The 139196-nt window shown below is 47.3% G+C and overlaps 7 protein-coding genes across 28 annotated transcripts; 5 read left to right on the top strand and 2 right to left on the bottom strand.

Moving 5' to 3' along the window:
* The first annotated feature begins 24851 nt into the window (after window positions 1-24851).
* Window positions 24852-66816, top strand: SLF2 (SMC5-SMC6 complex localization factor 2). Of its 2 annotated transcripts, none has more exons than XM_082425103.1 (20): window positions 24852-25311; window positions 27909-27952; window positions 28459-29183; window positions 30530-30587; window positions 34763-35748; window positions 36732-36802; window positions 39521-39643; window positions 40619-40786; window positions 41915-42017; window positions 45446-45521; window positions 46323-46464; window positions 50689-50791; window positions 51719-51895; window positions 53035-53132; window positions 53711-53798; window positions 56684-56815; window positions 57254-57331; window positions 58997-59083; window positions 61026-61094; window positions 63511-66816. In XM_082425103.1, exons 1-20 carry the CDS (start codon window positions 25172-25174, stop codon window positions 63544-63546), a joined length of 3504 nt encoding a protein of 1167 aa, XP_082281229.1. In that variant the 5' UTR covers window positions 24852-25171; the 3' UTR covers window positions 63547-66816. The 2 variants fall into 2 exon arrangements, with proteins under 2 accessions (XP_082281229.1, XP_082281228.1); XM_082425102.1 differs by having other exon boundaries at window positions 24854-25311; window positions 34760-35748.
* A 4570-nt stretch (window positions 66817-71386) lies between these two features.
* On the top strand, window positions 71387-83635 carry SEMA4G (semaphorin 4G). 2 transcript variants are annotated; one of them, XM_082425437.1, is made up of 15 exons: window positions 71387-71502; window positions 74495-74973; window positions 75068-75216; window positions 75483-75545; window positions 78263-78361; window positions 78483-78576; window positions 78726-78839; window positions 79029-79198; window positions 79282-79451; window positions 79717-79861; window positions 79990-80212; window positions 80600-80715; window positions 80857-81017; window positions 81218-81279; window positions 82657-83635. In XM_082425437.1, the coding sequence occupies exons 2-15, from the start codon at window positions 74850-74852 to the stop codon at window positions 83481-83483; spliced, it is 2517 nt and encodes an 838-aa protein (XP_082281563.1). In that variant the 5' UTR covers window positions 71387-71502; window positions 74495-74849; the 3' UTR covers window positions 83484-83635. The 2 variants fall into 2 exon arrangements, with proteins under 2 accessions (XP_082281563.1, XP_082281562.1); XM_082425436.1 differs by having other exon boundaries at window positions 80857-81032.
* Window positions 83636-83943: 308 nt separating this feature from the next.
* On the top strand, window positions 83944-92032 carry TWNK (twinkle mtDNA helicase). Of its 3 annotated transcripts, none has more exons than XM_082425439.1 (6): window positions 83944-84166; window positions 84951-85111; window positions 88788-89028; window positions 89164-89271; window positions 89576-89717; window positions 90798-92032. In XM_082425439.1, the coding sequence occupies exons 3-6, from the start codon at window positions 88907-88909 to the stop codon at window positions 91116-91118; spliced, it is 693 nt and encodes a 230-aa protein (XP_082281565.1). In that variant the 5' UTR covers window positions 83944-84166; window positions 84951-85111; window positions 88788-88906; the 3' UTR covers window positions 91119-92032. The 3 variants fall into 3 exon arrangements, 2 of the variants coding, with proteins under 2 accessions (XP_082281565.1, XP_082281564.1); XR_014253546.1 differs by lacking the exons at window positions 83944-84166; window positions 84951-85111 and adding exons at window positions 86718-88594; window positions 90467-90649 and having other exon boundaries at window positions 90798-90919; XM_082425438.1 differs by lacking the exons at window positions 83944-84166; window positions 84951-85111 and adding an exon at window positions 86723-88594.
* Window positions 85469-86691, bottom strand: MRPL43 (mitochondrial ribosomal protein L43). Its single transcript, XM_082425452.1, has 3 exons — window positions 86500-86691; window positions 86302-86408; window positions 85469-86188 (listed from the first exon to the last, which is right to left on the bottom strand). Exons 1-3 carry the CDS (start codon window positions 86628-86630, stop codon window positions 85962-85964), a joined length of 465 nt encoding a protein of 154 aa, XP_082281578.1. The 5' UTR covers window positions 86631-86691; the 3' UTR covers window positions 85469-85961.
* A 2996-nt stretch (window positions 92033-95028) lies between the features above and the next one.
* Window positions 95029-105165, top strand: LZTS2 (leucine zipper tumor suppressor 2). 4 transcript variants are annotated; one of them, XM_082425443.1, is made up of 5 exons: window positions 95029-95168; window positions 100447-100896; window positions 101530-102177; window positions 102735-102992; window positions 103812-105165. In XM_082425443.1, exons 2-5 carry the CDS (start codon window positions 100489-100491, stop codon window positions 104493-104495), a joined length of 1998 nt encoding a protein of 665 aa, XP_082281569.1. In that variant the 5' UTR covers window positions 95029-95168; window positions 100447-100488; the 3' UTR covers window positions 104496-105165. The 4 variants fall into 4 exon arrangements, with proteins under 4 accessions (XP_082281569.1, XP_082281571.1, XP_082281568.1 ...); XM_082425442.1 differs by lacking the exon at window positions 95029-95168 and adding an exon at window positions 97802-97943; XM_082425445.1 differs by lacking the exons at window positions 95029-95168; window positions 101530-102177 and adding an exon at window positions 97801-97943.
* On the bottom strand, window positions 105006-124826 carry PDZD7 (PDZ domain containing 7). 12 transcript variants are annotated; one of them, XM_082425428.1, is made up of 18 exons: window positions 124312-124378; window positions 123257-123644; window positions 118888-119028; window positions 118409-118583; window positions 117713-117889; window positions 117329-117476; window positions 116055-116115; window positions 115240-115647; window positions 114535-114732; window positions 113252-113341; window positions 112890-112940; window positions 112104-112279; window positions 108978-109069; window positions 108761-108852; window positions 108538-108609; window positions 107018-107605; window positions 106606-106706; window positions 105006-106184 (listed from the first exon to the last, which is right to left on the bottom strand). In XM_082425428.1, the coding sequence occupies exons 2-18, from the start codon at window positions 123477-123479 to the stop codon at window positions 105969-105971; spliced, it is 3009 nt and encodes a 1002-aa protein (XP_082281554.1). In that variant the 5' UTR covers window positions 123480-123644; window positions 124312-124378; the 3' UTR covers window positions 105006-105968. The 12 variants fall into 12 exon arrangements, 8 of the variants coding, with proteins under 8 accessions (XP_082281554.1, XP_082281557.1, XP_082281558.1 ...); XM_082425431.1 differs by lacking the exon at window positions 123257-123644 and having other exon boundaries at window positions 124312-124826; XM_082425432.1 differs by lacking the exon at window positions 113252-113341.
* Window positions 124827-125651: 825 nt separating this feature from the next.
* SFXN3 (sideroflexin 3) lies at window positions 125652-132936 on the top strand. 4 transcript variants are annotated; one of them, XM_082425447.1, is made up of 12 exons: window positions 125670-125803; window positions 126280-126462; window positions 126961-127124; window positions 127782-127956; window positions 128301-128395; window positions 128732-128807; window positions 129191-129276; window positions 129491-129618; window positions 129798-129847; window positions 130712-130761; window positions 131229-131276; window positions 131550-132936. In XM_082425447.1, the coding sequence occupies exons 3-12, from the start codon at window positions 126964-126966 to the stop codon at window positions 131644-131646; spliced, it is 966 nt and encodes a 321-aa protein (XP_082281573.1). In that variant the 5' UTR covers window positions 125670-125803; window positions 126280-126462; window positions 126961-126963; the 3' UTR covers window positions 131647-132936. The 4 variants fall into 4 exon arrangements, with proteins under 4 accessions (XP_082281572.1, XP_082281575.1, XP_082281574.1 ...); XM_082425446.1 differs by lacking the exon at window positions 126280-126462 and having other exon boundaries at window positions 125652-125803; XM_082425448.1 differs by lacking the exon at window positions 126280-126462 and having other exon boundaries at window positions 125658-125803; window positions 126997-127124.
* Window positions 132937-139196: the final 6260 nt, after the last annotated feature.

Genomic DNA, 139196 nt, shown 5'->3' with positions numbered 1-139196 from the left:
AACTAATTTATGGGCCTCCCCACAGCCGATGACATGGTGGATTGTGCGCTCTTGGTCAGTAAATTGGATTGTCAGGCTAGATTATTGGTTCGTATACAGTTATCTCTCATAGCAATATCAGGCAGCCCAGGTAGAGGAGTGAAATCCTTTCTCTGCTGCCAGATGCCAGGATGTCATGAGGCCTTCTCGAAGGCTGGTGGGGAGGGGCGGGGAGGGAAGAAGAGGAGAGGGGAGGAGAGGCGAGGCGAGGCCTCTGTGCAGGATGCTTATTAATTAGTGCAGCATCACAGCATTAAAAGAACATTAGTGTGGAATCGTCTGCAGAGTGATGGGGAAATGACATTGTGGGCCTCCTCCTGATTCTCCAGCTATGGCTCTGCTGGGTAGAGTCAGGGAGGGGCTTGATGAGCAGACCGGGGGATGGGAAAGATAAAGGGTTGGGGGGATATGGGGCCAAGAAGAGGGGAAGGGAAAGAAGAGGCCACATTTGCTGGGAGTTGCAAGCAGAGCAGGTCTGCTAAGTGTCAGTGTCGCTAAGCCCCACACGGGGGAAATGGAGCTGCCGTTCTGCTCCGTACATCACAGCCAACGATGAAAAGTTCTAGAGCTGGGATTTCTCAGGCAATTTGGCCAGTGATGCATGGGGCAGTAGATCCTCGCGCACTCTTCCATGCTTCTGCCAAGCCAGCAATAACAAAAACTTATTTTTTGCCAGGGAAACGGATATGAGTCAGGCAGCCCATCAGGAGTAAGAGGGGCTTTACCACGCCGCTGCGATTTGTACCGCTCGGCTGTTTCCCCGAGCTCTAAAGACCTGCCAGGAGGTGACAAAGGCGAGACAATTTCGAGTTCACAGTCCTGTGTCCTCGAAGCATAACAGCATGCCATAGACGGGGACTTTCAGGGGCTGTGGGTTGCAAAGTCAGCGGTCTCTTCCCCCAAGCCCACTGAGGAGGGGGAAACAAGGTGAACAGGAGGAGTGCAGCAGAGATGAGACACTGGAGAAACCTGCAGCCCGTTCCTGGCCGTGAATTCCTAGGAGAGGCACCCACTGCTCCTTCCTCACACAGGGTGTGGCAGGAAGCGGGGAAGGGGGCGGTGTTGGTGAGCCAAGCTGGCCGAGGGCATGAGAGCATAAACATCCCCAGTGAAAGCGCTCTGTGCTCTCCTGCCATGGGCTGCCAGGGTCTTCCCCATGCAGGGCCCGGGGTCATCCAGTCCCTGAAGGGGTGGGTATGGAAACCCATTTGGTCTTGCTTTTTCCCTTTCACTGTTGAGGAATGAGCCCTGAGGAGGCCTGCACTTTCTTTGAGGTGTGATCAGGAACACAGAGAACCCTTCTTTGGGCTGCAAGCCTCAGGGGAAATGTTCCAACAGCGAACGGAGCCCTTCTGACTCCAGCTATCACTCATCTGACACCGCCAGTAACCCCGCAAGTAAATACCCGCTGGCAGGGACCCAGGGCCTCCAGCTCGCTTGAGTTGCCACTGAGAACAACAGCCAGGAGGTCTCATCATTGTCACAAAGTCACTGAGTTCATCCCCCTCACCCCTTGGTGCTGCTTAGCAGACAGGGGGTAGGCAGACGTGTGTCCTCAGAAAACACACAGCACCATGGACTAAAAATATTCTGCACATTTCAAAAGATAAAGGTCAGCGGTTTAAAGGGTGAAAAACCCCTTCCCCAGCCTCGGGATACTTTTTGTTCCCATCCTAGTCCCTGGGCTCTCCAAAAGTTAAATTGTGGTCTTTGTTCATTTCAGCATGAGTTTTTATCCTGGTTACTCTCCCTTTCTGCCCTCCATTGATAAATATGAAATGAAAAAGGGCAAACCCTCAAAGACAGAGGAAACAGGGCTAGGACCAGAGCCCCAAGCCCCAAAGCTGTGCCACCCACTCCTGTCTGGCTCCGCTGTGTCCTGGCTTCCATTACAGCAGCTCTGCAGAAACAAGCACGCAAGCCACCAGAGCACACCAGCCTCCGAGATGGAAAAGTTTGCAAAGCTTGGAAAAAGAAAAGTGGGCCTTCTAGCTGGTCTATAAATTAGAGACTCATTAAGAAGAGGCGCGAAGGGCTTTGGGGGCCTGTGCCTTTCGATTTCTTGTTGAGCTGGTTTATTGCTATTGTTTCTATTTCATACGTTTATTGCAAAACCAATAAAAATTATCTATTAAGAGCAGGAAACTCATCTTTTGACTTGTTGGTGGAGGTTTCTACAGAATAACCTTTAACTGATCCAACATGTCTGCAGGAGAGGAGCAGGCCTGGGTAGATGCCTCCCGAGGTCAGCCAAGCAGCGAGTAGGAACGCCCAGTCTTGGGGGAGGGGAAAGCACCCCCTCCAGAACCTGCCAAGAGCAGAGGGTGAAACTCTAACCAGTGGAGAGCTATACAGTGTTTCATTCATCCCACTTTAAAATGTTTTTAAAACATTGAAAACATTTAAAGCATTTTGAAATGTTGAAATGCATTTAAAATTTGAGACTTTTCACCAAAATAGGCTGATATTTAGCGTCTCTTAAAAGCTGGGAACATCATACTGGGCCTCATTTTCACTGTTTCCAGCGGAGAGACAGTGTCTTGTCTTCACAGGGCTCATACCCTCCTTTCACCCACACTGCTCAGCCAGATTGCTATATATTTACATTACCTGCCAGACACCTGTAATCGTGTAAGTTTGCAACTGCTACTTTAGAGGATCAGGTTGGAGGGGGAGACAGCTAAAATTTCATTTATGGACCTACTCCTGAAATAAAAATTTCTGAGAATGCTTTGAAATCAGACTGATAAAATTTTTCTTCCAAGATTCCCAACAGAAGGCCTGAGCCTTGTCCCAGGTGGATGGGAAGGGAGCTAACATGTGTTGCAGGCCTGTGTGCTTGGCTCAACACTCCTTTTTTTTTTACGTGCATTATCCCCATAAGTGGAAGCTGGGAGATGTCCGTGATGTGCCCAGGGGCAAAGGATAATATAACTCTCAGCCCAAGAACACCAGCCCTAGAAGAACCCAGAAACCATCTCCCTGGTTTTGAAGAAGGAACAGAAGGTCCACAGTGTTATTCTCCCAGGTCTTGAGAGGATGCCCTTAGGGAAGATTCACAACCAATTGCGGGAAAATCCACCCAACTGTGACTCAAGTTAGAACTTGCCTCCAGAATTACCAACACCCCTAAATCTAGTGAAAAGGAACCACAGGGTCTTTAATAATCACTCTGTCAGGTCACGGGATGGTGACTAATGGGCCTAGAGGAGGAGACGCTGAAAAACACTCGAGGAAATAAATTTGGGTGATTAAATTTCAAGGCAGTTCATGGAACAGCAACCTGAGGCCTAAACTAAGCCATCAAGTTACCAAGAGAATCAAGATTTCAGTTTAACCACTGCTGCCCAGGAACCAAGTCTGAGTCTGCAATATATTAGTGGGTTAGGAGAAGGTATCCCCCAAAACTTTCAGAGTGACCCTGACATCTTCCCAACTCCAGCCATTCCTTCCCAAAGGCCAGCCAGTAATAAGTCGAGGAAAGTATTGCCTTTCCCCAGTTATTACATAATTCTGAGTCTTTAAGGAAAAAAATCATTTCTCACCTGAATAAGGGAGATGGGGCTTGGGGAGGGCCTCCAATCAGGCACAGGCTAGTGCTGTGCACAAATCTCTAAGAGACTCTCAGTTTACTAAACTAACAGAAGAGGCCCAAATTCCTCCAATTCTCTGCTATTTCCGTTGAATGCAGTGTACCCTGATTGGATCTCATCCCCAAACAGTCACGGTCTAGTGTCTGGGGCATAATCCCCCTCTAGCTGAATCACACCCCAGGTACCCTTAAGCTTTGCAGGTGAACGCACCCCGTGCTCTAAGGTAAGAGCCCTAGTCTGATTCCCCCATCAGATACTGGCCATGCCCGCTGTTTATAGTCCCCAGGGCATAACTTTAACTTGTTTGTTTCTTTTTGAGTAACGCCAGGGTGGAGCGCCTTAGAGCCGAGCTGGCCTCCGTGATGGAGGAGCCCAGGCGGGAAGGCTTAGCTACCGCAGCTGCTCCCATCTCTCTCTCTTGCTCAATCTCTTCCTCTCTCGAGGTTTCACCTCTCTCTGCCCTGGCTCCACCAGCTGTTTCCTGCAAATCCAGCTGAGACAGCTGCTGGCCTACCATGCGAAATTTCCAGGGGCCCTGGAACCCCTTGACTCTCTTGGCCCAAATGTGGGCAAATCTCAGGCGTCCAGACAAGGCTAAGATTGTTCAAAAAGTACCTCACTAGGAAACTGGGGGGAACGCCAAAAAAATAAATTACAAAAGCAGAGAAACAGACAGCTTATAGAGCACAGATTCCTTCTCCCGGAATGACTCAAGTCTAGACACAGGAAAGTTTGTTGTAAGAATACGTGAATAAGAAAGATGGGGGGAAAGGGAGAGAAGAAAAGCTACAGCTTGTTGGACACCCACGTCTCCTGCCTCTCACTCCTTCTCAGTTCTTTAAGGCTTGGATACAGAATAAAGATGCTCACACTTTAGCCAGAGATAGAGGTTAACAGAGATAGAGGCGTTGGCCATGCCTGATGGAGCTCTTAGTTGCTTTCAGAAACTGCCATCCATGCCCCTTTCTTTCTCTCTCTCTCTTTTTTTTTTTTTGGCTGTGCAGTGAGGCTTCAGGCCCCTGTCTTGATCCAGCTCCCAGATCTGGGCTATCTGCACATCTGCCCTGCCCTTTCGTAGGGGCTCCTGACCAGGCCCCCGGACAAGGAAGGCACTTCTCTGTCCCCTTCTTCTTACAGGGGCTCCAGGCTGCCCCTTCCAGGGAGCTCAGTGAATACCACCTTCTCCCCAAGGCTGCTTCTACCTGTCTTTAGAGTTAAGATCTTGCTCTCTTGGTCTGCTGAGGTACTGGGCCTCTTGAGTTAATGGCCAACTGGCAAGATGGTGGTGAAGCCACTATCCCAGAAGCCTTTCTCCTCTGAGCTTCTAACCCTGGCAACTCCCTCAGGTGCCCTGTCCTACCCTGTTCAGATGCCTACCCAGCACAAGTGACCTTCCTTCATTCTATCACTACAGTGGAGTTAAAAAGCACAAATACTTATCCATTATCAATAAGAATTTAAAAGCTGTTCTCTCAGAACACTTCCAGAAGGGGTGTAGCATATGTTGGATGGTGCTTCTAATTTCCACCTCAAGATCTAGGCTCAGCCGAGCTCCACTTCCAAAGGTCCCATCACTTAAAGGAAATTTCCATCTGGCTGATTCATCAGCACCTCAGTATCCATTATCCAACTCGCTCCCAACCTAATTTGTCATCTCAACATTGCCAGGGAGCTGAGATCTATTAGTTCTACAATAGGCTGTGGGTTCCAACCCTGTATTTGTCACCTATTAGTTGGATGACCTCAGTTAAGCAATTTATCCTGAACTGCTTTCTTTCTGTGAAATGGGGATGAGTGTTTGTAGCTCCCTCTCATGGCTGATGCGAGGAATTAACAGAATTACATCTTTAAAAATAGATATACAGATATAGATATATATAAATACACTCCCTTTCTTAGGCAAACTGGTGCTTCATATCAACTCTCCAATATCCTTCAGTGACGCTACTGTTTCCAGAAAAGTCGACCTCCTCCGTGAGAGAGTGATGCCTGCAGGAGTAACCTATCTCCATGTGACAGACTTCTCATTATAAATGAATAAATTCACATTCTCATTTTAGGCATCAGTCTTTCAAGCCTGATTAATACGCTTTTGCTATCAGGACAAAGATCTGTTTCTAGCTGCACGCAAAATGAGTTTTCTGAACCTGTAAGGTTGAGGGTCAAATCTTGGACCAAGGAAAAGTCTTCAAGTTAATGTCTGTCCCCTGAGAAACCTCCCAGAAGACAGCCGGATCACCACCCCCAGGACAACTGGTCACCCCTATCTCTGACAGCCCTGGGCTTGCTGCCTCTTCTCGGTTTGGAACTGTTCTACATTGGGCACGGGAGTTCACGTATAGCAGGTGTTTGGGATCGACTTGTTTTGTCAGCGTGTGGCTAGGTGGGCGGACGGTTGAGTGGGTCACAGGGAATTTGTGCCTCTTTCTGAGGGTGGGAAGAAGCAGTGGTGGCCTAGCAACAGGGGAATCTGCCTAGCAACAGGGGCGGGAGGCGGGGCCTGCTGGAATCGTGTAGAATGGCTGACGGAGAGGCCGACAGAAAAGGAGACCTTTCTGGATCTTGTCAAGCTGGGGTCTCAGGCCAGAAAGAGAAAGCAGATCCACAGACACCAGGAGAGAAGCGTGGGAGGCAGGGCGGGAATAGAGGCAGCCTTTTTGGAAACGTTAGAAATCCAAACTGGAAAAAGCCGGGTGCCTTTCCCAAAGTGCGCTGAAGCACGGAGAAGCCCACCCCACCGCCACCCGAGTGAGCTGATGCCCCACATGGACACATTCCTTGGAGAGGATAGCACCTTTCCTGCACTCCAATTTGCAAGGGTACAGCTGGATATGCTTTCACATGTGCTGTCAAGTCTGGAATTTGTTCAAGTCAGAAGGCCACAACCCCCTGGAAGGTATAAAGACCTATATTCACTTAAAAATCAATCCGGAGGCAGAATAAGCAACTTTCCAACACAGTCTGTCTGGGGCAAGGAACCATTAAGAACTCAGACCGTTCTGGCATGAATCGCTTCCCTCGTCCCTCTTTTCCACCCATCACAGGACAAGGGCTTGGACAGCCCCTCCTGTGAACTTTCAAGACCCTCCCCTGAAGAGAAGAAAAATTGTCATCAGCCTTTGACCTGATTAATAATTAAAACTGCTGAGTCTGAGCTGCCCCTAACAGCGAGGTGCTCCAAAACCCCAGCAAACTTTAACAAATAACCAGCCCACTCAGGGGATAGAGGAAGCTTTTTTCACTAGACAAACTGACAATTAGCCACTATTCAGATCCCCCTCTCGTCTTAGCATATTGGTTCTCCTTTGAAAGTGGCTCGGCATGGGGTAGAATTTTTGGCCTTGAGTTTAGAACTACTGTGCATAAAATCAAAGCAAGGAAGCCATCAGTTCAGAGAATAGAGGCTGTTTGGGGATTAGTGATTTCGGAGTTAGATTTCTAATAACTTGAGCGGTGGGTTAGGAATGTCCTCCAGGAGCATCAGGCAGTCAACACCGTGGGACATGTCCCCACATTGAACTGGAAAGCAGTGAGTCACTGCCCTAGAGGGCGGAAGTACAAAATGGCATGAACTGCAGCTCAGCAGCGCTACATGGTAATCTGCCTTTTGTAACCGCTGCAGGCTGCATCTGACGCTTACAATCTTGGGGTTACATGTGAACCCCAAGTGGGGCTCAAAGTTTTCTCCCCAAAGAGCCACAAATACAGGCATCCCCACATCGGGGAACCATTCATCGAGAACAAAGGGAGGAGAGTGGGTGAGATGGGAGAAGGGAGGAGGGGGCAGGCATTCAAACTGCTCATTTTCCCCTAGGAAGCATAAGGCCCAGCCACTACGGTGGGTGAGCAAAGCAAATTGGTAATGGGTGATCCAGATTGCATCGCAGAGTCTTGCCTGCTTTCCAGGCACTTACTGAACTTTATAACTCTTTTGGGGGTAAGGCACAAAAATCCAGGGTTTCTTATTGACCAGTGGGGGAGAGGGAGTTTGAGCTGGCTGGTCCAGGTCTGCTGCTTTTCCACAATACTGTACTGTATTCCATCAAGAGATTTTATTTTTAGTATTTTTTTTAAAAGGGGGGAGGGAGCTGGAAAATCACGAAGTGAACAGCAGCTGCAGGCACTTCAAGACTGCAATAGCCCAGCCTAGAAAGTACTAGAAAAATCAGTTTTTCAGCGATGGAGAAGGCAGAAGATAGAAGTGGGCAGTTGGCTGCTCACCCTAGGCACGTGTAGGGGAGGAGGGCAGTTCTGTGAGGATAAATTTCCTTTTTATTCCTTTTCGTTTTAATTGAAGTATGACTTACAAACAGTAAAGTGGATGGTGCATAATGTATGGCTTGATGAAAGTATATATGTATTCGTGTCATCACTAGTCAGACCAAATGTAAAGTATTACCACCACCCCAGAAGCTTCCCTTGTGTCCCCTCAGTCAATATGCATCCATCCTCTAAAAATAGCCACTGTTCTACCCTATCATCTCAGGATAAGGTTTGCCTGTTTTTGAACTTCATATAAATGGGACCATAGAGTATGTACTCTTTTGTGTCCATCTCCTTATGCACAACATAATATCTCTGAGATTCGTCTACGTCGTTGTTTATTTATCCATTCTACCGAAAGGACATTGGTGTTACTTCCAGTTTTTTTTCTATTATGCGTAAAGCTGCCATGAGTGTTCTTATACACGTCTTTTGGTGGATGTTAGCACTCATTTCTGTTGGGTATATACTCGAGTGGAATTGCTGGGCTGTTTATTTATTTAAAAAAAACAACCTGAACTCAAGGAGAGCAAAGACAACATCCGTCTTTTTCAGTGCTATATCCCCAGAGCTTGTCACAAAGTAGGTACTCAGTAAATATCTTTGGAAAGAATATTGATTAAAATGTCATTTTGGGGCTTCCCTGGTGGTTCAGTTGTTAAGAATCCGCCTGCTAATTCAGGGGACACGGGTTCGAGCCCTGGTCCGGGAAGATCCCACATGCCGTGGAGCAACTAAGCCCATGCGCCACAACTACTGAAGCCTGTGCACCTAGAGCCTGTGCTCGGCAACAAGAGAAGCCACTGCAATGAGAAGCCCGTGCACCGCAACAAAGAGTAGCCCCTGCTCACCGCAGCTAGAGAAAGCCCGTGCGCAGCAACGAAGACCCAACGCAGTCAAAAATAAAATAAATAAAATAAATTTATTTTTTTTAAATGTCATTTTTTTCCAAAATTAATGTACAGATTTGATGCAATTGTAATTAGATAACAAGAAAGTTTTGATTTGGGAAGAAAATTGAATAAAATGAACTTAAAGTTACATAGAAGAATAAATGCTTTAGAATGGCAAATAAAAAGATGAAAAAGAAAAAGGGTGAGATTTGTCTTACCAGATATCAGAATGTACTATAAAACTACTGTAATTAAATCAATTCAGTATTGACATGGGAATAGATAAATGTATCATTGGAATAAAATAGAGAACCCAGGAATAGACCAAGTGTGTATATGTGAGAATTTACTGCATGACATAGTTGGTATTTCAATTCCATGAAAAAGGATGGATTATTTAATAAATGGTGCCAAGACAACTTCCATCTAGAATAAGATAAAACTGGACTCCTATTTTATACCACATACAAATATAAACTCCATATAGATTAAATACAAATATAAAAAATAAGACAATAACCTTGAAAATTTAGGAGGCTACATGTTCAATATAGGGGTGGGGGGTTGGGTGGGGGGGGGCTTTGTAAACCAAGACTGGAATCCAGAAGCCATAAAAGAAAATATAGATATATTTTACCTTGTAACTATAAAAAAAATTTGTATGGCAATAAATAAAATAAAGTCAAAAGACAAACAATAGATTTGGGGGAAAATATTCATAAGGTATAGGACAGACAGATAATTAAAAACAGCTATAAACAAAAAGGTTTTATAAATGGACAAGAGGGAGACAAATAACCCAATAGAAAAATGAGCAAAAGCTATTAGAAAGCACCCCACAAAAGAGCATATTTAAATGGTCAACATACTTAGGGAAAAATGCTCAAAATTATTAGTATTCAAAGACGTGCAAATTAAAGTACAATGAGATATTATTTTATACCTTTCAAACTAGCAAAAATTGAAATGAGGCTAATTTCCATTTCTGGCAGGGATGAACAGAAAAAAGTTTTTACATTGCTGGTAGAAATGTAAATTTCTACAATCCTTTATAATCTGGCAACATCTTTTGAAATTGAAAATATGTATTCCCTTGATCCATCAATCCTACTCTTATATCCCACAGAAATGAAGACACCAGTACATAAGGAGATATAGGTATATACACATGTATGTATGTATGTGTGTGTGTGTGTATGTGTTTCAGCATTATTTGTACTATCAGCATTGTTTATTTGTACTGGCCAATTCTCCCCCTACACCTCCACCCCAGAAAAAAAACTAGAAACAAACTAAAATCCATTAATAGAGATCAGTGGTTTGCTAGTTAAAACCATTGGAAAAGCCCTGATTTGTAGCTTTTGCATATTCCTATCATGTAAATATTCCCACCATGCCCAATTTCAAGCTACCATCCTAGTGTCACTGAATGTCAAGCTGGGAAGAGATGTGAGCAATCGACTCTAGAAAGCTGGGGGCTCCAGCACAATCCCACCATGAATGAATTATAGCAAAGCCACACCTTGAGCTACTCTGCAGCCATTAAAAATAATAAGATCATCCTGTAGAAGTTTACTTGGTAGATTTCCAAGAGGTATTGTTGAGGAAGAAAAGCAAGGGGGCAGAAAATGTTTAAGATGACATAATTATATTTTTGTAAAACATCTATCGACAAAGAAAAAAAACTCTGTGTGTGTGTGTGTGTTCTATTTATATATGGTCATAAGAATATGAGAAGAGGGGGAGGGCAGAGACAAGGAAAAACAGTAAAAAAAAGGACACACTTATGCATTATATATCTGTATAAAAGTAAAATTATTTTTAATTTACAAAAATAAAGATATATTGAGCCTCTGATACATGCTCAGTTCTATACAAGGCTCCTGATAATATAGGAACATGTGAGACACGGTTTCACTCTAGCTGGAAATGTAAAAGCAAAAGTCACAGGGCAAGTTATTTTCTCCTATGAGGTGCAAAATAAGTGCCACAACAGAGGGATAAGTAAAATGAGGGTAGGGGCAAGAAAATCCCACAGGGAGAGCTTTTTTTTTAAGTTAAGGCCCTCCTTGGCGCCAACTTGCTGCCTGGTCCAGGTTTCCTCCACTTTCTTGCAGTGGGCCCTGGGGACCGGCGGGCTTTTGTCTCCTTAGGGAGGTGCCTTTGCCAGCCTCCCCAGCTCCCCCATCCTTGCTGCCCCCAAAGACAAACCCATTTCATTTTAAAGCTTCTGCTGCTTTACTGCTACTGGTTTACAGCTAATCACCATGGAAACTGACATGGAAAAACATAAACACCACAAATGCGGAAGCCACACAACAATTAAGAATCACACAGGTGGGACTTCCCTGGTGGCACAGTGGTTAAGAATCCGTCTGCCAATGCAGGGGACACAGGTTCGAGGCCTGGTCCGGGAAGATCCCACATGCCGCAGAGCAACTAAGCCCGTGCTCCACAACTACTGAGCCTGCGCTCTAGAGCCCGTGAGCCACAACTACTGAGCCTGCGTGCCACAACTACTGAAGCCCGCGCACCTAGAGCCCGCGCTCTGCAACAATAGAAGCCAGCGCAATGAGAAGCCCGCGCACTGCAACAAAGAGTAGCCCCCGCTTGCCACAACTACAGAAAGCCTGTACACAGCAATGAAGACCCAACACAGCCAAAAATAAATAAATAAATTTAAAAAAAGAATCATACAGGTGTCACCAGGTTTGTTTCCCAGGCCTGGCTGTTGACTCCTTTCTAATATGGGAGCTGGAAGTGCTCACTGGGCTGCCTCTGTCCCCTTTCGTTCGCTTTCCCAGTCTTTCTCTCTCAGACCCTCTGTCTTTGGGTGGCCAACTATTCACCAAGCAAGGCCTACTGACTTGCCATCAGCTTTACCTTGGGGAAGGATCCTTCCACCTCAGAGGAGTTCTGCTCTTCCACCTCTCTTTTACTGGGTTTTGTTCTCTGTATGCACACCCACAAATAGGCCAGACAGGTAATCTGTGTGTCTCCAAGCCCAGGATTAGCTAAAGCCCAGTAAATCCCAGTTGGCCCCAATAGCCTTTGCCTTCAGGAAGCTCCAGACCCTGATGAATTCTCCACCCAGAGAAGTCTCTCATCTGTCAAAACCCTTCATCGCCACCCAATACCTCCACCTCCCCAAACTCTGCTATCTCCTCACTGCCAACTAGCCACCTCTTGTCTTGCTCTTCTCTTCCAGTGGTTTCGCCTTCATCCCTAGACTGTCAGGAAACTGGTGAGCATCCTCTGCCTGGTGTTGGCCATCTCCCATTCAAGCGCAGCTTTAAGAACTTACTGTGCTCACTATCTTTAATGGATCACGTCCACATTTTACATTCATCCAGTTGCCAGAGCATTTACAGAAAGTATGACTCATGCATGAAAATGGCCAGAAGGCCTGTTTACATAGGAAAAAGCAGTAGGGTTTCATTTGAAGGTCTGCAGTAATGTCAATCCCAAGGGATCAAGCCAAGCTGGAAAAGAGAAAGAGCTGGGAATCTTAATAGTTAGATGAATACCCACCAAGCCCAGCGGGACAAGGGGACAAGAAGAGTGTGGCCAGAGATCAGAGGTGGCAGCAGAAGGTCACAAAGAAGTCATGGGAAACTGCAGTGAGTAAGTGTAAAAATGGTAAAAGTTACAGAAATATATAATGTAGAAATTAAAATTCTATCCTTCAGAGATAACCACTTTTAATCAGAGGTGTATTTATCCAGATTGCTTTTTTTCATAGATGAACATTTCCTATGTATGTAAAGTTTTACAAAGTCAGTATCATTAAATCATGGCCAGACTTAGAACTTAGGCAACCCTAAACCTGAAAATGGTTAGGATGTCCCCTACCCCACCCGTGTTTCATTCAAAATAAAAATACTAAACAGTAAAATAAGCATATGGAGGTCAAAGTTTTTATTTTTCCTTTAATTATTATTTCAGTATTTTTAAAATATATATATACATATATATTCTTTCGAAACTGCTTTTTAGCTTTCTTGGCACCCTAAGCATATGCCTGATTTACACATTGTCATCTAATACTACATATATTACACATTGTCTTGTAACTTGTTTTTCTTTTTCACGTAAGATGTATCTTGGGCATCTGTCCATGTCAGTATCTAAACGTTATTGTGACTGGCAGGTGTGGGCTCCTCTCCAGAGAAAAAAAGGATCTTTCAACTGCTGGTGCCTGTAGCCAAGGGTTAGGATCTTGGAGGAATTTTATGGCTTTAATACACTAACATTATAACCAGTGACAAAGAAGATTCCTCCAGATTCAGAATTGAGTTCAAGCAACTGAACTGCCTTCAGACCTTTATGGAAAGAGAAGAGATATAAATAAATAAATTGACTCGTTCATTTAGTCACAGCGTAGATCGACTTAGGAGCAGTGAATATCCTCATCGTAATTAAGGGTGAAGGTAAAAATCAGAGAAAGTTCATTAATAGAAGTTTTTCCTTTATGTTATCACTGTTAGAGAGAGAATTTAGAATTAGACTACATCTTGATTTGGTTATTTAACTCTTGCTTAAATATGGTGCTTTTGTTACTGATTTCTAATATTATTGCACTGTGGACAGAGAATGTTATTTACATGCTATCAGTTCTTTGGCATCTTGTTGAATCCTGCTGTGACTTAGAACATGGTCATTGTAAATATTCCACATGTGCTTGAAAAGAATATATATTAAAACTGCAAGTTTGTCCACCATCCTGGGTGAAGGAAAAAATCAGGAAACTAAAGTCCACATTCCTAATTTGAAATTAGAACTGAGGGACAGGTTTCCAATAATTGTAAGTCCTGAAATTTGCCTGGCTGAAACCCTCAAAAGATTTACAAAAAAGAATTTTTTTTAACTATAAATGCTTTTTAAAACTTTCAAACAGAATAAAAATTATAAAGTGGAAAGTAATAATTCCCTAATACCTCTCCTAAGTCTCAGTCCCAGAGGGGGGAAGTGGGGCAGTGTTAACTTTTTTATGTATTTCCTTCCAGACACTGTCTATATACATACAAGAAAATGCAAATACATATTAACATGCCTCACCTTAAAAGGAAACAGCATATAGAAATGGGATTTTACATATGTATATTGTTATGCACTTTGCTTTTTTCACTTAACATACCTCAGGCATCTTTTTATATCAGCATATTTATATCCTCTCCATTCTTTTTAATGGCTGAATGGTATTCCATCGTAAAGCTGCTCCATAATTTGTTTAGCAGTCCTCTGTTGATGGACACTTGGGTTGCTTCTAGTTTTCTATTACAATGTTGCTATGAGCAACTTTGGTTCACACACGAAATTGCTGCTGCTTGGCTCAGTCCTTTCTCAGGGCAACTGCTCCCTTCCACTGTGTACCTCACTCAAAGCTCTCCTCTTTTTTCTTTGTTGCAGACTCAGGTGTTCAACCTGCTACCCTCTCCTTTGGAGGCTGCCATTCCACCCACCCATCCTAAGCCTGGCTAAGGAGCAGCATGGAATTACCTAAGCTCCCTGTTTTGCTGGTGCTTCTGATGACTAGCACACAGGCTTTTTTGGTTTTTTGTGTTCTGTGCCATCACTCCAAGAAACAAACACAGAATAACAATAAGAACAAATGTGGGATGGTACAAAGCTTGTAAAGTTTTTACTTTAATAGTTCCTGGCCCTGGTTTCTGTCTACCTTAAGAAACAGTAAATGGAATACCTAATTTCCAAGGTTTACCAACACCATTTCTGATCCCCTAATTAGGAAAAGTCATACTGATTCTTTTTCCATAGTATTCCTTCTTCCCCAACCTGCAAATGTCTTATTTCAAGACAACACTTTACAGGGACTTCCCTGGTGGTCCAGTGGTAAAGAATCTGCCTTCCAATGCAAGGGACATGGGTTCAATCCCTGGTCAGGGAACTAAGGTCCCACATGCCGCAGGGCAACTAAGCCCTCGCACCATAACTCGTGAGCCCGCACACCACAGCTAAAGAGAAGCCCACACACCACAACGAAAGATCCCGCCTGCTGCAACTAAGACCCGACACCAAGAATAGATGTGTCCGCCAGAAGATGCGGCTGGGGGCTCGGAAGTGGTAGGGGCCATGGGAGGGGTTGGTGTTCATCCGCTTGCGGAGGAATGCCAGGTACTTCAACTTGTTTCTATAGAAATTGCCAGAAATGTTGATGCCCTCACAGCGCACAACCACCACCTTTCGACCCAGAAGCACCTCCTTAGCCACGATGGCCGCCAGGCGGCCCAGGAGATGGCCTCGGCCATCAAGAACCAGGACCTGTCCCTCCGCCATCTTCGGCAGCCGCCTGGGAAAGCCAAGAATAAAATAAATAAATAAATATTTTTTTAAAAAGAAACGTTTTACGGCCCTGAAGACCCTAGACTGGGTTCCCAGTTCCACAGTTCTCTGTCCTGTCAGTTGTGGTCACCCCTGAGCATTTGCTCCAACTATAGTTTTTCATTATTATGCAACATCTGTAGGTAGGCTGCAACATTCTATGACTAATAAACAGCTTGAAAATGTCAGAACTTTTAGTCCTAAAGCCAGCTAATCCTGGGTGAGTCACACATAGCCTCCTGGTACCTGTAATATAAGGCCAGCAGAATGCATAATTTCCCAAGCCCTGCAGAGATTAGGTGATGGGGGCCGCACAAAGAGGGGGCAGATTTCAATGAGAGAATTCAATCCCAAGGCGAGCTTTGGGTATGAGTGCCTCATGGGTCGGTACATCTGTGGACACCTGTTGTTTTGCCATTTGTTCTGCTGAATTGGAGACACCCAGAATCCCCCAGGCTGAGCCCTTGACTTTCACACCTGTCCACATCTGAATTTTTCATTTGTGATCTAAGCCAGCAGCACTCCAAGGGCCTCTAGAAAATCAGGCATGGCATTTCTAGGCTGTGCTCTAAAAAACAAAAACAAAGCATATTTTCCTGCTCCCAACTACCCAGGAAAGGTTTGTTTCTATTCTGGTCATAAGAACACAAAGTGAGAATTCTGTGCTTGAAAGACTTCAAAAAGAGAACATTATGGTAAATACCATCTGAGGCCCCAACATGGGAAATTGGATTCTGGAGGAATCTTGGAACGGATGGTTTTGTTTACCACATGTTGAGACCTCAGACTGAAGCCTGCATCTAGGGTGAAGAGAAGAGAGAAAGTGCAGATTTGGTGAGTGGCTTGGAGAGGACTGGAGTGGAATTAGCACAGGTTTTTAAAGTGCTAAGAATGTTCTCAGATTCATTTAATGTAATGTATTTTTCTAATGCCTCCACTTATTTCTGGTATGGTAGCTAGGTGGCTGGGATGGATGAGCTGGGGAAAGAAGGAAGGAAGTGGGGGTCACTACTGACCAAGAACTCAAGCCAGGATTAAGTGAACAGTGGGAGTTACTCCTGAAATTATAGTTGGGGATGCCCAAGTGTCACCTAGGCTAACATTGCTCCTACACCAAGTACATCCTCTTGCCCTAGGAATCTCCTTCTGAGGAATTGGCCTTGTGTCAGGAAATCAGAGGAAGTTAGGACTGGACAGGAGACATACTGGGGGAACTGACCCAGCTGTAGGAGCTAGCCCCCTTGGAGGATGCAACACCTCAAGGACAGTGGAAAAGTGTTTCAACATTCTCAGTCCTAATTCTGAAAATAGCATTAAGGTATCCAGAGTGGGTGGACAAGGCATTCATGCAAAAATACTATGTGCCTACCATGAATAAATAATGGTTATTAATAATGGGTTGTTAATAGAGATAATCAGAATTAACCTTTACTGAACACCTACTATATACTGGACACCATTAGAAGCACTTTTTTTCATTTATTGTGATAAAGAATACATAACATTTACCATTTTAACCTTTTTTTTTTTTTGACTGTGCCATGCTGCTTATGGGATCTTAGTTCCCTCACCAGGAATCGAAACCGCACCCTCGGCAGTGAAAGTGTGGAGTCTTAACCACTGGACCACCACGGAATTCCCTAACCATTTTTAAGTGTACAGTTCTGTAGCATGAAGTATATTCACATTGTTGTGCAACCATCACCACCATCCATCTCTAAACTTTTTCATCTTTCCAAACTGAAACTATACCCATTAAACACTAACTCTCCAATCTCCCCTCTTTGCAGCCCTTGGTAACCATCATTTTACTCTCTGTCTTTATGAATTTGACTATCGTAGGTGCCTCGTATAAGTGGAATTATACAGTAATTGTCCTTTTGTGACCTGTTTATTTTACTTAGCATAATGTCTTCAAGGTTAATCCATGTTGTAGCACATGTCAGAAATTTCCTTCCTATTTAAGCCTGAATAACATTCCATTGTATGTATATATATATCACATTTTGTTTATCAATTCATCGATTAATCAACACTTTAGTCGCTTTCACCTTTTGGCTAGTAATAAGCACTTTATATTTATTAACTGATTTAAAACAAGCGGATGAGATAGGTACTATTATTATCCCCACTTTACAAATGAGGAATCTGAGACATGGAGAAGCTAAACAACTTCCCAAACAGTAACAGAGCTAAGATTCAAACCCAGACAGTTTGGCTTCAGAGCCCACATTCCTAACCACTCTGCTATACTGCCTTTTGAGACCAAGAGACAGAGCCCTGTTCTATCGACGCTTCCAATCTAGAGAGAAAACATATACACAATAAATCATGTCAATGCAAAGTCATAAATACTATAGCGGAGCTATAGTGCATATAACAGTTGAGCAAGGAGCAACCAGGTCTCTTTAGGGATGTCAGGGAAATTTTTTCTAGGAGGACAAGATAGCAGTACGAATTGGGGTTCACAAAAGCCCAGAAGCATGAGTGAGGCAGATGTGTTCAAAGAATGGCCAGTACCATCGTTCTGAATGGGTGGATGTAAGATGTATGGGGGGGAACAGCATGACGGCCTCGCACAGGTAGAGAGGGATCAGATCATGGAGTAGCTGGTATGGTATGCCAGAGAGTTTAGGGCTTTAAAGTTGGTTTATTTGGTAATTCTGTTGTTGATGATGATGTTTTTGTTTTGCCTTGTTTCCCTGTAATGAATTTGGGAGTGGCATGCTCAGATTTGCTTGTTAGAAAGATCATTCAGGCTGCAGTGTGGAAGATGGAATGAAGAAGGGCAAACTGAAGTCAGAGAGATCAATTTGGAAGCTGTTGCAAGAGACTTTGCAAAGGATGATTAAGACCTGTACTGGGGTGCAGCAGGAGGGATGGAAAGGATTTTTGAGTATTCAAAATATGCATTTTTTAAATTCTACAAACCAATAAGAAAAACACAGGAGCTTATAAAATGGGTGAAATATAGAAATAGGCAATTAACAAAAGAAGAATCCAAATGACCCACTCCTAAATGTATGAAGAGATACCCAATTAAGGGAATGCAAAATAAAACAGTGAGAAACCATTTTCACCCTTCAGATTAGCAAAAATAAAAAAGGATGACAATATCAAATATTTGAGCAGACATGAGGAGAACAGTGCTCTCATATATTTCTAGTGGGACTGCAAATTAACTCAGCCATTCATGGAAAGCAATTTGGCAGCATACAATAAACTTGATAATGCAAATACCCTATGACCCAGCAATTTCCCTTCTGATTATATAACCCATAGAAATTCTTGCACATGGGTGAAAAGAAACATGTACAGAGATGTCTGTGACACTATTGTTTGTAATGGACAAATAAAATGTGACATATGAACTGCATACATAAATAAAATGTACATGTGTGCATATTTTTTTAAAAACATATACAAAATAATCCTCTATATTCCTTATGACGAGCTATACATGTACGTAAAAACTGAGGAACCTGAGGCTTGTGGACTTGAAAAGCCACAGGAGTAGGGGAGAAGGGAATTAAACTGGAGTGTCAATAAAAAGAGACTTAGCTACGCCTGTAATGTTTTATTATAAAAATAAAGAAAACCAGAAAAGAGAAGTAACTGGTTAAAATTTTAACAGTCAGTTGTGAGTTCAGAATGGTGAATATGTGTTTGTAATATTATTCTTTGTATTGTCTATATCTTTTACATTTCTAAAAAGAATCAAATATGGATGGATGGGTAGGTGTGTATATGTGTTTTTAAGAGAAAAGAAAGGATACAAGTGATATTTAACAAAACCATTGACTTGATGACATAACAGGTGGGGGTTGAGGGTGAAGGAGGGGAGAGATTAGTAAGACTCACAGGTTTCTGGTTGGAGTGACAGGTGAGAGAAGATGATGATACCACTCACTGAGATAAGAAATACAGGAGGAGAGAACATCAAATCTGGAGGTCAGGGAGGGAAGATAATTAGTTCTATTTAAGACACGTTGAGTTTGAGAACCCAACAACAAATGTTTGTACTACCAAATCCCTGGTCAGGCAACATAACTTAATAGGCTCCACGCTGCCTGAAAGGGGCAGGTAGGAATAGGGGTGTCAGTAGCAAGGTTCCACAGAAGGGAGATGAAGGAGAAATGAGCAGATGCTAACAGAAATAGTGGAACGTATCTGGCGAAGTCTTCATGGAAAGCAATTAATGTAACACAGTCTAACTTTTCATCAAAAACCATTGACCTTTTATTTTATGATAGATAGATAGATACATAGATAGATAGATAGATAGATAGATAGATAGATAGATAGATAGATAGATAGATAGATAGAGATAGACATATGTGTTTCTTTGGAAAAGTAATATATGCACCTGGTAAAATATAAATTTCACAAATAGGGGAAAACCTCTCTCCAGAGGCAACTGCTGTTATGAACTTATTTACCTATGCTCAAGTTAGACACTTAAAAGGACCAATGGCTGATGTCTATCAAAATATAAAATGTATATGTCCTTTGACCCAGCAATTCCCTTCCCAATGTATCTTAGAGATATGCTTCTATGTTCACAAAGGTGGATGTATAAAGGTATTTGTTGCATCATTATCAGTAACATAAGGCTGAAAGGGAACTAACTAGGCCAGCAGTGGGGGACTAGTCAAGTAAATTATGGCAGATCCATACAGTAGAATACTATGTTGCATTAGGAAGTTATTTGGAAAGCACAGCATCCTTCCAGAGATAGTCTTGGCATATACACGCAAATAACCCCTTTTATTTATACAAGCAATAACATAATATATGTATACACTGTAGCATACACTGTTCTGCAACCTAATTTTTCACTTAACATATTTTAGAGATTATTCCATACCAGTTTATATTGTTTACAAGTGTTGAGAGTTCAGCTAAATTACTCCATATATTGCTGCCTTGGCATCCATTTTGTGTGGCCAAGCAGCCTGCGGGGTCCTTGAACTGACCTGATTCGCGTACTTATATTGTCTACCTAGCCCCTGTAGACATAAATGTGAGACCCCTCTTTGTAATTCTTGAAGCCAGAAATCTAGAATTTTGTGGGAAATCTCTTGATTTTTAAATGTTACCCCACATCTTTAAAAAAAAAACAAAACCTCTTTGGGAGCTAAAAGAAGGAGATGAAGGATGGCTCCTTCAGGAGGCCGTCTTACCATGCCTCGCATAGAGGGTTCAGTATTTTGGTGCTGTGGAAGTTTACAGCTTAAGGACAGTGGTGGTAGAATGACTCTGAAGAGGCAGGTCTGAGCCCGATAAAGAAAGGTTTTATGGGTCATGATAGGTGTGATGAATTCTGGGAAGAGCATTGCAAAGGTGTGAGATCAGATGTACTATCCTCAACAGACTCTCTTCTTTCCAGGGTGGTGGGGTTTTATGTGAGGGGCAAGTTGGTCAAGGGATATAAGGTCTTTCCACCTCTTTTGTATCATTCTCCCTTCTCTCCCATTTCTCCCTCGCAGTCTCAAGATTACTGAGGACAAGGAGGGATCTGATAGGACCACTTCAGCCGCTCCTCCCCATCTTGAAGCTGTTACAGCCCGGGAGGGGTAAAGGAAAGCTTCTTTGGAGAGACGGTCTGCCTCTCTCTACAATCCTCCCCCACTCCTGGAGGGTATGGTCTTAAAAGGGCATAAGGAGAGCCGGAGTTATGTCTCTCCACCAGCAGGAGTGACCAAAGAAAGCCCATCTTTTGCCCCCCAAGCAGCTTCTGCTGTTCATTGCCACCAATACACAGAAGTGTGAAATATGAATACAGATTACAGCAACAACTTTCAAATGTTTATGCCACCACCTACAGTAGGGCCACAGGAATACCTTTTACATCACTGCCATATAAAATACATATGTACAACTGAATAAGTAAAAGTCTTGCAAAACACATACTCATACACTGTATGCAGTGCATCAATACTCTCTATTCCATCGTCTCTCTTTCTTTTTTCTTTTCATGTGGTCTGTGACCCATTACACCAATTTCAAAACCTAATGGGTTGTTAACCCAGTGTGAAAAACACCTGATTCCAGGCTGGAATTCCCAAAACCAATATTTCCCAAAGAGTCTTTTATATTTCAGATGTATGGGTAATATCTATACCTACCACCAATAGAAAACAAGAGGTCTCTAGAAGAAACATGGAGACTTTTTTCTAGATATTATTCAGTTATTTGTTAATTTTGAGAGTTAGCTTCCATTTGAAAAGATATCCCTTTCCAAGTGATACTGATTTTCCACTTGTGGAAATGATTTTTTCTTCTAAAATAAATGTATTTAAGTTTAAAAAGTGATTTACAGAAAAATATTAATTAACTATTAATATAGGAAACATTCAGGTATGTCAAAATTTACAAATATGTTACTTGTGCCCTAAAGTGTGGGAAACTCTATCTTGCACCATTCCATAATGAAATAACAAGAAACTTACTTTCCTTAACATTAGATCTGCTTCTGCACAGTTTTACTAATTACTCCCAGGAAGTTTAGGTTTCATGACATGACATTATGTTATATTACATTTGGCTTTTCCCCAGCAGCCCCTAAGACCCAAGCTAGTGCTTTTTCCAAGCACTTGTTAGGCAGTTTTGAGTTCAGCATCCATTCGCAAAGTGATTTGTGCAGATCTTGAGATGCTGGAGCTCGCCTTCCCTCCTCCAGATCATCACGTGGTCTTTCTCTGTCAGGCTTTCAAGTTAATTATTTCCTGTTTTTCTGAGTCTGTTCCTTATCCCCTTTCCCAGGTCACCCTCTACCCTCCCCTCCACACACACATTCTTGGCCACCATCAAGGCAGCTCTGCCGCAAACCCATCATTGTCTCTCGCCTGCCGTGGCGCACCCTCCGACAAGAGCCTTGGGCTTTATTCCAGAGTGCAGCAATCTCAGAGCAATAGTGTCATTACTGTTGAATCAAAAGGTAGAATTCCCTGCTTATTAGTAACATTCTGCGCAACTTGCTGACCTTTTGTTCTCTTAGCCCCTGCCTGCTAAGGTACAGCTTGAGCCAATCTCCCTAAGTTGTTTTCTCTCTCTGTGACTGCTTGGATCTCTGGCATCAGCTATATTGTCACTCCTCTCAGGACTCCCACGTTGGGCTTGAGGCTCCCAGCAGATTTGATCTGTCGTGCATGTAACATTGTTTCTGCGGCTGCCCCATCCCTTCCCATCAAGGCCAGAGTCTGTGCTTCTCCTATTGCCTTTAACAGCTCAGGGTGCTAAACTGAGCTGAGGGGTACCCCATAGAAGCCTCAGGCCTAGAAGCCACTCCATTCCTGTGATCTTTGCTTCCTCATCCCCATGACCAGAAATCTTTTCCAACTAGCCTTTTATGGTCATCCGGCATTCATTTCTCTAAATTACTTTTCCAATCCTGGCTGAAGTTTTGTCTTAAGTCTCTAATTCAGTCTTGTCTACTTTATTCATCATCTTCTTCCCCCAGCCTCACCCCAGTTTTTCTCTCCCCTGGTCTCCTCACGTGCAAATACCTGGTTCTTTAACATCTTTCACCTAGTGTACAGATTCCAGGCCATCTATTTCCAGCCCACTACAAAGTAATGTGTAAAAATCCCTTACATTAACCATGTGTGTGCACACAGTGTATGTACGCATGTGTGTATACACATACGCAAACACACACACACACACAAATTCAAAGTGAGAGAAGGCATATAAACACATAATAGACCGACCAGCACTATTTGGTGGGAGGTGGGGGGGCGGGGGGGCGGGAAGAGTCTTAGAGGCTCCCGGCAGTTCCGGTTGGTATGTTGAGCATATTTCACCCTGCAACCCAAATCTGTATCATTCTCAAACACAGTTTAAACAAAGAAGAGCCTTAATGCTTATTGAGGATTTGGATAACTACTTCACTGTTAGGAAGAGATTTTTTAAATTGTGTTTTCATTATGACTCCACCTCCATTTATTGATCAAGGGATTTCTTGCCTCACTTAACTCCATAATCTGTTGCTCAGATTAAGAAAATCCGAAAACTATTGTTTGGTAGCACGAGTATAGACTTTAAAGCGACACCTTGGAAGCTGGATGATTCAAATACTATAATCCAAGAAAAGCAACTAACTGATTATGCAGAACATGTTTTTATGCATCTCTTTTTTATGATCCAAGCATGCAATGAAATGAATCAGATTAAATGTTTTGTAGATGTGCTGTTATAGAAACAGGAGCTTGCTAGTGTAGTAACATTCAACAGAACACAATAAGACAAGAGATTGGAAATAATATGTGTGAAACGCCCTTAATAAACAAACATATAAGTCATTATTCATTCAACACATTTTGAGCATTTATTATATTCTTTTTTTATCTAAGAAACAATGCTAGGTACAGTAACTTCTCAAGTATTAGGAGCAGAAAAATGCCCCTTATTTCAGTATTTCCTTTGTTGCATCCCTGCTACCTAGTATATACCTATGGATATATACTTTGGTGATGAATGAGAGACCTGTACGTTCAGTTTACCTTCTATCCTCCACTTTGCCACCCTGTTAGCCACTTTGTTCCTCATTAATTCTTCCTCCTGAAGGCTAACGGGGAAGGGAAGGAGGTGAGCTTGAAGCCAGTCAGGCATGCTTAGCTAGCAAAGCAGTTAAATCTTGAGTACAATAAACTTTAAAGACCCGTCTAAATTCCGTGTCATTTAAGATTTTGTTCCATCCAACTGATTGAACAGGCCTGACAGTTAAGGCTTGAACAACCTTGAGATTGATATTTTGGTTAATAGTTATTATAATATCTGATCTGTCTCTGGAAGATTTTGTAGTAAGTTAAAGTGTAAGAGTCTGTCTAAAGAACAAGGGAAGGGAACACTAATTTGCCCAGTACTTATTACATGAGAGACTCTGAGCTGTGCACTTTGCATTGCTTACCATTTTTATGGTTTACAATTGCCCAGAAAAGTAGAATGCCCATTTTATAGATGTGGAAACAAGCTCAGAGATACTCTGACCAGCCTCTCAGTTTGTAGGGAAAACGCTAACAGCCTCCAAAGCACAAGCCCTTTGCAAAGGAGGATTGGAGGCTGCTGGCAGTTTTCACTAAACTATGCTCTCCACACTTAACATGGGTAATTGAAAGCTGAGCCTATGTTCCTTTCAGAAATCTCCCAGGAATCTGGCTGCAGAGGTTTTATGGATAACTCATTTCAGCAACTGAGAAACAAAATGCGTTTGTGGAACAAAAATAGTCTTTATTTCAATGAGGTGTTTTTTCTTCTTTAAAAGAAAGAGAAAAAGGAGCCACCCCCAGCACTTAGCAAGAATCCTCACAGAATGAACAAGTCTTCAGATTGGGCTGTGCAGACTACCGAGGAAATGGTGACAGCATCAGGGCACTTTGGCCTAAGATGTTAAAGAGAAGATGTAATGAACAGCTGGGGATTTCTGAGGCACAACTGTGTGACACTGGAAGCCCAAATGTTGGCCATCTTCATTGAGGACAGCTACCGAGCTCCGGGTTTGCTTCCCCCCTCGCCCTCTTCAAGATGGGTGTCGCCAGCTGCCGCAGCGCGCTCTGCTACCCGCGCCTGCCAGCGCCTGCCCGCCCCCACGCGCCCGCCGAAGCCGACGCGGCCCGGAGGCCGCGGCGCCCCCACCCCGCCCCCCGCGTCCCCGCGTCCCCGCCCCCATCTCCGTCCCCGTCCCCATCGCCGTCCCCGTCCCTGTGCACGTGACGGGGGGCAGTCTTCCTTCTCTCCTCCCCCTCCCCGAAACCCCGCCTTTCCCTGAGAGGCTGCGGCTTTCTATTGCGCCACGACAGGAATGACCGCCGTGCCAGCCAATCAAAATGCGACGCTTCAAGTAAGACCCGCCCCCCGTTGGTCCTCAGGTTCCTTCCCGCTCACACCGGAGTCACTTCCGAAGAGAGAGAACCGCCATGAAGAGAGAAGGGGGTGCCGCCCACCTCTGCTCCGACAGCCTCCCCGAGTCCCAGCAGCAAGACGGCAACCACGCACCCAACTTCTCCAGCCACAGCACATGCCGCCGTCGCCAGCGGCGCCGACATGACAAGGCGCTGCATGCCCGCTAGGCCAGGTTTCCCCTCATCCCCAGCCCCGGGGTCGTCGCCCCCGCGCTGCCATCTGAGACCCGGTAGTACCGCCCCTGCTGCAGCGGGAAAGAGAACAGAGAGTCCTGGGGACAGGTACCGTGCAGAGGGCTTGAGAAGGGGCCGGGTCGCGGGGGCAAGGGTATGAGGGAGGACTGCGGACGGCCGCTCTTCCAGTTCCCGCCATCCTCCGCGAGCTCAGGCCTCGGCGTCCGGGGCCTGGCAAACCACCGCCCCACCTCCGCGCGGGGGCTGCTGGGAGCTGGAGTCTCCTTTTCTGTAGTTGGGACGCTGTTCTTGGTCTAGTGACCACAGCCTGGATGGCTACGGACCACCCGCCTTAGGTAGAACGTGATTTTTGTCCTTTACTTTAGCTGGACCCGGGGCCCTGACTGCTAAATGCATATTTAAGTGGTTTTCTGTACGCTGTCAGTGTTACTGATTCTAGTGGTTGAATAGTATAAGCCTTTTCTGTATTGTGGGTGAAATTATGTAAGATGTGATGAGGGAAACCCTTCCACGAATTGCTTTAAAGTCCACTATGCACGATAAGTCTTAATTTAAAAAACATGCAGATTTGGAATGTGATATGTTTTCTCCTTCAGTAACTTTACGCCTCTCCAAGAGGCCAGGTTTTTTTGTAAAGATTTTGTGGGAGCTATGTAATGAGATGGGGAGTTTAATCAAATGAAATCCTCTGACAATAAAACATGTTTAAATTCTCTACGCACTTGGTACTGTCTTTTTTATTTTAAGTTTAAAAGCTTGTAACATAAGTTTAACAGTAAATTTATCTTCTAATATTGTGGTACAGGTCCACAACCCCTTATCTTAATTCAGAAAGCTATGAAAATCGAAAGTTTTCAATAAGTTTGGCACCACATCTAACTTGGCAGCCAAACCTGACCAGAACTAATGGAAGGCTATAGATGGTCTTTATCTCATTAGGTGTGAGTGTTTGTAAGTTTTGCTGGAGAAATATTAATGTGTTTGCTTACAGGGTGCAGTCTCAGACCCCACTGGGGGCTTTACATAATGCATCCAAAAAAAAAATTTAGAATTCTAAAACACATTTGGCCCCAAAAGTTTCAGATAAGGGTTTGTGTGCTGTTACAAATAATTTTTTAATTAGTTATAATTAGTTTAATTAGTTATAAATAAGTAATGGACCTTTCTGTGCATATGAACTTTAGGGGACTGTTCTTTCTTGAAAGTCACATTCATGGTTATTTTACAGGTTTCTTGTATGTTTTACCCAAAGCCATTTTTCTCTCAGGTGTATTAACCAAAAAGATGTAATACTTTACGGAAGAGATACAGAGTTACTTTTAGTAATTAACATAAAAACATTCAGTATTGTTTTGAGTTAATTAGCTGCTTTTTAGTCCTTTCTCATCTCTCTTTACTCAACCAGTAACTGAAGGCATCATCCTTCTCCCCTTTGCAGACCTCTAGTATTTCTTCTTTTACCCTCTGATATAATTTATTTTATGAAAAAAATGCATACATTCCCACTCATTCATTTCATAGCTGCTTAGCTTTTCTACCAGCATCTCAAACAAACATTGTGGACTCTCAATAAACCATTAAGAATGGGCATTGCTATTCTAATGTGGCAAGTAAAGAGTACAAGATGTAGAAGAAGCATAACCTTCAAAGGACTTGGATTGTTCAAGTTTCCTCTGAGCATTCCAAGCTCATAGTGGACAAATATTTAGGGAAACTCATCTACTGCTTATTTTCTTTCAGCTAAAATGAATACATTTTAGCAAAATTTGCCAGAAAGGTGATTTGTTGCTCAACATACAAACATCCCTCTATGCAGTTGACAACTCTAAACACATGAACAAATCAGAATACAAATTATGGTAATATGGTCCTACTTCACTTTGTGTTCATTGTAGGATGCATAAACCCTTAAAAATTAAAACAGTTTGGTTTTTGTTATTCTTGTTAACTTTCTCCTTTTTCTCTGTTTTGTGTTTTTCCCAGGCAACGCATTATTTTCATAAATATCTTAAGAATTCTTAGTAAAAAATTAAGATTTTGAAACACTATTCATTCCAGTTTTTGCTGTTACTTAGATTAACATCTAACTGTAGTGTATAAAGAGTATAGTATAAGGTTAGAACTTGATCCTTTCTTCCTTTTGCCCAGTACACTCTTCATCTGCCTCTCCAGACCAGCAAAATCACCCATATTTGCCATTCTACCATCTGCTCTTGTTATGAGTCTGTTCAGGTTTTACTTAGTTTTTATAATCTCCATTATTTGTTCAGCAAACATCTATTGAGCATTATTTTGTACCTGGCACTGGAGATATCAAGGAATAGGATCAGATCCCCTCAAGTTCTTTTCTTCTCCCACACAGCAGCAAGCTTTTCAGTCCTAGGAAATACTCTACCAATTCCTTAGATCCACACTCCAGTCTTATCATTTTAGTACTATAGAGTATATAAACCTCAATACTGCTTTTATAAATTTACTCCTACAGGAAGTGCTGAATTTAATTTTTAAAATTTTTTATAATCAGCTTAGCAAAGCATTATTGTCATTGTCAGAACTTGATTAAACCAGATAGTGAAATTCAGCCTATAGTCTATAAATCTACTAATATTCTCCACTTAATCTGAATTATTGAAGTTTTAATATTTGCTAATGTGATCCCATATTAGTTATGCTTTTATTTTCAGGAAGCAGTCAATTATAGATTTCTTCAAACCAGCTTCAAAACAAGGTATGTATACTGTTAATGCATCTTTTGTGGGATCTTTTGGGGAGGAAGATGGAGTCAATTTTTAAATCTACTCTAAACTCTTATGAATTTGATTAAACATGGTATTCAAAATAGAAAATATAAAGAAGATGCAGTGTTGTTTACAAAGATAAGTTCTAAACATCATGAAGAAACTGTTTGCTGTTACGCTTTCTTAATTGAAAATATTCCAGTCAGTAATGTTCATAATGTGTACTATTTCGATTCTGTATTAAAGTAACATTTCATAAGTGGAGCTATAGGGAGCTTACATGATGTAACAAAAGGGAGCTTTGTGAAAGTAAGGCTATTAAATCATGTCTTAATTTCCGCCCCCAATAATATGTGTATCATTTAATTATCAATTTGAAAACTTTTGTGATAGCTTAATATTTTAAGTATAATAATTTATAATAAATATACAAATGTAATAGTTTGTGCTATTTTTAATAACATACAATGTGTATGTGTTTTAATTGGCTATTTAGATAGACATATGTTGGATTCTCCACAAAAATCGAACATCAAATATGGAGAAAGTGGATTGTCCATCAGTGGGACAGAGCAGTTTGAAAGGAAACTATCCTCACCAAAAAGATCTAAACCCAAAAGGGTGCCATCAGAAAAGAGCCCCGTCTTAGAGGCATTCATGAAAGGTGTTAAAGAGCACCATAGAGATCATGGTGTACATGAGTCACGTCAGCCTTGTGTGTCACTGGCCACCAAATGTCCAAAGGCAGTTACAAAATACGTTCCTCCTTCATATCTCTTGTCAAAAGAGACGAAGAAAAAACATCAGTCTCCAGAGGGAAGGAAGTCACATTTCATTCATGAAAATAGCAGGGAGAAGAATGATGGAGATCGAGGCAAAATCAGTGCAGATTCTAAAAAGCAGGCCGCGGTGACAGAAGCTGACATCTTCAAGAACAGCTCCAGAAGCCTTAGCAGCAGGAGCAGCCTATCCAGGCACCACCCAGGAGAAAGCCCACTGGGAGCTAAGTTCCAGTTGTCTCTAGCTTCTTACTGCAGAGAAAGAGAACTAAAGAGGTTGAGAAGGGAGCAAATGGAGCAGAGAATCAACTCAGAAAATTCTTTCTCAGCAGCAAGCACTCTTTCCTTAAAATCCTCTAGTATAGGAAGAAGATGCAAACCAAGGCAGGAACAGAGTAAACAGAATGATGTCACAGCCGGAAATAGTAATCTTTCAAACCTGGTATGTGCAATAAATGCTGAATTAGCTTGGCTACTGTTTTATCGTATTTAGAATACTAAATCCAAAAATGTTTGATAATTGTTAAGAAACAGTTTGGTACCTTTTGTTAGGGAAATACTGATACACAGTTTGTATAGAAGCTAGTTTCATTAAATTTCCTCCAACTGTCCGTCGAACTTAGTAAAGCATTGTTTTTTGCCCATAATTTTTTCAGACCAGGAACAAAGATCTTTCTTAATCAGGAAAGTAAGCATTTTTTTTAAGACAAGTACAGTCATTTTTAAGTTAGGCTGCACTGAAGGGAGATTCTTAAGGGAATGGAAAATCTAAAACAACAGGAAATGGTTTAGAACAGAGGTTCTCAAAATGTTCTTGTACTAGCAACATCAGCATCACCTAGGAACTTGTTAGAAATGCAGATTCTCAGGCCCCACTCCAAACCCAATGAACCAGAAACTGTGAAGTAGAGTCCAGCAATCTGCAATTAACAAGCCTTCCAGATTATTCTGCTGCACTTTAAAGTTTGAAAATCACTGGTTTAGGTTATATGTCTTAAGTAGTTGAGTATAGGTTTTAGAAAACTTAGAATATGATGAAAACTATCCAGATACATCTTAAGCTCATCAAACTTCTGTTTTGAGAATTAGCATAAAAGGTGTTCCTGTCCCCTGGAAAGTCAAGTTGTTAAGTACATCTGTATCAGAAAGCTTCTCTACATACAGAGCAACTAAAGGAAGATGAGATATCAAGGAAGTGCTATGTTGATAAGATACTATGAGATTTTAAAACCAGATGGACCAAAAATAAACCAAACTATGACATTCTAAGAGTGAATGGAGTTGATTTTATACTGCTGGAAAATTATATTTGTAAACTCACGGGTTTGTTTGCAAGGAATTTGGTGCCTTTACCAGTGAGATTTGCTAATGATCAATAGAAGTTAGTAACATTTGGTCCATTTTCATAACATTTCAGTGTTTGGTGGTGTATCAGTACCTAAGCAGAATTGTTGAAGAGTGAGTTGTAGCCATTTGATAGGCAAATGTTAGGCTATTTCTTTATTAAAATAATAGTAGTACAGTGCTCTAATATTAATCTTGAGCTATTAATAAAAATTTCTAAATTTACATTATGAAAACTGACATTTTTACATATACAAAAATGTACTTCATTTTTATGAAGAGACTTAAGAATTTGAAATATTTTATTATAGAAGTTTGGGTTTACCTCCAAATTTCGTGCTTGCTTTATTCAGTCTAGAAATCTGTGTTTAAATATTATGAAGAAAAGTTCACATTCTTGACTGCTCCCAACTCCTAATTAATTTTTTCTCATTTTGCTAATAGGAAAATGGACCTCTCTCAAGAAAAAGATCCTCTTCTGATTCATGGGAACCTGCTTCAGGTAGAATCAAAATTTTCAGAATTTTAAATAAATTTGCATCTTAATGGCACTGTTTTTTACTTAAATTTGTTTAAATATGCAGTTTCCTTCCTAGAGGTAAATTGGGTGTCTCAGATTAGTTAAAAGTTTGGTAATGTTATATTCAGAAGGAATAGTTCTTGAATTCAGTATGTGTAAACAGTGGTTTGTCTTGGCTCTTCTCTGCCTTCTTCGAGAGTTCCTAACAATGTGCTTCTCATATTGGTACTCAGTGTTCTATTTCTGAATCCTTGGCTACATTAAGAAGCATAATCTTAAATTCTTGGAATTATGGACTGAGGTCTTGATATTATAGATGCTTTGTTTAAGTTTGAAACTGTTATCAAGGTCCAAAACTGTTTCTTAATATTTCAAATACAAAGGTCCCTTTTTAATATCAAATTCAAGGACACCTACATGATATTAATTTGTACTTTCAGTAACTGTTGATTGAGAAAATACATAATAACAAACAGCTACTGTTAATTCAGTAATTGTTAAAGTATTCTTTTTAACTAGAAGATAGAACAGTGTAAAATTCAGGCACTGCAGAAATGTATAACATAGAAAATGAAAGGCCCCCGGAAATGCCAACTGTTCAGAATAGTCTGGTGTATCAAATTTCTTTTTCTGCTATAACTGCAGACTTTGAAAAATGGACTTTACAAATTTCCACAATCAGTAAGATACATTGGACATACTGATAATAGCCAACATTTATTGAGCACTTACTGTGCACCATGCTTTTAATCATTTGATTCACATCCTTATAAGGTGGTTACTTTTAGAGATGAAAAAACAGATACAGAGAGACAGTTCTGACTCATTCTTCTTCAGGTTTCATGTAAAACTCTGTTTTTTATACATTGTAGAGGTGTACTGCATTTTGACCAAGTGATCTTGAGTCTTAAAATCCATCTGCAGCCAAGGCTGAAATCATATTTTACTGTTGTAGAAGGACCTTCTAGGATAAAAGAATAAATTTGAGGTTTTATGTGTTTTTTTTTAATTTTTAAAAATTTTACAGTATTGTTGGTTTTAGTGATCAAATTTTAGTGGATTTTGACATTATAGTACAAGAACAATAATTTCTCAGCCATGAGCCATGAGATTGCTCCTGTACTGTGTTACATATTTGTAAAACTAAATAAATGATCACTTTGCACTGAGGTGAATGGAAAACAAAATGTCTTTAGGCTACCTCTGCTAGTATAAGGGACCACTGGTGGTGGTGTTGCCACCAAGCTGTTCAGCATTTTTTTCTCTGATAATGACTAAGATAAAAATTCTCTTCAGTTCATGGGTTTGCAGATTTCATCAGTGGTGACTAAAGTAGTTTCCCATATACTGTTTCCCGCATTCTTGAAGACTGCTTGAAAAGGATGCTTTCTACATATTTTCAGAGGCAGGTTTAAGATAATTGCCTTCACTTGCATTTTCATTTCTAATATGTTTGCATGTTTTCATAATCCTCATTAATAATTATGGTGTTGTAACCTTAGTAAACATACATTTATACTTCAGTTGAATATCAACAGAATATAAAGGGCATAAGGGGATTTTTCACTCTAGATAACATGAAGAATGTTTATCTTTATCTGATAGATAAATAATGAATAGATATTAATAATCCAAATATTATGTTATATTTATATTACTGCTAATTACACTTAACAGTTGTGGTGATATACATAGTCACACATTCATTAATCACACACAAGTTCAGGGATTTCAAAAATGTTGGTAGGGTAGGCATTTAGCTCTTTGGTCTTCCAGAGCCCTGTCCTTTGGCTGAATTCTGAGGACCAACTTAATCCCTCCCTAGTTTATTCCATAATTTATTAATAACCAATCCCCTATTGAGCATTTGGATCTTTCCTTTTTTTCTTTTTACAAATTCAGTCCCTATCTTATCTGAGTATTTTATATATTAATAGATATTTGAAGTGTTATAAAACAAACAGTCAGCCTACAGGTTGTACAAGAAGTATGAAAAGAATCATGAAATGTTTACAGTTACATTACTGCCCTAGAGAGCTTGCAAAAGGAGACCTGTAATACCAATTCACCCTCCTCTTAACACTAGATGTTAAAAGCTCTTAATAAGCTGATTTTTCGGGCTTCCCTGGTGGCGCAGTGGTTAAGAATCCGCCTGCCAATGCAGGGGACACGGGTTCGAGCCCTGGTCTGGGAAGACCCCACATGCTGCAGAGCAACTAAGCCCGTGCGCCACAACTACTGAGCCCGCGTGCCTAGAGGCTGTGCTGTGCAACAAGAGAAGCCACAGCAGTGAGAAGCCCGCGCATGGCAGTGAAGGCTAGCCCCTGCTCGCTGCAACTAGAGAAAAGACTGCACGCAGCAACACAGACCCAATGCAGCCAAAAAAAAAAAAAAAAAAAAAACACCGTCACTTAAAAAAAATAATAATAATAAGCTGATTTTTTCCTAAACTTTGCACACAGTTTTTCTTTCCTCCTAGGTAAGTCTTTACTTCTTAAACAAAGCAGGAATTTCCCCTCATTACTAGCTGTGTATAAATTGTCTGACTTCTCTAAGGAAATGGAGCAAAACTCAAATTAGTAGCTCTGTAGCTTTTTTGTAACCCCCAAACTTAAGATAATCAGTGTAAGTCTTCTCTTTTTCTTAGTTACCTGATTTCTCATCCTGCCCTATAAGGGACCTCTGTCCTTTTTTATAAGACATTTAACTCCAGAAAACTTAGTGGGCATGGAATGATTTCTCAGGTAATAAAAGTATCTGTAGAAGAATGTAGATAGGAGCATTTGTTTATTAATTGATTTTTCATTCTTATAAATTGAGTTTTCCAGAGTATGTATTGATCAGGTTATGCAAATAATTGCTTAACTCTTGAGGTTTTTTGGTTTTTGTTTTTTAAATCAAGCTGTTAAGAATTTGGGGACATCTGTCCATGTGCAGAAAGAACTTGATTTAGGGAAATTTGATTTTGAGAATACTAGTTATATAAATAGTGAATTTTTAATGAATAATAAATTTTAAGAGTGAATTAATGAAACATCACATTTTTAAACACAGAAATTTTAAAAAACTGGTTAACTCAAATATATGTGCTTCTGGATGGAGCTCCTAACACAGAGACAAGTTGTATTAGTTTCCTAGGGCTGCCATAACAAAGTACCTAAACCTAGGTGGCTTAAAACAACAGAAATTTATTGTCTCATGATTCTGGAAGCTAGAATTCCCAAACTAAGGTTATCAGCAGGACCATGCTCTCTCTTAAAAACTATAGGGGAGACTCCTTTTACTTGCCCTTCCAGCTTCTGGTGTTTGTCTACAATCCTTAGCATTCCTTGACTTGTAGGTGCATCACTTCAGTCACGTGGCATCTTCTTCCTATGTGTCTTCCTATTATCTTTCTTCTGCATGTCTTTCTCCATGTCCAAATTTCCTCTTTTTATAAGGACACCAGTTGTATTGGATTAGGACTTACCCTAATGACCTCATTTTAATTTGATTGCCCCTATAAAGACCCTATTTCTAATTCAGGTCACATTCTGAGGTTCTGGGAGTTAACACTTCAACATATCATTTTGGGAGTTACAGTTCAACCCATAACACAGCTGAAGACTAGAGGGATACATGGGAAAGAATAAACAATTTAATTGTAGGGAAAAAGACTTAGGGGAATTTTTTTTCATTGAGAAATTAAAATTTTTCTGCCTTCAACTAGTTCTTGTATATGTATTTTAAGGTACTATAAATTTAGATGTAAAAGTGTTACATTTCTAGAACCAGGTAGGCTTTAGTCTAAGAAAGAGTATATGCACTTTGAGGAAAAGTGCCTTTAGGATCCTTTCCTTGATACAGATAAGCAGTTTTTTAGTGTTTTGGGGTGTAACATCTCTAATTCTATTTAGGTGGTAAACTTTTAATAGCTTTTGAATGAAAATGAGCATTTGTCATTAGCTTTGGACTAAATTTCATGGACACTACTATTTATCAGTTAATAAATAAAATATTAACTCTGTTTCCTCATTCCATATGTGGTTAATAATCTCAGCCTAAACTTTTAGAATTTAAACATTTTGTCAGGGTATTCTAGACACTTAACTGAATAAACTTTAATAAGATAGGAAAGTATACTTTTCACTAATCTGGCAAAAATTAAATTTTAGCAGGCTCTAAGCAGAATAAATTCCCTGACAAAAGAAAAAGGAACTCTGTGGACTCAGATCTGAAAAGCACAAGAGAATCTATAATGCCAAAAGCAAAAGAGTCCTTCCTTGAGAAGCGTCCTGATGGACCACATCAGAGAGAAAAATTTATAAAACATATTGCACTGAAGACACCTGGTGGTGTATTGCGCTTGGAAGATATATCCAAGGAACCGAGTGAAGAAGCTGATTGCTCCTCTGCAGGCTTGGCACCTTCAAATTCTGGGCACCATTCTTCCAGGAATAGTGACCAAATTCGTGTGGCAAGTACCAAAGAGACTAAGATACAGAAACCCCACTTATCTTTACCTCAGGAAAAGTCTGCAGTTAAAAAAGCTAGCAACCTTCAGAAAAATAAAACTGCTAGCTCTGTGGCATCACAGGAGACAAAACTTCTACCTTTACTTTCCCATGTTCCAAGTGCTGGTTCCTCTCGGGTTCCGTTAAATGCTAAAAATTGCACTCTTCCAGTTCCTAAAAAAGATAAAGAGCGTTCCTCATCTAAAGAATGTTCTGGGCCTTCTACAGAGTCCTCCAAACACAAGGAACACAAAGCAAAGACTAATAAGTCTGATTCTAACGTATCTACAGGGAAAATCTGTGGGGGATCTTTGCGTTCAGAATATGGCACTCCTACAAAGTCTCCCCCGGCTGCTTTGGAAGTTGTGCCATGTATTCCGAGCCCAACAGCACCTTCAGATAAAGCCCCTTCAGATAAAGAGAGTTCAGGAAATTCCAATGCAGGTAGCAATGCACTGAAAAGAAAACTAAGGGGTGATTTTGATAGTGATGAAGAAAGTTTAGGTTATAACCTAGACAGTGATGAGGAAGAGGAAACATTAAAATCACTGGAAGAAATAATGGCTTTGAACTTCAATCAGCCTCCTGCAACTACAGGAAAGCCTCCTGCTCTTTCTAAGGGGCTTAGATCTCAGTCATCAGACTATACAGTAAGTAGTTTTATGACACTTATCTTTACTTGAGAGAAAGATGGATTGACTAGTGAAAGAGGGATAGATTGTTAGAACTTACTTTAAAATTCACTGTTTGTTACAACTTATAATTAGACTGAAAGTGGTATAGTTCTTTTTTGGTTAATGAATTTCCCATATCTTCAGCTTTATAACTGTAAATCAGTGGTCTCCAAACTTTTTTTGATCACACACACTTTTATTAGTAAAAAAAATTTTGAGCATGTACCCCAATATATATGTATACCTATAGATTATATACATGTACTACTATACTACTATGTACTTTCTAAAGCATATGAAGAAAACAGAATTTGAAAGGAAGAAGAAAAAAGTATTTTCCTATATAAGTTATATAGAAGTTACAATAGAGTAAGTTCTACTGGAGTTTCTATAGAAGTTCCATATAAATAGAAGTTCTATTATTTTCTTCCTGCACCCCAATGGATCACCTTGCACACCCCCTGCTTTGGAGACCACTGCTGTAAATGAAGGTAGAGTGTAGAAATGTTGTTAATTGTGGTGTGCAATTTTATTTATAAAGTGCTTCATTCTATCGGGAATAAGCTGAATTAAATTCTCATGTATGTAAAATTTGGTGGGGAAGGTGTTAATGTTTCATGGTAACACCTAAAAATTAGTAGTTTAATTCCACTAAAATAGAATTTAAAAATAAAGACAGGGTAGCTGTGGAGCCCTTGGGTGTTGACAGTCAGTTCCTAAGGCTAGCACGGTTTTTATAAGTAGTGCCTTTCCTAATAGATGGTAAAATCAAATTGCCTGCAGTACAAAATTCTAGATTTAAAGCATGATGGTGAAAATTATCTTTTTAAGAAAGATATCCTCCTGGCCCAGGTTATTGAAATAGAAAATATTTTTTAGTGTTCTGAATAATTTAAAACATCCCAATTCTTCTACTAAGATATGTTATAAAGTATTCCCAAATTTTCTTCTTGTTTTAGGAACATGTTCATAGTGGAACTTATACAAATACTTTAGAGCGTCTAGTGAAGGAGATGGAAGACACACAAAGGTAGGTTAGCATCATGACTATCTTGCTAAATTTAACATACTGTTTGTTTATATGGCTGGCTTTTAATTTACCTTAAAAAAACATGAGAAATGAGCATGTATTTTGTGCTAGTGCTGTTATAACAGTTTTGCTGTCAACTATGTTAGAAATAAGGTGTTCTTATTTACAGGCTGAATCAGAAGATCCTGGTTTTTATGGCATACTGCATTAATTAATAGTATGAATTCCTTTCTGCTTACCACAGCTGGTATCTGGTAGCTGAAGTTCTTGATCAAAAGCATGGGTAGAAACTTTTTTTTGTATTTTTTTTTATTGTGACAAAAATATATAACATAAAATTTACGATTTCAATCATCTTTAAATGTATAGTTCACTGACATTACCATACATTCGCATTGTTGTGCAACCATCATCACCATCCATCTCCAGAACTTTTATTTTCCATCTTCCCTAACTGAAATTTTATACCCATTAAACAATAAATCCCTCTTCTCCCCTTCCCTCTAGCCCCTGGCAACTACTACTCTTTCTGTTAGTATGAAATTGACTATTCTAGGTACCTCATATAAATGGGATCATACAGTATTTGTCCTTTTATGACTGGCTTATTTCACTTAGCATCATGTCTTCATGGTTCATCCATGTTGTAGCATGTGTCAGAATTTCCTTTTTTTTTTCTTTTGAATTTTTGAATTTTATTTACTTTTTTATACAGCAGGTTCTTATGAGTTATCTAGTTTATACATATTACTGTATATATGTCAATCCCAATCTCCCAGTTCATCCCACCACCACCACTCCCCCCACCATTTTCCCCCCTTGGTGTCCATATGTTTGTTCTCTACATCTGTGTCTCTATTTCTGCTCTGCAAACGGTTCATCTGTACCATTTTTCTAGGTTCCACGTATATGCGTTAATATACAATATTTGTTTTTCTCTTTCTGACTTCACTCTGTATGACAGTCTCTAGATCCATCCACGTCTCTACAAATGACCCAATTTCATTCCTTTTTAAGGCTGAATAATATTCCACTGTATGTATGTACCTCATTTTATTTATCCATTTATCTATTGATGGACGCATTTGGGTTGCTTCTGTTTTTTGACTACTGTAAATTTTGCTGCTATGAACATGGGTGTACAAATTATCTCTTCAGGTACCCACTTTAAGTTCTTTTGGGTATATACCCAGAAGTGGAATTGCTGGATCATATGATAATTCTATACATAATTTTTTGAGGAATTGCTGTACTGTTTTCCATAGTGGCTGTACCATTTTATATTCCTACCAGTAGTGCACACGGGTCCAGTTTCTCTACCTCCTCACCAGCACTTGGTTTTTCTGGTTTTTTAATGATAGCCATCCTAACAGGTATGAAGTGGCATCTTCATACTTGTTAAACATTTGTATGCCATCCTAGTCCAAGTTTTGAAATGAGTATAACCAGAAGTGGTATTTCTACATCAAATTACTCTTTTGAGGAAGAAGTTTAGAATTATTACTGATACCTCCCCCCACACACACACACATACAGAAATCAAAAAGTTTGGGAATTATAATAACCCCAATGAAATTTATGTAACTAGTTGCAAACTGCTTTTGCTTATGAAAGGGGAAAAATAATATTCCTTATTAGTTCAAAGACTATCCTTGAAACGAATGCAGAGAAATTCACTGAAACCTCAGTTGGCTTGAAGTTGGTATATATGTGTCTTTAAGTAGCTAAGCATAGGAATTGCAGACAGTTAGTAAGTGAGGAGTATTCCCCTTTCTGAATTTAACTAGAGCAGTTTGTCTCTACTATAAAATTATTATTATTATTTTTTTTTAGCCTCACTGTGCGGCATTTGGGGTCTTAGTTCCCCAACCAGGGATGGAACCTGTGCCCCCTGCAAGGGAAGCATGGATTCCTAACCACTGGACTGCCAGGGAATTCCCGTCAACTGTAAAATTCTTTAAAAGTTTCATGAATTCATGTGATTTGTGATGTCAGATCTGAAGTTGCTTATTTAAAATTGAACATTGCACAGACCAAAGGCAGAGGTTCTAGTTTGATCTGATGATTAACTCTTTCCTGTAGTGATAGAGCAGTGCCTTCACTGGTCATTTACTGTTGTATTATACTCATCTACTGTGGGGCTGGAGCTGGGAATAAGGACCTTGGTTAAAGTAACTTAATCTTGGCAAGCAATATAAGCAAGGACTCCAGAGCTAAACTCTCTGGCTTTGAATCCCAGCTCCTTACATTGTGAGCTTGAGCAAGTTAGCTTTTCTAAGGCCTGTTTCCTCGTGTATGAAATGGGTAATAATCTACCTCATGGAATTGTTGTGAGGGTTAAAAGAGTTAATACATGAAGTCCTTGGTACACTGTCATAGTAACTGCTTAGTAAGTGTTGGGTGTTGTGATAATCACAGTGACAATGGTGATGACTACTGCTTCTAGAAAGCCTAGTTAACGTTATCAGGTTGTTGGTCTACTGGAAGTCCAGTGAGCATTAAAGATTAGAGGGATAATCAAATCAGTGGTGTTTATTCTTTGTGATTTTTCCTCCCCCGATCTCTAAATGATTTGGACATCATTCTTGAAGTCCTAGCCGTAAAGAAGTATTCAAATCTTTTAATAAGAGTTTTCTTCGGTGCTGCTTTTAGACATACCTTAAAAATAAACAAATCTTTAGTTTAAGCCATTTATTATAACATTCTTTTGATTCTCAGGCTAGATGAACTGCAGAAGCAACTACAGGAAGACATAAGGCAGGGCCGAGGCATTAAATCCCCAATCAGAATTGGCGATCAAGACAGTACAGATGATGAAGATGGCCTCTTAGAAGAGCACAGGTATGTGGGGAATATAGTAAATAACTATATAATATCTTTGTAAACAGTGGTGTATCATAACTAGACTTATCATGATGATCATTTTGCAATGTATAGAAGTACAAAATCAATATAATGTTGTGTAATAGGAACTAACAGCGTTGTAGGTCAGTTATACTTCAAAAACAAACTCAAAGAAAATGATCAGATTTGTGGTTACCAGAGGCAGAAGGTTTGGGGGAGGGAGGGATTGAATGAAGGTGGTTAAAATGTACAAACTTGAAGTTATAAGATAAATAAGTACTAGGGATGTCATGTGCAACATGAGAAATATAATTAACACTGCTTTATGTTGTGTATGAAAGTTGTTGAGAGAGTAAATCCTAAGAGTTCTCCCCACAAGAAAAAAAAAAATTTCCTATTTCTTTAATGTTGTATCAGTATGAGATGGCGGATGTTCACTAGACTTGTGATAATCATTTCATGATGTATGTAAGTCAAATCCTTATGCTGTATATTTTAAACTTAAACAGTTCTGTATGTCAGTTATACCTCAATAAAACTGGATAAGTACATAAATAAAATCAGAGGAAAAAAGAGCACAGGTACAGCATTTTTCATGATGTATGCTGTATTAAAAATACATTTTAAAATTTTGTTTTCGTAAAATAAATGGGCCATTGATGGTTATTTACTCTGTGAATAATCTATGATGGGTTTTTAATCCATCTGAGGTGGATTTGAAAGGCAGATTTTAAGGCCAAGTTACATTTTTTGTCTTTTCTCCTATTCTTTTCACACAGACACATTTAGTGGCTTTGGACTATAACTATTCAATACTAGCAAAAAGTGGGAGAGCAGAACATGTGTTCTCATGTTCGTCTTCTAATGTGGGATTAATAGTGGTCCTAAGAAAAGGGGTTTTTGCACCCTATCTTTAAATACAAAATTATATGCAGTATAACTGTTCAGTATTCAATAACTTCTTTTTTTCAGAGAATTTCTAAAGAAATTTTCAGTTACAATTGATGCTATTCCTGATCATCATCCAGGCGAAGAAATATTTAATTTCCTTAATTCTGGAAAAATTTTCAATCAGTATACCTTGGATTTAAGAGACTCTGGCTTTATCGGACAAAGTGCTGTAGAAAAGCTTATTCTTAAGTAAGTATGAAAATAGACATTTTACTTTTTCTTGTATAAAAATTGAAAGATTTCTGACTGATGTAATCTTCTGAAAGGTTAATTTCTATTCTGACCTATCCAGTTTCCTCATCCTCTTACTTATTACTGTTGCTCTTTGTGTTTTATTATTTAGTTATAGGAAGCAGTGTAAGATAGTCGCTTGGCATATTACACGCCTTTATTAGTTAGGGTTAAGATCAGTGTCTAATAACAGGGACTGTCAAAATAACAAGGCTTAGGGAGGCGCAAGAGGGAGGGGATATCAGGATATATGTATACATATAGCTGATTCACTTTGTTATACAGCAGAAACTAACACAACATTGTAATTATACTCCAATAAAGATGTTAAAAATAAATAAATAAAATAAAATAACAAGGCTTAAACAAGAAGTATATTTCTTTCTGATGTGGAAGAAGTTCAGAGGTAGGAAGTCCAGGGCTGGTGTTTCACCATATAATCTTTCTTCCCCACCATCCTTAGCACCTGGTTGCTTCAGGTGCTACTGGAGCTCCAGCCTTTAAATTCCCAGAAACCCCACACAACATTTCTACTTATGGTTAGTTGGGTAGAACTTAGTCACCATGGCCACACCTAGCTACAAGGAAGGCTGAGAAGTGATTTTTATTTCAGGCAGCCAGTGTGCCCAGCTAAAAACCCCAGGGTTCAGTTACCAAGAGGAAAGACAAGAATAGATGTTGGGATTAACAGTCTCTACCACAATACCGAAACTGGTCTAATTTCTCTCAGTACATGATAGCTCAGATCCAGAGAGATCACATTAATTGTGGTGGTGAGTTTTATGGAAGTACAAACCCAAGCTGGCAAAAGCAGACGATACTCTGAGACTTGATAGGCTCTTCAACACTGCCAGCTACTGTAGATTTGTCCACCAGATAAATCTGGAGCCAAGCCAACAGATTGGTTCAGCTTTAGGCCACTGATTGAATTTCTAATGAGTAACCCATCCACATTGGGGTAGAGTCCACCTCCACGGACTGCGATGGTTTGCTTGCTCATTTCCCTGATTATGTCAGATGTGGTGGTGGTAGAAGTTTCTTGCCATTGAAGATAACAGTCATATTGATTTCACTGTATTTTTTCAGATCAGGAAAAACAGATCAGATTTTTTTGACAACACAAGGCTTCCTTACCTCTGCTTATCACTATGTCCAGTGTCCTGTACCTGTGTTAAAGTGGCTGTTTCGGGTAAGAGAAATATTTGGGGGGTATAGTTGCCTCTTTCTATATTTCGCAGTCAAAAATAAACTTTTAAAATATAATCTTATTTGCACATTACTAGAGAAAAAATCTAGCATATCAAACCCATGATTTTAGTGGGCTAGAATGAAGCAAAAAGAGTCGTATAAAGAGATTATAAAAGGAATGCTAATGCAGATAGTGTGCAGGATAGGCAATAATGCTAGTTGTGCCTAAGACGTTTCATCACACTGGTAAATCACTGTTGTAGTTTGCTTTAGAAGAAGTCTTCTAATGCTTGCGTACCTGGGGGGATTTTTTTCTACCTTTTCCCCCCATTTTTGTGGAGGTGCCTACATACATTTTTAGGATTTGACTTGTATACTGATATTTCTCCATTCATAACTGGGTACGGGGAGTGCAAATCCAACTGAATATTTCTTTTCCCCATTCATATTTAACTTTTTTTTTTTTTTTTAAATCTGTGTTCAACTCTATTGTTTTTTTTTTAATTTATTTTTATTTATTTATTTATTTATTTATGGCTGTGTTGGGTCTTCGTTTCTGTGCGAGGGCTTTCTCTAGTTGTGGCAAGTGGGGGTCACTCTTCATCGCGGTGCGTGGGCCTCTCACTATCGCGGCCTCTCTTGTTGCGGAGCACAGGCTCCAGACGCGCAGGCTCAGCAATTGTGGCTCACGGGCCTAGTCGCTCCGCGGCATGTGGGATCTTCCCAGACCAGGGTTCGAACCCGTGTCCCTTGCATTGGCAGGCAGATTCTCAACCACTGCGCCACCAGGGAAGCCCCATATTTAACTTTTAAATCCACTTAAATAATTAATTTTGTACTATCTACATGGTAACTTTATAAATATCAGTGGTATCAGAGAACTGTAACTACTATATATGTGAAGTGAGAAGTGGGGAAAATATATGCAGTTTCTAATCTGGGCTTTAAGGTTACATTTCAAAGAATCTCATATTTGCAAGAACTAGATATTCCAATATAGTTTTTCATTCATTTTTCATATAGCTGCCATGTTTGAGTGCCAACTGTGCCAGGTGCTGGAGAGAACAGCAATTTAAAAAATCATTGTTTCTGATTTCATGAAACCCACATTCTCGTATAGAGGAGATAGACAATAAACAGGTGTGTGTACGTTTATAGATATGTCAGATGGTAAATGGGAGAAGGGCATTCTAGGCAGAGAGAATAACAGGTGGGACAGACTGTGGGGCAGGAGCATTTGCTTCCAGTGGTTAGGAGCGCACTACTTGGATCCCAGTGATTTTTTTTTTTTTTTTTTAAACAGTCCTAATTAAATCAAAATTTGCCTCCAAATGGTTTTTTAAGTAGTAGTACTAATTATCTTTTCTATAGCTTCCCGCAGTATGCCTCATCTGTCTAACAGTCCTTCAGTTAAACAACTATCATGACCCTCATCACTCCCCACACTAAACTTTCTCGAGTCACTAAATATCCAGTCCCTTTACCGATCACCTTTCTGAATGACCTTTAGCTTGTCAGTTTCCCTCCTAAAGTGTTCCTCCTTCCCCCCCAGTAAATGAATATATGCTCCAGATAAGGTCTTTCCTACCAGCAGTTTCCAGCAAGGCTCTTACGCATCTACCCCCGCCCCCACATACTTATGTTTATTGCGATTCAAAACTTCATTTGTTGTCACACCAGGACTTCATTATTCTCTAATTATGTAATATATCTTTTCTTAAACTTACAAGTAGGACTTTGCATTTATCTGTGTTTTCATCTTGTTGGTGTGGGCCCATCATTATAGCCTTTAAAACCCTAATGATGACATACAAGCATATCTTCATGTAAGCAGCTTTTTGTACTCTTTATATTTATTCTTTGAAAAGCAAACTAATAATAATTTGTTAAGTGCTTTTTCTGTATAAGACACTTTGTCTCGTTTCTCCTTTTCAATTCCAAGTCCATTTTTCATGATGGAGAGACTTACCAACTTCTAAGTTTTTTTTTTTTTATAAAGTATGTCAGAATTCATTTTAATGCTATAGTCCTGATAGTTTGAAATTTAATTGTTAAAATGTAATTGAAATGTTTGCATCTTCATGATTTTATCATGTGTCTAAACATAGTTGACCAGAAAGACAATGTGAGCAGAATATGTGCTGTTTTATAACTTTTTTTTCAGGTAACAATAAATTATTGAGTATTTTCATCTCAGTATAGACATGTTATCATTCTTTTTAATGGCTTTATATTATATACCATATTGTAATAGTAATAGTATTCCTTTGTAGTGCTGTACCATGATTTATTTATTTATTTAACCCAATCTCAATTGACAGACATTAGATTGTTTTATATGTATGTATGTATCTCTTTACATATTTATTTATCTTCATGTACTGTATTGCCCACCTTAAAATTCATCACCCCCCCACAAAAAGATTCTTATGCAGGACTTGTCCTGTGTCCAACATGCCTTTGAATGGTGCTGCCCCTAGTGGCAGAGTGTAATGACTCAAACATCATAGCAAAGACATTTTTTCACATAGGTTGACTTCAAAATGACACAAGTTATATGCCTGATTGAAACCAGAGTTTGGACTATTCACCCTTATATTTTAGATTTAAATTTATTATAATCATAATCCATGGTTTCAAAACAAAAGAGAAATAGAAATACAACATGTTTTTCTCTACAAAACCACTTTAAAATAACTTTCAATATGTTATGATTTTTTAATGTCTTTTAAACTTGAGATTTTGTTCCCAAAAAGTTGTCTTGTAAAATTACATTAATTATATGCTTCTGTATATAAATTCCTGTATGTTAAAAAGGCTGAGTAGATCAAAGTGTAAGGACAATGACTCTGCATAAATATTACCAAATGACTTTACAATTTTTACCAAATTACACTCATACTGGACATACTCCCTCTTTCCTAGTACTCTTGTGAGCACTGGGTATTATGAAAACTCTTAATCTTTACCAGTCTTGAAGTCAGCTGATGATATCATGTCATTTTTCTTTGCATTTCTTTGATTACTAGTGATACTGAATAGCTCTTTAAAATATACATTGGTCTATTAATTTGTATATTTGTATCTTTTCAAATATTTTTACTAGTTTGTGGTTTGATTTTTGCCTGTGATGTGATCAATTTAGTAGCCTTCTCCTTTATGGTCTTTGGGTTTCATGGCATAATATGAACTAGAAAGGTATTTTTGATAGTTTTTAAAGTTATATTTATCTAATTATAGATGAAAGTTGTAAAAAAAAAAAAAAAAAAAAAGCAAGCAGCATGTTAGAATGGAAAGGGCTCTGCTTACAGATCAGACCTGGATTTAAATTCCAACTCATGTATTATGTTGGGTGGAGTATGTTCATCTCTCTGAGCCTCTTTGCTCTTTCTTCTCTCTTAATACTCTATCATTTATCTACTTTGGCAGATGATGTCAGTTCATACAGACTGTATTGTGTCTGTGCAGATTTTAAGTACATTAATGGAAATAACAATAAGAAATGGTGAGTTGATAAATTTATTGTGATTAACAGTGTGAATTATTGGTTGCTTTGTACATGATCTCTTTCATATTACTAAACAATTAGGATATTTGGATATATAGAATAAAAAATTATTTTTGTAATATAAAGTCTTTAATAATGAAATTAAACTCCAATAAAAAATGAGTGCATTTTTCTAGTTGCATTGAGAAAAAGGGTATAAGATCTTACAAGTGGCATCCCTTACCTAATTTTTACCAAGACATAGCTTACTGTGCTGGATAAGTGGAAATAGTTGCAAGTTCATTTAGCCAATTAACTTTGATGGCTTTTTGGTGAGCAGCAGTATTGTACTGATTATGCACTGAGAAGATTGAACGTATCCACTGCAGAACTATGACACTTGCATTCTTACCTTTGAGATCCCTTATAATGAAACAAGCATTGTGATTTACCTTTTTCACTTGTTTTAAGACTTGGGACTATATAGGCACTGAACATGGTAAAATCTTTGTGTTAGCAGTAGTTGGTTTTTCACTCTTGTTATTTTCCAGTCTTTTGAAAATGTTCCTCCTGAGTTACACACTTTTATCCATCACTTGCAGGTATTTTGTTCATAAATGTCATTTCCTTCACATTTATTTGAAAATCTGTAATTCCTATATGATCATTCTAAATAACTATATGGTTAACATATCATTACCAGCTGCCATTTCTATAAAATCATAGTAATAATCCATGTTTCATGTGCAGACTGTCATCTTGCAACTATGGGTTTGTGAACCCAGGATTTGGGATAAAATATTTTCTTCTGTTAACTAGATACCTTCAGTGATTCACCAGTTTGGCCTTGGATTCCGTCATTGTCTGATATAGCTGCTGTGTTTTTCAATATGGGAATTGATTTTAAATCTTTGTTTCCTCTGGAGAATCTTCAGCCAGACTTTAATGAAGATGATCTAGTGTAAGTGTTCTTTTCATAATTAACTCCAAAAATTGTCTTTTAAACAATTTATATATAAACAGTTAATATTCATTTGATAAATTCAGTATTCATTCTTGATTTTTTTTAAATCTTAAAGTTGAAATGGATCTTGAATTAGATATATTCTTTTTTTTTTTTTTTAATTTATTTATTTATTTTTGGCTGCGTTGGGTCTTTGTTTCTGTGCGAGGGCTTTCTCCAGTTGCGGCGAGCGGGGGCCACTCTTCATCGCAGTGCGCGGGCCTCTCACTATCGCGGCCTCTCTTGTTGTGGAGCACAAGCTCCAGATGCGCAGGCTCAGTAGTTGTGGCTCACGGGCCCAGTTGCTCCACGGCATGTGGGATCTTCCCAGACCAGGGCTCGAACCCCGTGTCCCCTGCATTGGCCGGCAGATTCTCAACCACTGCGCCACCAGGGAAGCCCCTAGATATATTCTTAATATCTAACTTAATCTAAATGCCATCAGTATGTTTAACAGGGAAAACATGGGAACATTTTTTAAATTAAAAAAATTTTTTTAAATAAGACTGCCTATTGTTATTTACCATTATTTTGGAGCTACTGACCAAAACAATTAGACAAGAAAAAAAAAGAGATATAAAGATAGGAAATGAGTTGGTGAAAGATTCATTATTTGCAGAAAAAGTGATTTAATGTATACATAGAAGCCTAAGAATCAACTGAAAAGCTATGGCAAGCCAGTAAGAGAATTTGTTACGGATGCCAGGGTACAATGTTAATAAAGAGAAATTAGTAACCTTCAGGTATATGAACTGTGTAGCTAGTTAAAAGATACACTTCATTTGCAATAGTAAGAAAAATATATTAAATACCTTGGAATAAACTTAAATAGAAGTGTGTGTGTGTGTGTGTGTGTGTGTGTGTGTGTGTGTGTGTGTGTAAACATTACTAAGAGACAAAAAAGAAGACCAGATAGGAAAATTCAACATCATAAATACATTAGAGCTACCCCTAAGGTAAACTGTGAACTTGATGAGATCCTAATAAATGAAACTAACACAACATTGTAAATCAACTATACTCCAATAAAATTAAAATAAAATAAAGAAATGCCAGTCAGATTTTTGTGGGGACGAGGGGAGTTGGGGACTCTACAAGTGATTCTAAAGTCATATAGAAAAAATAATACCCAGGAAAGTTTTGAGAAAGAAGAGTTTTGAGGTGGGACTGACCTTAGCAGATAATAACATGGGACAAATGCAGGTATTCATAGCTCCATCAGTGGAACAAAATAAGTCCAGGGCCAACTATACTTTATACAAGGATTTTGACTTTGAAGCAGGTGGGTGCCCCGACCCCTGCATTGTTTAAGGGTCAACTGTAGGGGCTTCCCTGGTGGCACAGTGGTTGAGAATCCACCTGCCAATGCAGGGGACACGGGTTCGATCCCTGGTCTGGGAAGATCCCACATGTCGCAGAGCAGCCAAGCCCGTGCACCACAACTACTGAGCCTGCGCTCTAGAGCCCGTGAGCCACAACTACTGAGCCCGCGTGTCACAACTACTGAAGCCCACGCACCTAGAGCCGTGCTCCGCAACAAAGAGAAGCCACTGCAATGAGAAGCCCATGCACCACAACGAGGACCCAACACAGCCAAAAATAAATACGTACATACATACATACATACATATTAAAAAAAGGAAAAAAAAGGGTCAACTATATAAGAATGGAACTCTGGTCACAGACAAAGGCTTAATTTCAAATTAATAAGATCAGTAACCTATTAGAAAAATAGACAAAGGAAATAGGCAGAAAAAGAAAAGAAATTAAAACAGTTCTTAAACTTTATGAGAATATTCTCATCTTCACATTTTCAAAAAAAAAAAAGCAAATTTTTGTTGCTTGGTATATCCAGAACCAAACTCTTCATCTCTCCGTTTCTTTCCACCCCATACAGGATCCCTCCTTGTTGCTCAGATGTAACCTGTATCTGAAAATATGTTGGACAGCAAATTTTCACATAAAGGCTGTATTCCATCATCCATCCTATTCCATTTAAATAGGAAAAATAATGCTTTCTCAGACCATTCAAAAACCCCAAACATGACCAAAATACTCAAATACCTATATTTAGAAAGTTAAAATACTATTTTATTATTTAACATTTAATGAACTGAATAGTATGTGGTGATTTTGTATGTTGTATGCAACAGATTTGTTTTCCTTTCTTCACTGTAGTGAACAGGTACTGTAGTGGAAATAGTGAAATAAAGATATATAATTATTTCATTAAGACATAATAAATGCAAATAATATTTAGCAAAATTGTTTTTTTGATTGATTATTTACCAACTGAAGAGTTGCCTCAGTCAGGTTTGGGAGCCGGGAGGTGGTGGCTGTAAGTCACCACCGTTGCTGTGTAGTGGTAGGCGAAGATGAACACAGGTAAGCAAGAGTAAGCTGGTGAAGGGATGAGCGAAACATAATCAAATACCTGTTTAAACAACATGAGCACAAGAGTGAATTCTGTTGAGATATCACAACTCACTCTTTTCTCACTAGGACTCACATGCAGCTTATCCATTTTTGCTGGTATATATGTGCATATTCACAGTAGCAAGTTTCTATCCAAATAGGAGGTTTGGAGTGAAAAATGTTTAAAAGTTGTTAGAGTAAATATTCAGGTAGGGAGAGTAAGATGTTCAAGGATACTAGGACAGTTCTTTTCTTTACCATTCTGCAGGAAATACAGACCTAGTCCTAACCTCTTTCTAGTCTGTATTCCATCAATTGTCACATCCCTGTGTTCCTCTTCCTCTACCTATCTCACAGCTATTCTTTCCTTTTCGTTCCCGGTGTCAGTCTAACTCAGATCCTCGTTTCATGCCTAGCTTGGCAAAAATCTCCTTTCCCGTGGGGGCTTTACACCTCCAAGATATTTATTCCTTTCATTGTTAGAGGATTCCTTTTATGAAAGCTTGTTTCTCCACTATTAAACCTTTACACCTGTATTTAAGACTCTACAGTTGACTCTGACCTGCTTTCTATTTTGTTCACCCTTTTGTTCTAACCAAATTGATTCTGTTGCTGTTCCTCCACATTAGCCGTTGCTGCATTGGATCTTCCTCATGCTAGTCCCTCACCTCCATCCTCAGTGTCTACTCACCAAAATATTATCTGTCTCACTTGTTGAAGCACTGTTTATAAGAGTAGAATTACCAACATTACATATTGTTTACTATGTGCCAGACATGGTTCTGGGGGCTTAATATATAGTACTTCATTTAATAGTCACTACAACTACTAGATAGTATTTTCATTCCCATTTACAGGTGAGTGAGGCACAGAAAGATTAAGTAACTTGCCTGAGGTTGTATAGCCAGGAATGGACACAGGACTACTGAGCAGATATTTTAAAAAATAAGAAAGTTCTTCCCATGTAGTTACAGGAGTATCTGTAAGACATATTAAGTGACGAAAGAGAGGTGCACAACCGAGTGTATAGTATGCTACCATTTGTATTAAAGCAGTGGGGAGAGGTGTATTCATATTTATTTGTATGTATATAAAATGCCTGTGGGAGGAAGGACTAAAACTAGTAGTGATTGTCTGTGAGGAGGGGAAATGAGTGGCTGAAGGCCTAGACTGGGAGGACAATTCTCTTCAGCACACTGTGCCTTAATTTCTTTTAACTTTTTTTTTAACCATATGAAAGGGTTATTTATTCAAAAAAAATTAAACAAGAAAATATTATCTATGTTTTGAAGGCCAAATTCATGTGTCTCCTCTTCCATGAACCTTCACTGATTCCTCAACCAAAATTGGGGTGCTTAGAATTGTTTATATTGCTGTGGAAGTTTTGTTGGGCCACTTATGAGGCCTTTAAATATTATGAGTTCTTTGTAGTCAGAGCCACCTTCTACATAGCTCTCTGACACCAACAGCAACAGAGAGAATGCCTCATAAAAAGTAGCTGTTCAAGGGAAAACTAATGCATAGAAATCACCTGGAGTGGAGATAGCCAACTGACTCGGATCTGACATGAAGGGACTTTTGAGGTATAATAGAAATGTTCTATTTCTTGATTTGGATGGTGGTTACACTAGTATACATATCATCAAAATTTTAAATGTGTGTATTCCTTTTATTGTATGTAAATTATACCTCAGTAAAACTTTTGTTGTTCAGTACTTCTCACAATTTTGTGCCTAATTTCACATTGCTTTATTCACTCTTCCATAGTTCTGAAACACAGATGACACTGGGGGTGAAAGGAAGTGAAGATTCATCTTGTAAGCCAATATTTTCATCTCTCCCTGAAACCAACATTTTAAATGTGGTCAAGGTAGGAGAAAACTCTTTTTTGTATGTCTTTAGCACAGAGCTGGAACCACTTAGTTTTTTGCTTAATGGTTTTAAAACAAAATCAGGGACTTCCTTGGTGGTCCAGTGGTTAAGACTCCATGCTCCCAATGCAGGGGGCCCAGGTTCGATCTTAGTCAGGGAACTGGATCCCCGCGTGCCACATTGAAGATCCCACATGCAGCAACGAAGATCCCGTGTGCCACAACTAAGACCCAGCACAGCCAAATTAAATAAAAAAAAAAAAATTCACTAGTGTTTTACCATGGGATTTCTAGTCTCTGAAATTTCTTAGCAATAATCTTCATATTAAAGGTTGTTTTTGCTGTTTTATTTTTGTTTTATTTATTTTTTGTTCTGTTTTTTGGCCGCACTGTGCGGCATGTGGGATCTTGGTTCCCTGCTTGGAGTCTTAACCACTGGACCACTAACCCTAACACAAACCAGGGAAGTCCCTTATTTTTGTTTTAATATTAGGAACGAAAGGGAACTTTGAATCAGTTATGTGATTAAAATAGTTCTAGGAATACCTTTACCAAGAAGCTTTTTGCTACTAGTAGTTTTGAAACCAGTAATTTTTTAGAATTAGAATATATGAAGAAAAAAATTGTTACTTACAGTATAACTTAGTGACCAAGAATTAATAACATTGTTAAAACATTTTTAGTGGCTGAATCAAATCAATGATATTGAACTGTCAAGAAAATTTTGAAAATTAAAAATGGGGAAGAAAATACTTATCAAGTCAACTATTAACATGAGTATTTCTTGCCTTCTTTTTCCTAGACAACTGATGTTTCAATTTCTATATAGTTCTCTTTTGCATTTTTTGTTAAAAAGTTTTTATAATGTAAACTCTTCAAGCAGAATATATCTCCTTAAGTTGTTTTGTCTCTGATATGTGTCAAAGTTTCTAGGCTTGTGTACATCTATACATCCGGAAGGTTACCAGGATTGTGAAATAATGTTACTGATTTTAATGTTGTTTAAAATGAGTCTGGAGAAACAACTGAAACAGATTCCTCTAGTGGACTTTCAAAGCCTCCTGATAAACCTGATGAAAAACATCAGAGATTGGAATACAAAGGTAACATTACTTAAAATTTTAATATTGTTTTTTGTATAGCATCACAATTTGACTTTCATAGTGCGTGCAGAATTGAAAGTTTCTAACCTCAGTTAAGATCTTCAGCAGATGAAAAATAAACTGAAGAAACGACTGTCTGTGCTGGCACTGTATTTAAATTCATGAAACTGAATCTTTTCTAAAACTGCAGTTAATTCATTCCACAAAAAATGTGTTATGTTTACTGGGGATTTACTGTAGGCCAAGCATTAATGCAGGTGCTAGAGATAAAGCTGTGAAGAAGAAGAGCCCTTGCTCTCCCAGCACTTCTATTCTAGTCAAAGGGTTAGGTTATAAACAATGTAAATGTAGATTATAATATCATGTTAAGTTATAATAAGTGCTACAAATTACAATAAAGCAGGACAAGGCAGGGATGCTCTACTATTTCATATGAGGTAGTTAAGGAAGCCCTTTCTGAAGTGACCTTTGAACAGAGACCTAAATGAAATGGTAGAGTGAATCATACATACAGCAAGAATTTGAGTTGAACTTCTGCAGCCATTGGTGGTAAACATGTATAGTTTTTGTTAGGTTTTTTAAAATTATATTTTTCAGCCTTTTTTGGTGGAAAATGTCAAACATGCAAAAGTAGAAGAGTTTAATGAACCCCTAAATACTTATCACCCAGCTTCAACAATTATCAAAACATAATCAATCTTATCTCTTACCCTCATCCCGTACTTCCCTTCCCTACTCAGGGATTATTTTGAAGCAGTTCTGTTAGACTTTAAATACTGGAGTAGTTGAGGATTCCTAAAATTCAAGAAATCCCAGGTCAGGAACATGTATTATCTTGTGCAACTCTCATTATATACCTTTGGAAACTGGTATGTATACTTAGATTACTTTATTCTTCGAAGGACTGTTTAAATACAGATAGATATGATGTAGCACAAAACACAAAAGCCAAATGAAATTCTGGTAAATATTCAGTCTATTCTAGAGTTTAAGATAAAACTGAATATGTGTACTCCATGCTGTTTCTAAAAATGAATGCTTTTTATAATAATGCTTCATTAAGAAGGGATGTGGATGATCTGTTAGATATTTGATTCCACTGACCTATTTGAAAAATCTTGCTCACTGTTTGTTTTCAGGTGCCTGAACTCTGTCTGGCCATAAATGAACTCTCCAGCCATCCCCACAACCTTCTGTGGTTGGTGCAGCTGGTCCCTAACTGGACATCACGTGGAAGGTATTGAAAAGTGAGAATTAAACACTAAGAAAAATGTGTGTTTACATTAATGAAATGCTTTTAGGTCCTTTATTTCCTTTAATCGTTCCTTGAATGTTAAATCAGAGTCTTTTATTTCATATTCAGTTGTGGGAAAAGGCATTGACAGCCTGATTCTGATACTTAGATCAGTTTGTAATATTCTTGATTTTTGATTTTAGCTTATCTGATAACTTAATATAGATAGCATATACCATGAAAATGAGTCAGTTTGTTTTTTGGTTTTTTTTTTTTGCTTTCTTTTTGGCTTTAGTAAAAAGAAATCCCAGCAGTAAAATAGATTTTCTAACAGTAAATCATCAGGGTCAAAGATAAAGGCTCTTAATGGTTTTCCTGAGCTTCAGGCAACTTTAACTTTGTGTACAAATATTTTACATGAAAATTTTACTGTTCTAGTATAGCTTATATATTCTTGTATAGCCTTCTCTTGAAACATTAGCTATGTTTCGAATTAGAAGAACTTCTTTTGGCAAACTTCATTTGCTTCTTAAGCAGTATTGATTAAACACATTCTAAATATTTTAAAATTCTAATTTCAGGCAACTGAGACAGTGCCTCAGCCTAGTGATTATTTCAAAGCTTTTGGATGAGAAACATGAAGATATCCCTAATGCGAATAATCTGCAGGTATAAATAACATTTTTGTTGGTTTTTTTTTTTTAAATCTTTCAAATTCCTAGTACATTTATTATTTATTTATTTATTTATTTATTTATTTATTTATTTTTGGCTGTGTTGGGTCTTTGTTTGTGTGCGAGGGCTTTCTCCAGTTGTGGCAAGCGGGGGCCACTCTTCATCACGGTGCGCGGGCCTCTCACTATCGCGGCCTCTCTTGTTGCGGAGCACAGGCTCCAGACGCGCAGGCTCAGTAATTGTGGCTCACGGGCCTAGCTGCTCCGCGGCATGTGGGATCTTCCCAGACCAGGGCTCGAACCCGTGTCCCCTGCATTGGCAGGCAGATTCTCAACCACTGCGCCACCAGGGAAACCCTTGTTTTCTTTTAATAAATGGGAGAGCTAGTGATGTGTAGAGAAAATTGATGGATCCTACGTCAAAAGTACTGAGGTTAGAGCCTAACTCAGGCATAATACTATTCATGTAATCTTTAACATGGTACTTAACTAATGAGACCCTGTTTCTTTATGTGTGAAATAGAGACAGTATCACACCCTCTACCACATAGGATGGTTGTGGACAATTAGATGAATTAATGTATAAAAAGTACTGGGAAAGGGCTTCCCTGGTGGCACAGTGGTTAAGAATCTGCCTGCCAATGCAAGGGACACAGGTTCAAGCCCTAGTCCGGGAAGATGCCACATGCCGCAGAGCAACTAAGCCCGTGTGCCACAGCTACTGAGCCTGCGCTCTAGAGCTCGTGAGTCACAACTGCTGAGCCTGCGAGCCACAACTACTGAGCCCACGTGCCACAACTACTGCAACCCGCGTGCCTAGAGCCTGTGCTCCGCAACAAAGAGAAGCCACCACAATGAGAAGCCCGCACACTGCAACAAAGAGTAGCCCCCGCTCGCTGCAGCTAGAGAAAGCCCGCGTGCAGCAACGAAGACCCAATGCAGCCAAAAATAAATAAATAAATAAATAGATTTATTTTAATAAATAAATAAATAAAAAGTACTGGGAGAGGGCTTCCCTGGTGGCACAGTGGTTAAGAATCTGCCTGCCAAGGCAAGGGACACAGGTTCAAGCCCTGGTCCGGGAAGATCCCATATGCCACGGAGCAACTAAGCCCATGCGCCACAACTACTGAGTCTGTGTGCCGCAACTACTGAAGCCTGCACACCTAGAGCCCGTGCTTTGCAACAAGAGAAGCCACCGCAATGAGAAGCCCACGCACCACAACGAAGAGTAGCCCCCGCTTGCCACAATTAGAGAAAGCCTGCACGCAGCAACGAAGACCCAATGCAGCCAAAAATAAATAAAATAAATAAATTTAAAAAAAAAAAGTACTGGGAAAATCATAATGTGCTATATAAATATGACATTATTTATTTAATTAGTTCACCTTGTCAATGTTAGCAATTTTATCACAAGATTAGAAATTGCAGAACTATTAAACATTAATTGCATCTTGTACCTATTTTAATATTAAACAGTCTTTAAATTATAGAGCTTAAATGTGGTTGCCCAGTAGTGAATATATCATGTATATATGAGTGTGTATAAACATGTCCTATAGAAACCCCACAATGAGAAGTCCTGAAGGCTTTTTACAAGCATAATAGCACTAATGGGGTTATTCATAGTTGAATCTGAAAATTCAACACAGAACCTGATCTAGACGTGGTGTTCTTGTTTGAATTGCAGTTCAGTACAAGATAGTCCGTTAGGTCCTACAGATTAAGAAAAAAAAAGTGAATAACATAGAGACTCTGACCTTGAAAACATAATGTAGTGGTTGAAACAGAATTAAGCAACCATTGTGGTACAGTGTAGCAAGAACTGTGATGGAAGTATGCACAAGGTGCTGTGGGACAGAGAGATTGAAAAGGACAGCTGGTTTCTACATTAATAGAGTTGATGTAGATTTCATTCTAGATTTTTTGGGGGACCACACCTGAGCCACCAGGGTAATTAGCAAATAGCTCTCAGTCCTTTCAGTGATATTTACTGCCATCAAAAGAGAATTCTTGGACTTCCTTGGTGGCACAATGGTTAAGAATCCACCTACCGATGCAGGGGACACGAGTTCAAGCCCTGGTCCGGGAAGATCCCACATGCCGCGGAGCAACTAAGCCTGTGCTTCACAACTACTGAAGCCTGCATGCTTAGAGCCCGTGCTCCGCAACAAGAGAAGCCACCTCAATGAGAAGCCCCGCGCACCGCAATGAAGAGTAGCCCCCGCTCGCTGCAACTAGAGAAAGCCCGCGTGCAGTAACGAAGACCCAATGCAGCCATAAATAAATAAATAAATTTATTTATTTAAAAAAGAAAATTCTTTTCAGAATTCAATAATGCTACTCACGGGGAGGAAGATTCAACTCTGCTGCCTTTCAAATAATTTCTCAAAGGAAGTCCTCCCTTTGACCTCTATTGTAATGCCATTTGGTCTCCTCCTTAAGTTTTCATCCTCAATTACAAGTACTAAATCTTTAATATCCCTTTTAGGGAATTCCGTGGTGGCCCAGTGGTTAGGACTTAGCGCTTTTGCTGCTGGGGCCTGGGTTCAATCCCTGAACAGAGAAATAAGATCCTGCAAGCTGCATGGCACAGCCAAAAAAATAAAATAAAATAAGATCCCTTTTAAGCAACTGGGGACTTTTTTTTTTTACTCTCATTTTATTGTAGTGAAGTTTAATAGTACAGAAAAGTCACATGACCTTGGTGGGTCATTTGGGGACTTTTAAGTAAAGAAGTGAATATCACTGGACTATAAGAAGCTAAAGGGGCAAAATTAGAGAAGGCAAAATGAACAGAGGACACACTGAAAAAAAAATAGCCTAAGAAAGAGCAAGTGTATTACCTAGTATTATTCAGTGTCTCCTCTCTTTTGATAGATATCAGTCTTGCATCGCTATCTTGTGCAAATGAAGCCTTCAGATTTGTTGAAGAAGATGGTCTTGAAGAAAAGGGCTGAACAACCAAATGGCACTATTGATGATAGTCTTCATTTGGAACTTGAAAAGCAGGTATCCACGGCTAGATCATCTCAAAAGAGTACATATGAGCATAACCAATGACAACTTCCTAACCATAGATGTTTCTGGGTTTAGAGACTAGATACATTCTAGCAAACACAATTATATAGTGAATGATATTTTTGTTTATTGCTGTCATGAAATTCTTCAGTTAACTTGAGGATTGAGGTAAAAGGATGGTTGTTGGTAATTTAATACTGGGAGTATTTTTTGTAGCCCTTTACTAGGGCAGTCGTGAGGTGGTAAAAGGAATGCACTTGAGTTAGAAATCGGAAACCTGGGATGAATGCTTGGCTTTTCCTTACTGACCAGCTCAGTTAACTTTAGCGAATCCTTAATCCTTCCTAGGCAGCTTTCCTAATGTATAAACTGGGATGACATGTATTCTAGCTAATTCATGGGTGTTGATTTTATTCATTTCTCTACCAGGCATATTACCTGACCTACATTCTTCTTCATTTAGTCGGTGAAGTTAGTTGTTCTCACTCTTTTTCTTCTGGACAACGGGTAGGTATTTTTTAGTGTTTTTTGTTTTTAATAAGTGTCACTATTGATGGAATAAATGAACATTCTTTATATAGGAGAAAACTTAATAAAATAACTTATCAAGTTACCTTTGGATTCACTATAGAAATCCCAGTGTACACTGGAAAGAGAGAAGTAATAGTAACCTTGCAGCCATGTCACTGACAAAAATTATTTGTCTGCACATGTTGGTTCTGTTTACTGGAGTGGAACTTAACTGTGATAACTTGGCAGTAGTGTAATACATTAATAAGATATCAAGATCACCAAATACCAAATGGGCTAGCTCTTAGCTGGTTTCTTCCCATCTCTGCTCCCACTCCACTTCCTGTTTCTTTAGAAATAATGTTTGCCTTCAAAATTAAACTGATGGTAAGTCAGGCTACTTCAGATATGCATTTCTAAATTATCTCCCCATGTTAAGATTTTCATTTTGAATTATTTTATTCTTCCTGTCCTATCATGTTCCATACTCCTGGGGAAAGTTCTTGTTTAATTCTTCATGTTTCACACCTTAGGTAATCCAACCCCTGTTTAAAACTTTGTATCTCCTTAGGCATGATCAGAAGGACACAAGACTGGTTCATGTCTTTTTATAAACACCGCTGTACATAGAACTATGTTTGCTCTCCTGATTGGAACCTAACATAGTCATCTATCTGTTCTTATATATGGTCTTTACATTTTTAAATTATTTTTTTCTGATTAGAAAACAATCAAGGATTATTGCTTTAAAATTCAATTATTATAAAACCATATAAGGTAGAAAGTGAAAGACTTTATAATCAAGTGCCCTCCTATAAATTTCTCCATAATTTATGCATATACTAACATAATTATTTTTTTAATGAGGTCATGTTATTCATATTATTTGCAACTTGTCTTTCTTTTTCCCCCACTGTAAATTACTGGCACATCTATCTAATAACTGTAGTATTTCAAAACCTTTATGGATGAACATTCCTTTCTGTATGATTACATGAACCTTTGGAACCTTTGGAAGCATTACATGAACCTTTGGAAGCATTTCTCTAGGGTAAATTCCTAGAAGTAGAAATGTTAAATCAAAGGTTATAAATTTTTCAAATTTTAATTATTTTAAAATGGTTGTTATCACATTTCCCTCCCAAAAAATGTCCATTTACATTCTCACCTTAGTATATTCAACCTTAGTATATATATATATGAGTGTGACTGTTTTGGACCATACACTTCTAAAACTTAAGACAATTTTTCAAGGAACTACCACTAAACCTCCTTTTGTTCATAGAGAAAAAAATAGGTTAGCTGTTACTTGAATATTTCATTAGAGAATGTGTTAATGGAAAGACTCTTAAATTTCTAGGCACTACTTCACAGTCTGAATTCTAGGGTTGATTTTCATTAATGTGCCTTAATACATAGCAAAACAACCTTTATTTTTGTGTATATTTTATGCATTAACTAGCAATAAACCATAACAGTCTTACTGTGTGGCAGTTAGTACTTTTTACTGATATGACTGCTATTATGTTGGATGGTTAATATCAGAAATTGCTAAGGTAGATTTTTTAAAATGATTGTTAGCTGTTCTAGCTACATGATCTTTTCTTTGTTAATTTGTAATGCTTCAGAGTTGTTTTCATCCCTTGCATTTGTTTTACACAGAAACACTTTGTGCACCTCTGTGGGGCTTTAGAAAAGCATGTTAAGTGTGATATTAGGGAAGATGCAAGACTGTTTTATAGAACAAAGGTAAGTGTGTGTTTTTCTTACTTATTGTTAGTTTTTTGTTTGTTTGTTTAACCTTGGTTTCATTAATACTTGAGTAAGAAAAGCATATAAACCTCTCTTTAAGAAGGAACATATAAGATTAGAAATATGACTTTCTCCTTTAATAACAAATTAACTTCTACTAAGTACTTCTAGCTAGATTGAAAGTAAAGGAGGGGAAAAACTCTCAAAGCAAATACATTTTAAGACAAGCCGAATAGAAAAGCTGAATATATGAGTATGGAGTTAGGAAAGCAACTTTGGTATTAATAAAACAATTTGACGATTTTTCCTGAAACAAAACAGGTTTTTCTGGAAACTTTTTCTTCTAAGGTTTTTTATTCTAAATCATCTTTTAGCTTTTGTAGTGTAGAGCCAATCCATTCTTGCCATTTGTGTTTGGATAGTTTCGGCTTTGTAACTTTATATTTTACATTAATTAGCTGTAAAGGTCAGATATTTCAACAATGCTCATTTAGATTTAGTATCTGTATTTATTTTACTAGATTTAAGTTAAATAAAAAATGAGCAACTAATGAAATTGTATCAGATTGCAGATTTTCAAATACATGTAGGGGATAGCTCTTTGCCTTAGAGTGGAAACTGTAGTTTCAGAAGCACATTCTTTTGAACATTAAAGTTACTGGCCCATAGAACTTGGTGGTAGTGGCTACTGCTGACAGACGTGCTAAGGGGGACCACCCAAGGTTTTTGTTTCTTAAAGCCAAGAGGCTGGGCATAGACTGCTGCCAGGGCTCCTCTTACTTAGAGCAGAGAATGACACAGAGGTCTGTGGCAGTTGCTTTCAGGGGATGGTCCTGCTGAAATAGATGAATTGCATGCTTCTCCACAAGCATCTGGTAGAAAAGGTGGTGATTGTTTTAGAGAAACTGAATCTGCTGAACTCTAAATGGAGAAAAAAGCAGACCTTGAAATTTACTTTATAAACTTAAAGCAACTATAAAATTCCTGACCTGTTTAAAACATTTTGTTGTGACTTCCCTGGCAGTCTAATGGTTAAGACTCTGCGCATCCTCTGCAGAGGGCATGGGTGCGATCCCTGGTCAGGGAACTAAGATCCCACATGCCGTGTGGCACGACCAAATAAATAAATTAATTTAATTAAATAAAATATTTTTGTCAAGCAATTATGTCCAGGAACTAACTGAGAGTCTCTAATGTGGTAGGAGTTTAACACAGAGACTTGCTAAACCTCCAAATATAGGAATAGATCAGGTATTTAAAGAGGATTCATAGTGTAGTCTACCTTTGAACAACACGGATTTGAGTACTGATTCTGTCCAGATTGTTTCAGCTTCCTGCCCTTGGGTGAGTCATTTATCACTTTCTTTGTTTTTGAGGCAGAGAGAGCAGTATGATTTTCTGCTGTGCGGGGGCTTGGCACCACTAACCCCCGCGTTGTTCAAGAGTCCACTGTACTTTGCAAAAACGTAGAGAGGCTTAGCATTGAATTTTGGATCTCCTAATAGTGTGAAAAGGAACAAACGACAACCCTTTTTTGTGGCCTTGAGTCTTTCAAATAGAACTTGGAAGGCAGGGAACAGCCAAAGCTTTGGGTCCTGTAACAAAGGCCACTCTTCAGCATCCCTTTGTGGGTGTTCAAAAGACAGCGAGTTGGAAATATAAGTGTCTTGAAGGCAGGGAGTATGTTTTTCTGGATGATCTTTAGTAACTAATGGGAAAATGGAGTCCTAAGCATTCAGTATTTTAGATATGGTGATGAAGGAAGGTCTTAGTAATCACTATGACTTGAAAGCCCCTCCAGAGGTTGAGGAGTTTATTCTCTCTTAACAGAAACCACATTGAGTTGTCGGGTGTGGGTCTGTCACAGCTATGAGGTCTTTTGTATCAAGCATTAAATTGTTTTGCTCTGATCCCTTTTCCCCTTCTTGATATTTTTAAGGTAAAAGATTTGGTTGCCAGGATACATGGAAAATGGCAGGAAATAATCCAGAACTGTCGGCCTACTCAGGTGTCGTTTTATTAAACAGTTTCATTTATTCTCAGTAGTTTTGCTAAATGTTATTTCTTCATACTATTCAAAAAAAGTATGACAGAGCACTTGCTTCTAGGTATCCTAAAATGAACTGAAAGCCCCAGTATAATATTTTATGTATGTTTTTAAATTTTTGTTTGCTCTTATATTCATTAATTTATTTCCAAAGGTGTTTGAGCCCATTTTAAAATGTTACATTGCATCAAATGGAGGTTATTTCACGTGGAGTATTTTTCTTAATGTCTTTATTAAGATAAAATTCACATATCATTCATTTCACCCAAAGTGTACAGTATTTTTTAGTATATGCACAGAGTTGTGCAATCATCACCACAATCTAACTTTAGAACATTTTTGTCACTCCAAAAAGAGATCACATACCCATTAGCAGTGACTTCTCATTCCCAACCACCTGCACTCCCGTCCCTACTCCACGCCCTAGGCAACCACTAATCTACTTTCTGTCTGTATAGAGTTGCCTGTTTTTTATATTTCATACAAATGGAATCATATATGATGTAGTCTTTTATGACTGGCTTCTTTTATGTAACATATTAAGTTAGTCCATATTGTAGCATGTTGTATGTCCTTTCTATTGCCAAATAATATTTCATTATATGGATATATCACATTTTATATATCTACTTATTAAATGAGTTGTTTCCACTTCCTGGCTGTTATGAATAATGCTTCCATGAACATTTGTGTATAGGTTTTGGTGTAAATGTATGATTTCAAATGAAAACATTTTGGGCATATACCTGGGAGTGGGATTGTTGGATCGTATAGTAATTGTGTGTTAAATGTTTTGAGGAACTGCCAGACTGTTTTCCAAAGTGGCTTCACTGTTTTACTTTCCCACCAGAATGTATGAGGTTTCTAATTTCTCCACATTCTTGCCAACACTTGTTATTATCTGTCTTTTTGATACAGTCATAGTAGGGGGTTGGACATGGAATGTCATTGTGATTTTAATTTGCATTTCCCTAATAACTACTGATGTTGAGCATCTTTTTATGTGTTTATTGGCCATTCATATAGCTTCTTTGAAGAAATGTCTGTTCAAATCCTTTGCCCATTTTTAAATTTTCTAATTTTAAGAATTTTCCATGTGTTCTAAATACAAGTCCCTCATTAGGTATATAATTTGCAAATATTTTCTCCCATTCTGTGTGTTATCTTTTATTGTTTTGATAATATTTGTAGAACAGAAGTTTTTCATTGTGATGAAGTTCAGTTTTATCTTTCTTTTTCTTTTGTCACTTAGGGTTTTGGTGTTATATCTAAGGAGACTTTCCTTAAGAGAGGCATTGTTTAAACACGTGATGTTAAGTTTGCCATCCTGCTTACTTACAAACCAACTAATATGGGATTGTCTAAAATGCTTCTCGAATTTTATTTATTTTTAATTTGGCCACGCCATGTGGCTTGTGAGATCTTAGTTCCCAGACCAGGGATTGAACCTGTGCCCTTGGCAGTGAAAGCACAGAGGCCTAACTGCTGGACTGCCAGGGAATTCCCTGCTTCTCAAATTTTAATGTACATAGGCTTCAATAAGGAACTTGTTGAAATACGGATTTTGATTTAATAGATCTGGAGTGTAGCCTGAGATAATTCTGCATTCCTAACAGGTTCTCAGACTGATGCCAATGCTGCTGATCCGGAGACCATACTTTCATTAGATAGGGCCTAGAAGTTGCTCATATTTTATATAAAAGTAGCAGGAACACTGAAGATGAGTTAAGAAAAGCAGTCTCGCTGTGTTATGACACTTTGACTCTTTTGCTGTTGGTGTTCTTCATAAGATAGAGAAGTCTTTGAGAAATCTTAAGTTAACGTTTTGTTGTTCTTGTTTTAGTTTTTAATCTCAGTAGACTTTTTTTTTAGGCCTGCCATTTTTGTTGACGTAACATTAAAACAGAAAAGAATTTAATACCAAAATTTTGTATTAATCAGCTTAACAGGGACTTCCCTGGTGGTCCAGTGGTTAAGACTCCGCACTCCCAATGCAGGGGCTCCGGGTTTGATCCCTGGTCAGGGAACTAGATCTCGCGTGCCGCAACTAAGACCCGGCACTGCCAAATAAATAAATAAATAAATAATTTTTTAAAAATCAGCTTAACGTTTTACTTAATCTTTTTAAATATGTCCCTCCACATGTGTGTGTTACTGAGGAAAACATCTTGTACTTACTTATACTTTAAAAAAATTTTTAGACTATAAAATGTGAAACTTGAATCTGATTACCGTAAATTTTCAGAGCAATGTATAATATCAAGACTTTATTACTTTCATTATCAAAGCCCATTGTCTGATGATTAGTGGTTTTATAAGGATTAATTCATAATCTGATTTTCCTTTATTCTGTTTTTTTCCCCCTTCCCTTTTCTAGGGGCAGCTTCATGACTTCTGGGTACCAGATTCTTAACAGGAGTTGCAGCAGCAAAATTATGAACCAAGAGAAATTCAATAAGAGCCTTTCCTAAAGGAGTAGAAAGTAGTACAGAACCCAGTGGAAGGATAAGAAAATGTTCAGCAGATGTGCTACTTGAATATCTAGTATGAAGCTGGTAATGAAGAAATTGCCATTTCTGAAGCAGATACGAAATGCGATCTGCTTAAAAAGGCAACCGGCCTTTTAAAAGAGCAGAATCCCGTAACAAGAGGGGAGGGGTGGAAGCAGCTAATAGTTGCATGTCTAACCTTCCCCTGTTAACTCTTGTTAAATTGTAAGCCAGTTATCTTTTTTGTTTGTTTGGATTGTATTTGCCGCACTTGGATAATCACAGAAAGGATGTAAGAAAGGGTTTGGATGAACTTGAGGAGATGGACATGGAAACCAAGATCAAGTTCCAGTTGGTTTAATTTTCCATCTTGGTTATTTTACGACTCAAAGGGAACGCTTAGAACTGAGTTTACTAATAGAAAGGATAAATCTCTTCTGTTACTCCTGTAAACCACTGGCGGGTTTTAATCCATGCATTTTTCTTGGCTATTCAAGATTATAAATCTGTTGGGTTTTTAAAATACATCAGAACAAACAGTTGAGAAACAGAAGTTTGGTATATTGTCAGATCCCCTTAAGGGGAAGAGTTTAAGCTATAAAATAGTGGCTCTGTTTTTATTCCAAAACATACATATGCAGTTTGTTTTGGATTTTCTTTAAGTGCATATATATATATATATATATTTTTTTAATACTGGTTAAATTTTAGAACCTTGGCTAAATCTTAGAATTCTGGCCCTTTGTAGCCATATTACAGAAGTCTATATTGTAAAACCTTAAAGATCTGGACATGTTTCCAAAAACCTTACTTTCATGAGTATATAACCTTGGCAGAGACCTGAATGGCATTTATTCTTTGGTACACTACGCACGCGTGTGTATGTGTGTGTGTGCGTGTGTGCTTGTATTTTAAATTCGTTGCACTTGAAAACCACAGCTGCTCTAAATTCTTAAACACTGGAAAGCCATCCTTTGGTTTAAATGGTGGAGGGTTAGTAGAAGTGCACATGCTGGTCTTAGCCTAAGGGCCTTTTGAAGCCTTAGGTAGTAATAGCCTCTTACTTAGCTAACTGAAAAATTCTTTTGTTGACTGAGTGTCCCTTTTAGGAGGTTTGTTTCTTGAAAGATAATGCCAGCTTTGTTTTCCTTTCTTTCAATATTGACTTGGATGACACTGCTCTCCTGAGCATTCTGCTTCCTCCAGTTGTGAGGGAAGGATGATGGAGGGGAAGGGAATTGGGCTTGACGTTTATGGTTTGAGAGGGGAGAAAATAAATTTTTAAAAATAGCTTTCTACCTCTAAATTGAGGCTTAGGAGTAAAAACCATTTTATCTTAAATTTATCATTTAAAATAGTATCTAACTTTTGAGCCCATGTCAAGCATTGAGCAGTTAGAGACTTTATAGGGAAGACTAAGTTAATCCAGTTCCCAAGAACCCGGGCTGAATGAGGCTTCAAGAGTCAGACCAACAAAAGTTTTATTCTGTGTTGAGTTTACTGGTAAGAATATTATTATCTTGATACTACCTCTCAAGGGTATTGTTAGAAAATGCCACTTATGGTTAATGAGATAGATACAAAGAGTTATATTGACAGAAGCTTGAAACTCTGGCATCTATCTGCCCAACGATGGGGGCTTTCACTCTCTGTAATTTAATACTTTGTAGATACATTATTTGTGTGTGATTTTATAAGTGTCCATATTTTTCTCATTTTGCATTGTGTAAAGTGTACAATATCTCAAAGTATAAAATACTGCTTATATTGCTTGTAATTACAGTGTGTAAATATTTTCTAATTGTGTACATTGACAGGGGGACAAGTGGGTTATTCAGGTTTTTTTTTTAAGTGACCCTTTTGTATTGCAGTTTCAAAGGATAACTGCCCATCAAATTTAAAACCACTTTGATACATTTTTATTTAGCAGTTCCAATAAGAAAAGTCTCTATTTTTAATTGTCTTTCTCCATTAGAGAAAAATACTTCATCTGTCCCTTTAAAATCAATGGCCAAACATCAGTTTGGACCCTTGTATTTATGACTTTGGTAGGTGTCTTTAGTCTCCAGGTCATATTCCAGCCAGTATTTGCATTGGGGTTCTCAAAAATTTTTGTGAGTCTCTTTAGCACAATTAGCCCATGGTTTTTCTCCCAAATTAAGTAGTATCCTTTTCCCTCTGAGTCCCCATGCTTTGTCTCCCTCCTGCTGCTGTTGCCCAGTGAATGGGATGGTAGTGGGGGAGAATATGTTCATTGCACAGAGAATGTCAGGCCACTTTTTTGGACTTGGCAAACAAAGCTTGCACTGAGTGGTGGTGTGTTTGGCAATATTACTCGGCCAAAAATCACCTTGTCTAATTTTCTGGATATGTATGTCAAACTTATTACCCTTACTGCAAGCTGAAAAATAAGGTACTTGTGTTTATGCTTCTGTGTGTAACTGTTTGCCTTTTCTAAACTGCTTTTCTTGTTATCCTAAAATATAATTCTGTTGGTTATATCATGTTAAATGAAGAGGCTTTCCATGCACAAAATGCATCTATGTAGCAGTAAAGTAACAGCATTTTTACATTTTCTGTCTATCTCCTGAGGGCAGTGGTGCCTTTGTCACCTTTTAGAAGGCTGGCATTTTGTTTTTGTTTTGAAGTACAAGTAATAGCTTGCTTTGGACTTCACAAAAATCTCCCCAGATGTAAAAGAAAATGGTGTGTTGTCATCCAGGCTCAGTTGGAGCATTTGTATTTTTATTTCTGTCAAAACAAGTATAGTTGGTGGGGACTGGCCAGTAATAATGTGTGGAGTCTTTAAACCAAGAGTAGTTTTGAAATTTAAAAAAACAAAAATTTAAGAGGTGACCCATTAACAAGTGACTGAGTTGGAGAATTAGGGGAGGACTGTTCTGGTTTGTCTCTAAGGAGACAAGTTAGGGTACAGGTGGCTTGGGCATGTAGAGCATGATCTGCAGTTATTTCTTATTCATTAACAGTGTTGGTGCACCTCCTTATCCATGTGTTTGTTTTCCCTGGGCAGTCCTATCAGCCAGTTAATCCACCAGCTTTTATGAAGTTTACAAGTAAATGCAGATTTCCTTTTTCTTTCCTTTTTTTTTTTTTTAATTTTATACTATTTACATCTTGTTTTAAGTCCTATGAATGTATGTGTCTGTTATTAAAATGGCTTTTTCTTCACTTTGGACATGTGTTTAGTAATATTTGTTTGGGAGTGGGGATGGTTAAGTATCTGGAATGTCCTGATTCTTCCCCTGCCCCACCTAGTTTTTAAACTGATTTCTTCCTTTCTTCCTCTTGCATTGGATTCTCCAGTCAGTTTTTTAGCTTGATGTTTCCTGTTTCTGGAATACATAAAGCCATAGTTGTACATAATTCACTTTTATATAACCCAATTAATAATTTGCTGCATACTTTGCAGTCAGGAATTTGGTAATCTCATTTTTAGATTACCTCATTCACTATGTCCATTCAGCAACTGTTGAGTACCTACTGCATGCTAAGCACTCTTTTTAGGATTCGGTGGTAAACAACACAAACAGAGCTGTCATGAATCTTACTTTCTGAAATCCAGGTGAAAATATTTTCTGTTATTAGGCAAAGGGGACTGGAAAAGAATTCCCTCGGCCTGGCTCCCTTGTTCTAGAGCTCAGGGCAAAGAAAGGGGAAGCCATACAGTGCAGAGGCAGAGCTTAGGACCACTTCCAACCTGCCAGGCAGATACAGCTCTGGATATGCCAGCTGAGAGGAGACATAGGTTGAGACCTCCTCACAGGAGAAACTGTTCTTACGAGCTCAAAGAAGGGCTGGGCATGGTTGCCAGAGGCTTGAGTTCCAGAACCATGCCAGTATTTCTTTTCTCCCTTCTGACAGGCTGGTTAGGAGGAGACCAACCCGCCTGTGAGCACTTTTCTCCAGACGTGGGATGGAGGGGTAGGGGGCAACAGCCTAGGCAAAGCAGAGAAATTGCCTTAAATACTTACTGGGAGACAGGCAGTATAGCCTTTACAAGTTAAGGGCCTTGACCTTGCCCTTAGTCCTGACCTCAGATCCCAGATTCACCATACCAGCCATGTGATCTTTGACAAGTTACTTAGCTCCTCTGAGCCTTAGTTTCTTCATCTGTTAAAAGGAATAGTAACAGTGTCTACCTCAGGATTAGTGAGGGCTAAATAAGCTAATTCATGAAAAGTGCTTAGCAAAGTGGCTGGCATATAGCAAGAACTCAATAAATGATAGCTGTTATTATTTAGCTCTACTTTGAGGCTCTTCTCAGATGACAAAATTGATCTTGGCACTTTGGGGTTCACTGACATCTGAGCAAACCATATCTCTTAATATTACAGTGTATGTGTGATTATTCCTTCTGATACAGGGACCTCCAGAAGCTGCTCTGTCCAGCTCTGTCTCTGCTGGCAAAAAAATTGTGATTTTTTTTTTTTAAACCCAGCATGCTAAAGCTAAGAAAGGAATGGTGGGTGGTGATTTTCCATCATTTGTGGACATGTCCTAACACTCCCTTTTCCTTGCTAACCATTCCCCAGGCTGGAGTCAAGAGAGGGCAAACCAGAAGGCCCAGCTTTGGGTCTGACTCCAAGACGACTGGCTGGGAGGAAAACTTAACAGGCAAAACAGGCTTCTGAGGCACAGTGGGACAGACTACAGCATTATTGCACTGGTGACAGTGCCTACAGAAGAAGCACCTCAGCTGTATGTGTGGCCAAAATAAAGATCACACCAACTAAAGGGAGAGTACTGGGCAGACCAGAGCTGGAGATGGCAAAGTAGGAACAGAGATGCTGCCACAGTGAACAGGAAGCAGGACAGCTTGACTAGGCCAGAGTTCTCTTGCCTCAGGGAACCTCTGCTCAAGTTTCAGGATTTCATACCTACCCCCTTCACCTAGGATCTCTGCTACAGTGAGTAAAATGCTCTGTGCAAAGCCTGGAGCCAAACGCTGGTGTGTAGGTGGCTGAGGACAACCAGCACTGCCCTCTGCCACTCTCTTACAGCGGAGTTAGGGAGAATAGCCTAGCAAAAATAAAACCCATATTTGTGTTCTGTGTTTCTGAAGTACACCAGAAGGTTTTCAAATGGGATCCTCTCATAGCCACCCTATGAAGCAGCCAGGGTAGTGACTTTAGGGGTAAGTAACAACCCACTCAAAGAACGACCTTCCTATGTCCCAGGATACAGATTCATGGCTAGGTTAGGATTAACTGCTTGGTTTGATTTTGAATCTCTTTCACTGTCACTATCCCCTCATTCGTATTTTATCAGCTTTATTTGTAGAGAGGAGTATTGTCAATCGAAGGGGCTTCCTATAGAAAGTTCCATTAATTGCTGTTACATCTGATCATTTCATTAAGTTCAGAGATTGAAGTGGGAGGACAGCAGAGAGAAATGGATTTGGTCTGAATCTATATTATCAGAGATAGCGAAGTAACTGCCCAGCTACAGTTTAGCAAGTGCCATGCTGGAACTCAACGCTGTGATTTGTACATTCCGTTCATTTGAAAATGTGTGAGGTTCTGAATTGGCCATCAGAGCACCTTAGAGGAGAAAGGCTTGCCTCGTAGAGTGTACGCAAGTGGGATGCCAAACCGACCACCAAGTCACTTTGGCCTTCTTGCCACCTCCTGAGGTATCTGAGGTTGGCACTGAGTTCTGTGAGAACATGAGGAGCTGTGTCCCTTAGCCCACTGGCCCCCTGCAGTTTAATTTCTCTCCGGTCTGGTACCATGGGGCTAGCAGTCTTCCTGCCCTCCCTCCACTGTCCCCCAACCCACTTTCCCACAAGGACTGCAGATGTATTTTTCATAGCCATGTCTCTCCTGGTCTTCCCAGCTTGGACTTCCTTACTCAATCCATCAGCTCTTTTTTAGGATTTTTTTCTGTAGTCTTTTCTGCACTACTTGCTGACTTTTCCCTTCTGTTTCCTACTAGGAACCTTCTCATCTCATCAAATCAAACTCACTTTCCTCTTTCATGCCCCTTCCTGTCTGCCTACTCCCCCAACACTCATCTGTGCACAAACTTGCACACTTCTGCCTTTGCTCTGACAATTCCCCTTCAGGTTTACCCTGCTTCCCTCTTCTCAGGCTTTTCCAGTCCTGATTTCAAGGCAAGTTGCTTAACCCCTTAGAGCCTGTTTTCCAATCTATAAAATAGGGCTATTAATCCCTCAGGGTGGAATGAGGCTACAATGAAAAAAAAGAAGTTGGACACTCTTTGTAAAAGTTTGTGTACATTTTATTTATTTATTTTGGAATCTTAGTTCCCCAACCAGGGATGAAACCTTTGCCCCCTGCAGTGGAAGCGCAGAGTCCTAACCACTGGACTGCCAGGGAATTCCCTGTGTATACTTTAATATAAACATCTCTCCCCAGCTATCTCCCCCTCCACATACACACACATCCTATTTACAGAGTGCTGGGGTGGTGGAAGTGTGACGTGGGCTCTGCTGTCTAGCAGTCTGCAGTCACACACAACCGCACAAACTACGAGACTGTATGTGATGAAGTGCCAAACTGAGCTTTGGGGAATTCTGAGAAGAGGGATGACATGTCTTTCCCAGGGTCCCTTCAGTTAAATAATGGCAGCTACTTTAATCCTGTTCACTCTCTCTCAGGCCAGTGCTCATCTGCCTATTCCCCCACCCCCTGCTCCTCCAGAGCTCAGACTCTTAGGCAAATGTGATACTGTTACCTATGACCCTGTGGCCCTCATCATTTTGGTCTTATTCTTGGGCCCATATCAATACTGTCACGGATGAGAGAGGGAGGATCAGGCCATATCATGGCTAGAGCTCAGGTTTGATTCAAACCCTAGAGGGGGATTTAATAGGTGGTGGGAAGGAAGCATGGCCTGAGTTGAGGGGAAATTGCAGGGCCAGATGGCATGGGAGGACTACCCTAGCTGAGTTTAAGGGAGTTGGGGAATTGATTCTGAGGAGGCTTCCTAGATTGTTGCTGGGTAAGATGATTAAGCCTATGCAGAGCAGGATATTTGCCTAGGAGGAGCTCACTGTAAGATCTGGAGTAAGAATGATATTCAAGATGAGCTGTAAGGTAAGGAGCTGAGTGACCCAGTCCCCGAGGAGGTGAACCCCATTTACATCTAAGATTTGGTTGAGTGGATGGGTGCAAATGGTTGTGGCTTATTTAATCAGAAAAACAGCATTTTCTGTGTGCACTTCTGGTCAAGCTATTACTTCATCCCTCCAAGCCTGACCCCCTTCACCTCCTCAGACCTCAAGCTGAAAGAGCAGGCGGCTGGAGACCCTTGAGCTAGGAATCAAGACACTGTTCTGTGGTGAGAGCTGCCCCAACTCTTGGTCTCCACCTACTCTGGCCCTCTGCCCTAGGCAGAGAGCAGAAGGAGGTGTCAGGAGCACAAGAAGTGAGCTCCAGATTAGAGGACTGGCCAGAGGGCCTTCGGAGAGTTAAGCCCCGAGAGGAGACGTGTGCACATCTCCAGGAGCAGTCAAGTCCAAGGGGTTCTAGGGCTGAGGGGTGGGAAGGTAGAATCAGCCCTTCGAGGGCGCACGGGGTGGTGAAGCCACTACCAGGGGGCGTTACCGGGGCCGCGGCCCTAGGGGGCGGGGCACGCCAGACACCCGAGGGCAGTGTGTGAGCCCTGACCTATAGTGTAGGGTGGGGAGCGCCCTTCCCCACGATCCACCCTGTTGGCCCCGCCTCCCTGGCCCCGCCTCCCAGGCTCCCGCCCCACCCACCCCCGGCTCCGCCTCCACCCCTCCCCTCCTCCGGCCGCGGCCCCTTCCTCCAGCCGCTGGTGCTGTGGTGCTGTGGTGCTGTGGGGCCGCGGAGCCGCGCACCGCCGTCTCTATGGCCGGGGATCTGAGCGCAAAGGTGAGAGAGGCGTGGAGTGCGGGCGGCGGCGGTGCCCGGACCGGGGGGCGGGGGCCAGGCCAGGCCTTCCCACGTCTATTAAACCCGCCAAGCTAGGCCAGGCCTTCCTCACCACCAAGTCCCCTGGTCCCGCGTAAAGGCTCTAGAGGGGCGCGGGCCAGGCCTCGGGCCGCGCTGGGCGCAGACCCGCCACCGCAGAGTCGGGAACTGGCGTGGGGCGGGGGCCCGCGTGGCGAACAGTGTTCCCTGGGATCTGGGTCACGTCTCCCAGCGTCTGGCTGCATCGAAGGAGAGCTTGTCCTCGAGCTGCAGCAGTAGAGACTGAGGTTAGACCTGAGGAGAGGAGAGAACCGCGGACTGTCCAGGATGGAGGAGGGAGGGGGTAGCGGGGGAGGGGCTCTCAGGCCAGGAGGGACCGCCATCCTACTGGGCAGAGGGAGATACCACCTACACTAGGCAGGTGGACATCTGGGATGAAGGTCGAGAGCCTGCCCATCCTACACTGATCCTGTTTGCGGGGTGGCTCCCCTCCTCAATTCCCTCCGCCCTAAGATCTAATAGAGGGAAGGTGGTCAGAGTTCAGGGGGCTGGCCCTGGGGGAGGAACCCAAGCTGTGGAACCGGGGGTGGAGTGTGGGATGTGGACTGGAGACCTTGAAGCCTTGTTGCCACTGGGGGAGGGGGGTGGCAGCTCCGCCCCACCCCCTTTAGCCCCATCCTCCCTCCCAACAGGTTAAATGGGGGCTGAGAGCTCCTGCCCAACTCCCATATCTAGAACTGCAGTATACATGGGAGTAGAGGAGGACTAAGTTACACATTCCATTGCATCTTTACTTTGCTAAAACTAGGGGCCTCCTCCTGCCTGGGTTAGGTAGCCCCTCCCTCCCTTACAGAGCAGCCTTGACCCATGCACCCATCCTATTTGAGCATGCGAGGTCAGAAACTTCCCCCATCACTACACACACACACACACACACACACACACTCACAAACACATACTTGGATTCTGGCCTTAGAATTGGGACTTTTGGGAAAGGAGGCAGGGTTCTGCTCTGCCTCTCACCCCCAGTGGACACTGGCAGCCTCCAAGCCTGCAGTGAGAACTGGACCCCTGTATGTACATATGTTTGTCTCTGCATAGATGTAACTGTGTGTTTGAGGACTGTGTGCATACGCATGTAGTTGATTCTTTTGCAAACATGACGGTGCCTGACCCACTATATCAATGGGTTTGTGTGCATGTCCCTACATGTACATGTGTATGTGCAGGACCCTCCTGTGAATAGGTGTACAATCCTTCATAGGGACATGTGTGGGTTTATAACCCTCCTTGTTAACCCTATAGGCTGGGTGACTTGCTGAACAAATGGGCATGTAAATACAACTTTACGTGTAAGTATGTATAAACATGTGGCAGGCCCTTTAGGTGAACATATGTGTGCACAAACCTCCCTGTGAATGTGTGTGTGCATGACTCTCCTGCAAGTACACGTGCTCACAGCCCTCTGATGAATATGTATGTGTGTGTGTACCTATGTGCATGCACATCATCCTCCTCTGGACATATGTGACTCGTTTAAACCTGTCTAAGTGTGCCATGCACCACACTCTGAGTGGCTCCTCTGACCTGGGCTGTGTTCTTCTTGCCCAATTCTAGAGGCTGATTCCTCCTAGCCATAGGGCTCCCCCACACCCCCGCTTCTGCACTAAGCAGACAGGAGGCCCAAAGGTAAACAGGTGTGCCTCCACAGTGAGAGGTGGGGCATGTGCTGTTTGCCTGGGGCCTCTTGCTGCCCCAGCCCCCACACCAGGGGCCCATGCCCCTTCTGTGAGCCTGGCAGTCTCCTCAGTCTACTCATACTCCATTCTCCCCTCTCTGGGCTCTGCCCACCACAGTGGTGACCTTTACCTCTTGAAAAAACCCTCCAAATTCCTGTTCTCCCTCTGGCCAGTTCCCAGTCCCTTCCCTCTCTTCAAGGCCACATAGTTAATATTTGACCTGGAAGGAAAGGGAGAGGCCAGTTGCCCCCCTGGCCTTGTCTGATGAGATTGGGTGGGTCAGGTTTTTCTCCACCCCTAGCCCAGCCAAGCCTCAGGAACTTCAGAGATCAGGCCTATTACAGAGATCATATCAGACCTGCCACCTATCCCAACCCCACCCCCAGCTGGTTGGCGTGAGGGAGGGTCCAGGTGTGGGAATAGTCTCCAAGATGTGCCAGGAGAGGTGGCCAAGAGCTCAGGGATCCTATCGTTCACCTTTTACATGTTGCTCATGTCTCAATTAAGTGACCTTGCACACTAGAGGCTCCTGTACAGGTATTACAACTGTACAGCGGCGGGGGGTGGAGAGCAGAGGGAGGCAGATACACCCCGAGGTGCCTGTGAGTGCCTGTTTGCAGGTAGGGGCACGTGTGGATGCTTAGCCAGAGGGTATAGTACAGACTCGCATGGGCAGGGCAGAGATGTGCACCCCCTTGTAGAGGAATGCCGAGGAGGAGAAGTATCTAATTAAAGAGAAATTCCAGAGGGAGCTTTCAGGCCAGGGAAAAGAAAAAACAAAGGGAAAACAGGACAAAATAAACAAAGGCCCATTAAGCATCTCTGCCCAGGCCTTCCTGCATAAGGCACCCCCGCAGGCGGCAGGGGCAGCTGCTGCCGGAGTTGGGTCTCCCTGTTGGGAAAAAGCACTCTCCCTAGGAACCCGAGCTCCACCAAGATGGAGGCCTAGCCAAGCTTCTGACTCGGTCAGAGGAGGGCTATTACCTCGGGTTTGGGTTGAAGGGAGTCTAGGGTCTTGAAAGTGGATAAGTTCCACCCAACTTCCTGCATCAGAACAGCGAGGGGGACAGAATGGCTGAATCCATCTTCTTGTGGGAGTTTCGTAGATGCTGGGCCTCCTCCCTTTGGTACCACCTGAAGTCTGAGGGTAATGCTATCTACTTTCCATCCACACACAGATGAAAGGGCTTTTTTTCCTGTTTTTTTTTCTTCAGAAAACAGACCTCAGAGAACCAGGACTAGCCCTGCTGTCGGGGCAGGGTGACCCCATCAGTGACCTACAACCCCTCTGTGACCCCACAACTCCCTCTCACCATGGCGTTTGTATTTGATGCCGACAGGCAGCGTGTAATCCATCCCTCCTCTTGACCTCTTACCTAGGATTCCATGGCCACACAACCCTGTGATTCCATGTCTCCCCAATTCCAGGACCCTCCCTGGCCCCATGACTCCTGACCTTCTAAGTGACCTCCCTGGACCTTAACCCCTGTGACTGTTCTTCCCATCATCCCCTTAACTCTGGCCCTGGCTCCCCTTGGGGGTCTCGTTGGTCCGGGCCTCCCCAGGAAGATGTGGGGGAGGCTCTGGCCCCTCCTCCTGAGCTTCCTCACAGCAACTGCAGTCCCTGGACCTTTGCTGCGGAGACCATCCAGAGAACTAGATGCCACCCCACGGATAACCATCCCCTACGAAGGTTAGACATCCCCAACCTCGAAAGGCAGCAGGAGCCAGGGCTGGGCGTGGGGAGGCAGCCCCAGACCTGGGCTTATAGCTCCCCCTCTCCCCAGAGCTCTCCGGGACCCAGCACTTCAAGGGCCGAGCCCAGAACTACTCAACGCTGCTGCTGGAGGAGGCCTCAGCAAGGCTGCTGGTGGGAGCCCGAGGCGCCCTGTTCTCTCTCAATGCCCACAACATAGGAGACGGGACTCACAAAGAGGTCAGTCCCTGGAACCTGGACCACCAGAGGGTCTCCAGCTTCATCCAGCTCCTTGGGACCTCAACTTCCTGGAAACCCTGTCAGCCTTCCATAACCTCCTGGTCAGACAGCACTGCCCTTCCTGGCCCAGGTCTCCCTTACCTCCAATACTCTTCCTGAAACTTACCCCCGCCCTGGGGTCCTATCACCTTGTCCCACAGGTAATGGGGAAAGGCAAAGGCATTGGGTTCAATGCATCAGCCAATTCCCTTTACCGCCCCCTCCAGATTCACTGGGAGGCCTCCCCAGAGATGCAAAGCAAATGTCATCAAAAAGGGAAAAACAACCAGGTATGTGGTTCGCCCTCTCCCCAGCTCCTTTCCTCTTTCTTTTCAGTGGGGGATGTCAGGGTTGGTGGGGACACAGATGGAGAGGTACAGATCAGCCAGTCAGTTGCAGCAACCACAGTAAGCACTGTACGTGCCACTGGAGTGGCAGGCCCTGGGAGCAGTATTTTTTTTTTTTTGGGGAGCAGTATTTTTAATCCAAACGTCTGGTGACCTACTAGCTTGGTCTGAGACAGCATCTTAATCTCCTCTGGGCTTCCAAATAATAATCATGATAACAATAACTAATCTCTAGTAAGTGCTGACTTAGCTATTATCTCATTTAATTCTAAAATAACCCTATGAAATAGTATTATCCTCCATTTTACAGATGAGAAAAATGAGGCTTTGGTCAAGGAATAGCTCAAGTATCCAGTTTTCCGTGGAGGTGTATTAGTGAAGTGTCAGCCCTTTCTGGCTAAAGAACAGGGTGTCTGCAGGGGTCCTGTGTCTGGCTATGTAACATCCATCTGGAGAGCTTTTTACACAGTGGGTTGGGTTTTTTTTTGTTTTTTTTTTTCTTGGCCACGACCAGGGATCAAACCCACACCCTCTGCAGTAGAAGCACAGAGTCTTAACCACTGGACCACCAGGGAGATCCCTGGAGAGCTTTTTAAAAATACACATTCCCAAGGCCCACTGGCCTGGGGATTCTGATTCAGTGGGTCTGTGGTGGTGTCGAGGCAGCTGCATTTAAAGAGGCGTCTCCAGGAGATGCCATCAAAGGCTGCCTCTTAGTATAACATGGGTAGAAAATGGGGTTGGTGAGGCAGATGGAGCCGAGTTTATGGAGGGTTGTAAACACCCAGCTGGGGGTTTGGATTTTATTCTAGGACAATGGGCACCCTCACCATTTGACACTTTAGAGAGTCTCAAACTTTAATGTGCAGTGAATCACCTGGGTGTATTATAAATGCAGATGCTAACACAGTAGGTCTGGGGAAGGGCCTGAGATTCTGCAATTCTAACAAGCTCCCAGATGAAGCTGACACTGCTGGTCCCGAACCACACTTTGGCTTTAGAACATTTCCCAAAGCATGTTCTGAGGAGCATTAATTTTCAAAAGAGATGTTTAATATTTAGATGAGTTTGGGAAATGCTGCATGCTCAATCCCACAATGCACAGCAATACCCTTAAGGCTTTGAGGAGTCCTCAGTAAAGGCAGGTTTTACCTGTGGTTTCCTACTTATTTGACCACAGAATTCCCCCTCCCAGCTCCCCCGTTTTTTTAATGTAAACATCTTGGGGAAACACTATTATAAGAATATTTATCTGGTCCCAGGCACTAGATGGCTTAAAACAGAGTGAGTCTGGAGGCACGAAAGGCAGTGAGGAGGTTGGGGGCATCATATGGGTCAGAGGAGGGAGGCCTGAGCAGGCTTGTGGAGAGGAGGGATGGATGCCAAAGTAGTGCACCTAGTGAGGGAGTGGGATGAGACAAAGAGGCCTGCATGGACTCAAACCCTGGGTTATAGGCAGGAGGAGAAATCATTAACAAGGCAAAGAAGTCAAGAGGGTGGCAGCTTAGGGCATTTGATGGGCAGAGGAGGCCAGTGTGGCTGCAGTAGGGTGAATTAGGCCAGAGGAAGGGGTAGGGCCCTATCATGTAGGGCCGGGAGCATATGGGACCCTATGTTCAGGACTCTGGTGAGTCACTGAAGGGTTTTTAAATACAGCAGTGACATGATCTGGTTTACATTTTTTAAATATGCCTTGGAAAGTGGGTTGCAAGAGGGTGCTGACTGGTAGAATCTCTCTGGAAGGAAAATCCAGACAATGGTAACAGCAGTCTCCTTTGAAGGCAACAAGGATAAAAAGGAGACTGCTTACAACATATCCCTTTCTACCTTTTGAATTTTTCACTGTGTGCATGTATTCCTCATTCACTGAATAAATAAATGGTTTCTGTAAAGAGTGGCAGAGAGTCGGGAGACCTGCCAGGTGGTCGTGTAGCTGCCCAGGGAAGAGGTGATGGTGGTAATTTGGTCTAGGGTGGTGGTAGTGGAGGGGGAGTAGACCAAGTCATGAAACATGTAGGACAAAGACTTAATCACAGAGAGAGACTGAATGTGGGGGTGAGGGAATGGGAGCAGCAAAGATGACGCCTGGTTTCTGGACTGAGTATGGGATGGACTGATGAAGTGAAGTGGGAAAGACTGGATGAACAGTTTTAAGAGGGAGGATGCAGGTGAGGGAGGGGAGGGGATGAGCTTGGTTTCTGACAGCATGAGTTTGACGTGTCTGTGGGGTATCAGGTGGAGCAATGGCTGGAACCTGGGGGTAGACTGGGTAGTGCCACCCCGAAGCAGGTGTGGGAGCTCCATGACTGGGGGACAGTGCTGAGGAGATGTAAGAGAGAAGCGTCTTAGGGTGGTGAGAGCCCTTGGAGCCCCCGAACTGGGGGGTGCAGGGGACTACAGAAGATGCAGGAGAAGCCAGCCAAGTGTGTCAGGCAATCTAAGAGATAGCCAAGGGAAAAGGGGTCATGCCCCTGGGAGACCAAAGGACAGTGAGTTCCAGGGAATAGTCTGTGTTCTGGGCAGTGAGAAGGCCCACCAGGCTCTTGGAAAGAACTATTTGTCCTGTGGGTGGGGGCAAGAGGCAGACCACAAAGCTGGCCTAATGGAAGCAGTCTCTAAGGAGGCCCAGGGCTCACAGCCCTCCCCCACCTGTCCCACAGACCGAGTGCTTCAACCACGTGCGATTCCTACAGCGCCTCAATGCCACTCACCTCTACGCGTGCGGGACTCACGCCTTCCAGCCTCTCTGTGCAGCCATTGTGAGTATGCCTCTCCCTGCCCTGATTGCTGGTCCCTGACCCTGGACTGGTCTGACCTTCGGCAACAACCCTGGCCTATCCTCAGGATCAATGACTTCTGGCCCTTCCTTCACTCCCCCAGGATGCTGAGGCCTTCACCTTGCCAACCAGCTTTGAGGAGGGGAAGGAGAAGTGTCCTTATGACCCAGCCCGTGGCTTCACAGGCCTCATCATTGGTAAGCATGCCCTCCTCCCCACATCGGCCCCTCATCCACAAGCATGCTGTTTGTGGGACATGGATCTCGTTGCTAGGACTTGCCACCCATGTGTTATGTGTCTTGTTTTGTGTGACATGTCTCTCATGGCTGGCATGTCCCTGCCTCAGATGGAGGCCTCTACACAGCTACTCGGTATGAATTCCGGAGCATCCCTGACATCCGCCGGAGCCGCCACCCGCACTCCCTGAGGACTGAGGAGGCACCAATGCACTGGCTCAATGGTTAGGAGGATGAGGCACAGGATGATGGGGGGCAGGGGACTATTTCTTCATCTTTACTCCCTTGGGCAGTTGACCATCCCATCCCCATATCCCCAGGTGATGGTGTCTATTCCTGTGTGTTGTTGAGTGAGGGCGGTTGGGGGAGATCCCAGCCTATCTCAGAAGCCACCTGAACTGCCTGACCCACAGATGCTGAGTTTGTGTTCTCTGTCCTGGTGTGGGAGAGCAAGGCCAGTGCAGTGGGTGACGACGACAAGGTTTACTACTTCTTCACGGAGCGTGCTGCTGAGGAGGGCTCTGGAAGCTTTGCTCAGAGCCGCAGCAGCCACCGTGTGGCCCGTGTGGCCCGTGTGTGCAAGGTGAGGAGGACTGAGGGCAGGGCCAGGGTGTAGAGGCTGAACCTCTGACCCTGGCCCCTGACCCCATGCCCCTACCTCCCCAGGGAGACCTGGGAGGGAAGAAGATCCTGCAGAAGAAGTGGACCTCCTTCTTAAAGGCGCGTCTCATCTGCCACATTCCACAGTATGAGACACTACGTGGTGTCTGCAGTCTGGAAGCTGACACCTCAGCCCGCACGCACTTCTATGCGGCCTTCACGCTGACCACACAGTGGTCAGTGCAGGGACAGTGGGGAGGCAAGGAACGGGGACAGCATAGGGGCTGGAGCAGAGGTCAGTGAAGATGAGATAGGATCCACTGGGGGGAGGCTGGCTGCAGACAGAGAACTTCAGGCACATCCAGTGGCCTGCTCACCCTCAGGAGGGGCCCTGTGGGCCTGGAGCAGGGATTGGTCAGGGTAACAGTGGGCTCCAGCCCACGCAGGTGGGCAGGCTCCATTCAGTGTGACTCAGCCCCCTCCCCTATGTCCCGTCTCTAGGAAGACCCTGGAGGCCTCAGCCATCTGCCGCTACGACCTGGCCGAGGTGCAGGCTGTCTTCGCAGGCCCCTACATGGAATACCAGGATGGTGTCCGACGCTGGGGCCGCTACGAGGGAGGGGTGCCGGAGCCCCGGCCTGGCTCGGTGAGTGCCCAGGCCTGGGGTCAGTGCTGAGCAGACGGGACCCCTGAGAGGGGCAGGAGGTCTAGCCTTGTGGGGAGGACGGGCAGGTGGCAGAGTCCTGAGGTTCACCACCCCGTCCCCCACCACAGTGCATTACAGATTCATTGCGCAGCCGAGGCTACAACTCATCCCAGGACTTGCCATCTCTGGTCCTGGACTTTGTGAAGTTACACCCACTGATGGCTCGGCCCGTGGTACCCACACGCGGACGGCCCCTGCTGCTCAAACGCAGTGTGCGCTACACACACCTCACGGGGACACCTGTCACCACGCCAGCTGGACCCATCTATGACTTGCTCTTTCTGGGCACAGGTGCTTCTGACCCCTGGCCTGAGCCCTTTGGTGACTGCTGGCCTGAGTCCTTGATCCCTGTTGACCTCTAGCCCCCTGGATGACCCCTGATCACAAAACCCTGATGACCATTGATGTTGATTCTTCAATGAACACTCACTACTGGTCCCCAATGACCTGACTCCTGTCACCAACCACAGTGACATTTGACCCTAGTCACTAATGCTTCTAAATCCAATAATTCTTGCCATGACTAGCTTGGAGTTCCCAATGTCCAGAGGGCCCACTGCTACTGGCCGAATCCTTGTCCCTGACCTCATGACTCCAAGCTGCTCCCATTAGGCTATTGCAGGGGGCTGAGAGTAGATTCCACTGTTGGAGTCTGACCTTCTGCCATTCTCATACCAGCTGATGGCTGGATCCACAAGGCAGTGGTCCTGGGCTCTGGGATGCACATTATTGAGGAGACACAGGTGTTCAAGAAGCCCCAGTCTGTGGAGAACCTGGTCATCTCTCCGACGCAGGTAGCCCCTGACTCGTGACCCTCAATATTCCGGCCTTGCCAGAATAAGTGGAGGGAGTGGGGAGGCTGGGCAGTGGCTGTGTGTGTGTGTCTGTAAGTGGGAGTGGGGTGTTGCTGACCAGCTGTCCTCTCTGGCTCCTAGCATAGCCTCTACGTGGGGGCCCCTAGTGGAGTCATCCAGCTATCACTGTCCAGCTGCTCCCGCTACCGCTCCTGCTACGACTGCATCCTGGCCCGGGACCCCTACTGTGGCTGGGACCCCGGCAACCATGCCTGCGTGGTGACCACCACCGGAGCCAACAGGTCCCAGGGTAGCAGGTGGGAGGCCATAGGGGGGTGTGAGGGTCCCCTTTGCCCAGGGGATCAGGGCCTGAGGGGTGGAGGAGGGCCTGCCAGCTGCAGGGAGTAGAAGCCAGTTGTTGGTAACAGCTTTACTGACCCTTCCACTGGGGAAACTGAAGCCCAGTTCTCCTTGTTCATAAATCCCAATCTTCTGTCTCCAGGACAGCACTGATACAGGACATAGAGAGAGGAAACCGAGGCTGTGAGGGCAACAGGGACACAGGTAAGTGACGTCACGGATGTGTGTGCGTCTGGCTGCATAGCCTGTCCTCTTTACCATTTGATGCTACTTGTATGTGCATGTATGTATCTGACTGGCTGTGTCTGTGCTTTCAGCGAGAATGACCCAGCACAGAGTAAATACTCGACAAACATTTGTTGCAAAAAAAAATTGTAAATAAGGAAACAGGTTCAAGATGTGAAGTTTTTTGTCACTTCTGGAGCTTACAGCCAAGTATATGCACAGGCAATCAAATGATCACACAACCAATTAATTACAATTATTTTCTTTGGTTTTTGTTACAAAAGGAATAATTACAACTATGACAAGGGCTTGCCCCAAGGAAGATCAGATGACCGAGCTGATAACTGAAGCAAGAGCAATAATCATAATAATAATCATAGCTAATATGTACTGAGTACTTACCATGCGCCAAGCACTGATCACTTACATCAACAATTTCATTTATTCTCAGAGCATTCCTATGAGAAAGGTGCCATTATTACCATCTCCGTGAGGGGCAATCTCTCTGGGGCACAGAGAGAATAAGTAAACTACCCAAAGTTAAATCAGCTATTAGGCAGTAGGGTCTGAATTTGAACCTGACCCCAAGCAGGCTGCCTGGAGTTTGCGCTTTTGATCACTGTTATGTTCTCTCCCCCAAGTTAACCGGGCAAATAGAGGGCATGGGGAGGGGGATGACACCCAAGTAGAGGGAAGAGCAGGCAGAGCAAGCTTGGTGTTTGAACAACAAGAGAAGAGGCTGGAGAAATGGGCAGGACTGTGTTGAGGCAGGGGAGTGGCATGATCAGCATAGTGTTTTTAAAAGGTTACCGCACTGCTGCATGGAGAATGGATTAGATGGGGGCCAGCAGTTGGGGAAGGAGAGACATGAACAGGTCTGAGATAGATTCTGGAAGCAGAATCTTAGTGAGGGTTAGACAGAAAGGTGAGGGGGAGAGAGAGCCAAGGGAAACTCAGGTTTCTGGGAAACGGCTGGTAGCACCATACATGGTGATGACAATTCAAGAAAAATACCTGGTGTAGGCTGGGAGGGAAATTTTGGCCTTGGTTCCTGTGACATGTCCAAGAGATGCCCAGCATGTGGAAGGTATTCAAATCTGATGCTCAGAAGAGAACTCTTTGTTGGAGGTAGAGATGAGGAATCATTGGCAGATGTCAGGAATTGAAACCACTGAGAAGGGCCAACGTGAACCTTATGTGGGAGCATGAGCACAGAGCTTAGTCAGTTGTCACCATAATTCCAGATTCTGTGCTTGGTGCTGGGGACCTAACAGTGAACCAGCTGGCTTGCCATCTACAATGCCTTCCCAGGACAGGCAGGCAATGACCACTTCTCCTGTCCCCCGCTCCCTCCAGGGCCACCACCACCACTGAAGACCCGTTCTGTGCTCCGGGGTGATGATGTCCTATTGCCCTGTGACCAGCCATCCAACCTGGCCCGGGCCTTGTGGATGCTCAATGGGAGCATGGGCCTGAGTGATGGGCAGGACGGCTACCGCGTGGGTGTGGATGGGCTGCTGGTAACAGACACACAGCCTGAGCACAGTGGCAACTACGGCTGCTATGCTGAAGAGAATGGCCTCCGCACCCTGCTGGCCTCCTACAGCCTCACAGTGCGGCCAGCCACTCCTGCCCCTGCTCCACAGGCCCCTGCAATGCCTGGGGCACAACTGGCGCCTGATATGCGGCTGCTCTATGTGTTAGCCATTGCTACACTTGGTGGCCTCTGCCTTATCCTGGCTTCCTCCCTCTTCTATGTGGCCTGTCTTCGGAGAGGTGGACGAGGACACCGACAGAAATACTCACTGGGTCGGGCCGGCCGGGCAGGGGGCTCTGCTGTGCAGCTGCAGACAGTGTCAGGCCAGTGTCCTGGAGAGGAAGATGGTGATGATGGGGAGGGGGCTGGGGGCCTGGAAGGTGGCTGCCTCCAGATCATCCCCGGGGAGGGGGCCCCAGCCCCGCCACCCCCGCCACCCCCACCGCCACCGGCTGAGCTGACCAACGGGCTGGTGGCACTGCCCAGCCGGCTGCGCAGGATGAATGGCAACAGCTACGTGCTCCTGAGGCAGAGCAACAATGGAGTGCCGGCAGGGCCCTGCTCCTTCGCAGAGGAGCTCAGCCGCATCCTGGAGAAGAGGAAGCACACACAGCTCGTGGAGCACCTGGATGAGAGCTCTGTCTGAGCCCAGCCTCCCAGGACAAATGCTCTTCCAAACCAGCCTGCCTGCCCCAGGCTGGGCCGCTGCCTCCCCAGCACAGACACCCTACCTTCATCCCCGCAACTCCAGGCCCTTCTCCCAACTTTTTGATGTCCCTGTGGGGCTGGCCAGTCAGGCCCAGCCAAAGCCCCCTTCTCAGTCTCCACGGACCCATCTATGAGCAGCCCAGGCCAACCGGTGCTCCTCAGAGGTAGGTGCTCTCTCAGGCTCTGCAGACCCAGACCCAGCTCGTTCCCTTTTAACCTAAGCACTTGGGAGGAGAGGATGCCATCCTCCTGCCCCATTCGTCTGCTCAAACCCTTCTTCTTTCTCCCAGGCAGGGCTCTGCAGGTCCAGATGGCCTCAATGTCACCACCCTCTGCATGGCCCTATGTGCTGGATGGTCCTGAAAACAGACAAGACCTCTGCCAGCCACCAGAGCCACCTGAGCCCTGTGTACATTCACCTGTGCACGCAGAAGAATGTCTATCAGCTGGGCTGCAGGGCCCACACCCCCACTTCCTGGTGCATTCTTGTTTCGTCCCTTCTTCTGGACTTTGGGTACCCTCCCAATTGCCACATCCCATCCTACCTAGTCCTCTCCTGCAGTCCCAGCCCCATGTGATGACCTCTTTGGCAAGAGCTTGCGAACAGGCCAGCCTGGGGAGGTAAGACTACTGCATCATTCCCTCTTCTCCCTTAATGTGCAACCCTTGTAAGTCAGCCTCCTTACCCCCTTAGTCACTCTCAAGAGTGACAGAGACAGTTCCAGGCATGGTCTTCCTCATGCACATGTGCTTACATTTCCACTCACATGCACCTTCTGAGCCTCCCCTTGCTGCTTTGGACCTGTGTCTGTTGGGTTTGGTCCATGAACATTTCAGAGGGAGAGCTCTCTCCCATTTAGCTGTCCTCACAGACACTTCCTTAGGACGGGTGACCAACACTGCACTCAATGAGCCAGCCTCCCTTTTGGGGACCAAACATTTGCTACCCCTAGACCAGAGCAGGGGGAGAAGAGATCTGATGTCTCACCTGGCACATGAAGCCCGTTCTTGGAACTATGCAAAGGAAAGAGGCTGGGAGTTTGGATGCTTGGCTCCCACCCCTGTCCTACCTCACCGGGGCACTTTCAGGGTCCAGGGGCCTCTGAAGTCTCCAGGCCCATATGGGACAATCAAAACCTGACTGAGCTCCCCCATTCCCCTTGGGTGAGGATGACTGTTATTTTTGTAGCTGAGAACGTGGAGTCCCACGGATTTTTACTGCCCTTCACCCAACCTCTCCCCCCTCTACCCCACAATGAATGTATTTATTGTAAACCGGCTACCATTCTTTAGGAATGCCCCCGCTCACGACCCAGGGAGGCGGGAGAGGCATGTGACAGAGTGGGGAGGCTGGGCTCAGTTCCTCCCCCCACTGTTGGTTAATAAATACCCTCTTTCCCCACAGCTATGAGTGGTCTGCTTGGTCTAGACTGGTCTTCTCCTGATCACCAGGGGACAGGCTTCTGAGCCTATGGTAAAGGTGCTACAGGGTTGGCTTTGCTTCCCATAAAACCATTTGCAGAGGAAATTGGGATCCTCAGCTTCCTTCCTGACTGTCCTGGGCAGGTACAGTCCTTTTTTAAAGGCTCTCACTATTTATTGATCATGGTGATAAAGGGATGACAAACAAAATTACGACAGTTCAAGAATTCATACAACAGTTTCTAGGTTTTTACCTCCTGGCTCTTTTTCTCACCATCTCCCCCCGTCCCTCACCTCATTTTTAGCTAAGCCTAGAAGATGCTGCCTATTTATCAGCTGGCCTGAGAATCACTCTCTCCAAGGGTCAAGCAAGCCTAGATTAATCACATGGCCTTTGATACCACACCATTCTGAAGAGTTATTATTCATTTTGCTTCTGGCTTTAAGACAAAAAATGGCATTATAGTTTAAATATGCACATATTTTGAAGTAGACTTCAAGTGTGACCTTGACAAGTTTATTAACATCAGTTTTCTAATCTACACACAAACATTCACAGATATAAAGGGCCTAGCCCAATGCCATGCTCACAGCAGGGTATAAGGTACTAGCTCTCTCTTGGTCAATGGCTGCAAAAACAGGACATAAGGGATTCTTCAGAAGCCAGCTTAAATCCTCCCACTGTGATTTGAGATCACTATTATCAATTTGGATTTAAGAAATGAAGATCCAGTAAAATCTGAAGACTCTCGGGTTTCAGAGATGTCAGCTGGATCAGAATTAGGAGACTCACAGTCACTGCCCCTCACAGTGGACATCAAAAAGAAACAGGCAGCTCTTCTTTATCCTAAGCAAAAGCTTTGGCGTCAGCTTCCCCTTTGGTGGGCTCCATCTGTCTCCCGTGAACCAAACCAGAAGGAAGAAGCACCTCTACTGGGGTCAGTCCAAACCCGGGGACTGGAGTAGGTGGAGCAACTCTTCACTGTGTTAGCCGCTAGGCTGGGGCAGGATCCTGGACCTCTCGAGGGCGCAGCCCGCCCAGCGTTGTCGGTTTGTTGGTGAACGGATGCCACTGGCCCTGGATGCTAGGGCTGTCCGTGTGGAAGGGCTTGCGGATGCGGATCACGTCCAAGCCCGACTGGTCCGCCAGCTTCTGCACCAGCGTGGCGATCTCCTCGACCGACTTGCAGTGGATGCTCTCCTCGCGCACAGACCCGTTAACTGGCCGAAGGGAGGTGGGGATAAGAGGAAGCGGGTCAGGGGTCACACGAGCGGCAGGCAAGCGGGCCGAGCCCCACGACGCCTCCCTCCAGCCCTCGTCCGGCCCCACTCACGGTATTCGGCCACTACTCTGGGCACGCAGCACGGCCGCGGGTTCACGTATATTACGACCCCGGGGTTCCTGCGGGCGAAGTCGGTCACCTCCCGTTCTACGAACTCCCTGAGGGACCGGAGAAGGGTGAGCAAGGTGACCCCCTGACCCGGGGCAACCTCGGCCTGGAGTCGCACCTCCGCGCCCTTCCCCGGCTCACCTGGCGCCGCGGGACGAGGGCGCGTCACGGCTGAGGCTAAAACTGAGACGCTGCAGCTGCTGCACGTAGCGACCCAGCCCGTTGTGCAGGACACTGGTCAGGAAGCGGCTCGCGCTCCCGCGCGCCGTCATGGCCGCAGCTCCGAAGCCGTCGAGCCCGGCCTCGCGGTGTGGGGGCGGGACTAACCCGAGGCTTCCTCTTCCGGGAACACTGGCGCCGCGGCAGTTTTGTTTCCGAGGTTGTGGCTAGTGGCGCGAGTGACCCATGTTGCAGGCGACAGGGGCAAGACGAGAGTGGTGACTCGGGCCCGGGGTCAGGAGCGGCGGAGCTCCTAGCAGTGGAACCGAGAAAGCCACGCGGCGGTGGCGCGGCGGGCGTCCCTCTGAGCGCGGAGCTCGGCGGGAGCGAAGGAGTGGCGCTCAGGTTGCCTGATGTCCCCTTGAGTGAAGGAGCGGCGGAGCGGTCCTCTAGCAGGGGACCCAGAGGAGAGGGACTACGGAAGGGACGCAGGCGGCCGCAGAGATGAGGACGACGAGGAGGGGCAGTGGAGGGGCGGTAGTGGCGAGGAGATGATCGAGAAAAACCGCATCGGCGAGGGGCGGCGCGGAGGGGAGGCGGCGGGGGGAGCAGCTGTGGAGGACCTCAGAGGTAGGGAACCGGCCAAAGGGACGCGGACGTGAAAGGGCCGTGTCCTCTGGCATAGATGTGAAGTGGCAATGTAGAGGGGCTGAAGAGGATTCAGAGGGAGAAGAGAGCTGCGTGCAGGATCCTTAAGGTCTGACCTAGTATTGAAGGCACCCGAACCGGGCACCTAAGGCATTTCAAGCAGTGACTTCCCCCGCTTGACTAGGAATGTGGGTCCTCCTCCGAAGTGGGTACCCCCTCCGTATCCTGCTGCCACTGCGTGGGCCGTGGATGGGGTGGAGGGTCCTGCCACGAAGCTTGGCCCTGGGCCCTCCTCGCAGACGGTACAGGAAGGAGGCTCTCGCCGCCTTGGAGGTACCAGTGTTGCCTGTAACTGCAACTGAAATCCGGCAATATTTGCGGGCCCATGGGATCCCCTTCCAGGATGGGCACAGCTGCGTGCGGGCACCTAGTCCCTTTGTGGGGGCCTCGAAGCTCAAGGACGAGACTGGTGCTGCCACTTCCTTCAGCCTCTTCATTGACAAGACCACAGGTCGCTTTCTCTGCATGACCAGCCTAGCAGAGGGGAGCTGGGAAGACTTCCAGGCCAGCGTGGAGGGGCAAGGGGATGGGGCCCGAGAAGGGGTCCTGCTTAGTGAGGCCCCAGAAGCTGAGGACAGTGAGGAGGTCCAGAGGATCTGGGACCGAGCCGTACCTCTCTGGGAGCTGCCTGAACCAGAGGAGGCCCAGCTAGCTCGCGTGATGTTTGGCCTCACCAAAGTGACAGATGACACACTCAAGCGTTTCAGTGTGCGCTATCTGCGGCCTGCTCGCAGCCTTGTCTTTCCTTGGTTCTCCCCTGGAGGTTTGGCATTACGAGGCCTGAAGCTACTAGGGGCCAAAGGCCAGGGTGACAGAGTGCACTATGTGGAGACCACCATTCCCCAGCCTGGTGCCTTCCACAACCTGTTTGGGTTACCACTGATCAGTCGTCGAGATGTTGAGGTGGTGCTGACGAGTCGTGAGCTGGACAGCCTGGCCTTGAGCCAGTCCACAGGGCTGCCCACCCTTGCCCTACCCCGAGGGACAGCCTGCTTACCCCCTGCCTTGCTTCCTTACCTCGAACAGTTCCGACGCATTGTGCTCTGGCTGGGGGATGACCTTCGGTCCTGGGAAGCTGCCAAGTTGTTCGCCCGAAAACTGAACCCCAAACGATGCTCCTTGGTGCGGCCTGGGGACCAGCAGCCCTCTCCCCTGGAGGCTCTGAACCAAGGCTTAAATCTTTCTCGTATTCTGCGTACTGCCCTGCCTGCCTGGCACAAGTCTATCGTGTCTTTCCGGCAGCTTCGGGAGGAGGTGCTAGGAGAACTATCAAATGTGGAGCAGGCAGCTGGCGTTCGCTGGAGCCGCTTCCCCGACCTCAATCGTCTCTTGAAGGGACATCGGAAGGGCGAGCTGACAGTCTTCACAGGTGACCCTTTGGGAAATCACTGCTTGGGCAGGTTTGGGGGCAGAGGGTCAGATGACTGAAGCATGTGGGTTTGGGCTACAGTAAATGTTGAAGAGGCGCCTTCCCCTCCCAACTTTGAAGGCTCCGTGCGTGTCTTGGTTTCAAGGGTAGGGCTTTACTCCTCACCCGGGTCTGTGTTCAACCCCCCATGCAGGGCCGACAGGCAGTGGAAAGACAACATTCATCAGTGAATATGCCCTGGATTTGTGTACCCAGGGAGTGAACACGCTATGGGGTAGCTTTGAGATCAGCAACGTGAGACTAGCCCGGGTCATGCTGACACAGTTCGCTGTGGGGCGACTGGAAGAGCAACTGGACAAATATGACGAGTGGGCCGACCGCTTTGAGGACCTGCCCCTCTATTTCATGACTTTTCATGGGCAACAGAGCATCAGGTGAGATTCCCAGGCCTGGAGCTTTCAAAGAATAGGAGGGTGGGAGAACAGACTCGCAGCAGAGTTTTCTGACTGCCATGGTCTGGAGATTACTTGTAACTGACTCTTGAATTCATTGTCTCTTCCTCTTCCCAGGACTGTAATAGACACAATGCAACATGCAGTCTACGTGTATGACATTTGTCATGTGGTTATCGACAATCTGCAGTTCATGATGGGTCATGAGCAGCTGTCCACAGACAGGTGACATCCTCCTCTTGTCTAGCTGTAACCCACTTAAACACACATCTTCTCAGGCAGCTGGCCTTTGGGCAGACACACTGTACTCTTGCTTCCTGACATATGTGCAGGAACATACCATCCCATATGTATTTCTGTCTTTGTAGAGGTGTGGGCTGTGGCAGTGGGAAGTATGGACAGGGACTTCAGTGTGAGTCCTTGGGTAGAGGGAAGTAGAGTGAGGTTGTGGTGGTTTGTGGGGAGATGTGAACGAATCAGGAGTATGTGTTCTTGTCCTTCTGTGTCTGGTAACCTCTTTGTTGGGTAGGATTGCAGCTCAAGACTATATCATCGGGGCTTTTCGGAAGTTTGCCACAGACAGTAGCTGCCATGTGACACTGGTCATTCACCCCCGGAAGGAAGATGATGATAAAGAACTACAGACAGCATCCATTTTTGGCTCAGCCAAAGTAAGTGGGCTTTAGAGGAGCTCAAGCTATGGAAAGTAGAGGGGGCAGGTGTGACCAGGGACAGCCCTCATTCGGCCTTAAATCATCTTGACTGTCCATCTGGAACAGGCAGGAGGCAGCTTGCCTCTGGGGCCATGACATGAGGAACACATGTGCTAGAATACAAAGGCTGATAATGGTTAGTCCTTTGCCCTCCTTGCCCTCCAGGAACTCACATATTCTGTGGGGAAAAGAGGGAGACAGTGAGGGACTTCCCTGGCGGTCCGGTGGTTAAGACTCCGTGCTTCCAATGCAGGGGGTGCGGGTTCGATCCCTGGTCAGGGAACTTAGATAGGATACGCCACGTGGCACAGCCAAAAAAAAAACGGGGAAAAAAGGAGACAGTGATTACAACTCAGTATGATAAGAGCTATGATAGGCAGCACAGGTATTGGGAGAAAAGAGAAAAGGCATCTGAGTCAGCCTGGGGGGAGACTTCCTAGAAGACGTGTCAACAGAGGTTGGGTTGGGTTTTGTCAGACAATAGGTGTTAAATAAGCAAATAAGTGGGGGGCCTTCTGGGCAGCGGGACCAGCCGGATCCTGGAGCTTCCAGTGGTACACTGAGTGCCTATTACACGCCAGGCCTGGGCTGGGCACGGGGAATACAGGGCAAGGAACACAAACTATGTGCCACAATGGAACAGACATGGAACTGGGGAAGAGAATAACACAGAAGTGGAAAGATGGTAGTGCCTTTTTTATTTACAGGGATCAAGAATGGTCTCTCTGATGAAGTGTAACATTTAGACCAGGACCTAAATGATAAGGAACTCGGGTTGAGTGAGCTGTGGAGCCAGAAGTGTTAGCAGCAGAGGGAACAGCGTGTACACAATCTGGGACAGCAAAAGGGTTGTCAGGGAACTAAAAGACTCAAGTGGCCCCAGCATTCTGGTCAGTAGTTCAAAGAGCTTTGGTGATGGGGGAAGTACTTTTCCCTTCCCCCATTCTTGCTATTCCTCCCTGCACCTTCAACCTGCCTTTGTACTTCTCTTATATGTCTTCTCACTGCTTCTTCCTCCTTCTGCCCCTTTTCCCCCAGGCAAGCCAGGAAGCGGACAATGTTCTGATCCTGCAGGACAGGAGGCTGGTAACTGGGCCAGGGAAACGGTATCTACAGGTGTCCAAGAACCGCTTTGATGGAGACGTAGGTGTCTTCCCACTTGAATTCAACAAGAGCTCTCTCACCTTCTCCATACCACCAAAGAGCAAGGCCCGGCTCAAGAAGATCAAGGATGACAATGGGCTAGTGGCCAAAAAGCCCTCTTCTGGCAAAAAGGGGGCTGTGCCCCAGATCTCTGAGACTCACTCTGACCAGGTCCCCAACCCCAACAAGCCAGACCTCTCCAAGCCTTCAAGGTGAAGGCATTGCAGAGCTGGACGCTGAAACGAGCCTGCCAGGACAGGCTGGGGTAGAGACTCTTTCTTAGTCCTCTGCTAGGGCTGCCTCTGTCCTGTAGTTGTGAGCTATGGGCCCTTCTCAATCTGAGGGGCCTAGCCTAGGGCAGGGTTTCATTGCAAGAGAATTCAATTTAGCAAATATTTGAGAACCTACTGTGTGCCAGGTTTTGTTCTACATCCTGCGAATATAGCATTGACAAAACAGATGAGGTCCCTGCTTCCACAGAACCTGTAATGTGGTAGAAGAGACAAGATAAGCAATGAACAAATACATACAAAACATAGTTTTAGATAGTGAAAAATGCTCTAAAGGAAAAAGCAGTACAGTAATGTGATAATGCTTACAGGCTAGTTTAGATTATGATCTGAAAAGGTGTCTCTGAGCAGAGGACATTTGAGCTGGGGCCTCTGAAGAACTAGGATTGAGCCATGTGAACATCTGGCAAAAGGAATCCAGGCAGAGGGAAAAGTAAATACAGAGGCCCTGAGGTGGGAATGAGCAAGTTGAGGTAAAAGCAGTGGGGTCAGGCCCCCTGAACCTGGAGGGGAATAGGGCACTTCTTGCCAAAACTCCAGCCCAGGCTTTCAGAGCCAAGGGGTGACATGGTGGATACCAATCTCCTCTGCTCCCCAATCTGGAGCCTACCCTGAGGTGGTGCTTACTACCATTGGATCTAGGTGCTCAGCCCTTATAATACCAGGGACAGCCACAAAGGTGGAAGCCTGGAAGAGAGCCATGGAAGGGAGCTGTGAGCCCAGGGTGCCTGCCACCTAGACACTCATTCCATGGTATGCTGCCTTGGACTGCTGGAGTGGCTGCAATCATGACTTTTTGTAGAGCCTTTTCCAGTTTTACTGAAAAAAGTTTCCATTGCCTTTGTTTCTGTGCTTTTTCTTATTTGACCACTAGGTGTCACCCCAGTCTTTAACTGGATTTTCCTCTCACTTTGACTTGGGAGCAGATAGGTCCCCTCCCCCACCCTGTCTGAGCTGCGCACTCCCAAGAAAGCAGGGGTATTAAATGGTCTTCATGCATGCACACCCTTATATCTCTTTGTGGCCTAGGGAAGACTGGATGGTGCTTCTTTATCTCTGTCTTCCCTGAGGATCTCCATGTGATCCCTGGCAGAGGTGTGGGTCACTGGGCCCCATGCCTAAGGCTTTGCCTGACCAGCTGTCCCTCTGTGACATGAGCCACTCACTGACCTCTCATCGTGGACCCAAGCTCAGCATATTCTTATCTGGCCACCCCCCAGTACATTTCCCTCCTCTTGTACCCTCTCAGCTTTTCTCTTATGTTAGTGTGTGTCAGAACTGGGGCTCTTGTTTAAAAATGCAGAACCTATTTTTTTAACATCTTTATTGGAGTATAATTGCTTTACAATGGTGTGTTAGTTTCTGCTGTATGACAAAGTGAATCAGCTATATGTATACATATATCCCCATATCTCCCTCTTGCATCTCCCTCCCACCCTCCCTATCGCACCCCTCTACATGGTCACAAAGCACCGAGCTGATCTCCCTGTGCTATGTGGCTGCTTCCCACTAGCTAGCTATTTTACATTTGGTAGTGTATGTGTGTCCATGCCACTCTCTCACTTTGTTCCAGCTTACCCTTCCCCCTCCCTGTGTCCTCAGGTCCATTCTCTACGTCTGCATCTTTATTCCTGTCCTGCCCCTAGGTTCTTCAGAACCTTTTTTTTTTTTTTAGATTCCATATATATGTGTTAGCATACGGTATTTGTTTTTCTCTTTCTGACTTACTTCACTCTGTATGACAGTCTGTAGGTCCATCCACCTCACTACAAATAACTCTTATTTCATTTCTTTTTATGGCTGAAGGAATCGTCATTTTTAAGAAACCCTGCCAGAGATTGTAAGATAACTTACCCAGAGACCTGTCAGAAATATTGCTAAGGGACTTACCTGGTGGTCCAGTGGCTAAGGCTCTGGTGCTTCCAATGCAGGGGGCCCGGGTTCAATCCCTGGTGAGGGAACTAGATCCCACATGCCGCAATTAAAAAAAAGAGATCCCACCTGCTGCAACTAAGACCCGGTGCAGCCAAATAAATATTTTAAAAAAGAAAGAAAGAAATCTGCTTCTAATGAAAAAAAATTTTTTAAAGAAATATTGCTAAATGGTGACACTTTCCCATCTCACTTTCTCTGATATCCTAAAGTCTGTTTCCCTTTAGATTTGCCTGCAAGCGTGATGAGAACGCAAGATGTTCTAAGGGGGCTGGGGAGAAGCCTTTTGTAAAGGGTGGTGGGGCCAGTGGGGTTCCTGCTTCCTGAAAGCAGGGCTGCTTTATCAAGGTTTCCCTGTCAACCTAAGAGGGGGCTCTGGAACCCTGTGGAATGGTCTGGGGTCTCTGGTCTGTGGTGTGTGAAAACTGTGGCTACAGTTGTCTCCTGAAACACCCTGGAGCAAAGCTGTTCTCTGGGGGGAGGGAGGGGGGACCTCCTCCAGGGCCTCCCTTCTTGGGGGTCTCTCCCAGACTGGCTGGAGCCAGGCCTCCTAATCCTGCAGTAATCATTCCCAGCCGCTGGCTGGTCTAGGCCTCATCCAGGGTCTATAACGTTGAACATCAGCCATGCCTTCCAGAGGCACACCACCAGGTCAGTCCTACCTATAAGGATGTGGGTTCCATATTCTGGTCTCCCTAGGATGCCTGGTGTGTTCTCAGGAAATCCTTTAGGGATTTCCATTAGGGGACTTTTGTGAGGTCTCTGTGTGAATTGGGGTTAGAGGGATAGATACACACGTGCCTGTCTTGCCCCACCCTCCTAGCAGATACCCCCCACACTGCACAAACCAGAATGGGGGGGAGAGGGGAAACTAATGCTCCCCCAGCCCCACCCCCTATACAAACACATTCCATTCCACACCTGCCTTGAACTCCTCACATCAAAATTAGCCCAAAGGGTGTTCAGGAGTCCCTGGAGCCTAGAAAGCAGTAGTTAATCCCTGGGTCCTGTGTAAGATCCCTGGGAGTCACTGTCCCTGTACGTAGCCAGAGTGAATTGAGGCAAATTGCCTGTGCCCAGCTGGACACTAAGAATCTTTCTGAGAGCTGAGGAAGAGCCTGGCCCAGCAGAGTCCAGCTGGATTTGCAGCCTTGTCCTCAGATTCATTGTCACACTCGCCTGTGAGGGGCAGCCTTGGTCCTCCATCCCTTTACTGGGAATGGGTTTGAGAAGGGACTAAACTCACAGGACTCCTGCTGCCCAAGTACTCAGGCTGCAAATATGGCCCAGATACCTGTAGACATCACAGGCTGCCTTGAGTGCCACGGAGGGTGGGAGCCCTCGGTGCCGCCCTGCAATACAGGTTAACTTCCTGTTTGTGCCTGTGGGTGGAACTTTATGAGCCTGAGAGAAACCTGGCCGTACTCCGTAGGGGCCAGAACTGGCAAGCCTGCTCACCTGGGCAGACACCTACTCCAGGGGAGGGGGAGACGCTGGTTCTGCTCGGGCAGCCCCAGCCCCGAGGTGTGTGTGAGGAAGGGCGGGGTCTGTTTTGGTGAAATCCGAGCCTTCTTTGTCTGATTCCCAGGGGTTTCCCCTGTGTCTGGGGGGTGGGCTGAGAGTGGACCAGGGTGGGCTCCCTACAAAGCAGAGGAGGGTGGCAGTAAAGCCCTATAGCCAACTTGGTTAGGGCAGCCAGGTAGCTTAGCTTGGCTGTCGCGCCACTGGCCCCTTCGTAAGTCAAAAACCAAATCCAGTAAGCTGTGAAGTCAGAGGCCAGAGGGGCAGTCTTGGGCCACCGTTGAGCCACAGCTGGGCTGGGTACTGGGTCGGCTGTTGAGGGGGTGCTGCGCAGACCACTCCCCTGCCGGGGTCGGGGGCGCGGCCTTAGCCGCCCCGCCCCGCTCCACCAGGCCCGGGCGGGCGGGCGCTGGGAGTCCGCAGCCCGGAGCGGGCTTGGGAGCCGGCGAGTCTGCGGCAAGGAGCTACCGGCTCTGGAGCAGGAGCCGGGCGGAAGCTGGAGCGGCGGTGCAGGTGGCGCTGGGTGAGTGAGTGGTGGGGCCGCGGAGGTGCAGGAACTCTCGCCTGCCGCACACCCCCGCCCCGGAGCGAACTTTCCCGATCTGGGGAAGCTGGGGATTGGGGTTGAGGAGGGGGGTCCCCGGTCCGGGGGCCGCAGGCCAGGAGTCTGAACAGGGAACCTACACAGAAACTCACACTGACGGGCCCACACACGCGTGCACACAGACACACGCGTACTGGAGACACACGAACACACGTGCATTCCGGGGCGGACGCGCCCAGTGAGTTAACGCTAGTAGTCCGTGGAGCAGCGCCACTGGCCCGCGAGGACTCCCAGCGGGCAGGGCGCGCTGCTGTCGCGTACTTGAGGGGGGTGGGAGAAAAGGGCCGCCCAGTGACCGCGGATGGGGGCGGGCCGGGTGGGACACCTCCGTAGGTTCCTGCTTCCCTGCAGCCCGCAGGTGAAGACTAAGACGTAAACAGGCGCTGAGCACGTGATCGCTTCGCGCACCAGCGGGCTGTGCTCCCCCCACCCCAGCCTCGGGGCGGGAACCTCCCTCCGCGGTACTAAGCAAGTTTGCCAGATACCTTGCTGGACTGTATTTCATTCTCCTGGAGGTGATAAGCCCTCCCCCAGGAATGGGAACACAACGCCCCCTGGAGTTGGGGTAGCGCAGGAGGACCAGAGACTGTTGCGCTGGGGTGGGGTTACCTGGGTTCCTCGTCTTCCTTCTCCGGAACATGGTGCCCCCATCCCTGAAAGTATCCCTGAAGGGGGTGCTATTCTGGATGGCAGTGTACAGCAGCCCCCGCCCGGTCCTCCAGCCCAGGGAGCAGCTGCGGGAGCGCCTGTGGGTCCCCTTCCTACTACCACTCCTCCTTGCAGAACTGGGAGCTCCTACCCCCAAAGTAGTAGCAGAAGGCCCACTCATGCAAGAGTGGGAGTCCCCCTTCCCCAGAGGATGCATGAGCGTACACATCCCCTCAATGCCAGAGTGGGCCTATCTCCCTCTGGTAGAAGGGAGGACGGCCCCCCTCCCCCCAGGGAATGAGGTAGTGGGCAGTGGCCCTCGGCTTCCCTCCCTGCCCCACCCCCCACCTCTACACTCACGCTGAGCCCAGCTGCTGCCTGAGCCTCTGGGCAGGCTGCCAGAAAGGGGAGGAGGCTCCTGGTGTCCCAGGAGGCTGGGATCAGGGTAAGGCCAGCAGAGGGGGTCTCCACGGGGGGGTGCGGCTCAGTCTGTTCTTGTGAGGCAGAGGGTCTAGGGTGAGCCTGAGGGTGGCTGGGCTATGTTTCCCTTTCCAGGGAAAAAGAAAGAAAAACAACCCTTTCCATAGAGCTAAAAATAGAGCTGAGAGCCGGCCAGGGCTGTGGCCTGGATGGGGGGGAATGCTCCTTCCTGGGGTAGAGGAGCTCTGGCGGGCCTTGGCCCTGGGGGGCGGGGTTAGGGGGCAGGAGGCTGTCCTTGCCCAGGGGTGCGGGCATCAGCTGACCTGACTAGGTCACAGAGACCCCTACGGGCAAGTCTACGTGTTAAAATGTTTGTGAAATACAACGTGTATGTCTAAGTAGTTGTCTTTGTGACTGTGAATAAGACTGTCAGTGTGAAAAATGCTTAGGAGACGAAGTGTATTTAAGATTGTGACTGGGTGCGAAGGAACTCGAGCTGCGAAAGCTTGTGCACAACTAGGCGTGTGACACCGAGTGTACCTCTGTGAGTTGGCCTGAAGATTATGGAAAGAAGGGACATGGAACCTTGGGATGGACGAGACAGACTGTGTGATTGTGGCTGTGTGAGACTGAATGTGGGAAAGATCGTGTGGGTGTTAAGACAGTGTTGTTTGCCAGAGGGTGAGAATATCCCTGACCCTGAGAAGTCAGTGGAAGGTTGTCGGCTGTGAGGCTCGTGTAGGCTTGGCCTGTAAGTTTGGACCAGCTCACCCCAGTGACTTTTGGGGGCCCAGGGGCTGCCTCTCCAGCAATGACCTCTCTCTTAGCAAATAACTCGTAGGGAAAGTTGGGGAGCACAGAGCCGCGCTCGGGGAAGGCCTGGGCTCTCGTGGGAGAGGGCACAGTGCTGGGGAGTCGGGTAGGGACCCCCCAAGGGGGGTCTTGGGGGTGACTGGGCGTGTTCTCCGAATAGGCCGCTAGGTGGCGCCGCCTCCGCAATCCAAGCGTGCCTCCTCCAACCCGCTGCGGGTGGGGCAAGCACCCACCAAACCTCGGCCCCCGACTTGTGCTGGGGCGCAAGGCCCAGAGTGGGGGGCAGCTGACCCTCGGCCTCCCTCTCTGGACTCCGAAGCCGGAGAGTGTGTCGAGGGCGGGGCGGGGTTGGCATCGACTAGAGGAGCGGAGGGGGAAGGGCGGCCGCCGCGGCGCCTGGCCCTTTGTGCTCGAACAATGATCAGCAGCCGCTGGCCCCGGGGCTCGTGTAGGGGTACAGGGTGACCCGCCGCCGCCTAGTCCTGAGCCGACCGAGCCCCCAGACACACAACCACCGCGCCTCGGAGGCAGGGAACCTGAGTCCCGCTGCGTAGCCCCTGCGTGCGTGCGCCTCGCCGGACACGCGTGACGCGGGGGACCTACGCTTATCCGCGCCCCGGGGGCGGGGTCGCCCCTCGGACCCTCCCCCGCGCTGCACCGCCCACTTGGGCCGGGCCGGGCCAGGGGCTCCCCGGAGGCGGGGCCGGGCCGGACCGGGCCGCTCCGAGTAGCGGCGCGCGGGCTGGAGCCGGGCGGCGCGCCTGTGGAGCGCTGGGGGCGGCCCGGGGCTGAGCATGGAGCAGCGCGGTGGAGGTGAGGGGGGGCCGGGGCTGGGAGGCGACCTGGGGGTGACCCCAACTTATGCACGGCGGAGGTCCCGTGGGGAGGCGGCATTCCACAGCTGCCCCCACTTTATGGAAGCGGCGGGGGTCGGAGGGGGGGATGGATTCCGGAGGGTGGATTGGGGGCTCCCGGCTTCCGGTCTCGGAATGGGAACTCGTGATTCCAGACTTGATCCCGCTGGATGGTCTTTGGAGTTTGGTGAGGGGGAGACTTTCCTGAACTCTTCTGCCCCCAAAACAGGTCTGTGGGAGCTCGGACCTAGGCCAGACCTCCCTCGGACCCCGGCTGGACCCAGCCCTCAGCAGTCCCCACTGGGCGGGGGGAGTGTGTGCTGTGCCGGAGCGGTTTCTCAAGGATGTTGGGGAGAGCTAGGGGTTCCCTGCCTACAGCCACAAACGCACTTCTCAAAATGGAGCCTCCACTTGCCCCTCCTTCTCTCTCGGGCTCCAAGAGCAGGAGACTGGCTGGCTGGGCCTGGCTTTCCAGACGCCTGGCGCTGGCTCCCTGGGTGTCTGGCTCTCAGGGCCCAGTTCAGTGTCTCTTCTGGGTTTAGGGGCTCCTGGCTCCGTGGGGCGCAGGGACCCCGGCTCACTGTGTCTGCCTGACCCTGGGGCCTCTCTCAGTCTTTGTCTCTTGTCTTCTGGGTCCCTGTCTGAATCTCTCTGTCTCCTCCCCTCAGTTTCCACTTTCTCTGTGCTCACAGAAGTGGGGAAAGGGAGACAGAGATGCCAGCCCCCATGGCCCCCTAAGAAGCCCCTTCCCCACTGTTTCCTCCAGGCCCTGGAGTGGTCTGGGCAAGGGCAGAGGAGGGGGTGTTCCATTGGCTTTGCTCAGGGCTGGCGCTTGTGGGGTGGACTCAGCCCCTGCCCCTGCTCCGTGGACACCAGTCACCCCCACCCCCAGCTCCCAGCTCCTCCTTCCTCAGTCTGGACACCTCCCTGGTTCTCCAGATCTTCTGACTTGAGCGGGGAGGGGGGGTGGGGGCGGACTTAACGGAACACACGTAAGAATGAAGGAGAGCAGATCAAGCAAAGACTCATGTATCTCTCCTCTCCCCACAATCCAGTGAGTGACAAAAACCAGGCTCCTATTCACCAGTTGGCCCTGCGTGCCATCCAGGCTCTCACCCTCTCTCTCACATACTCCCATGCACACACGGTGCTCTATACACACTTGTGCACCCTCATTTCCTATTCACACACTTGTGTAAGATACATAAACTCATGTATATATGAACGGACATCTAACCAAATATATTCTCTCACATAGTCACAGTCATACACCACAAATTCACTTATGTATGCATTTGTAACTTTCACATACTTTCTGAGACACCCTATTTACACACACACTCTTTTGTAAGATATGCACATATGAGTTCACATACATATGCATGTATATCTGAATGTACTAATGCATCTATCCAAACGTATATACTCACACATTCATTCATGATGTTTTCAAACACAGTGCTCAGATTCATGCTCTTGTGCACACAGTTTCACACGCACAAATAAGTAAGATGCATACACTCCTACTCCTACGCAATTCTCTGTCCACTTCTTGGCTCCCGTTCTGCATGATGACTTCAGCAGATGCCTGAGTCCTGGTCTTCAGCCTCAGGACTGGGGAGGGAGTTCCGGGTGGAGACTTGCTGTCCCCTTCCGGGAAGGAGCAGGGCCTGGGGAGGTGGAACCCTCTTCCCTGGGCTCCAGGGAAATGAGATCTTGGAGCAGCTGCCAGAGGTGATGGTAGAGCTTCTATCCTCATCCCCTTGGGGTTACTCTGGGGAATGTCCAAAGCTAGAAGGTTTCATAGGGGTTGGCAGTGGGTCTGTGTAGGCTTCTTTAGGCCTGACTGATTGGGTGTGGTGAGGCTAGTTGTCATGGAAACAGGCATGAGCCTGCATCCACCTCTTGGAGGCAGGAGACCCCAGAGGGTACCTATGGGCTCCCTAAGAGCTCTGAGTTCCTGTTTGACCAGCTCCACCCTTGCCGCCTGTCTGTTTGGGAGAAACTGAGGCCCAGCTTGGGGAGGCTGGGCACTGCCTGGCCTTAGCTCTTTGTTTCCTAATTACCATCTGAGTTGCTGACTGCACCCCTGAGGTTGGCCAGACTGCCTCTAATGAGGCCACCTGTCCCAGGGGACCAAGGACTGGTGCTGGGAGCTGGTAGAGAGGGCTCCCTCCCTAACTTGAGTCCTGGCCTCTGTGGGGCCCCATTCCTTCATCATCCCTGCTTGGTAGATTCAGTCCTCAGCCCTGTTCAGACCAGAATTGGGCAGTGGACTGGGGCCCAGGGATAATTGAGGTTCTGCCAAGACTCAGAGGGGATGCATTGGGGGGAGGGTATCAGTGCTTGTTACTGATGTCAGGGGGCTGTTTGACCTGGGACAAAGGACCAGGAGGGACTCGAGACCCTATATAGGGAGGGAGCTCAAGATGGAGAGACTGACACCACTGCCCTGCTCACAGGTTTCCCTGGAGGCCCTTGGCCAGGCCTGAGCCTCTGCTGCCATGGCCATTGTGCAGACGCTGCCAGTGCCACTGGAGCCCGCTCCTGAGGCCGCCACTGCCCCACAAGCTCCAGCCATGGGCAGCGTGAGCAGCCTCATCTCAGGCCGGCCCTGCCCTGGGGGGCCGGCTCCTCCCCGCCATCACGGTCCCCCTGGGCCCACCTTCTTCCGCCAGCAGGATGGGCTGCTGCAGGGTGGCTATGAGGCACAGGAGCCGCTGTGCCCAGCTGTGCCCCCCAGGAAGGCTGTCCCTGGCACCAACTTTACCTACGTCAATGAAGACTTCCGGACAGAGTCACCCCCCAGCCCAAGCAGTGACATCGAAGATGCCCGAGAGCAGCGGGCACGCAATGCCCATCTCCGCGGTCCCCCACCAAAGCTCATCCCTGTCTCCGGAAAGCTGGAGAAGGTGAGGACCAGCCCTTCCTTTGGGGCCTGGGTGGAATCAGGGGTTCCCTGGAGAAGCTGAAATTAGGAGACCTGTTTAGAGGAAGGAGTGTGGGCTCCAGATTCACCAGACCTGGGTTCTCATCCCAACTCTGCCTCATTCTGGTTGTATGACCTCAGGGAAGTCATTTAACCTTTCTGAGTCTCAGTTCCTATATCTGTAAAATGGAGGTAATAGGTCAACTCTTATAGGATTGTTGGGAGAATTACATTTAATAATGTGTGTAAAGTGTTTAGCCTAGCGCCTGGCACGTAATATGTACTCGATAAATGTTAGCTGCTTAGAAATACTGTTTTATACTTAAAACAGTGTGTTTGAATTTGAGCAAGGCCCGTAACTCTGCTGAGCCTCCATTTCCTCATCTGTGTATGAGATAGTGATAATATTTTACTTGTATGGCTGTTGTAATGATCTGAGAGGAACGTTTTAAATTGCTTGACATAAAGCTGACACTCAGGAGGCCCTCAGCCCGTGGTAGCAATTGTTATTAATGTATGGGGATTGGGGACCCCGGATGGGAGGGCAGGGGGTATGATAAGGGCTTTGAAAGATTGGGCGGCCTTATCCCCATTGTCAAGTGGCACCTCATTTCAGAACATGGAGAAAATTGTGATCCGCCCAACAGCCTTCAAGCCAGTGCTGCCCAAACCTCGAGGGGCACCATCCCTACCTAGCTTCCTGGGTCCTCGGGCCACCGGACTGTCAGGGAGCCAAGGCAGCCTAACGCAGCTGTTTGGGGGCCCTGCTTCCTCCTCCTCCTCCTCCTCCTCCTCGGCTACCGACAAACCCCTGACACTGAGTGGCTGGGCCAGCAGCTGTCCATCGGGGACTCTATCCGACTCCGGCCGAAACTCACTGTCCAGCTTGCCCACTTACAGCACCGGGGGTGCAGAGCCAGCCACCAACTCCCCAGGCGGGCACCTGCCTTCCCACGGCCCTGGGCGGGGGGCACTGCCTGGGCCAGCCCGAGGGGCCCCCACTGGGCCCTCCCACTCAGACAGCGGCCGATCTTCCTCCAGCAAGAGCACAGGCTCCCTGGGGGGCCGCATGGCCGGGGGGCTCTTGGGCAGCGGTCCCCGGGCCTCCCCTGACAGCAGCTCTTGTGGGGAACGCTCCCCGCCACCGCCTCCACCCCCTCCACCCCCTTCGGACGAGGCCCTGCTGCATTGTGTCCTGGAAGGAAAGCTCCGAGACCGGGAGGCAGAGCTGCAGCAGCTGCGGGACAGTCTGGACGAGAGCGAGGTGACCATGTGCCGGGTGTGGTCAGTGGCAGTGACGGGGGTGGCATGGCAGGACATCCACAGGTGCTGGGAATACAAGAAGCATTTCTGTCTGTGCTGAGGGGCAGGTGTCGGGCTGTTGCGCTGTGACATCATCCCCACCCCAGCTGTCTGGCTTACACTGTAGAGTGGTTGACACAGCACCACCATTTACTGTCCTTCAGACTTGAGCAAGTTACTTAGTTGTACTGAGCCTCAGTTTCCTCATCTGTAAATGGGGATATTCCTGGCCTCAGGGTTATCATGAAGATTAAGTAGGGTGAAGGGTGTAAAGTGCTTAGACTAATGCCTGGCACCTGGGAAGTGCCACGTAAGTGCTTGCTATTATTGTTGTTGTGTCGCTTTTCATAAAAATAGTTGCTACTGTTGGTATTGTAATTATTGTAATTATTGAATGGAATCTACCTTCCCTGAGCCCAGGACGGGGGCCAGGGCAGTCGGTGATTGGGGAGCTGCGGGTGGCCAGGGCTTGAGGTTTGGGGGAGCCACCAGGACCCAGGCCTGCCCTCTCGCCCGTAGGTGTACGAGGAACGGCAGCGGCACTGGCAGCGCGAGCGCGAGGCCCTGCGAGAGGACGGCGCGGCCCAGGCACAGCGGGCGCAGCGGGCCCAACAGCTGCTGCAGCTTCAGGTGTTCCAGCTGCAGCAGGAGAAGCGGCAGCTGCAGGATGACTTTGCACAGCTGCTGCAGGAACGTGAGCAGCTGGAGCGGCGCTGCGCCACCTTCGAGCGGGAGCAGCGGGAGCTCGGGCCACGGCTGGAGGAGACCAAGTGGGAGGTGGGCCAGACCAGGATGGGCAGGGAGCAGGGCCTTTGGCAGGGGGGTGGAGGTGGGGGTGGGGAGTGGGTAAGCCTTGAAAGGAGGGGCCCAGCCACACCCCGTCACCTGCCACCCCCAGAGGGCCTCGCCTTCCTCACCTTTGTGAGATGAGGCTCCCCCTTTGACCTCCCTTTCTGGGTGAGGGTCTTCTTGGGCCTCCACATTTGGTCTCCTCATTGGTCTGGTCTAAGTGCTCACGTAGCCAGTAACATTCCCATCCACTGCCTTCCCGCCATACTAAGAATGAGAATGTAGTGCTTGCTGCTCAACAGGCACTGTTCTAAGCATGTAATGTAGAGTGTATCCTCTAATCCTCGTAACAACCCTGTGAAGTGGGTGCTGTTAATATCCTCATTTTATAGGTGAGGAAAGTGAGACCCAGAAAGGCTAGAGCCAGAGATCACACCTAGTCAGTGGCTGAGCTGAGATCTGAACCCAGGCAGTCTGGCTCCAGTGTCTCTGCTTTTCACCAAGATACTGTAGTGCCTCTCAACTGGAAATGTGGGCACTGCCCTCAGTTGCTTCCACTCCTACCAAACCCGCCACCACCCAGTCCCCAGGGCGCTACTGCTTCGTGATGGTTTAAAGACCCCAGCTTTGAAAGCAAAAGATCTGGGTCTATATTCCACCGTAGCCAATTAATAGCTGTCTCATTATACCCATCTGTAAAATGGGTATAATCAAACCACCTCCCCCCAAATGCCCAGCATGATGTCAGGGCCTGACACCCTGGGAGAACACTTCTCATCATCCTTTCTGACTATCTCCCACCCCCAGGTGTGCCAGAAGTCAGGCGAGATCTCCCTCCTGAAGCAGCAACTGAAGGAATCTCAGGCAGAGCTGGTGCAGAAGGGCAGCGAGCTGGTGGCCCTACGAGTGGCACTGCGGGAAGCCCGGGCGGCGCTGCGGGTCAGTGAGGGCCGGGCGCGGGGCCTCCAGGAGGCGGCCCGAACACGGGAGCTGGAGCTGGAGGCCTGTTCCCAGGAGCTGCAGCGGCACCGCCAGGAGGCTGAGCGGCTGCGGGAGAAAGCTGGGCAGTTGGACACCGAGGCGGCCGGACTCCGGGAACCCCCTGTGCCTCCTGCCACTGCTGACCCATTCCTCCTGGCAGAGAGTGATGAGGCCAAGGCACAGCGGGCAGCAGCCGGGGTTGGGGGCAGCCTGCGGGCCCAGGTGGAGCGGCTCCGGGCGGAGCTACAGCGGGAGCGGCGGCGAGGCGAGGAGCAGCGGGACAGCTTCGAGGAGGAGCGGCTGGCCTGGCAGGCGGAGAAGGAGCAGGTGATCCGCTACCAGAAGCAGCTGCAGCACAACTACATCCAGATGTACCGACGCAACCGGCAGCTGGAGCAGGAGCTGCAGCAGCTCAGCCTGGAGCTGGAGGCCCGGGAACTCGCGGACCTGGGCCTGGCGGAGCCAGCTCCCTGCATCTGCCTGGAGGAGATCACTGCCACAGAAATCTAGGGCCTTGGCATCCAGCTCTGCGGGGAGGTCTACTGAATGCAGATGGTAGCCTCAGATCCACTGAGGGCCCCGAAGTCTGAGGGCCCCAGGGCCACTTGTCCCCTGGGATCCAGGCCTCTGGGCCTCTGTCAAGGACTCGGGGCTGCCCTATGACTTGGATGAGCAAGATCAGACTCCTTGAAGTTTCCTCTGTTCACTGTCACCAGAGGCTCCTACTCACTCAACCTATTTCACTCACCAACTACTGCCATTGCCACTCTGCCAACCCCGTTCACCCCCAGCGCTCCAGCCCACCCGGCCAGGGGGCTGGGAAGAGGAAGGGGCTCCCTCATCTCCACATTCTCCCCATCACACAGCCAGAGCGAGCCAAACAGCGCCAGCTGCTCCAGATGTGCCTGCCCCCAGCCTGCCCATTTTGGGGGACAGGGCTGGGAGTGGGGTCTGATCCCCAGGTTCCAGCTCTGCAGCCTCTCTCCTGGGGTAAGGGGGCTATAGTCAGACCAAAGGAAGAACTCAGAAATGTCTTGTTTATTTGTATTTGTGACCAAGTGGCCCCTCCCCCACACCCAGGTTTATGGCCTTGTTTTCACTTGTATATTTTTCACATTGTAAATTTCTTGTACAAACCCAAAGAAAAAAATTAAAAAAAATTTTTTTGTTTTTAGAAAAAGATGAGTGTGCTGGATAAAGATTACGAGAACTTGTTTGACCCCCACGCCCTCTTTATTTGCTGGCTATTCCCCTACCCCTCATGGAGGTCTTTGGGGGAGAAAGGGTGATGGGGGAGGGACAAATCCAGCAGAAAATCTGAGGTCCTAGTGGACCACAACATGAAATGGGCTCTTGGGGTTTGAGAAACTAGAAAAGACTCCCATCCTGCCCCTTGCACAGAACACTGCTTGGGGCTGGGGGCTGGATGCAGTGACCCCCTTGAGGGCCCTATCTGAGAGTGCCTGTCCCTCACTGGGGGAATCATGAGAAAGTGCACACCAATCCTAAGCTCCAGACCTGGGGTTTCCCAACCCCCTTCCTGTCTTGGGCGGTTGGGGGTAGTGAGCTGGTGACAGAGCTGCCCAGTAGCACCTTGTCCTTGACACCAAGTTTATCTGGAATGGGCAGAGCCTTAGTGACAACGGGAGGGAGAATGTGGGGGGAGAGGATCTGAGCCACCAGTGTGGAGCTTTGGGAGTAGGCAAGGCAAGCAGGAGTGGGAGGTTCTTGAGGCCTGAAGAGGTTAGTAGGTGAGGTCCAGGGGATGGCCGGAGGATTCTCTCGGGTCAGTGGGAAGAGTTACGGGATAGCCGGGGAGAGTCTGGGATTAGTATCAGGAGGCTGGAAGACTGGAGAGGGCACTGGGCTGGGGGTCAGCTGGAGAAGCCTGGCATCAGCGGGAGGGGTCTGGGTATGGGTGGAAAGGGCATTAATGGGAGGTTCTGGGAGCCAGTGGGAGGTAGCTGGAGTACCATCAAGGGGTCAGCGGGCAGGGGAATGGTCACCAGGAAGCCGCTGTTCAGTGAGGGCTGATGAGTCGGAGGGTAAGGGCAGTGGGTCGGGCCTGGGGACCCTGACCACAAGCTCCATGGGCTCCCGAGCCTTGTTTCGATAAGCCCGGCGGATGGTGTCTACTGCCCGCTGGTGGGTCACCTGCTCCAGGCTCTCTCCATCCACGGCCACAAGCTCAAAGCCAGCCTGGGATGGGGGTGGGAGAATCACAGACCTCCCTCCTCAGGTCAACCCCACACCACCACCCAACCTCTCACCTCCACCAGCTAGGACACTCCTCCCCATCTGGGCTCTGGGCGGAGGCGATGGACAATGGGACTTTTGTGTCCAGAGCCAGTTGGGGGCAGGGTGGGGTGCAGACAATTGCCTTTTGTCCCTTGGGGCTAGCGGTGTAACAGGATGGGCCACCCTCAGGCGCAGGCTGGCATGAGGGGACAGATTTTTCCCTAGGTCTGCTCATCCTTCAGGCCCAACCCTGCTGCTCCCAAGCCTCCTCCCATGACCTGGTCTAAACATGTCTGGCTGGAAGATGAGCATGTACCAGCCCCACCCCCTGCCAGAGTTCAGCTCTGGGCCTAGGGAGTGGGCCTGGGTGCCCTTCACCCACCTGAAGGGCCCCACTGAGGAAGGCGGCGCCCCCAGGGAAGATCTTTTCTATCTTCACCATGGGCTGCACCTTGGACTCAATGCCCCCAGAAATGCTGATGCCTAGTGAGAGGGAGAAACACTGGGTTACCGTGCAGCCACACCCCTAAAGCCCAGAGCTCCCAGGAGAACTCAGGACCCATCCCCAAATAGCCCCCAACTTCTCCCAAACCCCCAGATTCTATTACTACTCAATCCTCAACTCACTCTAGACCCCAAACCTCCCAAATATGGATCCTCCCAACTATATCCTAATACCCCGATTCTTTCCCTAGTCCCAGGTCCCCTAGTTATACCCCAAAACCAAGCCCACCAACCTCACCCACACCCAAGAGCCCCCGCCCCCCAGCAGGCGCAGTCCCGCCAGGACTCACCCAAGGACTGCTTCATCTTGGATAGCGTGACGGTCCTCAGCTCCCCACTGGGGACCTTCGTGGCTGCCTCCTCGGCTGTCCCACCAGTTCCGTTCTCAGAGGGCCCTCGACTGCCTCCTGCCTTGGCCACCTGCCCATCCATAGGTCGTGGCAGAGGAGGCCTGGCCTTCCGAGGCTTGTGGTAGCGCCCGCTGGCTGTGCTGGGAGTGGCGATAGGTGCCGGGGATGGGGAACGCCTGCGTCCGGGGGACTTGCCTCTGCCCCGGCTGTGGCTGCGGCTCTGGCCTGGGCCCTGGCTCCGGCTCTGCCGAGGATCCTCTAGGGTCAAGGGTTCTGTCAGCAGCCAGTTAGGCCTCGGGGGCCGGGGAGCCACGGGCGGTGGCTGGGGAGGGGGTGTGCAGGCGCTTCTGCGTGAGATGAAGGCATCTACTGGCACATCCTGGAGAGGGGGGATCCCTTTATGAGGGTGGCGGGAGGCAGAGGCACCCAGGGAGACCTGGAGGCCCCCCAGACGCCCCCTCAGCTCCCCATCATCTTCCTCCTCTGAGAAGCCGTTCACAGGAAGTAGGTAGAAGCCTCCACGACTGTCTGGGGAAGAGGGCCAAGGTCAGGCTGCCTTCTCCTCAACAGCCCAGACCACCTTGCCAGACCCCAGTCCTTGCCTTTGTTGGTGTAGGGAGACCCAGGCCTGGGTTTGCTCAGGCCCTGTGGCAGCGTGCCCGGGTTCTATTGCAATAGTATTTTAAAACTTTCTATTGTAATGGTTACAGTTTTATTTAACTATTACAATAGAAAGTAAAAATATGACTCCCACACCAAGCTGGTAATTTCTCAGAGGTTATTGCATAGAATGAGATGATTTTAAAAAATGAGTGGGTTTAAAACCAATTATTAAGGGGCTTCCCTGGTGGCGCAGTGGTTAAGAATCCTCCTGCCAGTTCAGGGGACACGGGTTCAAGCCCTGGTCCGGGAAGATCCCACATGCCTTGGAGCAACTAAGCCTGTGCGCCACAACTACTGAGCCTGCGCTCTAGAGCCCGTGCGCCACAACTACTGAGCCTGCGCTCTAGAGCCCGTGAGCCACAACTACTGAGCCCGCGAGCCACCAACTACTGAAGTCCGCGAGCCACCAACTACTGAAGCCTGCGCGCCTAGATCCCGTGCTCCACAACAAGAGAAGCCACAACAGTGAGAAGCTCGCGCACTGCAATGAAGAGCAGCCCCCGCTCGCTGCAACAACTAAAGAAAGCCCGCGTGCAGCAACGAAGACCCAACACAGCCAAAAATAAAATAAATTAATTAATTTTTAAAAAATTTTTAAATTATTAAGTAAATAATAGTACAGATGGTGAGTGCACATGATGAAAATGGTTCTGGCAGACGAGGGATTTCCTTCAGGGAAACACACGTACCTCTGAAGCCGCAACAGCCCACATGGGGACAAGGATGGAAGGTTCATTCTCCCTCCCCCAGTCCCCTTGGGGTGTGCCCCCTCCCCGGGCTCTGGGCCTCTGACTGACCAGGCACAGGAGTGATGAGGTGACGCTTGGGCGGTGTGTCCTGCCGGGCTGGTCGCAAGGCAGGAGGCCAAACTGGTTGGAGAGGAGAGCAGGTCAGGAACAAGGCTCCCTGATGGACCCAGCTGAAAGGGCCCAGGCAATCTCTGCCCCTCTCCACTGGGAGGCCCCGCCCCCAGCCCCACCTGCGGCTCGGGATCCACAGTCCTGCCCCCTGGCTGCTGACCTGCCTGGCTCTTGAGGGCCTCAAAAGCCTCCAGCTCCACAGGCATCACCATGCTGTCGAAGCGACCCAGGTCTGTGGGGGCCACCACACCCCTGGGGGAGGGCAAGAGATGAGGGGTGGTCAGGGCTCAGTTCTGGAGGCACCTGGAGGGACTTCAGCCCTGGAGAGGTTAGGGGAGGTATCGGGGATCCCCTTCCTGCCCCCAAGCCCTCCCCACCTGATGTCCCTCAGCAGCAGCAGCTTCGCAGGCCTGTCCAGAATGGCCAGCAGGGGCCTCACCAGGTCCTCCACGCCGCCCTCATGCACGTACTGCAGAGAGAGGCACCACAGGTCAGATAGCAGCGGGGACTTCCAGAGCCCGGTGAGGGGGCATGCCTGGGCATGGAGGGACCCCATGTTTAGGAGAGGTTTTCCCCACCCCCAGGGCCGTCTTATCTTGGTGACTGGGTGGAAGCCTGCAATAATAATGACGGAGCTGTAACAGCAACAACAATAACAGCTTTGGGCCTTTTTCTAGGCCTCTTACACATGGTCCCTCATTTAGCAACCACTCTGAGAGAGACGTCAATTATTCCCGTTTCACAGATGAGGGAACTGAGGCTCAGAGAGAAGGACTTTGCCCCAGGCCACACAGATGAGGAAGTGTGAAGAGGGACTGGAACCTGAGAGCTCTGGCTCCTGCCTGCTGTGGTACCGGAAAAGGATATGCAGGGCGTGGACTCTCCTCCCCACCCCACCTCCTGGGCTGAAGGAAGGAATTTGAGCCAAAGTCTAGGCTGTGCGCCTGGCTGTCCCAGCTTGTGTCTGCACAGACCCACAAATTAGGCTTTGTTCAAGGCTGGAATGGGGACTCTGGGGAAGGGTGGCCCTATAGAAAGCCTCTCCAGTCAGTACCCAGGGTGGTGGAGGCCTTTCTGCCTGGCACTGCCCGGATGCCACCAGCCACACCCCACCGACGCAGACAAACTGGCAAACTGTATACTGGGAGCCACCCAACTTGGACAGCACACTGCCCCCTAGTGCCATGAGGGACACACATACTGATTCCGGGACACACACAGAGCATCCCAGGCGTGCACAGACACAGGGAAACAGCACACCCTGGTAGCCAGAGTGAGACATTCATAAATATCTGGAAATTCAACTGTGTGTGGCCCTAAACCACACACAAAATTACAGGGACCCACACTTACAAATATGGACAATACACCCCCTTTCGTCTGGAGAGAGATCCACGTAATTGCACAGAACCAGTCACATATGTGCACACACTTCAAGTCCACAAACCTGTGTTCAGCATCCACTAAGTGCCAGGTCCTGTACTGGGCAGTGGGGACACAACGAAAGAGAGCCACATGCTCCAGTAAACTACAGACCACTGGCGATGGGGCAGAGGGAGTCTCAGAGGAGGGTGGGAAGATCAAAGGAGGCTGCATGGAGGAGATGGCCTTTACACTGACTCTTAAGGATAAATGCAGGGAAACAGCATGATAGCTGGCAGGAATAGTGTGGAATAATGGGTAGATAGAGGTTGAACTTGAACATGGGGTACATGGAGGGCCTCCATATAGGCTGTACAGTTTGTGACTACAGTGTGAGTAGTGCCCCTAGAGTTGTGCAATTCATAGGCTGTATAAACCAGTGTTACATGTTATACCAAGGGAAGAGGATGTGATGTGGTGACCATGGGAAAGCAGAGGTTAGTAAATTGGGGAATCAAATCAGGGAGGGCCTTGAATGTGAGGATAAGGAACTTGTACTCTATTCTGCCAAAGATATGAGGCTGCAAGGGGGCTTGGGGAGTGTAAAGTGATCCGAGAGGTGGTTTATAATACCTGGTCTGGCGGCTGTGGGGAGATGGCTCAGAGGGGGAAAGAGAAGGGAGGCTTGGGGTTCGGGACCACACATCCAAGTCACTAGGGGAGCTTTACTAATCATTCCAGCCAGGACTCCACCCCGAGGGTCTGATCTCTTGGTGTGGGTGGGGCTTGGGTCAGGCTTGGGTGGTAGGCATTGCTCCCTAGGTGCTCTGGGGCACAGAGAGAGGCCCTGCTGGCCTGAGCAGGGTGGGAGGAGCAGAGGGGTGGGGGAACAGGAGCCGACCAAAGAAACTGACACAGAGCTCCACCTAGTGGCCAGAGCCTAGAGTTGCAGGCTCACAGAGGCTTGGTACACACAGCCCTACTTGGCGCTCAGAGCTGAGCGTGACCCTCAACTGAGTTTAGCCCAGAGGCCTTTAGGTGCCCCCCAGATGCACCCCCATATGTAGCTCTGCTGTAAACCAAGCACTGGCAAAAGGATGCATGAATTAGTGTGCCTCAGTCTCCAGGTGACATACACACAGGTACAACCGTACAGTTAAGTCAACACAAACTCAGGTACCCCAGAGATTAACAAATGCACATGTCACACAGACATAGCACAGCCCCACCCTGACCAAGGTGAGGGAGTCGGGGGAACCACAAACAATTTCCTGAAACTCCAGCTTGCCCTGGTATACAGGATCACGCGTGCACTCATGCAGATCCAGCACAAGGAACCCATCACAGGAAACCTGCAGGTTCTTGAGACAGAGGGATAGGAGAGGGCCTTCCAATCCTCCTGGAGGGCGTGGCCTGTGCCTCCTGCAGCCTCCCCAACACCCAGGCTACAAAGACTCCCTCAGATCTACCCTCTACCCCACCGTGGGGCCCTCTGCTTCTGTCTGAAGTTGAATGAAACAGAGAACAACAGTGCAGGTGTTGGGGGAGGCCTGGGGTATGTTGGGAGGACAAAAGATTACTGACTTGGGTAACAGGGTTGGGGGATTGGCATGAGGCCAGGCCTGTTGGCTGACCCAGGAGTGGAAGGAGGCATGAGGGGTGGGGAAGCCTGGGTTTAGAAGAGAACAGAGAACAGAGCAGGTGACTGCAGGGACTCAGGTCCCAAACTCATCACCTGTCTGGTCTGGCTCCTTCTCTCCTCAGCTTAAATATCACCTCCTCAGGGAGGCCCTCCCAGACCATGCCATCTAGTTTGTGCCTCTTAGGTTATTTTCTCATGTTCTTTTTCTTCACAGTACTTCACATGATTTGTCACTATGGGTGCTTAGGTTTTAGTTACTGTCTATCTTCCCTTCCTGGCTGTGAGCTCAGCGTGTGTGTGTGTGTCTGTGTGTCTGTGTGTCCATGTGTCTGTGTGACTGTGTGCACTCACGAGTTACAGGGGTAACTTCTGCTTTTACTTACCACTGGCCTCACAGCGTCAAGCCCAGATACTGGTCAATAGATAGTGGCCTGAATGAATGAAGGGCTGGGAGACTGAGTGACCATGTACTAGGGCTGGGGACGGGCTGGAGGCTCACCCGGGAACAGTGGCGGGTGACAGCCAGCACCTCGTCGTCAGTCAGCAGCCGCCGGGCCAGGTCCTGAATCAGGGGCCTTCGGCTCTCCCAGGCCTGCACCCGCTCATCCACGTTGGGCAGCTGGCTGGAGGGGCTCCTGGACCTGGCAGAGAGCAGAGCCCGGCCCCTCTCCCGGTCTGCAGGGCAGGAGCAAAAGGGTATGATGAAGGAGCCAGGAGCCATCAGAAGAGGAAGCAGGGGGGCTCCCCTCAGTGGGGTCAGACCCCAGAACAGACTGGTTAAGGGGCCCATGTACCCCCGATGGAATCCCAGCCTAGCCCAGATGCTCCCCACCATGGTCTCCCACACAATCTGCTCATTGTTGGAGCTCCAATCCAGGCCCTTCAGCCCCCAACACAGACCCCTATCCCAGGCTGTTCCTTAGTGGAGTCCTAGCCCAGTGCCCCCTGGGCCCCCTGAACATGCACTGTCATACTCATCTGTCCCCATTAGAGTTCTAGCAAGGTTACCTCCCTCATCTCTCCAAAAATCTGTCTTTGGGGAGACCCAACTCAAGCTCCCATTCCTCAAAAATGCACCCCAATATCTGTCTGCAACCCTATCTTTCTTAGAAAGTATAGTCCAATTCTTTTAGCTGCCCCCCAATGTGCACCTTCCCATCTGTCTGATCCCCTGTGCTTGACCCCAACTGAGTTTAGCCCAAAGCCCCTAAGCTACTACCCCCAGTATGCACCCCATCTGCAGCTCTACTGTAAACCAGTCTTGGTAGAGGGATGCATGCATTACCACGTCTCAGCCTCCAGGTGACAAACTTCTGCACGGACCCCACTCCCCCTGCTATGAAGAAGAAAGAGGCTCAGTTGCAGCCCTGGTCCCCAATCTGAAAATGGGGTTTGGGGGCTCAGGACTGGCTGGATCACTGGCTGGAATGGAGCCTTCAAGGCTGGAAGGTGGTAGGACCGGGAAGCAAGAGGCCAGGCTATTGACGAGGGTCTTGAAGGCCATGCTCAGGCCAGGGATTCATTCACAGGCAGTGGGGAGTGAGTGAAGGCTTTGGATCAAGAGAGGGTCCAGTCTGCACCCTGCTCATGGAGGTTCATTTGGAAGCGAATGAATGGAGGGAAGAACCCCAAGGGCAAATCACCTACCTTCAAGGGACAGAGAGAAAAAGAGGAGCCTTTGAAGGAGAGAGAGGAATGGCCAGAGAAGTAGGAGGAGAACCAGGAGAGAACAGGGCCCTGGGGGCGTTGGAAAAAGAGATGGGTTTAGGGAGGGGGCTGGCCTGCCCTGATTTGAAGGGATTGTCTCTCCCATGAGACTGTCACCTTGAGACCCCAGGGAGGGGCAGGGCCCAGCCCCTCATCCCCTGGTTGTTTTTGCCTACCCAACCTCCTCTCCCCCTTCTGGAAACAGCACCCTGATTTTACTTGGGGACCACCCCATCCCACCCCACCCCCCATTCTCAGTCCCTGTACTCCAGGGTGGACACACGACCCAGGCTGGCCAATGAAAGCACCCTCTCTCTCTCCCAGGTGACAAGTGATGTGTTGGGCATGTGATCCCAGCTGGGCCAATGAGAGCCTGAGACTTCAGCTGGAACTATTTAAGGAGAAGCTCTTCCCCTTGGGTTGCTAAGCGACAGTGGCCTTCTTACCTCCAAGTGGCAAAGCCAGCAAGATAATGAAGCCAACCCAGGGGAAAGAGGAACCAAAAGATGAAGGGGGCAGATGTCTGAGGAGATTGTTTAAACGTTTAGACCCAGCTTACACCAGCAGCTGAGCCAAGAAGCGCCTTTTAAAGCTAGCTTGAGTTGAGTTTCTGTTACAGGCAACCCCGATAGTCTCAACTCATCCATTTTTGGTCCAGTCTCTGAATCTCACCAGAGAGATGAGAAACCCTCTGTAAGGGTCCTTAGGAAGCCCCTGACATGAGTGAAGCCTGTCTAGGCCTTCCTGCCTGGCCCTTGATCTACAAATGGCCTTGCTCAAGATGTTTCTAGAACTGGGTAAAGCCTGTGGAGCTCTGGCCAGGGGAGGTGAAGCCAAATGCTCTAGGAAAGGAGTGCCCTGCCTCCCCTCAGCGCCAAGATCACAGGGATCTGACCCAAGGCTTTCTTGTCTATGCTGTGACTCTCATCAGTTTTCCCTTCTGTAAAATGGGAAGATGAGGCAGTATAACAAGGACCATTATGTTTTCTGAGCACCTTCTGTGTGTCAGACCATGTGCTAAGTGACTAACATACACTAATTCACTTATTCCTCATTATTCCCAAAGAAATAGGTATTATTACTCTCATTTTACTCATGACGCTCGCAAGGTGAAGTGGTGGCTCACAGCTAGGACGAAGCAGTGTGGGATTTAAGCTCAGACCTGCTGGATGCCAGAGTGGACTTTTCCTCTGTCCCGCCTGGCTGACCTGCCCAGTACTTACCTTTCTCCAGGTCCGGGTGGGGGCGGGGCTTGGCCGTGCTCCCACTGTCGAGCGTCCATGCCTCTCTGCGCCCGTCCCCTGCCAGCCGCCCCTGCCGCCCTCCCTTGAAGAAGAGGTTCATCAGGGTCTTGGAGCGCTGCAGGGCCCCCTTCTCCCCAGGGGACCCCGACTTCTCCTTCCTCCGCTGTTTCTTCTCCTCTGCAGAGACGAGGGAGCACCCGGGGGGCTGGAGGGGTGGGCAGACGGAAGGACGAGGGGCAGGGGTGTGGGGAGGGGCAGAGAAAAAGGAGAGTAGGGGGCAGACGGGATCTGCAGCCATGTGGGGAGGTGGGGATGAGCACGGGGCTGGGGTTCCTCTTCCAGCTTTCTACCCCTCCCACACACACAGCTACAGCTATGTGAGGAGTGTGTGCGTGTGTCTGTCTGTCTGTCTGTCTGTAGACAGGGCTGGGAACTACAGGATGGAGGGGCTGGGTTAGGGCTGGTTTGGGGCCCAGGGCTGACAAGCTGGGGCTGGGGCTGAGGGTAGGTTTGGGGCCCAGGACTAGTTTGAAATGGAGCCCAGAGCAGGGTCTGAGTGTATTCTGCAGCTGGCGCTGGGGCAAAGCCTGGCGCAAAGGAAGGTTTGGGGCCCAGGACAGGGTACGGGACAGGTTTTGGAGCAGGGGCTTTGGAGAGAGCAGCAGCCACCCATCCCCCACATACCCCACAAGGTCAGGTGGCTCTGGGAGCGGGTGATGGGGGGCCGGGGTCGGCTGAGGGCCAGGAGCAGAGCAGTTTTGGGGGACTCAGAGAGCGCAGAGTCAAGGCGGTGGGCAGGCGGGGGGCCGTCGGAGCGGATGGCCGTGTCCCTGAGGATGACTGTGGGCCGCACGCTACACCAGGTCTCCACGTGGCCCCCCGCGTCTGGCTCCGTCTGCATGGCCGTGTCTGCCCGCCCCTGGCCTGGGCCCCAGCTGCCCGGCTCCTCAGGCCCCAGGCAGACATCCATGCAGTCCGAGGGCAGGGAGCTCCAGCCATCGGCCGAACTACAGGGGGCACTGGAGGCGAACGAGGAGGCGCTGGAGCTGCTCTCCGAGGCGGGTGACAGCTGCTGCAGCACTCCGTTGCTCACTGCGGGCAGTGGGGAGGGCAGGGGCGTCTCAGTGATCTGGCCGGGTGGCTTTGGGGTCCTGCCGGGGCTGCAGGCCACCCGTGGGCTTGGCGGCAGGGGGTAACGTTGCGCGGCAGCAAGGTTGTAAGCATGGGGTCTAGGGAACCAGCTGCTCAGCCGTCCTGCCACTGACTGGTTGAGAGATCTTAAGCAAGTCACTTCTTCTTCAACCACCCCCTGCAACTCCAGACCCCAGGAGAGCCTGTAAAGGAACCGCAGCTTCTCGGAGGAGAGCCCAGAAATGGCTCTGGGCGTGTGAAAGTCCTGAGGAGATTTTGGTGCCCCTGCCCACTTATTCTTCAGAGATTTCAGCCCCAATTTAGGGCCTCAGCCCCTTCCTTCCAACCTTGGAGGCCTGGCTACTTACATCGGTCCAGCCAACAGTATTCAGAAACCATCTCCTTGTAGGCAGGGTACCGGCCGGTCTCCTGGGAAGGGCATGGTGGGCACAGGAGGGCACAGGGGAGTGGGTGAGAAAGGGGGGTAAGAATGGAGGAGCGATGGGACAGGAGTCAACTTTTCAACCTGATTACTCTCCTCTGAGCTCATCATGTTCTAGCCACACCAGCCACTTTGTTTCTGAACGTGCCAAGTTCCTCTATACTTTAGGGAGGGCCTTTGCATTTGCTGTCCCTTCTGCCTGGATTCTCTTCCTTCAGCTCGTCTTATGGCCAGCTCTTCAGGTGTCACCTCCTCAGAGCTGAAAGGTCCTGACCCCCCTGGCTAAAAGAGCCTTCCCGAATTACCCCATCCCACCTCTCCGTTAATTTCCCTATAGCAGCTGTCACAGTCCGCATGCACCTAGTTTGTCTGTTTCCCTCCAGTAGCAGAGACCTTGTCTATCTTGTTCACTGCTGTGACCCAGTACCTGGCATAGTGGCTGCCGTGTAGTAGGTACTCAAAAATATTGAATGAATGAATGGGGGCAGAGTGGGAGAGAGGAGGAGTGTTTGGGATAATCTGAGAGGAAGGAAAGGGAGAAACGGGATGTAGGAGAGGTGGGAAATAGGGGCGGTGGGGGGGGGGGGTGGCAGGGGAGGCACTGAATGGTGAGAGGGAAGAAGTCTCGCAAGGGAGAGGACGGGGGCAGGGGCCAGGGCTGGGCGCTAGGGGAGAGTGAGACATCACCTCCCCCGGGAGCCAGGGTGAGAAGGACTTGATCCTTAGGCAAGTGTGAGACCCACATGAATAATGAATCCAGGCACATCCCCTGAAATCCAATCTCTGGCTCCAGCCCAGACCTCCCTGCCCTGTGCCCTGAGGATGCCCACTACCCAGGTCCTGCCCAAAGCCACAGCTACCACCCCCTTTCTGGGCAGGACTCCTTTCTGGGTGGAGGCCCCTAGACCTCCACCACTCATCCAAAGGGGCACTGGCCTACACATCTGGTGGGGAGCTGGACAGAAAGCAGCCCTCCTACTGATCAGCTGAGTAACTGACTGTGATTCCTGAGTTACGTCACCTCTCTGAGCCTCAGTTTCTTCTTCTGTGAAATAGGTATGAGGACAATGCCTGCCCTATCTCTCACGAGGCTGTGGAAAGTCATAAGTTGCACAGCGATGGGCAACATTAAGTGCTAGAGTGGTCTGGGAAGTCCTTCCTATAGTCTGGCTTCTCCCTGTCTCCCACAGTCCTGCCCACCTTGATGGTCAACATGATGTGTGTTTGGCCCTTCAGCACCTCCACGGCTTGGCTGTGGCTGATGTCGTCGAACCTGACACCATTGGCCGCCAGGACCTGGTCCCCCACCTTGATGCCGTTCTCCTCGGCCAGTCCACCATGGTCCACTCTGGGGTCAGAAAGGAGGCATTCTGGTAGGCCACCTGGCTGCTCTCCCTCACCCTATTCCAGACTCTTCACTTGGATACAGGGATACCCCAGTCAAACCCCTTGACCCTCCTCCTGGTGACCCCCGACCCCCTCTCCAGATCCCATCCCTGACCTAGGTCATTGGCCAGGACTCACTTGCTGACCCATCACCAGGTTCCAGCCCAACGCCGTTCCATACCCTGCCCCAGCCCTCACTTGGACACATAGATGCCCAGGCCAAACTCCTTGCCCCCGCGGATGTTGAAGCCCAGGCAGAAGTCGTCAGAGGTTGTGTAGAGATGGACGATGCGCCGTGCGCCGTCCTCTGAGCCGCTGTCAGAGGGCGTTGAGCTGCACTTTTCCACCACCAGCCGCCGATTGACCACATCCACCCTGGACAACAGCACGGGGCCCTCAGCCTGGGCCCTCATCTACCACCGGCCACCCCCTCACCTCCCAGCAGTCAAGACAATTGCATAGGAAAGGCAGGGCTGCCTTTGGGGAACTCCCAGACCTGAGATCTTCACTGGGACATAGATTTCATCAAGTCAGGGGAACCACGCAAATCTCTCTTTATTGAGCAGCTCTAACTGCCAGGCCCCATTTCAAATCCTCCCCGGGCCCCGAGGGAGAGGCCCTGTACTGTCCCCAGGCTCATAGCTGCAGCATGGAGGGGCAGGGCCACTGGGGTCTGAGACAGCAGAGTGTTGAGAGGAGGGCTTGGGGAAGGAAATGGCCTTTTCTCATTTCAAGGTCGGGCTGTCGGATTCCTGTGTTTCCAGTGCCAGGGGATGGGAAGAGCAGAAGCCATACTAGCCAGGCCCCCGGCTGAGCCCTGTGCCGCTGGCCTCTCCCTCCACGGCTTTGGGTGGTGGTGCTGGGGTGGGTGGTAGTGGGACCAGGCCTGCTCACCATGTGGTCTTCTCCTTGGAGAACTTGATGCCTGGTACGCGGCCCATGCGCCTCACCATCATGTGCAGGCGGCTGCTGCCCGTCAGCACCTTCACAGCACTGCCCATCGTGGTGCTCTCCAGGCTCAGCCCATTCACCTCGGTGATCTTGTCACCCACGCACAGACCAGCCCGCTCTGCACCAGGGGAGGGGTGGCTGGCATGGGCCGCTTGGGAGAAGTCCCCCAGGTTGAGGCTGAGCCTCTCCCATCAGACTAGGCTCCCTGGGGTAACACCTCTTTGATGAGATTGGGATCCCCAGGTAGGGTCTGAGTATCTGTCATCAGACAGGGACCTACCTGTTCATTAACCCCTTCCATCTCCCCATTGGATCAGGCCCTCCAAAGCTGAGGGCCCTCTCCTCTTATTCTTGACAACAGCATCTCCGCACCCCACCAAAGTGGGGGTCACATCCGAAGCCAGGACCTGGGCCCCACTCACCTGCACTGCTCCCCTTCTCCACTTTGCTGACGAAGATGCCCAGGCCATGCTCAGAGCCGCCCCGCACACTGAACCCCAGCCTCCCAGCTGGACTCTTCTCCACTCGAACTGCATGGATGATGTCACTTTCATCGCTGTTGGCTGTTGGCGTAGGGACACAGGCATGACTCCCCTGCCCATTCTGGGCGCAGAGGGCCCCTGGCCTCCCCAGCTTGGGGCCTGCGAAGGCTGGGTTGCTGGGCACCGGCACCCAGGGCCCTAAATGAGGGGGTAGGTAGCTAATTTCTGAGTCCTCTCTGGGTGATTTTGAGACCATGGGCCAGGGAGGGTGTGGGAGCAGGCAGGACAGGACTCCATGCTAGAAGACACTGTTCTCCCTTCCTCATAATGCAGGGTCTGTGTGTGTGTGTGTGTGTGTGTGTGTGTGTGTGTGTGTGTGTGTGTGTGTGTATTTAAAATCCTTACTAAGCTACCCATGACCACAGGCCTGGGATAGGCCAAATTCTGAAAAATTCTGCCACTCTGAGAGTCAGATGGATGGGAAAGATGTTCAAGATTCCATTCTACGAGGCACAGTTGAGGGAGTCTGGGCTCTCCAGCTTGCAGCAGAGACGAGTATGGTAAGTCTATATTCAAATAGTTGAAGAGCTCTTCTATAAAAGGCATTAGATGTTTTTGTCTGTGTAATCCATAAGGCAGAACCAAGCCCATGCAGTGGAGTTATATGGAGGAAGATTTAATAAGGGAAAGCTTTCTAAAACCTTCAGTTGGCAGACAATGGAATGAATTTTCCAAGAAAGGTAGTGAGTTTCCCATCACTGGAGGCATACAAGCTGATACGTAGTAAGTCTCTGTCTGGGATGTTGTGGAAGGATCCCTGAGGCCCCTTGTATCTCATAGACTCTGTGATCCTGGAGGTGAGGGCTCTCACCCTCTAGAGCTAACTGAGTTAGCACCCTCTAGGAGCTAACTGACTACATGAGGAAAGAAACTCAAACCACCATGCCTCAGTATGTGCCCAGAGCACAGAAGTGGTCCTCTCCATCAGTGATGGGGAAAGTCAGAGGAGGGGGTCCTTAGGGACTGGAGCTGTCAGGGAAGGTTTCTTGGAGGATGGGATTTGGATGGGTGGAGGGGAAGGGAAAGGCACTGATGAGGGGATGGAGTGAGCAAAGGCTCAGAGGTGGCCTTTTGGTTAGAGAAAAGTGAGGGGACTGGAGGGGTAAGTTGGGTCCCAGGTGGGAAGGTCAGAGTTCTTCTTGGGGAAGGCTTACTCAGAGGTGTTTGAGAGGAGAAATATCACACAAACACACACACACACACACACACACACACACACACACACACACACACACACACACTTCTATTCGATCTAAGAGAAAACAGGTTACAGTACATGAGCAGGGCAGCTCAGGAAGTAATCCCCAAGGGCAGCCTGTAGGTGGGGACAGTGCAGGACAGAGGTGTGGGAGATGCTGGGGCTTCCTAGCTGATTCTGTCTGCACAGGTCCCAGGACTTTCTCAGCCCAGACAAGGAGCCTTTTGCTCTCCCGCCCTCCAACCTTCTTTCTCCTCAGTCTCTCCCCGGGGGGCCTCCCTAGGGCCCTGGGCCAGGGGGATGTCAAATCTGGGGTTTTGAGCCTAGGAGCTTGGGGCCTCTGAGGAGGGAAGATCCTTTACCTCCACTGCCCTAGCCTGGGGCCACCAGGCATCCCTCCAGGCACTCGGCAGCCTCCTCACTATCTCCTCCGCTCCTGCCTCCTTTAATCCATTCTCTACACAGTGGCCAGAGTCAACTTTCATACTAGATCATGCCTTTCCCCTGATTAAAAACCTCAGTGCCTACCCCTGCTTCTAGAAGGAGATCCACATTCCTTCCACGCCCGATAAAGCCCTCCCTGGGCTTTCCTCTGCCCACCTCTCTACACTCACCTCTGGCCACCTTCCCCAGCCTCATGACCTTTCGCCACAGTGACCGCCTTCCTGTTCCTCTCACCGGCCAGTCCTTTCAGTGTTCCCTCTGCCTGCGATGCTCTTGCCCAGACCTTCATAAAGCCACTTCCTATTTCCACTTCCTCCTGGCTCAGACACCACTTTCTCAGAGAAGCCTTCCTGGACAACCCTACCTAAGAAAGTCCCTTCCCCCTCCTCCCAGGTAGTCTCTGTTCGAATGGTTCTCAAAGTGAGCTCTCCAGACCAGCAGCATAGCAGCACCTGGAAAGTTATTAAAAATGTGAACTTGGGGGTTTTACCACAGGCTCACTGAATCAGATTCTCTGGGTGTAGGGCCCAGTAACCTATCTTTTAACAAGCCCCCCAGGCAATTCTGATGTATTCTGAAGTTTGAGAACCACTGCTCTATCATATCATCCAAATTAGTACCTTCAAGATTCTTACCATCCTTTCTCATCATTTGCTTATTTGTATATTATTTATTCTTGCTCTCTTTTCACTGGACTGTAAGCTCAATCACGGTAGGGACTTAGTAATTCTTTCCACCAATGTATCCCCAGTATGGTGCACTGTGCTTGATATTTGCTAAGTCTTTTTTTAATCAATGAAATAATAAGTGGAATAATGAATAAATGAATGAATTAGGAGAGTAAGGAGAAAGGGCTGGTTGGGATTAAAGATAATACCATTTCTCTGGGACCCACTGAGTTTGAGGAGTTGGTGGGAACTCCTGGGTGATATGGGTGGCAGTGTTCCCCTTCCCACTGTGTCTCCCTTATCAGTTAACTTTAGGCCTCTGGAAAGTTCTAAATATTGATAATAACATGGGGGAGGGGCTCCAGGCTGTGGTGAGCTGGGAGATGTTTGTGCTCAGGCAGAGGGGATGATTCTGAGCTCACAGGCTCCCAACCCAGACAAGCCAGCTGGCTGGAGCAATGCCCCAGTCCTTCCATTGCTAGGGGATGCTGCTCTCCTGGCTGCACTAGGGCACTGGGGTTAGGCAGAGGGAGAGAGCACCATGGAACTTCTGGAAGAGGATCTTTAGAGGGACAGTGCATAGGCCTGGCATCACAGTTGGGCATGGAGTACGTGGGCATGTGAGGGGGAGGTATGACGTAGTTCTTCCAATACGATGGGACTTGCAAGGGCCGTGCTACAGTACCTCCTCTCTCCCCCTCTGCGTTTCCTAGCTTATCTGGCGACTTCTGCTCCATGTCCAGAATGACTCGCTGCCTTGCTGCTCACCGGAAGTGGAGGCCGAGCTTGGCGGATGACGGGGGTGAGCGTGATGGGCCCCGGTGCAGGAAAGCCTGCTCCCTGAGCAACATGCTCTTCCCCTGCCCTGGTGCCCTGCGTAGGGGACAGAGGGGCCCAGCTGAGTCAGCGGGAAGGAGCAGGCTGAAAAGTCCAGGCTGGGATCCAGCCAGGGGAGCCCTGCTGGCTGAGAGAGAAGATCGGGGCTGGAGATACTTATCTGGTCCCACCCACGGAAAGCCCAGGCCCAGGGGGCCCCACTCCCCTGCTGGTATTCAAGGTCCTGCCTTGGTCACCGGCTCTTTGTCGCCTCACATCTGTCACTGCAGCCAGGCTGTCTCCGAAGTGCCCACCCATCATATTCCATGCTTTCCATTACAACCTTGTCTGTGCTATCTCTGCCCCACCACCAGCTGCTGTCATTGCTCTGTCTCTAAGCCCTGCTACACTGGAAGTTTCTGGAAGGTGAAGCTTGAGCCTTATTTCTCTGCAGGTTCCCACAGGACCTAACGAGAGTTGGTATACAATAGGTGTGCAATGAAACGTTAAGCAACTACATAAGATTAGCTGTCCCCCTCCCTCAGGGCCCAGACCTGGGGCTCCCTCCCTATCCTCAACCCTCCTTTTCTCCCCACTCTTTGGAACATCTTCCACTTTACCTCTGTCTCCGTCCTCTGCACCTGAAGCCTTTAATTCTGTCTGTCCAGCTGGACATTGACTCCTCACAGCCCAGCACAGAGCTGGGCACACAATGAACTGGTTGATGAAGAATGTCCTTCTCCATCCTGCCCACCCCCCAAAGTCATACATGAATGGGTCTGGAGAAAGGAAGAGTCCATAGGAGCGAGGGGCCAATTTATTACTCTGCCTTGCTTCCTTGGGGGCTGGCATACCACACCCCCCTCCTCTACCTCCATGCCAGACCTCCCACCTCTGACCTCTCCACAATCCTGGAACACTAAACGATCGGCTTAAAGGTGAGAAAAGGGTAGATGAGGAAGAGTCTATGGGATACCAGAGGCCCTCTCTCCCTGCATCCCTACGATTCCCATTTCTTGAGTTCCCCCACCCACACTGGCTCTGCCTTCTCCTGCCTAGTGCCTGCGGTCCCCTACCCCCCCGCCCGCAGTTCCCGGGCCCGGTGGCTGGGCCCTGCTCCCACCTTCGATGGGGGAGTTGATGAGGATGACACGGCCCATGGGCGATGAAGCTCGGATTCCGCGGAGGGGCCCATTCAGCAGCCGCCGTTGCTTTCTCAGCAGGTATCGGGTTGCAGAGCCTGACTCGCTGCCCAGGTGGCCTCGGGAGGACAGGGAGCTCAGAGAGCCAGAGCTTAGGTCTCTGAGGCCCACTGGGTCGAAGCCCACTGGGAAGCCATGCGCCATGGTGGCTAGACTGGGGTGGTGCCCTACAGGTCCAGAGGGAACGTGCTAGCCCTTGAGAGGAGGGCCCCACGTGCCCCAGGCTCCATGAGCCTTCTGTGCGGACTGGGATCTCAGGGACCTGGAGTCCCCGAGCTCTGCTGCCTCTCAGGAGTGTGTGCTCCAGGCCTGCACAGGGAGAGCAGGGATTGGGGAAGGGGTGTGACTGCTGCTCCCGCTGCCCCCCGCAGAACTTCCACCCCACCCCCTGCTTGGTGCATCCTGCCTCCCATGCCTTAGGCCTCTCACCTCTCCCACCCCCTGGCCAGAGAACTGCCCAGTTCAGCCACCATTGTGGACTTCTGGAGCCATTTATACAACAAGGTGGGTGAGAACCTCTCTTTCACCCCTAGTTCCTGCTCTCAGCTGAGTCATCTACTCCGGTAGGTCCCCAGTCCTCAGTAGAGGTTGAGAGAGTGGAGATGAGATTATTGCCGGCCCTAGGGCTGCAAGCAGTGTGAGAGAAATTTGGGCCAGGACAGTTCTCTGAACCACCTCTCCTGTGTATGTGGGTAGGGGGCCAGCCCCAGGAGCTCGGGCCTCGAGGGTCTTCAGAACCTGGGACAACTGCAGCCAAGGGCCCCAGAGATCCCCAGGCCCCAGGCTGCGGTCCCCTCTGTCCCCCCTTCCCTCCCGTCCAAAGAGCGGCGTGAACCTCTCCCAGCCTTGGGGGAAGGACCTGCTGGCGAGAGCCCCCCAACATCCCGCGCAAAACCTGGGCCAAATCCCTCAGAGCAGCTCCGGGACCCAGAACGCAGCACCCTACCCCCGGCTCGGTCCTCCCGGCCCCCCTCACCTGCTCGCGCGTGCTGCAGCCGCCAGCCTCGCCCGCCCGCGGGCGCGGGCGACAGCAGCAGCAGCAGCAGCAGCAGCAGGGGGATCCCCGCCCAAGCCCCGCCGAGGCTGCAGGAATAGGGCTGCCCAGCGCAGTCCCTGGCTCCCATTGGCTGGGAGGGCCGCCAATCACTCCCTCCAGCCATCTCCCTTGGGTGCCCCGGACGGCCGTTTGTAATCTGGGCCTTTGGGTTCTACCCGCTCCAGTTCGAGTTCTGGTGCCCCACCCCACACCGCGAATTTAGGCCTTGGGTCTCAGCTCGCCCGGCTCCCGCTACCGGTTCAGCGCAGGGGAGCCCAGAACCACGTCTTCTCCAGGCCAAACCAGCTACCAGGGCTCATGAAATTGCCACCCCTCCGCGGTCACCCCTGAGGCCTCAGCGAGGGAATGCCACCTGGGCAGAGCGGGGCGTGAGCCTGCGGTGGGCAGGAGCGCGGGCTGGCACCTGGGTGTGCAGCACGCATGCTCTGTATGGTGACTGGGTGAGTTGGGAGTGTGTGTGTGTGTGTGTGTGTGTGTGTGTGTGTGTGTGTTTGAGCGCTGCCTTCATATGCATCCTCCTATGTCAGAAAGTGTCTCTCTGGCCACCCAGTTCTGGAAAGGACGCAAGGCAGGGAAGCTGGTTCCAGGACACTAGAAGGAGGAAGAATCTTTCTGATCCACTTTCTTGATGCAGACAGAGGTACCGTGAGCTTTCTGCCCCTTCACATCCGGGGCAGGGACTGCGGCCAGGGTCTGTGATGCAGGGGTAGGGATTGGGGCATAAGGAAACTGGGGACCCAGTGGAGCTAGAGGCTATACAGGGGAGTATAGAGGGGACTGGGGAGGAGGAAAGGGCTGGGGACACCGAAGAGGCACAGGCACGAGCAGAACCGGACTGTGAAGGGGTGAGAATGCCAAGGTGCTGCGAGAGGACCTTGAGGGAACCGGGGTAGGAGACTAGGGGTCCAAGTAGGCCGAGGCCACTGCCAAGGCAGCCATCAAGTAAACAAGGCGAGGGTAACCTGAGTCCCTCCGGGCGTACCGTCAGAGGATGCCCCTCCACGACGCCCGCCTTCGCCCCGGGCACCTAGACCCCTTGTTGCAGAGGCCGGGTGCCTCCCGAGGCCAGCCAAGGGACTGCAAGCAAATGGGGCAGCTCCTCCCCTCCTCTCTCGGGCTGGGGACGTGGGCAGAACTGATCCCTGAGCCCGGATTGGCTCTGGGAGATAGCGTAGGGCCGGGTCTCAGTGGCCCGGGCTGGGGGCGTCGCCCTTAAATGACACCCATCGCCCCCAGGCTCTGCCAATCCCTGGCCTCGCCGGGCGGATGCGCCAAGGGAGTCCCCGCCCCTCAGGCTGGCGAGCGTCACGCGTGACGTTACCCGTGATGAGTGTGAGGGCGGGGGCGACGCGCGGAGAGGAAGGCGGGACTGAGAGCTGCAGAGGACGGGAGCCCAGGAGCCTAGGAAAGCGTGAGTGCTCATTGTGCCGGGCGGGGTTCGGGGGTCAGAGGAGTAGGGGCTTGAGGGCTGGGAATCAGAGAGGAAAGTTGCCTCTGTCCTGCGAGATTCAGCATCTTCGGCTCTAGGGCACGAGGGGAGGTTGGCTGGGGAGGGAATGTCGGAGTGAGACTCTGTATGGTCACACATTCAAGTGTCTGCAACTGATGGATATGAGCTGTGTGTGTGTGTAAGTAACGGTCTTTGTATGCAGGGTGTGTCCACCCTGTTTGCAGGTCTGTGTAGGGCGTGTATGCTGGTGTCTTTGTGTGTGGGTATGTGAATGTGAGTGTGTGAGAGGGGAGGGTGTGTCTGCCTGTGAAGGAGGAAGTGTGGTTGGAGAGGATTAGTCATTCTGTAGGATTTTGCCCAACATGGCCAGATGAATGCTTCAGGCTTTCCTCTCTGTGCTGAGTGGAGGGGTCACTCACTGAATCCTGCTCCTTTAGAGGCAGGTAGCTCAGGGAGAGGTGGATGTGTGTTCGTGCCAGCCCTGCCCAGCTAGGGAACAAGGAGAGCCTTGGGCCATTCAGTGTGAGCTGAGGAAGATGGGTCTGGAGAGGGGACTGTGCATGCCCACGAGCACACCTGGCTGGCTGGCATCAGAGTCCCCTGTTTGAGATCTGGAATAGGTAAGCCCTGGAGTTGCCAATGAACCCTTGCTCTCCTCCAGTCAGGGCCTGGGGTGTGAGATGGCTTATGCCATCTTCCCAAACAGCCTTGGGGGTTTGTATGTAGGTCTCAAGGCAACTGGGGCCTAAAGCTGACATGAACGTGGATGTGTAATGCATATAATCTGCATTTTTGTGCATACAGAGCACAAGAGTAGCTGCATGGGATTAATTGCTGCTCATGCGTCAACCACGCACATGTAAATCCTCGCTCATGAAAATCTGTACCAGGCCAGAGTGCAAGGACATCTGTTTTCCTGGCCATGTTCTCTAGTGGCCCAGGGGGGCTGGAACATTGCCTAGGAAACAGCTCCTCCCCACATCCTTGCTTACCTATCTAGAGTCATCTTAAGCTCTAGAAGGATTGGCAGGGACCAGGGCAGCACCACCAACGTCTCCCCCATGTGGAGTCCTTGGACCCCTCCTTGGAGTCCTCTGACTTTGGTGCCTGCCCTGCAGAAAATGGGTGAGTTGCCCTTAGATATCAATATCCAGGAACCTCGCTGGGACCAGAGCACTTTCCTGGGCAGAGCCCGGCACTTCTTCACTGTGACTGACCCCCGAAATCTGCTGTTGTCTGGGGCACAGCTAGAAGCTTCCCGGAACATCGTGCAGAACTACAGGTGACCCCCAACCCCATTTAACCCAGGGGCTCATTCCCTGCTGTTAATACAGTACCTTTTGCACCTGTCTCCCCTAACTTGAGCGTGACCCTCTTCCACTCCTCCACCCTCTCACTCCCTTGCCCTCTCTGTTGGAATCACAGACAACTAGGGCACAGAACTTTAACTTAAAGGATTTCAGGGTGTTTGGGTTGAGGAGGTGGTGTCGATATTTGTGGGTAGGGGGCTGCTCTGTGTTTCACAAACCCTCTACAAGGACCTGTCCCACTGCTGGGCCACCCTCTGCAAGGGCAGAGGGACTCAGCTGAGTCCCAAGGAAGTAGGAGGGCAGCCTCCTTGTCTCCAGGAGGAAAAACTCATGCAACACCCCAGCCATTTTTGACCCATTGGAAACCACCATTACCCAGCATTGACCTAGCATTTGGGCAGAAACAGAAGGGCACCCCTCCTTGTGCGGTTAGAAGGGAAATAGAAATAGGAGCCCTCCTTCTGGCAAGACTTGATTCTTCCCCAGAGACAAGTAGTTCCTTTGTTTTGAGATTGGGAGCCAAAGTGCCTGGTCCTCTGCCCAGACTTCCCCTGAGCTGGGTGGGCAGGGCTTGGGAGGGCAGATCTGCCCCCTAGAATTGCCTGTTTCCTCCTTGCCAACCTCTGCAGGGCTGGCGTGGTGACGCCAGGGCTCACCGAGGACCAGCTCTGGAGGGCCAAGTATGTGTACGACTCTGCCTTCCATCCGGACACAGGGGAGAAGGTGGTCCTGATTGGCCGCATGTCAGCCCAGGTGCCCATGAACATGACCATCACCGGCTGCATGCTCACCTTCTACAGGCAGGTCCTATCCTGTGTGTCTCCTCCCTGGGTGCTCTGTCCAAGCTACAGTGTAACTTGATGACTAGGCACTTCCTCTCTGGGTCAGTTTGGGCAGAAAATAGTAGGTGGGTGAGAGCTTGTGTTAGAATCCCTTCCATTCCTCAGAACTCAGCCCCCGGGGTCCTCCCACCCCAGAGACAATGGGTGTGTTTGTGTAAGGAGGGTCATGCAGGGGTCACCAGAGCACGTTCTAGGGGCATCAACATTGCCCCTCCTGAGGGTTTGGGGTTAACCTTTGGGGTTTTATTATCAGTGTCCAAGGATGTGGGACACTGTGGAAGTAAGTGTCTTTGTTCCCTCAGGAAGACCCCAACCGTGGTGTTCTGGCAGTGGGTGAATCAGTCCTTCAATGCCATCGTTAACTACTCCAACCGCAGTGGCGACGCTCCCATCACTGTGGGGTGAGAGCTTGTTCCCTGGGACTCTTCTCCCGGCCCTCCATTGCTCTCTCTTGTCCCCCTGGGCCTATGCAGCCAGTGGCTCAGCGCCCTCCTCTCAGCCTGCCCCCCACTCACTTTCCTGGCCTGACTGAGGGCCTGAGGTCTTCTTGTATATGCTTTGGGGGACCCAGTCCTCTTCAAGGGTAGGGATTGAGGCTTCCAGACAAGTCTGCACTGGAGCAGGGGAGACGTTTCTCTGCAATGAGGCCACCCTCCCACACCTCATGTCCCTGAAGCAAAGAGCCACATGCTGGACTGTTTACCTCCCACCTTGTGTCCTGGCTCTTCTGCCCACAGGCAGCTGGGAACGGCTTACGTGAGTGCTACCACCGGGGCTGTGGCCACGGCCCTGGGACTCAAATCCCTCACCAAGGTAAATCCCCCCCATTCCACTGCCCCCCCAGTTCACGCTTTATCTGCCTCCTTCTTCCCTACCACTCCTCCACCCCAACCTACAGGATCCCCATATCTCTCCTCAGAGTTCCTTACCACCCCATGGCCCTTAGGGTCACTAAATCAGCGGTCCCCAACCTTTTTGGCACCTGGGACCGGTTTCGTGAGAGATAGTTTTTCCACGGACGGGGGTGAGGGGATGGGTCAGGTGGTAATGCGAGCAATGGGGAGCGGCAGATAAAGCTTCGCTCGCTTGCCCGCCTGCCACTCACCTTCTGCTGTGCGGCCCAGTTCCTAACAGGTACCGGTCTACGGCCCTGGGGTTGGGGACCCCTGCACTAAATGACATCTTTCCTCCCCCAGCATCTGCCCCCGCTGGTTGGCAGATTTGTGCCCTTTGCAGCTGTGGCAGCTGCCAACTGCATCAACATCCCCCTGATGAGGCAGAGGTGAGTGGCCCCAGCTCCTGGCGTGTGCACGCCCAGGGTGCATGTCGGCACACCAGCCAGCCACACGAGCTGCTGGGCCTAGTCTCAGTCTGGTGCTGGGATCCTGGGGTGGGAGAACCAGCCTTTGAATCTAGGCTGTCTGAGGGCACTAGCTGCCCATGAGAGCATGGCAGGTCAGATTTGTGATCTGACCCCCACCCCCTTCCCTTCTCAGAGAGCTGCAGGTGGGCATCCCGGTGACCGATGAACAGGGTCAGAGGCTTGGCCACTCGGTGGCCGCAGCCAAGCAAGGAATCTTCCAGGTGGTGGTATCAAGAATCTGCATGGCGATTCCTGCCATGGGTGAGGCAGGAGTGGCTCGGTGGGGCATGGGCGGCTCTAAGAGAAGGGGGTGCCATTATCCGGGGGGTTTGAGGACTCTGGGGGGAGTGGGAGGAGCTGCAAAGGGGGATCGCCCCTTCCTTAGGGTCCTGACTTTCACTCTACTAACTCCCTCCCTCCTTGCCCTGCTCTCCCCTCAGCCATTCCCCCCGTGATCATGGACACCCTGGAGAAGAAAGACTTCCTAAAGGTAGGTCACTCTCACCTCTCCTGTCCTAGTAGTAGTGGTGACTGGGGGCAGAAGTGACCGGTCCCCAACTTCCTCTCCAACCTGACTTGAGTCTAAGACTTGCTACCTGTTTGCTCCACCCCTGCGCTACCCCTTCCACCTTCATTAATTCATTCAGCAAGAATAAATTGAGCTGGAACGAAGGAACACTGAGGGTGCAGGAGGAGAAGGGAAGGGAAGGAAAGAAAGGGTTTCTGTCCTGAAGGAAGCTGGTGTCACTCCAGAGACCTCTGACACACATAGGGATGGACTATCACAGCCACGCTTGATAATCATGCTCGTGCTGTCAGCTACAAAAAACATTGAGACACACACACAGGCTCGCCCGCACACGAACAGGATGGAGAAGCAAGGCACAGGGATACAAGCTCTGGCTCATTTATTGAATCATTTATTCGCAAATATTTATTGAGTGCCAACCATGCACACGGAGCAATAGATTGGTGGCCTCTAAGGCTGGAGCAAATCAAGAAGGGTGTGCAGAGCAGGAGATGTGTTTGGAAAGGGACAGATTCACTCAGTGGGATGGAAAGGAGGGAGTGGAGGGTTAGAGGAGGCTTCCTGAAGAAAGCAGTTCCTGAAGGAAGTGTGGGAAGCGATTCTGAGAGGTGAAGATGGGTGGTGGGACGCTAGGGATGGTGTCAGCAAATGGGCCTGGCTGGAGTGGAGGGTGGTCAGTCCCTGTTATGGGACTGGGGGGAAGAAAAGGGCCACATGTCAGAGGCTCAAAGGCAGTGCTGATGGGATAGAGGCGTGGTGGGTGAATGTGTAGGGGTGAGGGGGGCAGGGGACACACACCATTACATTCTCTCTCTATCCCCACAGCGCCGCCCCTGGCTGGGGGCGCCCCTGCAGGTGGGACTGGTGGGCTTCTGGTAAGTGTGCAGGGGGTTAGATAGAATGTGTGGGAGTGTCCTTTCTGTGGTGGATGTGGGTGGGTCTTATTGCTTTTAAGATGTTTAAATACATCATTCATTCATACAGTCAGCTGGTAGGGGTCATGGACACCTGTAGGGCATACTGTGTGTGTTAGGAGTGATCTCTGTTCTTGAAGGTCAAGAATCTAGTCGAACAGGTTCTACATCTACCATGGAAACCATGGAAATACACCTTTTGGTACCAGCCCAGAGTTTCATGCACATTTAATTCCTGATTCTGTCGCTGGCTGTGGAGCTCTGGGTCACTGCTCTGGAGGCTCTTTCCTCAGCCAGAACCTAATGTCATCGTTGGCTTTAATCAATCTCCACCCCTAGGGGCTGTCTCCAGAGATGGGGTGGGGTGCCGGGAGGGAACACTCTTAGATCAGAGCTTCACAAGCCTTTCCAACACTCTTCTCCCTCAGCCTGGTATTTGCCACCCCCCTGTGCTGTGCCCTGTTCCCCCAGAGAAGGTAAGTGTTGCCCCCAGGCTTGGCTGGGGGCTTCAGACAGGTCTCCACATCTCTGGGAGCAGCTGATTTAGTTTCCTTCAGTGTGTTCCAGGAGGAGGCCTAGCAGGCATTCAACTTATTCTGGGGGTGGGGGAATGACCGTGATCTGGGCCTCTGGAAGTCGAAGGAGAAGATTCAGCAGCCTGGGAGGAAGAGGGGTGGTGATCGGGGGGCACCCAGCTGAGGGCGGTGGGCTCAGGGGACATTCAGCCTGCCTGCGCTGTTCTGTTGCAGCTCCATACACGTGAGGAGACTGGAGCCGGAGCTGAGAGCTCAGATCCATGAGCAAAACCCCAGTATCGAAGTGGTTTACTACAACAAGGGGCTTTGAGGGGGCGTCAGCCCCTGGCCTCCTCTCTCACCTCCTTGGGCTGCTGCTTTAGTGGAGCCTTGCCGTCCCTGCCACTTTTCCATCTGCCTGGTACTGGGCGGGGGCCTGGTGTGGGAGCAGCCGTTGAGACCAGCAATCCGTTAGGCTGGGAGAGGTGCCCCCATAGCCTTTTTCTCTCCTCTGATTTCAAAGAGCAGGGTCACATGATCCCTTTCTTCTGCGCTAGTGTGTCTACATATGTACATATGTGATAACGTGTGTGTACAGGCTGTCCTGGGATATCCTCATGTCTGGCTTCCCTTCTTGGCTTCCTGTCACCTGCCAGCCGGCCAGGCTACAGGACTTTCTCGCCTAAACAGTTCCACCAGCCAAGTCATTTCTGATGGAACCTTGCCCCTTCTGGACACAGGAGGAGACCCAGGATCTCAGGACAGAGACTGAGGGACACTAGCAGGCTAAACTGGGCTGAATCCTTCAGATTTCTGCTTCCTGGCTCCCGAAGCTGACTCAGGAACTGGGATGGCAGAGGACGACATGTCGGGATAAGGGAGGCAGGGGGCTTATCGCATTCCCCACATCCTGGAACGGGTCCTTTCCTCTCCTCTTCTCTGCTAGAACAAAGGAGTGTCAGTGTCCTGTACTGCTCTTGCCGTCTCCCCATCTCCCCCACACTGTAGTACGGGCATCTTTAGGCACAATCCTAGGAGTTCTTGGGCCACTGACATCATAACCTTAAGTCCAAAGTTACAATCCCAACCCCCTCCCCTAACCAAAAAGCCACAAAGGCAGAGCAAGCATTCCTGTTTAAGAGCCCCCACTGCACCCTCTTACGGAGGGACACAGCTTGGGAACGGTGCTTAAACTCCACAGGTGTCTAAGTGGCTGTAACTAGGACACCTGAAGGGCAACTAGGCCCTGAGCGTATGATCTCAAGACAGGGAATTTTGTGTTCCACTGATCTTGTTGGACGTTCAGCAGGATCCTGATCTTAGTTCCTTCTCTTTCTTGAGGCCTGGCCCTGCTCTCCCGCCCCCCCACCTCCAAGAGGAGGAAGGGCCCAGGAGTCAACGGCTGGTCCAAAGGGGAGGTGGACTTGGGGATGGAATATGTGCTGGTGAATTCACGGAGTGCAGAGCTGGACCATGACTCCAGCTCCTGTGACCTCTGGCTGAAGTGGGGTGAAGGCCCCAGTGTGATCCTCTAAGAGCACTTTCCTGCTCCCCCAACCAACCGCCACCAGTAATAAAAGCTATGGTGCCATTGTTACTCAATAAACCGAAAACCTGTCTACTTCTTGATCTTCACTCAATTCCATGTCCTGAGTGCCCAGGAAGAGCTTCCTGCCTGCGGCCTTCCCTTTTCTCCCTACAAAGTTCAGTTCTTAGTCTCTTCCCTCCCCTTCTGTAGGGAGCCTCAGCCCCCAGCAGAGGGAGCTCTGAGATTAGAAAAATCAGTCCTCCATCAGCACCCTGAGTACTAAAGTAGGAGGGATGTGGGTAGATGCCTCCACCTTCTATTCCCTCAGCAGATGGAGTGCTGGCTTCATTTCCTTCTTTTCTGGCCGGGGGCGGGGGTGGGGATGCAGGTTTGCTGATCACACACCTACAAACCAACTCAGGCTCTGGGCTTCTTGGTTCCCTTCAGGCATTTGGCATGGGGTGGTGGCCTCTGGGAGAGGAAGGCTAGAGGGCTAAGGACTGCCTGGCTCCATCAGAGAAGTTGTTAGGGCACCAGCACACCTCTACACCCCTACACTCATTGATGCAACACTGGAACAAGCCTGGTCGGTACCATTTGCTAGTTAACACCCCTTTCCCCCATCCCAGAGCCCTCTACTCCCTCCCGGCTTATGAGCCCCCCCACCCTTTTTTTTCTAGGAAAAATAAGGACCAAAGTCCTGTTCATGCCTATGTACAACTGGTGAGAGCTACTATTAAACAGTGTATAGTTGTCTTTTTTTTTTTTTTGGCCGTGCGGCTTGCGGGACCTTAGTTCCCTGACCAGGGATTGAACCCGCGCCCTCTGCCCTCAGCAGTGAAAGTGCAGAGTCCTAACCACTGGACCACCAGGGAATTCCCCCAATAGTTGCCTCTCTTACCAAGCCTCGGCTTAGGAAGATTCAAAAGAATAAATGTGAATGAATCTATAACAAAATCCATTCCGTATTCCCTGCAGGAAATACCCTTCATCTCCCTTTTTTTCAGCCTAAAGCTCTCACACTAGGTGGTCAGGAGAAATCTTTAGGGCTGAATGGTCCCACAACAGCCTCAAGTGACCTGTTACCCTGGCCTGCGCTCACTCGATCCTCTTAGGAAGTAGGAGTTTACTTGCTGGGCAGTGGGGGTGACACCAGCTACTGCTCATTGAGTCCTTCCCTGTTGTGCCAGGCAGGCTTACTGAAGCCAAGTGCTTTAAGTTCATTGTCTCCTTCGATCTCCACAACCACCCCTGTGAGGCCGGACATGTTATGTCCATTCATAGCAAGGACACAGGCTTATTAAAGACATTAAGAATGTTGCCCACAGCTACACAACTATGTGGTGGTGGAGCCAGGATTCAAGCCAAGTTGAGTGACTATGAAGCCTGTGCTATGCTTCTTCCTCACCTGCCAGCCGAACTTTAGGTCATTCTCCTACTCCCTTTGACATTCCAGGACATCTCCTCCCTGGGCCCAGTTTGTTTACAGGCCAGCAAAACTGACAGGCCCACAAGTGTACAGACCTTTTACCAAAGCCACCGAGGAGTTTCCAAGCTTGAGGGTTTTATAGCTGAAGGAGTAAAAGCAAAGATTCCCATTCTTGATTAACTATGGGAAGACATTTAGATAACCAGTTTCAATTCCATCCTGTTCTGCCGGGGAACAGTGCCTCCCACCAAGCCCACCTGGAGCCCTGGGTCAAATCTTGAAGGCTGTTTCTGAAGTTACAGTTTTGGCCTTTGGCAATCCCCTTGAAAAGAGGCCTATGCACTTTTACTGGAAAACCTAGGTAAAAGAAACCCACTTGGGGAGTGAGGTGCCGGAATTTCTGTAAAACAAAATCATTAAGAACATTTAATAACAATTATCTGTGCTCTGCAGATAATACTAAACCACGTCAGAGAGAAGGCTGGCCAGGGCACCAGTGGGCCAGTGAGAAGGAAGGCTTTCCTGCCATCTTTCATTCCTAGTTCCATACCAGCTTCTCAAAGAAAAAAACGGTTGGTTTAAGCTAACTTCACAGGTTCTCTAGGGGCAAATCCTAGCCAGGCATATTTTCCAGACTGCCTCTACGTGCTTGGAATTTTCCTCGGATGTCAGCATTTGGGTAGAGATAGCACTGTTCTCACAGTTAAATAATCGGCCCCATTCTTGGGCCTCCTCTCTTTCTCCCAGTGCTCAGACTCCAGGAACCTTCTCTGGGAACCTGCATCTGCATCCTTGGCCTTCCTCCCCAGCCTTCTTCCTCTCTCCTGGCCTACGTTCTAAGGGAAAAAATGGCTTGGACCTGGAGGCCTGGCTTACCCTGGCCATAGGGAGGGGACCAGGTGGCCATATCCTGCTCTTTTCCTTGGTCACTGGGGCTAATGAGGCCGGCATCTTAAGGACAGGTGGTTTGGGCCAGCTTTAGCTCAGGCCCTGTGGACTCATGCCAGTCAGACTATCCTAGTTCCGCCCTGGCTGGTGTCCTAAGAGCCAAAACCAAGTCCCATTTCCTCCCCGTCAAGCTTGTCAGTCTCAAGCCAACCCCGCCCCTGGGCCTGTTATTCATAGCTGAGCCACGCCCCTCATGGGGGACATAGCCAGTCAGAAGCAGCGTCCCGCCCCTGCTTGGCTTCTGTCGGTCAAAATTCGGCTGGCTGCACCTCCTTCCCGTTTCCCGGGCAATGACTTCAGCGCCGCAGGCCGGGCATACGATTCACCTCGCCTACCTGAGCCTGGAACATACGTCAAAGATCCGCTTCCTTGATGACCTCGGTCCCGAACCGTTAAATCCGCCAAATCCCTCCCTACTTTCCAGTTTCGAAATCCAAGAGCATGCCAGGGCCCACCCTTTGACTTCCGGCCTAGAAATCCGCGAGGTTATTGAGGAATCACGCGAGGCCCCTCCTGGGTCACAAGCCCCGCATTTTTCCCGTGGCCTGCGAGGCTCTTGGCCCTGCCTCTTGCGCCTGCCGTGGTCTCTCCGTCTCTCCACCCTTGTATCCCACAGTTCACTGAACTCTGCTAAGTGTGGCTCTGTGCCCGGCGCTGAGTAGAAATGGGCTGTTGGGTGAAGAGGGCCTTCCCATCTGCAGGGACACAGCCCCGTGCAGGGCAGGCATTAAGGCACCTCTCTCGGTCCCCTCTTCCTCAGTCTCCCCACACGTTGCAGTGATCTCAGGTCCTGATGCCGGGCAACATTTTGCTAGGAATTGTGGAGGAACCTCGAACCAGCTGGATCAGTCTCCAAAAGGCAGCTTCCGGGGCTGCTCCCTTCTCTCTTCTTTTATACACATTTTTTTCCTGACTGGCAGTCCCCGCCCAGGCTGCCGGAAGGACAACAGCAGCCTCAGCTTCAGGCCACAGCCTCCTCCAGCTTTCTCCTTCCAGTCTTCTCAGACCAGCGACATTTGGCAACTGAATAACGACCAGGAGAATGGGGGAGGAACTCGGAATAATTTAGGCTACTTACACAACTCTGTTCTCCTGCCATCCCCATACCTCCAGTAGGAAAATAACCCCGTGCCTGTAACAAGCAACACACAGCTCCTTCAGGGTAAAGTGTTTGCTTATGGAACAAGAGTTTGCTATTTTAATCTATAAGTTAACCACCCATGCTATTTTCTTTTTTTTTTTTTAAACAATCTGTTTTTAAACATGTTCAAACCTTGCAGTTCTTTTTTTTTTTTAATGAATTAACATGTTTTTATTTATTTATTTATTTTTGGCTGTGTTGGGTCTTCGTTTCTGTGCGGGGGCCACTCTTCATCGCGGTGCGCGGGCCTCTCACTATCGTGGCCTCTCTTGTTGTGGAGCACAGGCTCCAGACGCGCAGGCTCAGTAGTTGTGGCTCACGGGCCCAGTTGCTCCGCGGCATGTGGGATCTTCCCAGACCAGGGCTCGAACCCGTGTCCCCTGCTTTAGCAGGCAGATTCTCAACCACTGCACCACCAGGGAAGCCCCCCATGCTATTTTCTGACTGAAGACCTCCCCTCCCCTATCACCAGCAAATCCTCAATTGACAACTTTCATTTCCCAGAAGGAGCACCACTGGTTTGGGTTATAATTGAAGTTATTTGTGGAAAGCAACAGAGAATGATTGTGGCTGCTTCGGTAAACGGAGGGATGTATTGGAAGGATTCTGCCGTAGCTCTCAAAATCAGACATGGAGCTAACCAACCAGGCCTTGGAAAAGGCAAGAAGCTGGGCAGTTCTGGAGGCCTCAGCAATGGGAGTATATGGACACTGCCATGAAGGCAACAGCTTCAGCCAGCTTCAGTCTCTCCGTTCAAATTTGAAAAATTGGTGCAGCTTAGATCAGTTGTCTACCCCTAGGAGGTGGCCAGAGGTCAGGGTCAAGTTGCAAGGAACTGCACATCATTACTTCAGGTACACCTCTGTGGCTGGGGCTGTTCTCAAAGAAGGGCAGTTGTTGTGAGCTGGGACTTAAGTTTTGTTTTGTTTTTTTTATAATTACTGCTCTTCATTTATTTATTTATTTATTTATTTATTTATTTATTTATTTATTTATTAACATCCTTATTGGAGTATAATTGCTTTACAATGGTGTGTTAGTTTCTGCTCTATAACAAAGTGAATCAGCTATACGTATACATGTAGCCCCATATCCCCTCCCTCTTGCGTCTCCCTCCCTCCCACCCTCCCTATCCCACCCCTCTAGGTGGTCACAAAGCACCGAGCTGATCTCCCTGTGCTATGCGGCTGCTTCCCACTAGCTATCGGTTTTACATTTGGTAGTGTATATATGTCCATGCCACTCTCTCACTTTGGCTGGGACTTAACTTGATTGGTATTTGCTACACCATGTATTCCTATTGATCCTATACAAATGATTCTCTCCAGTTTAAATGAAAAACCTGAGGGCAGGCAGCATTTTATTGTGATATTCACTTTTTATTGTGATGAAAAACTCATGACATAAGAACCGTCTTAACCGTGTTTAAGTTCAGTAGTGTTAAGTATATTCACATTGTTGTGGAGTTGATCTTCATAACTTTTTCATCTTGCACGTCTGAAACTCTCTACCCGTTAAGCAACTACTCATATCTTCACTTTTATATGCCCACAGTACCTATAATAGTGCCCGAACCACAGTAGGTACACAATACATGTTTTCTGAATAAATGAATGTGGAATCCAAAAGTGCCCTAACCCCCACTCATATGTTGGTCCTAGGTTAGTTTACTAACTGGGTGGTTCTCAATCTGTTTTACACCTCAACAAACCTAAGAGATATGACATATTCACAACAGAAACAATGGCTCACAGCTTTAGTGATTTTCAGCCTCGAGGATGGGGAGCATGTCCTCCCAAGGAGGCATGGCAGAATCTTGGGGGTAGTGTGGCTTGAAAAGTCCCCTAGGCAAAATGAAGCTTGTCCCTAGAGATGTCCCTACATATGATAGCCAGCAAGAGAAGGAGCTCAGCCCTCCCTCTTCTGTGTCTCCCTAGGAGTCCTAAATGCAGGGAGGTGAGGGAGAAAGTATCTAACATGTAATCAGAGCCACTGTCTCCAACTGTGCTGTCTATCTGCTTCCTTGCACCTGCCAATGCCTTTTCCTTTTGGCAGTTCCCTGTGGTGCTGACCTGCCCTCCACCTCTGCCACTTCTTGGGGAGGGCACCGAGCTGCCATCATTTAAGGCATGCTGGAAAGGAGACACCTTCACCTCATTCTTGTCCAGTCCCTATAGAGTAGTCCCACGCAGAGTTGCTGGTCTCTGGTGATATAGTTTCATTGTCACGACCTCCTTTCCAGGGCACCAAGGTACAGTGGGGTGGAAGGTGGTGCTGGGTAACAGTGATGTAAGACTAACACCTGAACACCCAGGCTGTCAGACTCCCCTCCTTATATCTGACCTCTGAGTTGTGGATAAGATTCAAGTTCTTTTCCTGTGGCCAAATCAGATGACCTCTGTTCAGTTGTCCCAACCTTTCCAAGACCACTAAGGAGGCTTGTTGCTTAAAGAAAACAGGTAGATTCCCTAAGTCTGTGGTTTCCAAACTGTGTACTGAGGCACCCCAGAGTGCCACAATGAACTCATAGGACTGCCAGACATTTAAAGTTTTTGAGGGAAATCCGGCAATACTCGACATTTGCTAGACACTGCACAAACTACTAGCTTGAGGTAGTTCACAGTTTCAAACTTAGTTTGTGCTACATCACTTTCAATGATGTCTTTGCAAAACTGGGTTTTTGATGGTTGCTGTGACAAACAGCAAGAATTACACAAAAGTCAGTGTGGAACAGGAACTGGTGACACTATCCAAGCTGATTCCAAGTTTTGAGAAGTTATGCAGAGCCCAACAGGACACACATTCCATTCATTAGTAATCGAACTTAAGAATAAT

The sequence above is a fragment of the Balaenoptera physalus genome, assembly GCF_965194825.1.
Source record: "Balaenoptera physalus genome assembly, chromosome: 14".
Taxonomy (NCBI): domain Eukaryota; kingdom Metazoa; phylum Chordata; class Mammalia; order Artiodactyla; family Balaenopteridae; genus Balaenoptera; species Balaenoptera physalus.
Note: the sequence above shows the minus strand (reverse complement) of the source record. Positions and strands in the feature narration are given on the sequence as shown.

Bases quoted from the DNA above. Each gene is read 5' to 3' on its own strand.
- TWNK (XM_082425438.1), top strand. From the start codon at position 87,352: ATGTGGGTCCTCCTCCGAAGTGGGTACCCCCTCCGTATCCTGCTGCCA. The intron at 88,595-88,787 runs GTGACCCTTTGG...CCCCCCATGCAG, and splicing joins CGAGCTGACAGTCTTCACAG to GGCCGACAGGCAGTGGAAAG. The intron at 89,718-90,797 runs GTAAGTGGGCTT...CTTTTCCCCCAG, and splicing joins CCATTTTTGGCTCAGCCAAA to GCAAGCCAGGAAGCGGACAA.
- SEMA4G (XM_082425436.1), top strand. From the start codon at position 74,850: ATGTGGGGGAGGCTCTGGCCCCTCCTCCTGAGCTTCCTCACAGCAACT. The intron at 80,213-80,599 runs GTGCTTCTGACC...TTCTCATACCAG, and splicing joins CTTGCTCTTTCTGGGCACAG to CTGATGGCTGGATCCACAAG. The intron at 81,280-82,656 runs GTAAGTGACGTC...CGCTCCCTCCAG, and splicing joins TGAGGGCAACAGGGACACAG to GGCCACCACCACCACTGAAG.
- SLF2 (XM_082425102.1), top strand. From the start codon at position 25,172: ATGACAAGGCGCTGCATGCCCGCTAGGCCAGGTTTCCCCTCATCCCCA. The intron at 35,749-36,731 runs GTAAGTAGTTTT...TTCTTGTTTTAG, and splicing joins CTCAGTCATCAGACTATACA to GAACATGTTCATAGTGGAAC. The intron at 50,792-51,718 runs GTAGGAGAAAAC...TATGTGTCAAAG, and splicing joins ACATTTTAAATGTGGTCAAG to TTTCTAGGCTTGTGTACATC.
- SFXN3 (XM_082425446.1), top strand. From the start codon at position 126,964: ATGGGTGAGTTGCCCTTAGATATCAATATCCAGGAACCTCGCTGGGAC. The intron at 127,957-128,300 runs GTCCTATCCTGT...TCCCTCAGGAAG, and splicing joins TGCTCACCTTCTACAGGCAG to ACCCCAACCGTGGTGTTCTG. The intron at 128,808-129,190 runs GTAAATCCCCCC...TTCCTCCCCCAG, and splicing joins GACTCAAATCCCTCACCAAG to CATCTGCCCCCGCTGGTTGG.
- PDZD7 (XM_082425428.1), bottom strand. From the start codon at position 123,479: ATGGCGCATGGCTTCCCAGTGGGCTTCGACCCAGTGGGCCTCAGAGAC. The intron at 113,342-114,534 runs GTAAGTACTGGG...CAACGCCCCCAG, and splicing joins CCACCCGGACCTGGAGAAAG to GGCCCTGTTCTCTCCTGGTT. The intron at 108,853-108,977 runs GTGGGGAGGGCT...GCCCTCCCCCAG, and splicing joins CTGCTGCTGAGGGACATCAG to GGGTGTGGTGGCCCCCACAG.
- MRPL43 (XM_082425452.1), bottom strand. From the start codon at position 86,630: ATGACGGCGCGCGGGAGCGCGAGCCGCTTCCTGACCAGTGTCCTGCAC. The intron at 86,409-86,499 runs GTGAGCCGGGGA...CCGGTCCCTCAG, and splicing joins CCCTCGTCCCGCGGCGCCAG to GGAGTTCGTAGAACGGGAGG. The intron at 86,189-86,301 runs GTGAGTGGGGCC...CCCTTCGGCCAG, and splicing joins CAGAGTAGTGGCCGAATACC to TTAACGGGTCTGTGCGCGAG.
- LZTS2 (XM_082425443.1), top strand. From the start codon at position 100,489: ATGGCCATTGTGCAGACGCTGCCAGTGCCACTGGAGCCCGCTCCTGAG. The intron at 102,178-102,734 runs GTGACCATGTGC...TCTCGCCCGTAG, and splicing joins ACAGTCTGGACGAGAGCGAG to GTGTACGAGGAACGGCAGCG. The intron at 102,993-103,811 runs GTGGGCCAGACC...TCCCACCCCCAG, and splicing joins TGGAGGAGACCAAGTGGGAG to GTGTGCCAGAAGTCAGGCGA.